Here is a 121,896-nt window from a genome sequence, read left to right as displayed (position 1 = left end):
TATTGCTTTGTTTCATAAGAGATATGACGAACGTAGACACAAGTATCTTGTGTTAGGGCGGAATAAATCCTACCATTCAAAGAATCACTCCGATTCAGACAAATAATTCTCTGAAACTAACATTATCAAGATGCTAGATTTCTTGATTGACAACATATTTGTTAGGTTTGGAGGACGTGTTTTTCATTAGATTGTCGGCATTCCAATGGGAACCAATTGTGCCCCTCTTCTTGCCGACTTATTCCTTTTATTATTATGAGGCTGATTTTATACAAGAACTTTTTAGAAAGAAAAATAAGAAGTTAGCAATATCCTTTAACTTTACTTTCTGTTATATAGAAAATGTTCTCTCACTAAATAACTCAAATGTATGTTGAACGCATCTGTCCCATCGAACTAAAGATAAAGGATACAACAGATACAGTTAAGACTGCCTCATATCTTGAAATTGAAAATGAGGGTCATTTGAAAACAAAACTTTACGACAAAAGAGATGATTTCAGCTACCCGAGTGTGAACTTTCCATCTCTATGTAGCAATATCACAGCAGCGCCTGCATACGGAGTATACATCTCCCAATTGATACGACGATCCCGGGCATGTATTTCCTATCATGATTTCTTTGATAGAGGGTTGATGTTCACAAGGAAGCTATTAAACCAAGAGTTCCAAAAGGTGAAGTTGAGATCATCCCTTGGTAAATTTTATGGACCATCACGAATTGGTTGACCGTTATGGAATAACCGTTTCATAGATGATATCGGGTATGTTCTTTATAATGACGGAACTACATTCCCCTTCCATTTTCAAGAATGTGACCTACCGAATAAGACCTGGATTGTGATAACATGCCCAACACGACAGGTGCCACATGTGGAGCAAGATCTGCTTACCCTTCCGGAGCACCTGTGAACACCCCAATATTTAGGTGGGCTTCATGTTGCTTAGTCTTTAGTTTTCTATGTTGTGGCTTGTGTACTATTAATTGTCTGTCCATCTTTTTTTCCAGGCATGGCGTTGGCAGTTTATTTACGATCAATGACTTAAATGTCCCTCTAGTATATTTCGCCCCTCTTTTACATCTATTGTAATAATATATAAGTTCGAAGTTCAATCTTCGTAACACCAGTCGCCAGTCGCCACTGGTATATACAATGAGAAAAAAACCAGTGAATCTTAATAGATACAGAAAGCGTTAAATGATGCGAAATCAATCAGCTAAGAAAACATTCACCCAAGAGTAAAAATCTCAGAGGTAATGCTTCACTACTTTCAACAATCTATCGACAAAGAAACCGTATCAGTATAGTGGAAAAGAGCCAAAATCTGACAACTTTTAAAGAAAAATTATATATTACTAGTAATAACATTAATTTAAGACCAGACTCACTGTTTTATACAAATAATTGGATCATATGATATCAATTACTTAAATCTGAGAAAGCATTCCGAAAACCTAAACATTCCAAACAACAGACAACACGCATTTGGGAAAAGTCATAACTGTGAAACTCAGCTTGTTAAAGTCTTTCATGATTGGGCAAGTGCCATCGACAAACGGAAACAAGAAGACAGCTTCATTTTAGATTTCCAAAGGCATAGGCACGATGGAATATGAACTACTGAAAATAAAACCCCCGAACGACGGCATATACAAAACATCATGATCTTGATCGACTCCTACATTTCATACAATGCGTATGTGTTGTCCATATTTATTTAACATCGAAGATAAGGATATTTACAGACCTTGCCATGTCCTGTCTGTTTTTTTATTTGATGAATTTCATTGTATCTATCTGATGAGTTAAGCCTTTTCAACTGATTTTTATAGTTCTTATGTTATGAATGTCGGCTACTGTCAAGGTTAGGGGATGGTTGGGTGCTCTCAAATATGTTTAACCATGCCACATTTTTCTATCCCACGTCAGGAGCATGTAGTTCAATGGTTGTCGTTGGTTCATATCTACCATATTTGTGTTTTATAATAAATCAGGCCGCTATTTTTTTTCATAATTTTCATGTCGGGGCCTTTTATATGGTATAGGTTTCTTCATTATTATAATTGCTGAAGGCTGTACAGTTGCCTATAATTGCTTGCAACCACTTCATTTGATCTTTGATGGATAGTTTTCTCATTTGGAATCAACCAACATCGCCTAATTTTTATCAGATTTGTCTAATGCAAATCAGTTAGCCTTTAATTGGTGGGAATTGACAACATTGAATAAAGACTTGATATTATTTGTTAAGACCACTTTGCCTGAATACAACGACGTTTGGTATACGCGACCTTGCCTCAGATACATGTAGTGGTATTTGTCACAGAAGACCAAATGACAAAGATATTAACAAATTTAGGTCACTGTGCAGTCTTTTACAACGAACAAAGCCAATGGAATATGGTATAAACTGGGAGAGATATACATATACTACAGTTTTAAGTCGCCAACCTTCCACTAACATTTGACAGTGGTTTAACAGTTTAGCATGAGAGCAAACTATAAAAATCAGTTAAGAAAGGTTTAACTCATCAGCTTTATACACATTGAAATGCATCCCACGAAACCGCAGTGGACCTGAATGTTTTCTTATAGATTCAAGCGTCACTGATGAGTCTTTTGTAGACGAAACGCGCGTCTGGCGTATATACTAAATTTAGTCCTGGTATCTATGATAAGTTTAAGTACATCAACACAACAGAAAGACACTAAGTACTGATCGGAGAGTCCTCGCAGTAACTGGCAGCTAGTTCAAAGCCAGCAACAGCTAATGAAAAATTCATGTATCTAAGACTAAAATGTTCACATATACTTCATATTGTTGATTTTTTTTAGCTATTTCGAGGTGAACGGCTTGTGTTTCTGAGACACCTTTCATAAGACTTGCTCGAAGCAAAAAAGTATTTTTTAAGATTTCGTTAAATGAAATATCATAGAAAACATGTATCATTGAAATGGTGGCAGTTCAAAAGCATAAGCTACTGGTGAAATGGCATACGCCTGGACTGAAATCGGCAAATACTTTACATTTCAGGCGGACCAACTAATGACATTAAGTCTAACAATTATGTTGTTTAACACAAGTCCATTAAGGCATACCTATAAACCTAACAACTCTTTTCAATCACATATATAGAAAGAAAAAAAAAACATCAGACAAAATGCTGCATGCTTTATTTGCTAAAAGCTATATACATTAGAAACCCATATAAATTATGTTATCCTGAGGATACGTGTCTACATCTTACTGGTTTACGACTTTAGAATCATATAAATATCCATAGTATTATATTAAGACTAGAGGTAACAGTAAATACAACCATGGTACTACAAAATATTTAAAGCAGATCATCGGAATATAAACAATTATTTATAAAAAGTTTGACAATACATATACTAAAACCAAAAATTCGATTCTAAATTAGCAAATTGAAAAATGAACCTATAGAAAAATAAAATAAAAAACAACATAAACAAGGAAAAAGTAGCAAACGAATATATATACACAGCTTGTATAAGCAAAACAAAAATATTACTCAAAAGAGGATTTATAATGTAAACAAATACAAAACACCTCTGAGTTAATGCCCTATTTATATCGCTCAAAATGAATGTCATAAATACTATCAATACAACTCAATCAACAATCAACTCATTTGCAGTTCATAAACATTGTTTACTTTATATAGAACCATATGTAATATTTGGCAACGCAATAATATACTTGAAAATAAGTAACAAGTGTATAAACTGCTAGATAAAACGAAAGCAATGAAGAAGCAAAAAAATAATAAAGAAAAACCGTTACGAAACAAACATACAAATAACAGGGTTTCAAGCTTAGCTAAACAGTAAAAATCGGAGAGTCCATGGGTCGTTTAAAATGTAGATTTCCTGAAAATGTTTCATTTAATTTCTAGAACAGCTGTAAGGTTCCTTAACATCAGTTACAAATTGGTCCTGCTTAGGAACAGAGATCGATGCAATCTCGGACAGAGGACGATGATGGCTATGAGTGAGAAGAATCTGGGCGCTTCTATTTTGTTGATCTAAACACTTCATTGATACACGCTTTCCTCTTGGTTTGATCTCCTTACAACCTGGTTTACATTCCTTTACAGGTTCAACTGAGAAACAAATCTGACTTTTACCATTTTGTTGCCTTGTTTTTACTAGTTGCTTTTGCACAGGTTTACATGCATCTGAAATTAAATGTAAACTATATTAAGACAAAGTAAAACAAAAATGTAAATAAAGGCAACAGTAGTATACCGCTGTTCAAAACTCATAAATCCATGGACAAAAAACAAAATCGGGGTAACAAACTAAAACCGAGGGAAACGCATTAAATATAAGAGGAAAACAACGACACAACACTAAAATGTAACACACAGAGAAACGGACCAAGCATCAGACAAAATCCCACGAGAATAACAAATATAACAAACTACCACTAACACAGATCTCTTGTCGGCATTCTATCCAAGTTCATCAGAGTGACAACTTTTTGCTTATCAATGCTTAAATTCTTTGAATTAGTTATTCTAAATTATGGCATTCCGCATACTGTATGTGGTTCAATACAAAAAGTTATTTTAAAATTCAAACCTAGCTATCATTTCTTATGACATTAATGCTGTACGTCTGACGGTCAAACCCCTGTGACTTTTGCTGGAAATGCAGATGTTAAATCGACGAAGAAAAACGTTTCAATTATATTGCATGTATTGATAAACAAAATTCATCTGAAAAATGCAAATCTTTTTAAATGTTAACATTTTCTTCTAATATAGATTAAGGAATGCTTTACGTATCCTAAAACACATACCAGGAGACTGTGGCTGTTCTTTACTGCATTGGTCTTTGATTGGTTGAACATTGCACCTATCGTCAGGTAAAATATTATCTGCTAACAAACAGCTAGGTGACCTCTGTTGTAGTCTTTGTGGATTTTCTTGGTCATTTTGTGGGATGCCATCGTAATTTCCACAGATTCCACAGAGTTTGGAGTATTGGAATGGAGATGCCTGTAAAACACACAATATTGTAGTTAAATTATGTAATTCAGTGGCTTTATCAAACATATTTGTGATTAACTTGTGTTCTTAGGATGCTTTCTCTTTGTTACACGTTTAATATGTTTATTTATATATTTTGAGTTAAGTTGGATTAAATGATATAATTTAAGGTATGCAATAGTCTGCTGAGTGATTTTCTTTAATACACAGATATGCTTGACCAAGTCACGATGAAACAAATATGTTAGGAGTAAATTGGCTGTCATTTCAACCAATAAATTGTGGGGATTCTTCTTATGATCTTATAGATATAAAGGGTATCATGTAATCCTTTTTTCTTCAGAATCTTTTACCTGTACTTTGATTTGATCACGTAACACCATGACTCGGATCCCTTCTTGAGGTAAAAACATCTTCACTTCTTCTCCTTCTTGGGAAACTTTAATTACGCCTTGTTTACTACTAAAAGAAACATATTACTTCTGACTTGTGTTTAGTCTATCATGAACATGAAAAACATTAAGTATTTATTTCATCCCTAAAGTAGAAAGGTATACGAGATTGATTTTTTCAATAGAAAACATACAGCTAATCGGCTATACATATACATAGCTTATACATAGCTTATATATGCATACTATTTTTAATCTTTCGATGCACCCGATATCATCTCATTTGGAAATTTAGATTCCAAGCATTAATTATGCGGTTTCATTAGACTTGTAGATTATCAGTTAATAGCAAAAAAATGTATAAAACGTTTATATTGACACTTGTCAGTATTTTCACCAAGCAGTATTTTATTACTAACTCTTTTTTCGAAATTTTCTAAACGGTAAAAACTTTGCTTGCTCATATCGTCTCTCGTTTTTCTAAAATAGTATGAGAAGAAATTAAATTTCCGCAGTCTAAGAGATTTACTAAAGTCCCTTTCTATAATGATTAAACTTATCAAATTAGGTTACAATGATACTCACGATTTTCCACTTTGTCCTTTAATGATCACTGATTTATCCTGTGACAATGGCTGCTGCTGACCATTAACTTTGACACTAATGCTAACGCCTTGTTTTACTACTTCCACTCTTGATTCCCCGGCAATCACAGTAACAACCTAAATTAAATATTTATGTCTAGTTACATAATAGATATTAAATACGAATTATTACACTATAGCTGTTAACAATTTGAGGTACTCACGCTTGAAATATCGTGGAGTTCAAAGCCTATCGTGTGTGTATGTAGAAACTGTTCCAACAAAGTTATGAGGAGGAAAGATTAAAAATGAGACTCCGTATATTTTAGGGACACCATCACGAATTGGTTGATCCATACGATATAACTGTGTCTAAACTAACTAAGGACATTTTTACCACGTCTTAGATTGTGGTTTACCATTTACATCGTCTGGTACCGAACATGACATATTCCCAAATACAAGTATGACGGTTTCGCTAAGTGCGAATTCGCATTGCTGTAAGATGTGTAACGAAATTCGTTTGTCCAACATTTATGTATTTAGCTATGATGTTGTATTTGTAATTCTGATCGGATATTGTTGAATGATAATCTTGAATGTCTTATCGTTTGTAGTTGTAATTCTGTTTTATTATTCGTACGTAAAAGTAAAGATAGTTAATTTATATGATTTTAGTTTAAAGCAAATATATGTACAAGATTAATTTGTTTTACAGTTTGGTTTAAAAGAAATACCGACATAGCTAGATAATACAATTAATAGTATATAATTACTAACACAATTATACATTAATATTCTTGTAATTGTTATAAAATGCAGTAAATAACATAATTACAAACCTAATCTTGAATAATATCACTTGTTATTAAAATTTACATGTGACCTCACTTTTGTTGCGTTGATACAGTCGTGTGACGTACTCTTAGTGGTTCTGTTGTGCTGTTTTTGTGTGTTGTAACAGGTTGTTTTACGTGTTTGTTGTTATACTGTGGTTTGCATGTCGAAATGTACTATTGTATTGTTTATTTGTGTATATCTGTGTCCTGGATGTTCTTGCATTTTTTTGCTAAGTACATGTAATGTTATAACTTTAGTGGTGTATTCAACATTGCCAACAGTGCAAGGTTTGGCTCGCCACAAAACCAGGTTCAACCCACTATTTTTTCTTAAAATGTTCTGTACCAAGTCAGAAACTGGCAGTTGTTATCTTATAGCTCGTGTCTGTGTGTGTTGCATTGTCGTTTCTATTTTTGTTGCACTTCAGTGTTTCTGATGTTTCGTTGTTTTCCTGATTGATTATGTGTTTCCCTCGGTTGCAGTTTGTAACCCTGATTTGTTTTCTCTCAATCGATTATGACTTTTGAACGTATATTAGTGTTGCCTTTATTTATGTGTATTGGGGTATTACAAATTTGTTTGATTTTTTTTTATCTATTCACTGTTTACATTATACGGATTATTTTTGTTTGTTTCAAACATAAGTTACATTCAGTCAACACGAGTTTTTTTTTCGATGTTAACATCTCATAAATAGATTAAGATGACAAGTCAATGTAACAAAAATAGAATTAGGAAATCGCTTGAACTCAAAAGTAATCGAGGACGGGTGCGTCGACATGCTAAACGTCGCATGCCATACATGCATCACAAGTCATAAATGAGTGTTATAAATTTAAAAAAAAACTTTCGGAACACATAAGTTGATAAAACAAAGGAGTAGGTCCAGTAAGACCCCTTTTCGGCCCCAAAATATAGCAGTTTTACAAAATTGTTAAAATATAAACTTTTGGTAGTTTTTTGGACAGTAGAATGCTTCTGCTACATAAATATGGGCTCTTTTTGACAAGAAAATGCACATATATCGGGTACTAGCACCATTAAGTCATGCTAAATTACTGAAATCTTCACAATTCTAGCATTTTAGTTAAATTTTAGACGGTTTTCGTGTAAAACGAAAGTGGCCGCATTCGTGTTCATCCTTAATATTGAAATGTAAGTTGTATTTTATGATAATACATAACATATATAAAGGTTGAGGATGAACACGGATGCGGCCACTTTCATTTTTGACAAAAAACATCTGAAAAGTGACATTTTTTTGCATATTTGGTAGATTTTTCATATTTGAGCTTGAATCGAATCGTTTTTAATGGCTAAATCAGTTGAAATCTTTCACATAAACTAATTGATTCAAAAGAAATAGACACTTAAGTGTTTAAAAAGTGGTCAAAATCTTTCGTCAGATGAACCTGAAATTTGAGGCCAAAATCTTTCCTTACCGGACCTACTCCTTTGAAACTGATTTCAGTAGTTTTCATACTACTTAATTTTGAATTGGTGTTCCTAGTATTTCCGAATATTGTTATCTATTGTTCTCGTTATTTTCTTTTTGATGTGACCATTCCAATTATTGTCGGTCATACTTCGATCGTTGATTTTCATTAGCCCCAGCGTACCTTCCTCGTATTTGAGTTTTTATGAAATCGTGTACTATCTAGTTAATGAATTCGAGATCATGCAAACATCTTTTTGTTTAGTATTTTTTTTTGTGGTTAATAAACCATATAACAGCACGCGGGATAAGATAGCTGCAAATAGCCGAAAACCAAATCTTTTTAATAATTTGTGAATACTTTAAATATACTCAGTTTCATAAACGTACATTTGAACTCTACCGTATCCGATGAATTGCCGTACGTACTGACAAAGGCGGATAGTACGTATATATGTGTCTATCATCGGTTTTATCTGTTAGCCTTCACTAAATGCTTTTACATAATTACCCGTTTCTGTGGATTTTCACTTCTAGCTTTTACAACAAATTTAGCAGCTGGGGAGCAGTCCATAGCCAGAATAACGTCACATGACCTTGTGTCAGGTAACTCTATAACATGCTCATCCATTGTTCTAACTGATCTCTGGCGGACTTCACATTCACCTTTAATTGTAAAACAATATATTTCTATAGCATTAATTATTCTAACCCGAGGTATAGTTTGTTATACTAATTGAGTTTGAATATTCCGTTGGTCCTTTTTGTTTTTGTGATGCAGCAGTAAAGTTTGTTTAAAGGGGCATTACATGAAACAACGATTTTGACAATATAAGTTGAATAATATAAGTATTTCTTTTCGTTTATTTCTTTTTGTTAAATAGATTAATAAAAGGGGAAATTGAATAATATCTCAAGTAAAGCAGTAAGCTTGGTATAATTTTGTCAAAATACGCTTATCATTCAAGTTGAACTTAAAAAAGACAAATACTATGATATCCATTAGGAATATCTTCATTTGAATACATGTATAATTTTTCCATTAAAAGTGTTGCTATAGGCAATTATTTATGAACTACCAGTTACGATTTTCGCTTCAGAATATTCGTTTTAGATGTTATCTTACCTGGCAGTTTCTGAGATGCAGAAAATAATGGCGATTGTTGAGGTACACTCTCGGGCAGTTTGATGCTATCAGCTCTGTAAAACATTTCCATATAGGCCATCCACGGGAGATAAACACCATGGAATCTGTCCATTTCATACGGTGTGGACAGAGTCATGTCCATCTGGCAATAAGATGCAAGTGATTAACTAAGCATGTGAGAAATATTACTTTGGATGTTATTTCTTATATGACAATTCGTTTTCATATCAACTGTAGTCATTTGTTTTATAATAAGACTGGCGATACAATTTCCTTATGAACTATAGAGACTTTCGTTGGAAAACGTACTATCGTTGTGTCGTTGTTGAGTTGCTGTCTCATCAACATTTCCAAACATTTTTCTTTTTATATATATAACTTGGAGAATCCATTGTTTCAGTGATATTGTTCAATTATTATCTATGCTTAGAATATGGCAAATGTTGTCATCTTGGTTGGAACTTACAAGTGTCCTTGCTTTATGTGCATTTCAAATAAATTAGTAATTCGTAGGGAATAGAAATCAAGCAATCCAAATTGTGTGTTTTAACTATTAAGATGGACTAACCTGTTTATTATTTCTGTGCAGATCAAACATAAACTCAATTTTATCAGCTGTTTCCTTTGGCATATAAAATTCTCCATATTTATACAAAGCAAATTTCATATATTCTTGGAAGCGCCAATACATCATACGATAAAATGGCTCGAAATCATTCTGGAAATAAACAAAAATTAATTAGCTTTGTTGAATTGAAATGATTTATGTTTGATTAAGGTAAAACAATGGCTCTTCAACTAAAAGGAACAGTTACGATAGGGATTTTATTTTCTAGGTGACATTTTTTTCGAATGTTTTCACAGTCGTTTAATGAACCAATAGTTTTCCACTCTTATAATTTTCAAGTCTCATCATTGAAATGCTATATGGTTTTTTTAATCCAGGTGGACTTTATTTTTTTAAAAAATTATTCAATTAAATTAGTTAGCTAATTCGACCTTTTTCTCTTACATTTCTGTACATTTTCTTACTAATTCATTATTATGGTTAAAGTTTAGTCATTTGAAAATTACAATAACAGCATACTACTACAACTATATAGTAAAAAGTAAAATCGCAAAAATACTGAACTCAGAAGAAACTCAAATCGGTAAGTCCCTTATCATGGCAAAAGTATTTGACAAAACACATCAAAAACAAATGGACAACAAATAACTTTCTTAATTACAACCGACTTACCATGACATATTTTACATTAAAATGATAATGTCGAAACATGTTTAATTCCCGTTTAAGTTCTCTGTATGCCTGCCCTGATTTAGATGTCGGAGTGTCTTTTTCTTCCAGATATCTACGTACTAAATCGTCTTTCTGTGGAGATGCCTGCCTTGCTTCCCACTGCAATTGGGCAATCGACTTTTCAGCTATACCCTATTGAAAAAAGAGGTTTGAAAACTTTACTGTAAATATATTATATTCCTGACAGGTGTATAAGAATGTTAGTGTAAAGTAAAATCACAAAAATACTGAACTCAGAGGAAAATCAATTCGGAAAGTCCATAATCACATGGTAAAATCAAATAACAAAACGCATTAAAAACGAATGGACATGAACTGCCATATTCCTGACTTGGTACAGGCATTTTCAAATGTAGAAAATGGTGGATTGAACTTGGTTTTATAGCTAGCTAAACCTCTCACTTGTATGGCAGTCGCATCAAATTCCATTATATTGTCAAGTCGAGTGTACTCGTTTATGTATCATATTCTGAGTAACATATATGAATTAATCTTATAAAGGCCAACCCCATAAAATAATAAAAATTAATCAAGGACGCTTTGGATTTTTGTTTCATTTAGTGCACATTCGGTATGCTTTATATGGATATAAAAGATGTAGTATGAGTGCCGATGAGAAAATTCTCCATCTTAGTCACAATTTGTATACTTATATAGATACACACGTAGATTGTTACAAAGGAATTACAAAAAAACTTTTATGCAAGGAGATGATAGACTCAATGCTGATACAATAAGCATGTGCTCTTCTTTGATTCAATCTGGAGAATGCCATGTTGTGAAAGATTTTATATAAATATTTGGTGCATTTTCAGCCTTAAATTTTTGTTTTCCTATTTATATATATACCTCTCTTAAATAAAAACTGTTAATGGTCTATAAAGGAAAGGAATGTCCATTTCAAACAGATGACCAAGGTAAAAAAAAAGTGTCCTTTTGATTTCAATGGAAATATAAGTACCTAGACTGAAAAGATAAAAGATCATAAGACCAAAGAGATGGACCTTGTGTCGGATTAAATGGTAAAAGAAAATGCAAGTTTTTTTTTCCTGTCTTACTTGTCAAACTCCCTTATCCAAGAAAAATAAAAATACACTTCATATTTTATAAACATTCTTATTCTAGTTCACTTGTTGATGTTGTTAATATGTTCATAATGCAATCGTTAACATACCTCTACGTGTATATGCTTATGAAGAAGACCTTTGTATCCAAATGTGATGTCCATGTTCCAAAACATCTGGTTGTCTGCCGACTGTTCCGACATCTTTTGCAATTCTCTGTACTGTTCATTACTATCATATTCTTGTTCGGAGCTTTGTACACTTTCTCTTAAAGCATATTGCTGACGCGTCTGCTGTTTGAGTTCATCTTTCAGTACCTTCAATTCGCTTGATTGTCTACGTTGTAAGCTTTTCTCGTCTGATGAATCGACATCTCGACTTATCATTTGCTGGAGCGTACTTTGGATTTCCTTGATTTGCCGGAGTAGATTTTCTGGTATCCTTATCTGCGGATGACCAGACACAACAGCAACGGCTTCCTTTGTTAATCTGATAGATTCTTTAACTAATTGTGACCTTCTTTCTTTTGACATTTGAGATACTTGTAGTTTTATCTGGTCCAAATTTTGCTGTATTTCTTTAATCAAGTGAGCTACTTCAGAGGGAACATCAACTCGTTGTTGTTCTTCTGAACGATGACTTGACCATCTTGGACTATCAGATTGTGTGATTGGCTGCATTTCCTGAGACGCCGATGATGATTGTTGTTTCCTTGATTCTATATACATCCGAACTTGTCTGTCAATTGAAACATTGACTTCACGAAGTTCTCGTTGTTGCCTTTGAAAAATGCTCTTAAGCTGTTGTTTTTCAGGAGACGAAATAAGTTGTGTGTCCCTTTCTACAACTTGTAAGATTTTATCTTGTTTTTGAACCATTTCACTTAGTTGTTTCAAATTTTGGGACCTCCATGATTGTTTAGGTTGTTTAGCAATTGTGTCAACGATTTGTTTTGCTTTCTGAATAATTTCTTTGGAAATATCAGCAATGTGTTGACCTCCCTGTCTTGGGCCCTGCTGTTTTACTAATTCTTCAACGGATTGTTGTTCTAGCTGAATTTCAGCTATCAATTTAGAAACTGCGAATTTTGCTCGTGGAACACTCCTTTGTACTGACTTCTCTATTCTCTCTATCAATCTATTTAATACATCCATATTGACAAGTTTATCGCCTTGAATTCTTTCTCGCAGACTCTTTTCCTGTTTGTTCTGTATTAAATTCTGAACCTTTTCAAGTAGTTGTATTTGCGACTCGCTTATTTTTTTCACTTGGTACACAGCAGAACTGTAATGACTGATTTGTTCTGCTTTCTGGGCCACCTCATTCGATATTTCTTCAAGTTTGTTTACAACGTTTCTCGCTTGTTCTTGATTCAATCTTGCCAATTTCGGGAGAGATAATCCCATTTGAATTTGTCTCAAACGTAACTTGCTTAGTTCTGTAACCATTTGCACATCATCTAGTGAATTGGATTTTTGCATTTGATTGATATTTTTTTCATGTTCACTCATTTCAACAACTATAGAAATAGCGCGAACCTGATCTTGAAGTTTATCTACAAGTTCTTTCCATTGACGCTTACCTCCAATTGATTCTTCACTATCATTCTCGCTACTTTCGATTGATTTGTCACTGGATTGGTCGACAGGATTTTGAGTGGCTTGCTTAATAGCTTCTACTATCTGCTGGCGTTGAATCAAAACACTGAGTAACACAAGAGCCTGTTCTTTGTATTCTTTTGCATTGTGCTGGGTAACAATCTGGTGTAATAAACCATCTGTCATCTGTACAACATGTTGAAGTTTTGGTACCTTCTTTGATGAACCCGATACATCTCCAATTATTTTGGCCTGTTCCTGTTTTACTGCTTGAAGTTCTTTCATTACTAATGACTTCAGATTCTTTGAACTGCTTTTCTCTTTTTGTGACTGTTTTTGGAGTAAGTTTTGAACCTCCTGCAAAGAGCTTTGTACCTTAAGAGCAAGTGCTTGTTTTTGTTGTCTGTCTAAATGACTTTGTAGATTTTTCTTGATCACCCATAGACGCCTCTGGTTTTCCTGTTGCCTTAGGACAATGCTTTTCGAAATTACGTCTTTTTGTAAACTGTCTGGTATTTCTTCCAACTGCTTTGATGCTTCATCGTTAATAGGCGATAGTTTTTCTATTAAGTTGTTCAATTTTCGTAATTTACTGGACGACTCCAAAACATTATGTCTCTGTTTCACTAGGCTTTGAAGCTGTTGTGAAACTTGTTTTTGATTTTCTGCCAGTTTGATCAGCTGTTGTTTTTTGGGGTCAGCAGACCTTTTATTTTCCTGGACTAGTTCTTCGATAAGATCTCTCTGACGATGCTTTGGGTTTGACATCAAGTCAAATAGATTATCTTTACCTCGAACTGTTTCTAATTTCAACAATTGATCAGAAGCTTCCTCTCCCTTGTGTCTTTGCAAAAATCTCTGTATTAGTCTTTGGTTTTCTCTCTGATATGATAAGCTCAACAGAGACGAAGGTTCTATTTCCATTTCTGGATATGTACCTGTTCCCTTTATTTCGACCTGTAATACGAAAACAAATACAAGGTTATCAAAATATTATTCAATTATATAAATTGAATTTGGTCCATATAATTGTTTATTCTATACCTTGTTATATTACTTAAATGATAACTGAATAACATGAAATCGTGGTTGTGAGATTTGCATTGCTGATTATTCTTCTTTTTTTTATGTTTTCGATAATTTCATTGATGATCATTTTCCGTTTACAGTTTACTTTCATATTTCCAAAAGATTGGAAGATACCAGGGCAAGGGGAGAAATAAGATAGACCGGAAGGTTTACATTAAATACCTCGAAGAATATTATAAGTATATAGTCTATAACTTTAGTTTATGGTGGTAACATAAAAACTCGATTTTCGCTGATAATTACTCGTTTTAAATTAAAAAATAGATAAATGCATGTTATTACTGCATTAGAGTGAAATGAGATACATACATTATATGGATGCTGTTCTATCACTGGAAAAGCATTACGTGAATAATGGAAATTAAAACTATATTGTCTGTTTGTTGGATTACGTTGATAATATCCTCGAAGCTGTGTCCATCGTTCTGGTTTACTCCCAACGCCAACAAAGCGAAGCCCAAATCCATACCATGCTGGGGAACTGCTTGAAGATTGACGATGTTGTGGCTGTTGTTGGGAATCACTACTACTTTGTTGTGATTGTTGTTTTTGGGATATGCTGTTTATTTGTTGTGATTTGTGTTGTGTTCTCTGACGAGGTTGAGATAACAATGACTCTTCACTCTCTGTATTTGCACCGAAAAAACGCTTGAAATTTGACCAAATACCATTTTGTGAATTATTTTGATCTTGTTCTTGACTAGTCTGACCTAATGGGCGTTCTTCAGAACTTTTGTCCATTCTGCTGTCCTCCGATGGATCTGATAGTTTGGTTAAATATTTGAATTGAAATTCTCTGAATTCTGGAGGGTTAACTCCAGGCTTAAGAGACATGAACATCTGATTTCTTCCACAAAATGGATAAAAAGGCAGACGTGGTAGAAAATTTCTAGTAACTGTTTGTCCTTTCATTGTGTATGTATAGCCTAATTCGTACTTTCCATATTGGTAATCAAACTGAAAGATAAATTACATGATTTCAATTGAATAATAATTTCGAAGTATAATTTTGCATGAGAGTGCATGCAAGTGCAAAGACCTATCAAACAGCAACAATTTTCTATCGTGAACGGTAGCATTTGATATTTCACAATAAAGAAGAAAAGGACTTACAAAAATTACGAACAGTTCAACAGACCACAATGACATTTGTCTATTCATTTAAAATAAACTTTTTTTTATTCCTCAGAGTTTGTCAATCAATCAATATAAATGTGATATATAAAGGCAACAGTAGTATACCGCTGTTCGAAACTCATAAATCGATAGAAAAAACCAGATCCGGGTTACAAACTAAAACTGAGGGAAATGCACTAAATATAAGGGGAGAACAACGACACAACAATAAAATGTAACACACACAGAAACGATCTAAGCATTAGACAAAATCTGATATGATTGATGATGAGAGGGAAAAATCCGATATGAGTGATGATGAGAGAGCACTCCATCCTAGTCACAATTTATCAAAAGTAAAACATCATGGTTCAATAAACGCTTTTCACCGTGCATTGGCTCTTAAAATTACTAGTTTAAACCCATTTAAACAGAAAAAAAACCGGTATAATCAATATCGAAACGAGAAACACTTATGAACTCCACCAACAAACAACAACCACCGAACAACCGGGTCCTGATCATATTTGACATTTGGTGTGTATGGATAGTTGACTCACTGGCAATCATACCACATCTCCATATTTATATTCTGTTTAACCACAAATTCTGTTTGATACTTGCAACATTAAATTTTTTCTGTGTTACAACCTGAGATGAAACCATTAACCATGGGTATCATACATGTACCTTTTGGACATACAAACTTGTTATATGTTTACATGCAATCATCTACGTCTGCAAATCAAATAATCTATATGATAATACATTTGAATAGCAACCATCTATATCAAACCCTTTTTATAAACTTCAGTAACCCTTATATCATTTCCTTTCAAGTTGAAGTTAAATTCGAAATTTGAAGCACATACATGTACAATACTAATAAGGACTTTTCGAATACTAGTATTACATGTTCATGTAAAACATTTAACCATTTGCTTAAATACTCACTGGAATAACTTCTGCGTCGTACATCTTGTCCACATATTTAAGGTCTGCATATGGAACTTTAGTTGCGCCAATGTAATGACTCTCTACAAAGAACGTAGGGCTAATCTCGCTGTGGAAGAAATTCTCTTTCTGAAATACATGTATTAAATATGTATCATTTTCTTTTCAAGGAGAACTTTTAATATCTATATATCTTTTTCATTTTTTTATCATTACTAGGTATCACGTTTATTAGAGTTCAGATTGTCGCTTAAATATAATTATCAAACCTAAGCATTGATTTCTTTACATTTACAATGCATACACTTTATATAACAGTACTGTAAATTCAGAAATTATTGCGTGCATTTATTATTGCAATTTCGTAATTTATAACTAAAATGCGATTATATTTTTTTGAGAGATTGAGAAAAGTCCTGTTAGATCCTTAAAAACGTGAAACGCGAGTTTGAATTACTGCGGTTATAACTTTGTCCCAGTTTTCGCAATAATAAAAACATCGCTTTAATTTCTAAATATATAATATAATATATTCATTAAATGAGATAAAATGCTTACCAAATTCTTCATATCCAACCTTGCGGAAAATTCTCTTGTGCTTGGATTTACTGATAGGGAATAGGTCGTTGGTGATGCCGACTGAAACTGTGATGTTATTGTAGCACCGCTCTTGAAATAGTAAAAATCTGCTTCTACCACTCCTCTCATTTGGAATGCCATGCTAAAGGAGAATAATATACTTGTATCCCTTGAAAGTTGAAGTCTAATGAATGTTTTTTTTTTACTATTATTATTGTTATTTGTACTGTCATAAGTAGAATCGTTGTTATTGATATTCCGATTATTATTATTTTGATTTTGATAATGATTCAATATAATACGTATTATTGTTAATAAGAAGGCCACAGTTACAAAGTTGTAAATGTATTCAAGAAATGTCATATTCAAGTTATTATTCAGCATAAGGTTAAAACAATTTGTATTCACGTTATAATTGATTATTTTCGTACCAAAATATGAATCTGTAAAAAGTAAACATAAAAGACATATAATTGAGACACGCACATGCGCTATAATGGAACAGGGCTATGTTACCACTGAGAAATGAAAAGTTGACTGAGGGTAAACTGAAATCGTCGTTTATTTTTAGAGATTCCAGTTCGAAGACGTCCATCTTTGTCAATTTGAAATATAAATTGGGAATGAAGCCGACCTACTTGGTAATACTGAATTGTTAAATTCAATGACAGCATTCACAGATATATGGATTATTTAGTGTCAGAATATCATCAACCTTTACGAAATTGAAATTTACTTTTTTCATTTATGCATTTTCTATTGGTTTATGATAAGTTTTTGCATAGATTAATTATCATTAGAATACTAAAGTAGTCGGCCGGTAGTTTCGTTTCCAACAACTACTGAACTAATACCCCGACAGTTAGTTAAAATGTTAATCCACTAAACTCGACAGGTATGTTGTCACCAATATAATATAATATATTTTTTATGATATCATCTTCGGGAATTTTGTTTTTAGAATCAATTTGGTTTGTCAAAAAAATTGCATTTTTAAGAACTAAAAAAAAAGAATAACTATACATCCCTCTCTGTTACAAAGGTATTGGTAAATAAGGAGGTGTAGATCTAAATGGTTATTAAATTTACTATTTTTTAAAGTCCACATTTGTTTGATATTTCTTCTAGAGTTTATCTATTAATGTTGGTGTTTGTTTTTGTTTCACTGTAGTGTTTCTGTTAATTCGTAGTTTTCCTCTTAAAGTTGATGTGTAACCCTCTGTGTAAATTTGTTACCCGGATTTGTTTTGTTTTTTTCTCAGTTGATTTATGACTATTGAACAGCGGTATACTGCTGCTGTCTTTATTTACCTCATCGCAATATGTTGGAAGAATATCTTTTTAAGTAAAAAAAAAGTGGAAGTGAGAAACGTAAACAAGAATCCGTTCATAGTACACAAATGCCTCAAACGCAATATCATGTTCATTGTATTAAACTTTAACCTGAAGCGGGACAGACGGAAGGACGAACACGAACAGACGCACAGACCAGAAAACATTATGTTCTTCTATTATCGTAAGTGGAGCATAAAATAAACATTAAGAAGAATATCTTGCCGAGACCGTTACATTTCGATCTTTCCAGAGTTTTTGTCAATTTTTGGTATCCAAATTAAAGAAAGTAGATTACCGTCGTCCTTTTTATGTCGATAAAAACAAATACGAGACAAAAAGATAAGAACTGTTTTTCGATTCTACTCTTGCTTAAAAGTGAATGATACCATTAGAGATTTGCCCAGATATTTTTTGTTATGCAGTCAAATTAAGATTTGATGTTTATAAAAGGTTATTGCAAGAGGATTTGTCTTCTAGAACATCAAATGTGTTGGATAGAAGATTATAACACCTACAGCTTCGTGAAATACTAGAAATCCATGTGCCCAGAGTACTTTGTAGTTTCTTGATGCCCTTCGGATCGAATGATAGAACATCTTTTGTGTTGGTTTGTTTAGCTAATGCTTAATCCCTTTGTAAACATAGTCTACAAAAGCATCTATCAGTAACCCTTTGTAATATTTTCAATTGATGGGCCATGAAATTCGATATTTAGGGACATAGTTAACAACTAAAGTTGTTCATTGCTAAGATGCCAGCTTCGGTTAAATCATGCCCATCAGGACTTTATTTGTAATTGGCCTATCACGAGTGAAAAACAATTTTAGGACTGAAAAGGTTATTATATGAACAATCTATAAAACACTTAAAAATATGTTAATTCATGTTCAGTCCTTAGTATATTTTCAGAATTACTCGCTAACCAATGTGTTGTATTGAGTTCTATTCAGACAATAACATAATGAATTGTGTGAACAGTAATAAATTGACTGCAAGCCGAGTACCGTATCTAAACAGAACTGAATTTTATTGAACATCGGTATACTACTATTGACTTTATAAATTAAATATTTTTTTTTTTTTAATTTTCATTTTTTATTGAAATCTGTACATTTGTTAGTGATGAAAACATCGAATACCGGTACCTTATCCCGGCCTCGTTAATGTTAGTAATAGATCATGCAAATATATATGTGTTAGTATTTGTTAGTTCATTTTACAAAAAAATATATCAGCTGTAGTTACAATATAATATCGCATTTTTTATTTGCATTAAAAAATAACATAATAAAAGTTCAAAAATAAGGATCACAAATAAATGTATTCATCATATTAGAATAATTGTTTAACAAACATACAGATATTCTAAGTTTTTATAGTTTTTTTTTAAGAATGGAAATTTTGAGGAAAAATAAGTTAAATAGAATTTAAAATAATAACAGAAAAAAAAAAGAAAATAAATATAAATATAATGTTCTGATGAATATTTTTGATGTAAATTTTTTGTTAGTTCACAAATTAACATTCTATCATGTTTTTCACATATGAATTATAATAGGATTTTAATTACAATCGAACAAATGAGTAAATTGAATCCACAATTTATTGAGTATTACTTAAACTCGCAACAAGACTTAACGTTCAATTGGTTTTGACTTTGTATATGATGTGAAGATCAATTTAAGTGTCTAAGACTAAAGTTCACCAACTTGTGTATGACAAATATCAATCAAAATAACGAAATAACGAACTCCATTGATATTTTGCTATTAAACATCTTGGATGTAGGAATACAAAAATACATGTGTAATTTTATCCATTGGAAATACTGATAGAATCTACCCATATTTTGCTATTAATCATCTTGGGTATAGGAAAAAAAATGCATGTGTAATTTTACCTTTTGGTAATACTGATAGAATCTACCCGTATTTTCGAATTCTATTATAAAAACAACACCAAATAATTTATGGAACCAGGTATCACTGGATAGTATAGCATTTAAATAGCAATATTCCTTTTTAATGTTTTTGAACGCAGGTGAACAGAACATCTATAGACATATTGTGAATGCATGTAGCGTTGGCTCCGACCATTGCAGGGTACAGAGATGTGAAATAATATTACAACTCAAAATTTCCACACCAGAATCTTATTTGTTGCTGCAATAATAAAGACCTGTCCATAACTCGCTAATTCAGACAGTTTTTATTTTTAAGGGGTATGGTGTGCATCAAATTGGGTCATTGTTTAAAAAATAATTTGCAGTTTAATACTGATTTTCATATAAGCAATGGAATATTTTGGCTGGTGAAACGTTTTCAGAACTAGAGGCTCTAAAGAGCCTGTGTCGCTCACCTTGGTCAATGTGAATATTAAACAATGGACACAGATGGATTCATGAAAAAATTGTGTTTTGGTGATGGTGATGTGTTTGTAGATCTTACTTTACTAAACATTCTTGCTGCTGACAATTATCTCTATCTATAACAGTACTTTCTGTGGAAAATGTTATTGAAAATCTTCAAATTTTAAGAAAATTGTTAAAAATTGACTATGAAGGGCAATAACTCCTTAGGGGGTCAATTGACTATTTTGGTCATAGTGACTTATTTTTAGTTCTTACTTTGCTGTACAGTATTGCTGTTTACAGTTTATCTCTATCTATAATAATATTCAAGATAACAAAAAAAACAGCAAAATTTCCTCAAAATTACCAATTCAGGGGCAGCAACCTAACAACCGATTATCCAATTCATCTGAAAATTCCAGGGCAGATAGATCGTGACCTGATCAACAATTTTACTTCCTGCCAAATGCTTTGGTTTTTGAGTTATAAGCCAAAAACTGCATTTTACCCCCATGTTCTATTTTTAGCCATGGCGGCCATCTTGGTTTGTTGGCCGAGTTACCGGACACATTTTTTTAACTAGATACCCCAATTATGGCTAAGTTTGGTTAAATTTGGCCCAGTAGTTTCAGAGGAGAAGATTTTTCTAAAAGATTACTAAGATTTGCTCTAAATGCTTTGGTTTTTGAGTTATAAGCCAAAAACTGCATTTTACCCCTATGTTCTATTTTTAGCCATGGCGGCCATCTTGGTTGGTTGGCCGGGTCACCGGACACATTTTTTTAACTAGATAGGCCAATAATGATTATGGCCAAGTTTGGTTAAATTTGGCCCAGTAGTTTCAGAGAAGAAGATTTTTCTAAAAGATTACTAAGATTTAAGAAAAATTGTTAAAAATTGACTATAAAGGGCAATAACTCCTAAAGTGGTCAACTGACCATTTTGGTCATGTTGACTTACTTGTAGATCTTATTTTGCTGAACATTATTGCTGTTTACAGTTTATCTCTATCTATAATAATATTCAAGATAATAACCAAAAACAGCAAAATTTCCTTAAAATTATCAATTCAGGGGCAGCAACCCAACAACGGGTTGTTCGATTCATCTGAAAATTTCAGGGCAGATAGATCTTGACCTGATGAACAATTTTACTCCATGTCAGATTTGCTCTAATTGCTCTGGTGTTTTAGTTATAAGCCAAAAACTGCATTTTACCCCTATGTTCTATTTTTAGCCATGGCGGCCATCTTAGTTGGTTGGATGGGTCACGCCACACATTTTTTAAACTAGATACCCCAATGATGATTGTGGCCAAGTTTGGATTAATTTTTCCCAGTAGTTTCAGAGGAGAAGATTTTTGTAAAAGATAACTAAGATTTACGAAAAATGGTTAAAAATGGACTAAAAAGGGCAATAACTCCTAAAGGGGTCAACTGACCATTTCGGTCCCGTTGACTTATTTGTAAATCTTACTTTGCTGAACATTATTGCTGTTAACAGTTTATCTCTATCTATAATAATATTCAAGATAATAACCAAAAACAGCAAAATTTCCTTAAAATTATCAATTCAGGGGCAGCAACCCAACAACGGGTTGTCCGATTCATCTGAAAATTTCAGGGCAGATAGATCTTGACCTGATAACCAATTTTACCCCATGTCAGATTTGCTCTAAATGCTTTGGTTTTTGAGTTATAACCCAAAAACTGCATTTTACCCCTATGTTCTATTTTTAGCCATGGCGGCCATCTTGGTTGGTTGGCCGGGTCACGCCACACATTTTTTAAACTAGATACCCCAATGATGATTTTGGTCAAGTTTGGTTAAATTTGGCCCAGTAGTTTCAGAGGAGAAGATTTTTGTAAAAGTTAACGACGACGGACGACGGACGACGGACGACGGACGACGACGGACGACGACGACGGACGCCGGACGCAAAGTGATGGGAATAGCTCACTTGGCCCTTCGGGCCAGGTGAGCTAAAAATGTATTGTTAAATAAAAATAGATGAATAGATGAATATTTAGATATCAGCGTGTCCTCCTTTTAATAAAATAGCAATGTATACACATTCAGTTCATCTTTCCTGTAACTTAAGGATCCTTGAAATAGAACAAACACAATATTTACATACGACATATTTAAAGTTAACAGTTAAAATTCACAACTTACCTCGAATCAATGTCGAATTTGGCTTCTGCTTGTAGAGAACTTTCTTTAAGTGTTGGTCCAAAAGACCATTTACCAGTTACTTTTGATGTTGCAGAACTTTTAACTTTGAAATGAATGGGGAATCCAATCTCGGTAAACCAACTGTATTGGCCATCGATGTGCTGAGCTGATTTATAAAAATCAACGTCAAAACCATTCTTGGAATCACTCTTGTCTGAGGACAATCCTAAAAGAATAAAATGTTTTCTGAAAAATTATAGAAACTGTTACAAAATGTAAATATCGAACGAAAAGGAGAAAAAGAACAGTTAAGATTTGAAAGTTTAAAATTTTTAAACTATAAACATACATATGAGGGATGTTCTCTCTGTGTTGAAGGCCCGTTAGAGGCCTTCTGCTGATATCTGCTCTTTGATCGGGTTGTTGTCTCTGATATATCCCCTCTTCTAATCTCCATGTTTATGCATAGCTCTAAATAATTCAAGTGTATAAAATTAATTTGTGAAATATCGAATTTAGAACAAAGCTATGTAGCACAATGGAAATATTACCTTTTTGAATGACACTTAGTAGCATGGATTCGTCTAAATCAAAGTACCTAATTTCATTGTTGAAGAGTTTGAAATAGATATGTCCTTGTAGGTTGGGTGATCGTCTCTGTTCTACTTTTAACTAGAATAGAAAATGAAATGTCAACCAATTAACATAGTTTAATTAGGAGAATTCAGATTATTTAGAGAAGCCATAACTAAAACTGACTGGATATCAATCTTGAAGATGTTATAATACAAGCAATGAGATATACGTTCATACTTGGTTTACCATAACATGTCTTTGTCAATGATAATGTCAGTTAGAAAACTTCCTCATTTATTTATTAAGGATTATTCCGATTATCGCAGTCACACAAATATTACTCAAATAAACGTGGTAAGACCACTGTCATATTAAAAACAGCGAAAATTGTTTGTATTACAAGTAAACACTTATCATAAGTTATTATTGTGGTTATCTAAATATGTACGAAACAAACAAAATGCGTATTGTTATGATAATCTTAGTAACGATGTCTTTGTAATGACCAATAGAGTAAGGGTGTAAGTTTTTATGTAAAAATACTCTCTTTAAATATTTCGCAAAAAAAAAAAGAAATTTTGTTGCTTTACTTTTTTTTCAAAATCACAGTGAGCCTTTGAAAATGAAATCAAACTTAACCATAAGTTTACTGGCAAAAACCTCATTACTAATGTAATGATGTTTCCAATAATATCACTGCAAAAATACAAACATTTAAACAACTACGGAGACATCCTCTTTGAGGCTTGTTGAGAAGGGGGGTATCAATATCCCATATCCCATTAAGTTTTTATCCCAATATCCCGTATCCCTATAATGTTTACCCCTTATATCCCAATAATTATTTTTTACAAATATCCCATATCCATAAAACTATTTTGAAATATCCCAAAAAATCATTATAAATTCATTCCCAAGCCCATTTTTTTCCTCATCATCACAACGTCAACAGTTTTGACTGTGGGAAAACAAACTGTGTTAAAGGAAATTTAGTGCATACTTCTAGTGTTAGATAAGAATATACAATGTATGTGTCCAAAAGAAGAAGTGTTCCATCTTAGAGCCTTGTATAACAATCTCTTTTATGTGATGTTAAACGATAAATTTAGTGTAAGGGGTCTAATTTCAGACTTTCTTTTTAATTGTTCAAACCGTGATGCATATGACTGTAAAATATAATTTTGATAGCATTCTTCTTTCATTGATAAGAAACTTCATCCTACACGTTAACCTATGTTGGAAAGAACAGAAGCACGCAACCCTGTCTCTTGTCCAAGATTGCTCTGACATCAAACGGCTGTTTTGCCAGACAAGCTGAGATTGTGGGACGTCAGAGCACGTCCATATCAAAAAGTGGATATTTAGCATGCAAGTTCAATAACTCAAAATTTAACACAAGAAAGCTTTCTGCTAATGTACCCACATTACTCTTAACTGTTGCAATATTTTTACATGAGGCAAAATTTGCACAGCCCTTGTTTTGCAAAGATAATTTTCTTCCTCACAACACCAGTAATAGAAAGAAAATATATTAATTTACATTGATTATTTAGTAATTAGTCGTTATTAACATAGTTTATACAGCGAAATATCTACTTTTTGATATGGGACGTACTCTGACGTCCCTCGGCCCCAGCTTGTCTGGCAAAACAGCCGTTGCACATCGGAACAATCTGTAAAACGTGGAGACCTCTGAATATCGTCGCCACGCCACGTAAAAAATAAGCGGTAATCACTATGAAATATCCTGTAATCATATAAAGCATCAAAACAAATGAAAACATTGACAACAATAAGGCTTAACTCATCAGATGGATACATCTAACAAAAATCTATGATTATTTCAAGAAAATTATCAATGCATATGAGCATATAATATAAAAAAAGATGTGGTATGATTGCCAATGAGACAATTCTTCACAAGAGACCACGTGACACAGAAATTAACAACTATAGGTCACCGTACGACCTTCAACAATGAGCAAAGCTCATACCTCATAGTTAGCTATAAAAAGACATGAAATGACAAATGTAGAACAATTCAAACGAGAAAACTAACGGCCTAATTTATGTATAAAAAAAAATGAACAAAAACAAATATGTAACACAGCAACAAACGAAAACCACTGAATCAAAGACTCCTGACTTTGGACAGGCACATACATACAGAATGTGGCGAGGCTAAACATGTTAGCGGGATTTCAACCCTCCCCTTAACCTGGGACAGTGGTGCAACATAAGAACGAACTATACAAATCAGTTGAAAAAGGCTTAACTCATCAGATGGATACAAATAGAAATACATCTAACAAAAACAGAGAGTGGACGTGACCGAGTACTTAAACATCCCATCAACAAAAAGACACTAAGTACAGATTTGAGAGTACTTTCAGTTACTGACAGCTAGTTCAAAGCCAATTACAACTAATAAAAAGTAATGCATCTGAGACTAAATTATCAATCATTACACATCCAACATCCAATGGCACGGTAAACAACATCTCCGTAAAAATGAGGATGTGCTATCCCGTTTGAAATAAAAAAATTTACAGGTAGAACCAAACTTCAAAACCAAATCTAGAATTTAGTAAAGATTTTAAGTGATTTGTGGTAACTAAATCCCTGACTTAATATTATTTACCAGTAATACATAGATTTCGTTCATTAAAATCCAAAACGTTACAACAGACACGGGCATAGCGGAGGTGTTGTGATATACAAACACTGTAAGATAGTGCCAAAGGAACTTCACCATCCAAAAAAGGAAAATTAACAATAAGGAACGAAGTATGGAAAGCAAAACAAATACTTTTAAAATTATCAGTACACATGAGCATATAAATATCGAAAGAAGATCAATCCTTTTCGCTTGGGTTTGGATGACTTTTAAATAAAACGACCATTAACTCAATTAAAATCAACAAAGCACTAAAATGACCTTTAATATTAAACTTTTTGGGGCAATTTTATCAAGTGAGATGTAAATATTTCTGTACTTAACTTTTAAATTCAACGTATTTTTTTTCATGTTAAAAATTCAATATCCTTATAAATGCATCAATATCCCATATCCCATTTACTTTTAGGACAAATATCCCGTATCCCTAAAATTAAAATAGCAAATATCCCGTAACCCAATATACCCTATACAAGCCTCCTCTTTGAATATTTAACTCGAATTCAATTGTCGCAGAAAATACGTACTTTTCTATGTATATCTCTAACACTTTCTGGGACTTGGTCAGCTTGTTGCCTACTTTCCTCGGATTGCTGTTTACTTTGATAAGACTGTTTTTCTGATGAAGAAACGGACTGTTTTTGTGACTTGAGTAATTCCAAAACTGATCGACTCCTAGCTAGCTTACTGTAGGGACCAAGTAGTTTACTGACCATGTTCTGGAGACCTTCGGTATTAAATCCAACCTAAAAATACAGATCAAATTATTTAAATTAGAACAGTTTAGAAATTTACAAGAAGTACATTATATTTTTTTTTTTTGTAATTTAATGATTGTATATCAATCAAAAACGTTCTTCATAATGAAAAAGGCTGTTATGTCATTTTTTTATTCTACATCGGCTAAAGGTACAGGGAAAGAATTGAGATCTCACTCACAACACATGCTTCACCTCGCCGCATTTTTGCGCCTGTCCAAGTCAGGAGCCTCTGATCTTTGTTAGTCTTGCATGTTTTTTTTTCCATTTCAGTTTTCACTGAACTAGTACACAATTTTATTTAGGGGCCAGCAGAGGTCCACCTCAGGGTGCCATATTATCTAAAATTGAGAATAGAAATGGGGAATGTGCCTAAGAGACAACAACCCGACCGTAGAAAAAAAACAACAGCAGAAGGTCACCAACAGGTCTTCAATGTAGCGAGAAATTCCCGCACCCGGAGGCGTCTTTTATCTCGCTGTGTTGAAGACCAATTGGCTGTTAATTGTCTGCTGTTCGGTCAAGATGTTGTCTCTTTGACATATTCCCCATTTCAATTCTCAGTTTTATATTATTAAACAAATAGAATTAGTTACCTCCATGACGTTTGTAGAATAACCCAGGATGTGCATGTTCCCATGAATTGCACCACTGCGAGGGATAAATTCTTGGGGAGAGGATACATAACCAAACTCCAAAGCACCACCTAATTTAGCTTCATCTAAAACAATTAATTAGGAATTAGATAAAATAAAGATATTTGAAGTGAACTAAAGTTTATATTAATCATCAGCAAAATGTGTAGTTTTTTATTATTAAACAAGTGGTTAAGAATCCAAATGTATATGAATAAAAAAACTCTCATCAGCGTCAACCTCTTTATCATCTCTCACTTAAAATCATATATTTTATAATAGGTGCAAATGGTTAACACACAAGAGAATATATAAACAGTACAACATGTTTTATTGTCGCTTACCATTATATGATGATAGGTGGAAAAATTGAGAGTAGTGCCAACTGGGGCTAAATTTCTTGGCAAATCGCAAAGCAAATGTAGCATTCTTTGCCCTGAAAATAAAATTAACTTAATGTTTCAATTATGTACGTTCAGCATATATTTTCCTTGTCCCCTTCGTGAAATCATTATTTTAACTAAAACTTTTTTTCTTCTTTTCTATATAAAAGCAAAAAGAATGAGACACATGTAAACCATTCTAAAAAGTAAAATCACAAAAATACTGAACTCAGAGGAAAATCTAATCGGAAAGTCCATAATCACATGGCGAAATCAAATGACAAAACACATAAAAAACGAATGGACAAGGAGTCTTCTCTATAAATAAAGGCAACAGTAGTATACCGCTGTTCAAAACTCATAAATCCGGCAAAAAACAAAATCGGGGTAACAAACTAAAACCGAGGGAAACGCATTAAATATAAGAGGAGAACAACGACACAACACTAAAATGTAACACACACAGAAACGGACCAAGCATCAGACAAAATCCCACGAGAATAACAAATATAGCATCAAAACCAAATACATGAATTTGGGATAGACAAGTACCGTGACACGTCTTATCGCAATGTGAAATTACACTCACTCTATAAAACATATATTTGACAATACCATAACCATCCAAATAAAACTACCAATCTAATGGATGGAATACGAACTAAAGATTCAAAAAGAAAGGGAAAAGAAAACAAAGATTCAGAATTTTTTTATTCTGTTATGATGATGAAGGTTTTGATAATTTTGTCAATGATGGTAATGATGATTATGTCCGAGCCAGTATCAATAACAATTTATAAAGGTACCAGCAATTTACTTGAGCTTTTAGTCAAATCTTTTTCATTTTTTGAAAGTTCTGAGATTTCTTCGCCTCAAATTATTGTTTAGTATAACCCAAAACCGGATAAGAAATCAGAGCTTTGTATATGAGTGGGGTACATTCATATATTTCAAATCAGATCCTCAGTTTAATAACAGAAATTAACGGTTATGAATAACAATTTAATAAAAGCGTTTTAAATAAATAAAACATACCAAGACATAAGACAAGGATGTGTTGAGTTGGACAATTGTTCCAAGTGTGTGTACACGAATGTACCAACATGAGGATTGGGTTCTCTGTACAATGATTGAGCAATCAATTCAAGTGTTGGCCTTGTTGGACTGGTACCAGCTATTAACAAATAAGATGCAATTCTCACTTCTTCAACCTCTTCGAAGTCGAAGTAATACGGCAATAACAAAATCCTAACCTGAAAAGGAATATCAGTAAATCTATTGCCAATTCATTCATTCATAATCAATTGTGAAAGTAATTAAAAGAGGGACGAAAGATACCAAAGGGACAGTCAAACTCATAAATCTAAAACAACTGACAACGCCATGGCTAAAAATGAAAAAGACAAACAGAAAAACAATAGTACACATGACACAACATAGAAAACTAAAGAAATAAACAACACGAACCCCACCAAAAACTAGGGGTGATCTCAGGTGCTCCGGAAGGGTAACCGTGTTTCTGATTAAGTCAGGATATTGTCAGATTACATAAAATTGAAAAAGTTCCGTTTTTCGTAAAGTCGATACATCCCTTTTTAGAATTTTACTGATATTTTAAATAATAAAAGTGTACTGAATTGTAATTAACTTACAGCTTCCGGTATGTAAGCAGTTATTTTCCTTAAGCTGTATATAGCTTGTGCACGTATGATTTGTGATTTTGATTTGTCTTCTATAATAGGTTTAATGTCAGAAATGAAGTCAGGATATCCTGCATTTCCAATAGTTTTCAAAGCCAGAATAAGGTCCTCAGGTTTCTGTGATTTCATCAATAATCTGACTTCCTGCAAATAAATACAAATAGTAAGATGAATGATATCATGACATTTTCTCTGATTTAGTTTTTCCCTATTTCCCCTCTGGTAATTCCCGTTTAAATGCAAAAGCTTTTCATGATTGCCTTTTAAAATAATCCATAGCATGTGTCCGTATCTACCAGTTAATAAAATGTGACTTACTTTGAAATGCGAAAGCAATTTTGAGATTTTTCTATAGGACAGCAATATGTTTTGATAATATAAAATGCATATCATGAGGTCCACAAACGGTCCTTTACAAGGGACAAATATCTTGTAGCATACAATTAGTCAAGCATTATATCGCCAGAGTCTCAACTGTCTTTACTGAGATATATTCCTAGTATCAATGCTAAAACCACTTTACCATAGTTATACAGAATAATGAATCGTTCTATCAGACCCATTTTTCTATGATTCGATATGGATTAAAAATTATATTGGTGTTACTATTTAGTACATAAGGATACATCTACATAATAAACCCAGAATGGAAACTTTGTTTTCAGCATAAAAAAATGAAGATGAAAAACCTGTCATAATAGGTGCAATTTGGGTACCCACACGTTACAACTGTTTATCGGTAAAATCAATACCAAAACTGTTATACCAAATCGGTATAAGCAGTATTCCAAAACGATCTATCGGGATAGGCTGAGTTGGACATACGGGCATTTACTACGATGTTTATTGGTATAGTTACCTTTAAAATTTCCATTTTTAGTTTAGAGAATACTGCTGAAGTTTGTTCCAGTTGATCTTGGACATGTGTGAGCTTAGATTGAAGCTGAGATTGTACGTATTTCCTGTTCTCTACATCATGAAGTGCCTTTATCTGTTTTTCCTTCTGTATCAATTTTTTGTTCAGCTTGTCCTTTTCAACTCTAATCCTATCGGCAAAAGCGCCCAAGCACATGTATGTGGATTGCCGCAGGGGTTCTGTGTTATAGACATATTTGTCACGCACCATTTCCTATGAAAAGAAAATTGTTTTCAATTTATAAATAAGGATTGAAATAAGTTTGCTTTCCCCGAAGTATAACGACAATATGTCACTGTGTAGGAAGTAGCACTCATAATTATAAAAAGAACCAAAGAAAGATAAAAGTTTTTTTTTGCATTTATATGTTTTTATTATTTGTTGTTTGTCTTTTTTATCTTTTTTTGTAGTGTATGAAGACTCTTACAAAAATCATTCTAGGGAACAAATTAGGTGATATGTGTTAGTCATTTTCATTCTTAACTTGCATCAGTCACTATGCATCCAAATGATAAAAGTAACTGTTCCTTCCGTTCAAAATAGCAAAATTCTAACTTGAAAACAATATAAAATGACTCTATAATTAAATATGTCAGCAAATGACATGAAAAGTTTGTTTATATTGACACTTACCAATAGATATTTGGCAATATTGATATCTGGATAAGCTGTGACAGTAAATGCATTGATGGCAACGGACATTCTCTCTGGACTGGTTTTAGCCTTTCTGATGTAGTCAGACAAAATCTCAAAAGCTGCTGGTGTTCCACTCATTGGAAAAATATCTAATAAAATTTCTCTGTAAAAGAATGACCATATATTGTTGTTGTCTAGAGTGAATCTTATAATTTTATACAAAGGTACCAAAAGGTAATCATTTATAAAAACTATTAAAGTTTTGTAAATTATACAAGAAATGAAAAAAAAATGAGAACATGTTCTTTCTTTTTTCATTGCAATTAATCTTATAATTTAAATAACAGGATTTTGAACAAAGATCATTTATAACAGCTGTAACAGTTCTGTAAAAACAACTCAGAGTAACACAGCCTGGTTATTATAGTTCAAATGAATAATACCGTTACAATGTTCCTTTCTACTTACCTCTTATAGTATTTGTCGCCGTTAGCTGACTTATCAGTACTTCCTGCATACTCCTCCCAAACAGACCGTAAAATGTTGGCGTCAGCTCGTCTTATTTCATCGGCTAAAGTAAAAGTTACCGACGTCGCCTCTGCTTCGACTTCATCTTTTGAGTAACCAACAATCATGTCCAGATACTTTGAAATCTGAATATAAAGTCATGTTATAGAGCTTGCAACTACCACAAATTTGGAAATTATAGATTGCATCAATTTTAATATTTGAGACTGATGATGTACCAATTTTCCAACTTAACAGTGAAAAACAATTAACTGAAAATCTTGACCTTAGCAACAAAACTGCTTAACGTAACTTTCAAAATAAGGGAAAATAGAAATATACATGAATTCATTTAGCATGACTTACCAATTGTTTGGCTTCTTCTGGTGTTCGTTTTGGCATTTGATCTAAAGATGGTTGCATTGTCAGAGGTTTCTCTAGCTGGTCCGGCTTGTCATGTACATCAGCTTGAAGTCCATTAGTATAGACCTGTGGATTTCGTGGGCCGGCGATTGGACTTCTGATTTCTTCTTGGTTTATCAACACCAGTGTCTGGCTATAATATTAGTAATGAAAAACAATTATATTTGTAATGTTCGCTATGGGAATAATTTGAATGTGTAACCCTGACTACAATATCAGTAATAAAAAACACTTAAATTTGTAATGTTCGGTGTGGAAATAATTTAAATGTTTAACCGATTTGAACTTGTAACCTTGTTAAATATTATGTAAAGTATCTTATAAAAACAAATTCTACAATCATTTATTTTGTATGCAACAATTTATTTTTCATAGATTTGTTATGCAATTTCTGATGAATTACATAATATTTTATAGCTTATATAAACATAACAAAATGATTGACATTTTCGTCTGGGTATGACCAAAACTGTTCCATCTCAGCGTTTATAAAAGCAAGACGAAATTGTTGCAAACGCCAGTTATATTACAGGTAAATAAAATGCTGAGATAGAACACATAAGTGGTTACATTGCACAGATATCTTACTTTATATAAGTAGCAACATTTCCTCCGTCAGCTGAATACGGTGTAAATACATGCTGACTTTCTGCTATAGCACTTTGGATGAGGAACATCCGTTTATCTCCGTTGAGTATGTATCGGATCTGGGATGCTGATTTGAATGGCTCAGTCTGTTGGAAAAAAACATTGTTTATATGAGCATCATGTTTACTGGCATCAAAATCAAAACAGGCTCATATGCATACATTGAAAGAAGTATAATAATCAAAGAACATTTATTCGAAAGCTATAGGCTATATATCATAAAAAACATCCGGAAATATGTTGCACTGTAATTGAAAGCATTTTATACCATTCGAACAGCATCGTAGTGAAAGCCAAACATTGATCAAATTCGATACACTTCAAAGCAAAATGCACGATTCGTCTAAACGTAGATCTGTAATAAACTGAACGACCCATTACATATACATATCCCATCTCTTGCAAATCGTTACAATTTTGGACTTAACACTAATACTATTCTATATATGCATACTTTGAATAATTCCCAGCTTCAATTATATATCTATACATACCCTTTCATTTTCACACTGTGCACATTTCATTGCATTGAAGTAAGATCTGGTATATGCAGGACGATCCAGACAACGTTTATAGTTTTTGATTTTAGTCAGGTACATGTATTTCTGGTCTTCATTGGGAATATCTGTTTCAATGTTGTATGTTGTTTCGCAATCACCAACAACACTTGGCTGAAAAATGAGATAGATACATTGAAGCAAATAACACTAAACAAAGTCTTACATTTCAATTTACACAGACAAGAAATTTCAATTGGCTGAGTTTTCTTGTGTTGAATTTCATTTTCATCACTATCTTTTTTTGGTACAGAAAGATGAAGTGCTCGGAGAGAATCACTGATCTTCGGCAGGAAAACTAGCTCTCCTAGAAAATCAAAAATGGAGTCGAACGCTGCTGCCTGCGAGGTTCGAAGTCAAGTTTTCTTTTAAAGAATATAAAAATTCAGTGCAATTCTAAACCTTTATATTGAATGACATAGAGTCTCGAATCTCGAATTTACATCCAATGGTCCTTAAAAAATCATTACACTGTAGTGACACAAATGACAGTATTTTTTTATTTCTGATTTTTTAAACGCACGATAAAACCCCACTCTAATGCCCCCTTCAGAAAAAAAAATCAAGATTAAAAAAATGTGCAAAAAATCGGTGCTTGAATTGATGTTTATTGCAAATGAACAAAAGGATAAAATAGTACCTCCATGACAGTATAGAAGTCTGTTGGAGAAAACCTATTACGATTAAGTTCCACCAAACGGTCTTTACTGCTGACAGACATCCTCTCCTCCAGATTCATCTCCAGTAAACTCAGTATACCTTTCTTTACATTGGTGGACCATGGATTATCATCACTCTCACCCCTAATCTCCAGTACATGTCCTCTAATGTACCTGTGTTTCAATGATAATTAAATTTGATGTATTAAGGCATATCAACATGCAGTTTTATTCATAATGTTGACAATAGAATATTTTTTCATATTGTCTTTTAACCTGCAAATTTCTTGTATTTAAATGATTACAGTAAAAGCTGTAAAAAAAAGCTACCTGTTCAGATCAGGTTGAATATCTATACATTTAGTAGGGGTTAGCATAAGAAATTAATGTGCTACATCTTTAAACGGAATAAGCACTATAAGGGAAAAACGCTGATCTCATTAAGTTCCAGGGATAATTTTGGCGATTATCTGAAGTTTTAGTATTATATCTAACTAACTCACTTGAACGTAATAGGTTTCATCAGATAGTCGAGCATCCATTTGGCCTCCGTACCACAGAGTTCTTCATAAACAGAGAGTTGTTCCCTAGTAGGGTTCTCGTTTTCAACCAAGCCGTTTAGTTTATAAAGATAAACTTTATCCATCTAAAAAAAATACACAACATGTATAACGGGGTATAAGATGTTTTAAAGAATTTCAAGCCTTTTTTTATTAGCAAGCACAGTTGTAAGAATCTTCGAACTTTTTAACGCTGACCATTAAATTAGATGCTTATATTATTTAGGTACCCAATAAATATTCTTTTTGTAGAATGATAAACTTTGATAATGAATAGCTGTTACGTCTCAAGATTGTCAATTTTAAAACCAATGAATACGTCTCTGTCTATCAAAGTCTTTCTGCAACTGCCAGTCTTCAACGCGGTTCGCATTGGGTACTTATGATTTTTCGAAGCAACTTTTAAAGAGTTTTATAATTTTCTTAACTAATGAAATAATTTAAATACTCGTCTGCGGCTAAAGTTGGCACTGACAACAAATTTCTGCCCTTTGATGTTTTTTGATATTTCAATTTGCTTTACTGTTGGAATTTTATAAATTTATAAAGGGCATATCAGAATTAATTAATTAAGTTTTATTTATCAAAAACCATTAACCTACCTTCATTGTGACTCTGGATACTGTTTGAAACTGGAAACGGACATCAGATTTAACTTTCAGCCCAGAATACAACTTGCTACCTTCTGGCATTCCAGTTGCCAACTGAGCTTCATATTCGTAGACATATTCCGTGTTTGGTGAATATGCTGAAAATTTTACATTTTAAAAGAGGGAATAAAAAGTGTAAAATGAAAATAACACTGATAGTTTCGTGCGTCCGAAGTTAACCTCCACCAGAATAGCTCAAACCTTAACTTTTGAAAGCCAATGATGTACAAGACGTGAACAGCTCTACGACAAAAGGTTACATAAGAGAAAGTCCAAATTTATTAGAGTCAAGTTCGTCTGAGGGAGTTGGTACCTTAGTTTCCTAATTTTTCTTGATCTATCAACGGAGTATTTCGAAAAGTATGTTTAAAATCATGCCCATACCATGGCTGGCTACAGAGTTGATGATATAATTCGGTAGTGATAGTCCAACAGCAGTGAACGCTACCCAGCGGTAATAAATTAACATAGCACTTGATCAATTTCGCCCGTTCAAAGTGCTCTTTATTGTTTAATTTCATCAGGAACCCTCAAACCCAGTAATCGTTTGTTTTTCCTTCTGTATATACTTGACATACGTCATTGCATCATGTTTATTAACTCTCGGATTTTGAATTGAATTTAAAAAATAAAAAAAACTAGCATACCTCGATCTACGCTCCTTTGTGAATCTGAAAAAAAAAGAAACATTATTTTCAACTTTTATAGCAATTTGAAAATCACAGTTAAATTATCTTTGCATTTTTTCACAACTTATGTAAACTAAATGTAATACGTAAGCGTATTCATAGAATTCACTGTATTCAACCAAGAAAGTGTATAGAATAACTATTAAAATCCATGATTCTACTAAAAGTTTACGGAAAAATCTTTTGCAATATTTGTACAGTGATTATTTTTTTCCCGTATACAAGTAATAATAATAAAAAAAAGTATGATATTAGAATAAACTTACTTATTAGTCCAAAGGCTAAAACGAAGAAATATTTCCAATCCATTTCGTCCGTTAAATGGTTCGTTTGATCTCATCTCTTATATTTATACGCCTCACCATCGTGTGAAATATTCATTTCACATGCTTTGTTTTCAGTTCTTGTCACAACATTTCATGAGTGTTGCTAAAAACTTTTCACGTTAAATATCATATAGTTTTGAACAAGGACATATTGCGTCATCAGAATTCAAGGGCATATTTTACTCCCAATTTCGACAATTCAATACATTGATTTGTTTAATTCTGTTTGACCATTTTTACTGATGCAAGATTGCATTTTTCATGACCACTTTCAGAGTTAAATTCCTTATTGTTTAGTGATAAATAAACAGGAATTTTAAGAATGGGTTTGGGTATAGTAAGAAAAATATCTTCAAAATTGGTAAAGGAAACTTTTGATTGGTACTCGTGGTATATTTCATCTTTTGTAAAGTCAATAGTAACACTAGAATTATATAGCGTGGGGAATATAATCTTACTATAACCCTTAAAAGAGGGACGATAGATACCACAGGGACAGTCAAACTCATAAATCGAAAATAAACTGACAACGCCATGGCTAAAAATGAAAAAGACAAACAGACAAACAATAGTACACACGACACAATATAGAAAACTAAAGAATAAACAACACGAACCCCACCAAAACCTATGGGTGATCTCAGGTGCTCCGGAAGGGTAAGCAGATCCTGCTCCAACCCGACGAATCGTATCACCATGGTTTGATTTCGATAAGCACATACTAGTACATATATCTCCATTTTTTTGTTTGGATACACGCATACGTGTATGACTGGTTTGATTTGGATAACACATACTTGTATCACTAAGGTTTTATTTTCATAAACACACATTTGTATCCCAATCTGTTGGTTTCGAAAAGGGACATACATCACCCTGATTTGATTCAGATGCGTACATAAATGTATCATCAATGTCTGATTTAGATACTTCCATACTTGTATCATCATGATTTGATTTAAATACGTACATAATTGTATCACCATTGTTTGATTTATATTGTTCACATTTTTAAGAGTTTTGGTGGATAAAAGTCTCGTAATGGTCATCAATAATTTTCAACTTTATACTTGTTCGGCTTTTGAACTATTAGATCTGAGCGTCACTAATGAGTCTGATATAGAAGAAACGCGCGTCTGGCGTATAAAATTATAAGCCTGGTACATTTGATAACTATTGACAACATTGGGTCGATGCCAGTGCTGGTGGAAGTTTCGCCCCCGAGGGTAACACCACCCCAGTAGTCAGCATTTCGGTGTTGTGCTTTTGAAGTAAGTCTTATGTAGACGAGACACACGTCCGGCGTATTAAATTATAAGCCTGGTACCTTTTGACAGCTATTATTAGTGTGTTTCTTAGTCCTGTCATGCAAAGTTGTCATTTTAATGTTTATTTTAAACATTGCCATTAAAACAGGAGGTTTGACTAGTCACCAAACAAGGTTCAACCCACAATTATTTTCTTAAAATGTCCTGTATCAAGTCAGATCCATGGCCATTGTTATATTATAGTTCGTTTCTGTGTGTGTTTCATTTACGTCTTTCTGTTGTGTCGTTGTTTTCCTCTTATATTTGATATGTTTCTCTCAGTTTAAGTTTGTAACCCGGATTTGTTTCTTTTTTCAATCAATTGATGAATTTCGAACAGCGGTATACTACTCTTGCCTTTATGATATGAATATCAATTATTTGGTTATTTTATAAATTAACTGTTCACAAAAGTATGAACTATTCGAATGACTCAGGATTTTCTTATCCCATTCATGGATTACCTTAGCCGTATTTGGCACAACTTTTTGGAATTGTGTTTCCTCAATACTCTTTAGCTTTATACTTGTTTGACTTTTACACTTTTTGATCTGAGCGTGACTGATGAGTCTTATGTAAACGAAACGCTCGTCTGGCGTATCAAATTATAAGCCTGATATACCTTCGATAACTATATATGCAGTCATGCCACATTCCTTATTTTTATACTGGTGACTATCATAAAAACGAATACTAGTAAATGGAAATTGGTATTTGAAATACACATGAAAAATAAATGAACAATTTCTAGTCTATTGTATTACTATATGATTTGTCAGTGTATGACTGTTGCTGTGACGCTTTACTGCAAATGAATTATAGAAAATATATTTAGAGGACAAGCAAAGACAATAAGTCAAAAAAAGACACACAGCTCCTGGTCATGAGAAATATAAACAAGGAACCACAATATGCTCGCTATACAGAAAAAGGATTCGCCATCACGAAACCAAATAGAACATAACGGTGAACTACGGTGTTCTGGAAGGTCAGCAAGAACTGCTCCATTACTGAAACCTGTCCACAGATTATGTGCAATAATAAAGTATAAAACGTAGTTAGAATTATAAATCATAGTGAGAGAGAGTGTCAATAAAGGAGTCTGTCTACTAGAGATTAAGCAGAACTTAACTTTCTCCAATATTCGTCTATGCTGTCCCAGGGGATAAAACTTGATTCTTTACTCTCTATATAAAGAATCAAATGATTTCTTGTAAAGTGATCAGGCTGCAGACGATAATAAAATAATATCACTTTCCAATTACAATAATTGGAAGTTCTAGCTTTCGCAAAGACGACAAAGGTTTAACAAATATACATGGAATTCCTTAACTGAACTAAAAAAAGGACACAGAGACAGAAAGACAGACTTCTTTTATCTTAATTTGTAGATGAAAACATCATAAAATGCAGACGCACATTCAATTCGAACCAGACATGGCAATTTATTTAAATTATGTTAGTGTGCATCCGATGAATTTTTTTTTAATGAAAACTGAAACATTTTTTATACGGTTGATCCCGCTGCAACCGAGACGTTGGTATATACGTACCATCTTACAAGAGGACGTTCACTACTTCTGTATAGAAATTTGATAGAAATTCATAGTTAATATAATAACGAATGTAAATATCATTATTGTCATAATCATTAAATTTTCTATCGATATTTCTTTAAATACTTTATCTATCATTTCAGTGTTCTTGTTTTATTTGGCGACAATACTACCATATATTCTTGTTTTGAAGACTTCACACAATTTTGAAATCGAACTGGCAGGTTACAAACGGAGATGTTTATGGTAGATTTAGTGACTCTTAAAGTCAAAACATAAACATATTTGGGTAGGTGTGTTAAGAAGACCTGTTCTTGTTTTGTTTATTTAAAATAAATGTTAAGGTGCAAATCAGAAATACAAACTAGTAATTTTATGCAAGTGGAGATAGTGTTCAGTGTGAAATGAAATAACAAGAAAAACTTGTATTGCTTAGTAAATTAATACGAAACGAATAAATAAAGAGTATTTTCTTTTCTATAATTTAAACATTATTACAGGCTTTACTATCAATGTTGTGTATTTCAAAGATTAATCATTGAACTCGAAGCAAAGTCCCTGAAGTGCTCGCTTGAACTCTTGTATCTTCTTTTCCAGTTTCGATATTCTGTCAAGAACAGCATACAACTCTTGGATTTTATCCTGGATAGTTTTTCCCTGCTTCTCGTAGATTTTAAATATGTGTTGTTCAATAAGAGTACATGACCTGCTTGTCTGAAAAGAAATAAAACAAATGAACATCAACTTTAAAAATACTGAAAATAAAAATAAATGCTACACTAAAACTTATTGTCATACCTTGATAGTCCAATCAGTAATGTTATGTGTACATAGGTCTTGAACTGACTGAATGTTTGACATACCAGACACATTTTGTTCGAACAGACATTTGCATTTCCAAAAGTCGAATTTAGAAATATATTAAAGAAAAAATAAAGTTCAGATTGAGTTTTAACACAGGTTACGATTCTTAAACGCTTCTTACCAACCTCATTGTCCTACAGTCAAAACAATATATTTTATGTCACTCTGAATGAGTATAATGTTATGAAACATGACTCAGTCACATTTAGGAAAAAGTTTAAATAAACTCATCATAGATACCAGGATTAAATTTAGTATATACGCCAGACGCGCGTTTCGTCTACAAAAGACTCATCAGTGACGCTCGAATCCAAAAAAGTTAAAAAGGCCAAATAAAGTACGAAGTTGAAGTGCATTGAGGACCAAAATTCCTAAAAGTTTTGCCAAAACATCACATGCAATAACCTTACGTCCTTATAGAAGAAACGGTCTAAGTATAAAAAAACCTATAGAAAATAGTATGTACATAATTCAAATCACATCAAATGCTGTATTGTCATATCATAGAAGATATTTAAGCGAACCGATACGAATTACAAAAAAATACAAGGCGTTGAGATGACCTACAAAGTTTTGACCATTTTATTACATCTTTGTTTTTCATTTTTGTAGTTATTGCTTCCTTCGACTTTTATTGTCCATTTTGTATGTCTCTTATTTGTATCCCTGTAAAAGCTGTTTCGCATTAATATTGTGGGATTATGGAAATCAATGTCAAAGTATTCAACATCTTTCAAGTTAAAAAAAATACAAAGATACTCCAATAGAGGCTCAATCCAGTGGCTAAATCAAATCAATATATATAATTTCCTAAAGGGAGATCGGTGTCAAAAATGTGGAAATGTGCACTAATGAACAGTTAGATCACGATTATACATTTGTTGATAAGTATAGAACTATCATTCTATTTTAATAATAATGTATATTTAAATTACATGCAAAGTACATCGATCAGTTCAGTATAGTTTTTCCTGTTTCAATTCTGTCCTTTATCAGTGGCCTTGCAATCCATTTTAGTTTTATTTTATGCGACATTTTGAGGGTGTCTTTGCCAGTGTTCCGAGTTACTGTGGTTCAGTTCACATATCTTACTGATTGTAAACAATCAAGATATAACGTGAGAGTACCAGAATCACACCTATTTTGACAGTTGTTTTCTACTACGTTTGTTACTGATCCAGACACAAGTTACCATTCTGTGTTTATTTTGTAGATGTATCCTCATTTATTACATAGTTCCACCAATATTATTTTGAATCTAAATTGAATTATTGAAATATTGGTTTGAACCGACCTCTAAACGATCTATGATTCTGTAATGGGATTGAGGAGTAACCACACTGCATTCATGCTTAAATTCGTATCCTTGAAATTAAATTAAAAAAAACAGATTCTTTGTTTTATTTCTTCAAATATTCAGAACAAATTGACATAGTCAAATTATTTTTTTTAAGAAATGGATGCTCGTAACACATATTTATTAGCTCATCTTTAAAAGATAACTTTTTGTGTACGTCGCATGGTGACGTTTCCGTAAATTTTGCTTTTTCCGGTGAATACTTCGTCTGCTGATATTTACTGTAAACGTTTTATGAATATGTGAATATATTTAATCTTAATTGGAAGACGTCCATGATATCAAATGATAAAAAAGTACAAAGTATTTAGTTCCAAAGTAAACTTGTAAGATTGTGAATGTATTTTTTGCTCAAAAGGTATTTTGAATTGATGGGTTGAAATGTAATATATCGATATATAATGTATGTGTGTCTATATAACTATTTGTTTGATAATACATTAGGAGAATAAGAGGCAACATCAGATTACCGATGTTCAATCTCATTAGTCCATATATATGATACAACTCAAGGTAAAACACTGAGGGAACTCCCGGGCTTTTGGTCATAAATCTCATCGTCCACAGGGTAAGCGTCTTCTGTCATTCATGTCAATTTCGAAAGAATAAAAAGTTTATTGGTGTCCCCATTACTTTTGCTGCTTAGGTCCACATTTTGGACGCTGATCGATAGTTTTCTTTGGCAATCAAACCCGTGACATCTTGTTATTCTATTATTTAATTGTTTCGGACGCATCAAGTTATTAAGTGTTTTTTTTTCATTTCTGTCGTTAATAATGCGGGTGGACTGTTAGTCCCGAGATGGTCAATTACATAAGCCAAGAAGTCGGTATTTCGCCAATGACATAATATCTTAAACAACCATAACGTACATTTTCCGTTGATCACTTTAGAAATTATTAAGAAACCAATGGCCCACTTTCGTCATTCTTTTGTGGTCCACTTTGGTCACTCTTTTATAGTCCACTATGGAAATTCTATTATGGTCCACTTCGTTTATTCTTTTAGAGTCTACATTGGTCATTCTTTTATTGTCTACTTTAGTAATTCTTTTATGGCCCACTTGGGTCACTATTTCATGGTCCACTTTAATCATTCTTTTATGGTCCGATTTTGTCATTACTTTATGGTCCACATTAGTCATTCTTTTATAGTTCATTTTGGTTATTCCTTTAAGATCAACTTTGGTCATTCTATAATGGTCCACTTTAGCCATTCTTATATGGTCTACTTTGGTCATTCTTTTATAGCACACTTTGGTCATTATTTTATGATCCACTTTGGTCATTCTTTTATGATCCACTTCGGTCATTCTTTTATGGTCTATTGTGGTAATTCTTTTATTACCCACTTTGGTCATTCTTTTGTTGTCCACTTTGATTATTCTTTTGTGGTTTACTTTGGTCATTATTTTATGGTCCACCTTGCTCATTATTTTATGGTCCACCTTGGTAATTATCTATGTCCCACTTTCGTCATTCTTTTATGATCCATTGTGTTAATTCTTTTATTGCCCACTTTGGTCATTCTTTTGTTGTCCACTTTGATTATTCATTTGTGGTTTACTTCGGTCATTATTTTATGGTCCACCTTGCTCATTATTTTATGGTCCACCTTGGTAATTATCTATGTCCCACTTTGGTCATTCTTTTATGGTCCATTGTGTTAATTCTTTTATTGCCCACTTTGGTCATTCTTTTGTTGTCCACTTTGATTATTCTTTTGTGGTTTACCTCGGTCATTATTTTATGGTCCACCTTGGTCATTATCTATGGCCCACTTTGGTCATTCTTTTGTGGTCCATTGTGGTCATTCTTTTATTGCCCACTTTGGTCATTCTTTTGTTGTCCACTTTGGTTATTCTTTTGTGGTTTACTTCGGTCATTATTTTATGGTCCACCTTGGTCATTATTTATGGCCCACTTTGGTCATTCTTTTACGGTCCATTGTGGTCATATAGCTCCTTACGTATATTTACAGCCTTATGTTTCAACTTTCTGAACCGTTAATGGCGAGAGTAAATCAAGAAAGAAGCTCCAGATTCATGTAATTTAAAGGGTGTTATTTTCATTGTCGTAATCTCATAGCCCTAAGGTGATGTCAATATCATTATACATTGATATAAAACATATCATATAATTATGGAATATCGTTGCTCATCTCAATAAGATTAATTTTCTCGCTTTAGTCTGTTAGCCGGTAATTAATCTCGTTGAGACGAGTAACGATAATCTATATTTATTGAACAGTCGAGCTGTGTGTAACTTGTTAAACTTGGTTGGCGTGAATATTGATTCCAAATTTACAAAACCGCTTGGAATTCATAATGGTCACCAAACCGCTGAAAACATATTTATTAGCAGAAATGGGAGAGTACATTAAACAACAACAATTACCTGTAACTCGCACGTCTTTTTGAAGTCCTCGATAATTTCTGAGTCTCTTTTTCTTTTAGCATTTAATGAGTTAATCAATTCATCTGCAGAATGTGTGATGTCCTCTCGCGAGAATTCACAAGGAACTAGATCCTTTAGTGACTTCATTGCTTTATGTGCTGCAGCCAGTGATGTTAGATTCGAGGAATTTGAACAAATATTTTCTAACTCTCTACAACAGGAAAATATCATTTTTTTTTATTATGTTGTAACAATATATATAATTTTTAGTTATAACTGAATCATAAATCAATGTGGGATGCCACTGAACTTGAGTGTTGTCAAACTAAAAGTTTAACTTAAATGTTTAACATATGAATTACCTATATTTCATGCTTAATAAATAAATAAAATGGTATAGTGTTATAATTCGAAAAGATTAGCATTTATCTCCTCCTTCAAGCACCAACTTAACCCCCTGTTGATAATTTGTTCATTCTGAGAAGATTATTCCAATATTCATATTCTCGTGGGATCATATTAGTTTGATTGATATTGATTCAGTTTATTTAGTTTTGGGTTCTTTTAATGTTACCATTATGCACATTGGGAGACGTGGAATTATTGCCAATGAGATCAATTTCCACGAGATACCACCTGACACAGATGTAAACGACTATAGGAGCAGTAAACAGCCTCCGACAATGAGCAAAAACTTACCGTATAGTAAGTTATAAGAGGCCTGGCATCAAAATATGTTGAACAATTTTAGTATTTTTTCCACAGTATAAATAATTAACTTTTTTTTTGAATTATTTAAAACAAAACTACATTAGGGGAACGGTATTTGTAAGCAATTGTGTGTCAAATGAAATGAAAGACAGAACTTTATCAAGTTTAATCATAAACTGTGTTTCATAAAAATACAAAGAACAGGTAGGGCCGCAGTTTCTGTAAAAAAACATCTAGCAAATATACTTTTCTTCATTACATTACTGAGTTGCAGCAAATAATTTTGCACCCAATTTATTATTTTTGTTGAAGGACAAATTGTTTAAATATACAAACTTCTGTTTGTCATAAAATTCATAACTGTGTGTTAACTGTGTAACATTCAACTGTGTAGCTTTATATCCAAAGTTCGTTTTGTCCAAGGTAAATTTTGGGCCTCTTGTTTAATGAAGAATCAGAAGTATGCCTTATTACAGTTCATCGAGTTACTGAAACCTGAAATCAAAGCTACTGTCTACTTCGTGACCAATTAAACACATGCATGTATAGTTGAATATTATAGTCGATTTTAGACGTTGTTTATATATAAAGAAAGCTATACATACTCCGTTTGGTTTTGTGAATCATCAGTTTGGTCGTTATTTACATCAATAACTTCAATCTGGACATCATTGTGTTCTCCACAGGAATATTCTTTGGTGTTATCTGCTTCCATAGTCTGAAATAAAATATGTCTTTAATATGAAGTGTGAGAGTACAGTAGTTGGAATCATGATTTTCAAAACTTTAGCTCGGATAAGAAACTGTTTATAGACATATCCTCAGCGCTTTATAAAATAACAAGACTTTGTGTATTACTTTTGTTAACTTGTCCTGCTTATTTAACACATGCTAGGCCTCCATCTATACAAACCTAATAGATGTATAATCTCATGGTAAGGTGCTCACTGAGAGTGTGGGAGGTCGTGGATCCCACGGTGGATCCCCAGATTGGGTCAAACCAAAGACTTTAAATCTGACAGTTACCGCTTTTCGTCAAGTACTACGGATGGGATCGGAGAATAAAAGGTGTTATGTCCTCCCATACACTACTCACTACCTCATGTGCTAACTCCGTACACGTTTAACATCCGACTGTGCATATCGGTCTTATAAACAGCAGGGCATACATGGTCATTACCGCTGCTTGTGGAGTGTGAGTCCCGAAGGTATGTTCAGCTCAGTAGGCAATACTTCAGTGTACTAACATGCTTTATAGCGAACTTTATATAAAATTGACTGATTATAAATAAAGTCTTATGTTTCAACTTCCTCAGGCAAAGTTGACCTAAATGCTTAATGGATTTGGCTTTTATTTTTGATGTCCTCTTTTGTCATATATTAGTTCACTTCATTGGCAATCATACAATATCTTCGTTTTTATCTATATCTAAGATATTTTAATACAGAAAAAGGGATATACAAACCAGATGGCTTGCAGTACTTTGGATTGGAATTTAAAAGCAAGAGAGACTTAAAGGGGCACTAGCTGTCAAATTCATGGTCACCGATTTGACTCAAATGCTCATATTTGATTTATAACAATTGTAAAACATTTATCCAAACTATCAAAAGTCTAAAATAAACAGTTTACAGAGCATGGGGTAGATAATATATAGGTCCGTTTCGTGTGTATTTTAGTCCAGACGCCATCTAATTACCTATCGATTTGACCTCAGGTGACCATATAAGCGATGTAAACATAAATAAAGATATGAATAGATTAAACCAACACGTGCAATTGGATTTTTATAGGTCTGTTTGATTTTATTTTATAGATTAAAAATAGATGTTTCTCATTGTTTTTAACTGTATGATATAAAAAAGAAGATGTAGTATGAGTTTTTAGACAGTAGAAAGGCCTTTGATACAGTATGGCGCAAAGCACTTATGTTTAAATTATTCAATTTGGGTGTCAAAGGGAAAGCATGGTCCCTGATTAATGATATGTATAGTAAAACACAAGGTTCAGTTGTTGTAAATAAATGTAAATCAAATAGCTTTGTAGTCAAAGAAGGTGTTAGACAAGGAGGGGTATTGTCTGGTTTTTTATACTTAGTGTTTATTAATGAACTAATTGATGAATTAGAAAGATGTAATAGAGTCACTGGTGTTAATAGTATAAAATGTTGCGCACCATCACTTGCTGACGATATTACATGTATTGCTACAACACCACAGCGTGTACAACACATGCTGGATATATGTACAAACTATTCAAATAAATGGAGGTTTCAGTTCAACGGAAAGAAATCATGTGTTATTCAATTTTCAAAATCCTCTATAAAAACAGACTATGACTGGAAAATTAACCAAGAATCTGTACCTGTTGAAGACAGTCATATTCATCTAGGCATTGAACTAAACGGAAAATTAAACGCACTTGCACGAACGACAAAAGCTTGTAGGAAGGGTAGAAACACTTATTTTGCAATTGCCAACTTAAGAGATGATAATACGAATCCTTTAGTTCTCGTCAAACTGTACAAGTCAGCAGTAATTCCTACTCTTTTTATATGGCTGTGAAGTTTGGTGTGACCTGAAGAATCAAGATATCAAATTACTGAATAGACTTCAGCATTTTGTTGTAAAACACGTACAAAAGTTTAAGACGTCAACAAGATCAGATATGTGTGAAAGCATGGTTGGACTACGTAATATAACCTGTGACATTGAAAAACGTAAACTATATTTCTTTGGAAAACTTTGTAAAACGAAAAACTCTTGTCTTGCAAAACAAATCTTTCTACAAAGACTTTTTTCGTGCCTGTTAGATGGACGAAACCATATTGGATTTATTCCGGACATATTAAACATTCTATGTAAATACAATCTATATGAATTGCTTATAACCTATATTAGTGATGGCAACTTTCCTGATAAGCTGCAATGGAAACGTATTGTTGTAAATGCAGTTGAATCAAAACATGATAATGACTGGCTGATTCGCATTAATTCGGACAATGACTTTAATAGGTTCAAATATATTCATAAATCCGTATCTGCAGCTCATGTGTGGAAATTCCCCTCGAACAGCTCTGAAATTCGCACTGCATTGTTTATCGGAAAACTTATATCTACCGCTCCAAACCATGTTTTCAAATTTTGTGAAATTTGCGACCGTCCGTTCACTGACGTTTTCGTGCATGCATGCTTTGGCTGTACGTGTACATCAAATATGCACAGCACTTGGATGGACTCAATCATAGAAAACTTTTGTCTCGACCTCTATGTTGAACTAAGTGAGTGTGATGATGAATCTTTATATACAATCTGTCTAGGAAAAAACCCTTCAACTATGCTCAGTGATTCCGACTTAGAGTCATTCAAGCGACTTTGCTACATCCATGTTACAAAATCTGCATCCGAATACAATCGTCAATTGAGCAATATAGTATAATGCTAGCACATGTAATATCGGCAGCACGCGATATACACTCTTTTGCTTTTGAACTGATCATTTTCATTTATATGTAAATATTGCGTATTGCTCACAACTTTATTATTTATATGTTCTGTATTAATGTTTTAATGTATTGTTCATGATTATATAATTCATGTAATCTCTGTAAAGAGGAAATAAAGATATGAATGAATGAATGGACTTCAAATATAGCAAAATAGCATCACAATATTTTACTTTTATCTATGTAAGAAGCTAGAGCTGATTAGAAGCCCTTCCTAACAAAAATTTTAAAAAAATCCGAAGTTTTAATGTTTTGTCAAAATTGTAGCCGCATGAAATGCCCTTGTATTTGAACATACTATGCAAAAACATAACACTAATACAGTATAGACCCCCCCCCCCCTCTTTTTTTTATGCCTTGTGGATGGACAAACCCACAAAACAAAGTTTAGCCCATAGAGGTAACTGCATGATATAAAATGATCCTAAATAGAAAAAGAGGCTATACATTAGAAAAGTTTTTTGGCTTAAGAATGATTGTCGCATTGGTCAACAGACAACTTCAACGTATCCAGATACTAACTTGCAGAAACTTAACACCGCGTCACCAGGTTCCGTTTCGAATCATGATCAATCATGGTCGGTTGCTTATTACATTTCATTTTTTAATGACTTTGTCGCAATATTAAACGATCCGATATAAAACCAAGTTTACACCATCATTAATTTTTCTTAACAAGGAAATGCCTTTCATTTCATTTGATAAAGGACTTTGCGTTTTGAATTTTCCTTGGCCGAGTTCAGTATTTTTGTTATGCTAAAATTTACTTTCAAAGTCAAGAAAGTGGCTGTCTGTGGAGTTTATTATCAGTCGGAAAGCAAGCCCCTAGAAACGTCCGTTGTTACTACTTTCTTAAGACAACAATGGGACTCAAGAATCAGGAATATGAATAGTAAAAAAAAAACCAACAAAACTATCTACTAAAAGAATGATTATGAATATAAGATGAATAAAATATGTATGTCCAATAAACTAAAAAAATGTAAAATGTAAGAAATGAAGGAAAACACAATTACCTTAGTAAATATAAGGAACTGGGAGTCTTCTGCTTATATTTCAGTCACTGGAAAATTCGTATTCTCCGCCATATGCAACTTTACGGGATTGCTTATTGTTAGGGACAGGTAAGATTATTTCACAACTTGTTATTTCCTATATTTTTGTCCCGAAACTTTATATATCTATTTCATTAAGAACTTGATTATTATCTTATGATGTAAAAACAAATACTCAAAATAAATCATCAAAATACAAAAAGGAAAATTGGACAAAGAAAATTGTCCTACAAATTTATGTACACCCCTAAAAATGGAAGCGTCTGACATAAACAGACCAGATGGCGCTGTAGTCTTTTCTTCAGACAGAAGAGTTGTCGAAAGTAATAAAGCACGTTTTATGAGTTATTTAGACTGATTGTCCATCGAAGACATGGCTGGGGTTGTTTTGGAAAACTTGAGTTGGAAGAAACTCATCATTCTCAGCTTAATATTGCTTATGTTACTTATAACGTTTTTCTTAATTGGTGGTTTGCAAGGTAAGTCTGACTAACTTTTCACTCGGATTTTCGGGTACAAACTTTTTGTAAAAAAAATAATTATGGACAATACACTTATTCGGTCTTTTCAGTGACACATTCAGTTTTTTGTTAATGTACATGTTCAAAATGATTCAATTGTAGTTTAAGAATAATAATTATTTGTAAAAAAAACTGTTATGTTTGCTACATTTTGTAGTTTGCACCAAGTTACCCTGTAAGGCTGTATGAACTTAAGTTTATTTGAATTAGTCATCATTTCTTCTGTCTCTTTTTTATTTTGTATTTTTTTTTTAAGTGGGAGTGCAAAGAAAAGTTTTGTTACACCTAGCATTAATGTATAATACTTATGTTCAAAGACAATGTACATGTATATTATGTGGATCTCCTGTTGGTATTCGCAATATTTTGTACCAGTATTGCAACTTTTTAAAAAAATCAAAAAGATAAATTTTAATGCAACACAAATAAACAAAAGATTATTGTAATCAAATCATAATATTATTATTCAAACAAGTGTTAATTATATAAAATAGTTGCTAGCTATTCATTTTATCATATTTGTAATTCTATGTTTTATTTCATTCCTTTTCTATTCTACAAATCTAATAAAATTAAATATTTCTTATTCCAATTAACATGATTAAGGTCCCACAATGGGTATACAAGTAACAATTGTTATTGTTCTATTAAATCTATATGTGTAAGGGGCATTTACCCTGAATGTTGTTTATTTAGTAATATGATCATGATTGTATAGTAATTATATTTAACAATGCACTTAAAACAGTACTTTGAAATGATTTCTAAATATCAAACTTTGGCTTCCAAAAATGTGCAAATTTAAATTGTATTTTGCCTTGTGTATCAACTAAAGAATGGATAAAATTAAAATGTCCATGCCAGTACATGTATTGCCCACTTCTGGAAGTATTTCCGAGCCTAGCAAAACGAGGGATTTCCCTTCCAGTTAAACTTGGCCAGCCATGTATACATGTAATTTTGTGTGTTACAGACAAATTTCAGTACTTAATCAAGCCACACATCCAGGATTTGAGGTAATAGTGGCCACTGTAAAAACAGCTCACCAACAAACAAATTAACAAACAACGCATGGTCCTGTCCAATTAACCTGACTTGGTTCAGTCACAAAATGTAGTGTGGTTAGACTTAACCAGTCTTACAAGAAGTTACAAAGTACATGTACATTGTACATGTATGTTAACACAAACAAACCCAGTTTTCCCATCTAGACCATTTGTTGTAAAACTAAAAGACATGATAAAACACACAGTGTAGCTACCAACAGGATACTACATATATACAATGTATGTGCATTAGCTTGTACAAATGCCTACAAATACAACTTGTTTACCTTTAAACATTTGGTCTGTGGTGGATAGTTGTTCATTAACAATCGTACCACATCTTTATTTTTACATAATTTGGAAAGCAAGGTCAAATTGTGTTGCTATTACAAAATGCTAGCTAGGATGTAAGTTAGGAACAGAAGTGGATACTGTAGCCCAAGAAAACAAAACCATGAAGAAACAACAAAGTTACCAATGTTCAATATGCACACAAAACCAGGGAATGACACAGACTTGGTGTTATACCACCATTGATTTTCCCTTATACATATTAGTCTTTGTTAAATATCTTTGTTTCAAATAAAGAAATTCTTGCATTGGCATGAGTAACATTTTACCCTGTCCAGTACTATAGACAAAATTTTACATGATATTTCATTGCATGAAAATAAATAACCAATAAAATTTTCACCTCTGTTCTACACGTGTACAACCTTCAGTTATCATGTTACCTCAAGTTTCCAAGTTTTTCTATAGAAACACCAAATAAAAAAATAACATTGCTTTGAAACACACAACAAAAATATTTATAACATAGAAATTTTTCACTGTAATGAAATGTTGGATTAATTTCCTACAAATGTCAATTTCAAAAGATTATTTTTTTCAACCCTTTTTTGCATGCAAAACACGATGTGAAGTACTATGATTTGGTGGTGAGCCTCTTGTTACAACTTATTAAAATAATATGGAAAGCTTTGCATGCATGTAAATAACTCAATTTTATACTTGTAGCTCCTCAACCTAACAATGTGAACATTATCATTGGTACAAAATGCTATGCCAGAGGCAGGTATGTCAACAGAGAGAAATGGCATATACCTAGAGGAAATAAAAGCATTAGCTGTGAGAAGTTGGATAGTTTAAGGCCTGACGATCCTAAAATCATTAGTCAAGAGATAACAGACAAACAGGTTGTTTTTGCTTTCTGGATTCCTGGCCCTAGAGATGGACAAGAGCTGAAGATGCATCCACGGTTTCAGTACATGATGTCTGTATTACAGCTTGACATTATATATCAACCACACAATCCTGTAGGTAAGTGGATTACATTGGTTATGGTAAAGGATTCACTTCAAGATTACCATTACTGTAAACCAAATTAATCATGTTAAAAAAATGTAATATTGCTTATACTTTATTTTGCGTTTACCACTTTCTAGTCCACTTCACGGCTATTTAATTTGGTGATTTTCTAATTAAGTTGATGTTGTTTAATAAGAAAAGATCCCAGTTTGACATATTTAGGACGATTTATACATGTATTTGTGATATGTGTCGCAAAATAAGTTGGTTTACAGTATTCGTGTACGTGTATCTTGATGTTTTGGGGCTTTGACTTAACATGCTGAATGGCATACATTGAAGTTACTACAATTTATGTATCAAAAATTAGTATTGCCATTCAAGGGAGAACATGTAAACTATTTTCATAATCATAGGGCACAAAACATGTAGTTTTAATCTGTAACCTTTATTTCTATTTATTTTGGAGCCCTTAATGGCCCTACCTTTTATTATTTAGGTTTCTACCCTTATTAAACAATATCTAGGGTGTAATCAACAGTTTTTTTCTATGACGTCACATTTTGAGGGACCATGCATAAGTGACACTTAGTGGTGGACTGATTAATAAAGATACTTCTATAAAACTAGATATCACTGGAATCAGAATGTTCTCTAGTTTATAATGATATAAAAATAATGTGTACTTTTAATATATTAAAAATATTCCATCCAATGAACATGGGGAGAAAAAGGTCTAATTTGAACATTAAAAACTTGAAACCAGGTCATGTACACACCCATGAAGATATGATCCATGCACATTTTACATAATCAAAACTGTATGAAATTTGTAGGTTTTTACCTGGCCTTTCAAAAAAATCTTGTTTCATGGTACGGTTTCCTGCTCCGAAAAGAGCTACAGTGGCTGTAAATAAGTTTTCAATTTTCACTGCCAAAAAAACAGGATGTTTACAGTGTTGTCTCCCCTCAAAACATGTAAAGTTAATATAATTTTTAAAATTATTTTAATCATTCAACCTGTTTTAATTGAAAGCTAATTAACTTATTTTTACAATCAAATACAAAAAACATGATACTTTTTCCTTAATTGAGTAAATAAACAGGGGTTTCCCTCCATGGTTATTTTTAGTCAGGGAATAACCCCTAGTTTTTTATACGAAACTGTTTATAGCACCCCTATATAAAGGTAACTGATTGGAGATTTTCTTTATGTTTGAGAGCAAATGTGGACAATTAAATGAATTAACTTGTGTTTTCATGTATATCCCAATGCAACGGCGCCTCAAATTAAGCAGTGATAATGGACATGTTTCCTCTTTAATTGACTTTAGCTTAATTAAAAGACCAAAGAACAAAAGTGTACAAACAGTTAACTTATAGGTCATTTAATGTTTGCAAAGAACTGAATTTAGAACTCTTAAAAAAAATACCTCAAATTGCAGATTTGAACTCACTTCATATGCCAGGAAATCTATATTATCAGTCACCACTGGATTTTTTGTCTGAAATCTATTATGTATATTTATTTATTTATCATTATAAGGACTAAACCCAGTGATGCTGTTAGATTTTAGACTGGGTTATAGGAATGAAGGAGATAGAGAGGGTGATTGGAAATTACTGGCAGAATCTGCAGAGGATAGAAAACTTGTCTGTACCATCAGTACTGATGAGAAGAATGAGGTAGGAATTACTGAAAACTTGTTTGTTCCGACACTTCTAATGAGAAGAATGAGGTAGGAATTACTGAAAACTTGTCTGTTCCGACACTTCTAATGAGAAGAATGAGGTAGGAATTACTGAAAACTTGTCTGTTCCGACACTTTTAATGAGAAGAATGAGGTAGGAATTACTGAAAACTTGTCTGTTCCAACACTTCTAATGAGAAGAATGAGGTAGGAATTACTGAAAACTTGTTTGTTCCGACACTTCTAATGAGAAGAATGAGGTAGGAATTACTGAAAACTTGTCTGTTCCGACACTTCTAATGAGAAGAATGAGGTAGGAATTACTGAAAACTTGTCTGTTCCGACACTTTTAATGAGAAGAATGAGGTAGGAATTACTGAAAACTTGTCTGTTCCAACACTTCTAATGAGAAGAATGAGGTAGGAATTACTGAAAACTTGTTTGTTCCGACACTTCTAATGAGAAGAATGAGGTAGGAATTACTGAAAACTTGTCTGTTCCGACACTTCTAATGAGAAGAATGAGGTAGGAATTACTGAAAACTTGTCTGTTCCGACACTTTTAATGAGAAGAATGAGGTAGGAATTACTGAAAACTTGTCTGTTCCAACACTTCTAATGAGAAGAATGAGGTAGGAATTACTGAAAACTTGTCTGTTCCAACACTTCTAATGAGAAGAATGAGGTAGGAATTACTGAAAATGAGAAGAATGAGGTAGGAATTACTCAATTATTTTTATTGGTGGAAGAAGACTTTAAGTCTTCTGAAGGCTAATGGTACCGACTTTAAAATCATTGAACCTCTGTTTGCCGCATTCGTTTCTGTGTATTACAATTTCATAACAACTTCCGATTCCTGACACTGATTTGTACACATGATTAAGCATCTGAATCATTTAATTTGTAAATTAGGATTGAATAACAATCACTATCGTAATTATGTAAATTATTAGATTTCATCTCATCTACATGAACGTTATTTGTTTACTTGTAACGGGATGTTTTTACTGTAGATATTTGTGGTACGCATGGGTGAATTTGGTATCGGGACAACTCACCCTGTTTACATGTTTGCCCTTGTTCTGTTCGTCCTGAGTTCTTTCGCCTGTATAGTACAGTCGTGTTCATTCTCTTTACTCTTAAGAAGGACATTTTATAATACGTCCTTGCATTTATTAAAAAATATTAATATTAAGGGTATTGTTAAAAAACTCTAAAACACGATTTAGTGAAAATCATCTATTCCTTATTTTGTTCCCAAGGTAAGACAATCATGTTCAGCCAATCGAATTCTGTGTTTCTCATGATCAATTAATAAGCCAATCAAAAACGTTTTCTCTGAAGATTATTCTAACATGCTAGAATTTTGAACTTGTGTTGTTTTCATCTAGTTGTAAAATCATGAACATGGCATGTGAATTTTCATCTGCAAGCAGGTTCTTACACAGCTTAAGGATAAAAGCATGGCTGATTGACAAAATTCAATGATGCAGTACTACCATAAAGATAATAAATAGTATTTTTTTCACTAATTTTTTGGGGAAAGATTGTTGAGAAGGAAACACACAAATGAATAGATTGACTTTAAACACTTTTCTATACATTTCCCTTCTGTTTCTAGCGAAATTATCGTATTTTGAGCTCTCTTTTACACTATTTACGTTTCTTTTACAATCCGGAAAAATCAGTATGACGAGGTATTCTAAATATATCCAACCTACATTATATTTTATAATGACGTCATTGTTGGAATGCCACACTATGCAGAAGCAGGGATATCTTTCACTGGTTATTTAAATCATTCTCAGAGTTCGTGCACTAAATAGAAATTGTTCTTTGTTAAATTTAAATATAATTATATTTGCTGTAGATGATTCAAACATCAACATGCAATACTTTAATTTGTAGGTCAAATTCGTTAGTGGGGATACATGAGATTGGGGAGAGAAACGATTTTTATACGACCGCAAAAATTGAAAATTTTTTGATCATATATTGGTATCACGTTGGCGTCGTCGTCGTCGTCATCCGAATACTTTTAGTTTTCGCACTCTAACTTTAGTAAAAGTGTATAGAAATCTATGAAATTTTAACACAAGGTTTATGACCACAAAAGGAAGGCTGGGATTGATTTTGGGAGTTTTGGTTCCAACAGTTTAGGAATTAGGGGCCAAAAAGTGCCCAAATAAGCATTTTCTTTGTTTTCGCACTATAACTTTAGTTTAAGTAAATAAAAATCAATGAAATTTAAACACAAGGTTTATGACCACAAAAGGAAGGTTGGTATTGATTTTCGGAGTTGAGGTCCCAACAGTTAAGGAATTAAGGGCCAAAAAGGGGCCCAAATAAGCATTATTCTTGTTTTTTGCACCATAACTTTAGTATACATGGTGTAAGTAAATAGAAATCTATGAAATTTAAACACAAGGTTTATGACCATAAAAGGCAGGGGTTTCATTATCTTTCATGTTGACTGGTACTTTCCATGTTTCTAGGTGGTACTTTTCAATTTATTCCATGAATATCTTATATAAAAATTCCTACATTTAGGCGGTACTTGTCAGTAGCATAGGAGGGTAAAAGTACCGGGTACCGCCTCCTAATGAATGGCCTGTAAAAGGAAGGTTGGGTTTGATTTTGGGAGTTTTGATCCCAACAGTTTAGGAATAAGGGGCCCAAAGGGTAAAAAATTGAACTTTGTTTGATTTCATCAAAAATTGAATGATTGGGGTTCTTTGATATGCCAAATCTAACTGTGTATGTAGATTCTTAATTTTTGGTCCCGTTTTCAAATTGATCTACATTAAGGTCCAAAACATTTTTTTGAGAGCATTAATATTCAACAGCATAGTGAATTGCTCAAAGGCAAAAAAAAATATTTTAAGTTCATTAGTCCACATTCATTCTGTGTCAGAAACCTGTGCAGTGTCAACTATTTAATCACAATCTAAATTAAGAGCTGAATCCAGCTTGAATGTTGTGTCCATACTTGCCCCAACCGTTCAGGGTTCAACCTCTGCGGTCGTATAAAGCTGAGCCCTGCAGAGCATCTGGTTTTCATTTTTTCTGTAATATTCTGTTTTGTGAGTCTTCCTCCAACTCAGGAGCACCTCAGTTGATGAGTAATTATCCACTAAAATAAAACTTTGAAAAGGTGACATTTAGTATATGATTACTAGTCTTCCATTAAAACTAAATTGTGTGTACCAACAAATAAATCATTGTAATGGTAAAAAAAAAAAAAAATAAAAAAAAGTTGCATTTTATAGTTTAAACCTATTTATTCATGAAATTTACAAATATTTCAAAATGTAGGATCTGGAAACAAGCTTCACACAGTTTACATCAATCATATTATTTTTTATTAGTACCTGTATCACTGTGATGAGAGTGGGTAACTGGGAACTTTATCAATTGAAATTTAAAACTAAATGGATTTTTCTTAAGAAAAAAATAAAAATCTTAGAGTACTGTCACAAAATTTTAACACAAGGTTTATGACCACAAAAGGAAGGCTGGGATTAATTTTGGGAGTTTTGGTCCCAACAGTTTAGGAATTAGGGACCAAAAAGTGCCCAAATAAGCATTTTCTTTGTTTTCGCACTATAACTTTAGTTTAAGTAAATAGAAATCTATGAAATTTTGACACAAGGTTTATGACCACAAAAGGAAGGTTGGGATTGATTTTGGGAGTTTTGGTTCCAACAGTTTCGGAATTAGGGGCCAAAAAAGGGCCCAAATAAGCATTATTCTTGGTTTTTGCACAATAACTTATGTATAAGTAAATAAAAATCAATGAAATTTAAACACAAGGTTTATGACCACAAAAGGAAGGTTGGTATTGATTTTTGGAGTTGAGGTCCCAACTGTTTTGGACGTATCGATAATAAAGGCGAGTAAACACAAAAGCGTCTTCAATGTTTCGTATGCTTTACTAGAGTCTAAGATATACAAAGAGACGTCGGCAAGTGACGACGTTGCGGGCCTATTGTTACGTCAAAATGGCGGTAAAACGTTAAGCAAATAAAAGAGTATAAAATACTAAACTGAAACTATAACTAATTCACAACATTCTGGGGGCCGCAAAATGCAATTACTGTTCATGTATTGTTCATAAAAAGGGTATTGAAATAACACTTTTAACAATTACAGTTCATATTTCCAATGGTACCAGTTTCACAATTGGTCTTGTTGTAATCAGTCCATTTGATGTACGAAGTTTGACTGCTCTCACTACTCCATCTTTCCCGGTGATCAATTCTTCTATAACTGCTAGTTTCCACATCATTCTCGGTGAATTGTCCATGATTTGTACGACGGAACCGATTTTCACATGTGCGCTTTGGTCTCCGGCGACGCGATGAAATTCTCTTAATCCGGTAAGGTATTCCATTCTCCATCATTTTGCAAAGTGTTCAATCAAAGTAACTTTATGATTAAAACGTTTGTTTGCTTCTGTGAAATCTAAATTTAAATTATTGTCCTCGGAATCAGAATTGTTCTCTTGTGAAAATCTTCTTCCCTGTAGCAGATGTGACGGTGTAAGCGGCTCTGGATCTCGGATGTCGGACGACACATATGTAATCGGACGATCGTTGATTACACGTTCGATTTCTATCAGAGCTGTTCGTAATATGTCAGAATTTACTTGTGATGTTCGGAGCACTTTTTTCAATGTCGTTTTCGTAATTCCAACTAGTCTCTCCCACCATCCACCGTACCATGGTGCTGCTTTCGGAATAAATTTCCAATTAATCTGAATGTTTATTTCCTTCGGAATATCATGTGAAGCGGAAACAAAGGTTAGTGCATTGTCGTAATAAACAGTACTGGGAATTCCTCTCCTAACGTATCGTCTAAACGCTAATTTGAATGATTCGATTGTCATATCTGTAACAAGTTCTAGGTGTACGGCACGAATACAAGCACATTTGATCAGGCAAATATACGATTTTGTAACAAGTCCATTATCTTTAACGAATAGTGGTCCAGCGAAATCAACACCAGTTGTCGTAAATGGAATCATATCGGTGACTCTATACTTTGGTAGCGGAGACGAAATTTGCTGTGGAAATGCTTTTCTGGTCACATTTCTGAACAATGTGGTTAATGCATTGTCTAATGGAAGGTATCCAATATGATTGACGGATTTGCGTAATTGTCTGTCCAGCACCAGAATGCAACATCTGCAGGTGCGCTTTCAATATAATTAAGTCCGTAAATTGATTTTTCTTCGGAAGTAACACTGGAAATTTCGCGGAGTCGTCTAACTGTGAATTGTGTATGCGCCCAGCGCATCAAATAACACCTTCTGTATCTATGAACAAGCGCAATTGTCTTACTAACGGTAGATTCATGTGACGGGTTTGCGAGTTGCATCTTTTCACTACTGAATTTTTCGTTTTGAATATCTGTAATCCATGTATGAGTTGCGCGGTCGATTTCATCTTTCGTAATATCTTTTCCGTGTCTAGCATATTTCCTCAAGTTATACGGTCGCTTACTTTTACATATATTCACAAATGTAAACACGTACCATGTAACTCGTAGTAACTTCTTCAATGACGAGAATCTTGATAGATCGATTATTTTCGAAATTCCATTTAATACAGACGGTTTCATCTTTTCGCTGTCATCTGTTGTCGTTAACAAAAGAGTCTCTTGTTTAACTTGTGGGTTCCATGTAGGCCAACTGTTCTCATCCGATATCCATGACGGTCCTTGCATCCACAAAGTCGACTCATTGAATTGCGTTGATGATATTCCTCGAGTTTGAAGGTCGGCTGGATTTGAGTCTGTTTGTATGTATTTCCAGTCGTAGTGCTGTGTCGTTTCTTTAATTTCTATCACACGATTCTGAACAAATCTTCCAAATGATTTTAAAGACGAAATCCAGTGCAGAATGATCTGACTGTCACTCCATAGTACTGTGCGTTGTGGTTTTAGGGTTTTCGTGAGGTTTTTAGCCATTCGAGCTCCTATTACTGCAGCCATCAATTCTAGCTTTGGTAATGTCATTTTGGCGAGCGGAGCAATCCGTTTTTTTGCAACTACGAGAGATGAAGTGTTTCCTTTACATAAGTAGGCACTGGCTCCATAAGCGCATTGGCTGGCATCAACAAAGACATGCAATGTTATTTTATCATTGCTTTCGTTCTCATTTTGATCATTAAAATAATGTCGCGCGATTTTCGTATTAATAGTTACATCTCGGATGTCATCTAAAATTTCATACCATGATTTGACTATGTTGCTAGGTAACACCGGGTCCCAATCGTATCCCTCTTTCCATAATGTTTGTATCAGTAGCTTAGCTCTTACAGTCACTGGTCCAAGAATTCCGAGTGGGTCGTAAATTGACGATGATTTACGCAATACTTCTCTCTTTGTCGCTTGTGAATTATCAATATCTATACTATCTTCATTTAGTTTCGCAAATGTCAATATGTCTGACTTCGCATCCCAACGCATTCCAAGAATTTTCGTCTCACTATCCTTATCAAGTACGTTTGCCTTTGTAGCTTCGTTGCTAAGTTGATTGCTATTTGACTTCCATGTTCTCAAATTGAATCCTGCATTTGTCATGAGTTCTCTAGATTCTTCAAAGAAATTTAAGGCGGCTTCTTCAGTATTAACACTTGTAAGTACGTTGTCTACATACAAATCACGCTTGAGTATTTCAGCAGTAGCACTTTTCACCGTTGATAAATGCTTCAATAATGTAGCATTAAGAATAAATGGCGAACATGTAGCTCCAAATAAAATTACCTTGAATCTGTCTCGAGTCCGCTCTTGGGGTTGCTTGGATCTCTGAGCCAGAAAAATCGGGTGGAATCGTGGTCTTCTTCGTCTAGTCCAATCTGGAGGAATGCTTTCTCAATATAAGTTGTTAAGGCGTATTTCCTGTAGCGGAATCTTGTAAGTATGTATATCTGTTAACTTATTAAGCTGCGGCGGTGCAGAAGAAAGGCAATCATTTAAGCTGGGTGATTCTGAATCTTGACGACAACTGCAATCATATACTATACGTATCGTTGTAGTCGATGAATCTTTTTTCACTGGGTGGTGCGGAATATAATGTACTGGATTAGTAGTCTCATCCGGGGTTTCAACCTTCTCTATGAAACCTCGATTTTCTTGGTCGTTGATAATGTTACCGTATATCTTAAGCATCTCTGGTTCTTTAGCAAGTCGGTTAATCACGTTGTATGATCTCTTTCTGGCGATCATCTCGTTGCTAGGCAACTCCGGATGTTCCTGTTTCCATGGGAACTTGGCGATGTACCTATTGGCTTTCAAATGAATATTATTCTCTTGGTAAGTGGTCATTTCTTGTAAGTCCGTTTTCGCTTTCACTTCACTGTCCTTTTCTGTTCCTATAGATTCGATTTCCCAAAATTTATGTATTTCACATTCTTCCAGTCTGTGCAGGGTCAAAATATTCATAATCGATGACGTTGATTGATTATTACTGTTAGAGTTCATTTGTATAGGTCCTGATAGCAAGTATCCTACTTTGGACTGTACAGCGGTTGGTCCGGAACCTCTAACTACTCGGTCTCCAACTATATCCCAATAATAATCGGCGCCAACTAAGACTGATAACTCAAAATCCTCGTCCTGTAAAGCTAGGTGGGCTAACTTCAATCCATTTAAATGAGTAAAACTCGGATAAGCAATCTGTGGTACTATAAGAACTTCAATAGGATAAGCGTATTCGTTAGGCCTTTTATATGGATAATAGCAATTTGTAAATTTCTAACCTTGTTGTTGGATTCACCGAAACCTGATATTGTTATCGCTTCTTTCCTATGTGGTCTCAGGTTCAATAAATCGGCCATCTCTTGAGTGATAAAGCTTCACTGGGCTCCTTCGTCGAATAGTATATTGGCGGTGTTAAAATGTGTCTTGTCATATGTGATAGGTGCTATCGCGGTTTTCAACAATACTTGCGATCTAACCGATGATGTGGATGGTTTTGGTGTACTGCTATCTTTAGACTTGGTATACACGTGTGTTTCATTCTTTGAACAAATACTAGTATGGTGTCGTTTATTACAGTTTTTACATGTTTTATCGGATTTGCAATCGGCAACTCTGTGATTTCCTAAGCAATTGAAACATGCCTGTTTTTCCTTAACAATTCGTTTTCGGTCTTCAATTTCCATGACATTTTTACAAGCTAATGGGGCGTGAACTCCTTGACAAAAGATGCACGGCTTCTTGGTTATGTCTCTTTTTCCTTTTTGATTAGCGTAGTTGCGATTTGTACCCGTGAAGAATGCTGATGTGGGTGTGTAATTTGGCTCTATATCATCACCGTTTACCGACTGACCCGCTTCCTTAATCGTTATCTCATGTTGAATAGCTTGCCGTAACGACGGCAAGTTCCAGTGGTCGCCTCCGTAGGCACGTACCATGTTTTCTCGTATATTCCCAGGTAGTTTATTTAATATTATGGGCACTAAAAGGCTTCCGAACGACTCGTGAGACTCCCCTATACTTTCAAGGCCACGGATGTAGTCTGTCGTAGAATTTTTATGCCCCACCTACGATAGTAGAGGGGCATTATGTTTTCTGGTCTGTGCCTCCGTTCGTTTGTTCGTCCGTCCGTCGGTGCGTCCGTCTGTGCGTCCGTTCGCTTCAGGTTAAAGTTTTTGGTCAAGGTAGTTTTTGAAGAAGTTGAAGTCCAATCAACTTGAAACTTAGTACACATGTTCCCCATGATATGATCTTTCTAATTTTAATGCCAAATTATAGTTTTGACCCCAATTTCATGGTCCACTGAACAAAGAAAATGATAGTGCAAAGTTCAGGTTAAAGTTTTTGGTCAAGGTAGTTTTTGATAAAGTTAAAGTTACATCAACTTGAAACTTAGTACACATGTTCCCTATGATATGATCTTTGTAATTATAATTCCAAATTATAAGTTTGACCCCAATTTCACGGTTCACTGAACATAGAAAATGATAGTGCGAGTGGGGCATCCGTGTACTCTGGACACATTCTTGTTTCAAATGTGTAATATTTGACGTTGGACTAGGAAGGCTGATTAAACTCTGCATGTATGTTTGTACTATCTTGTGTGGTTGACCGAATCTTTGTTTCAGTACATGTAATGCTTGTCCGTAATTTGTGTTAGTTATTTGTAGACCTGCTATGCATTGGGTGGCTTCTCCGAACAGTTGAGATTTCAAGTAATTGAATTTCTGTACATCGTTTAAAGACAGGTTATTGTGTACGGCAGCACTAAACGAATCCCAAAAGGGTTGCCATTCTAACATATTCCCGCCGAACGTTGGTAAATTTAATTTGGGAAGTTTGTGGTACATGCTGGAGTTTGAAAAAACGGACGCTGATGTATTTGCGTGCATGAAATGGGCGGTGGCTGACTTTCTTGATGATTCATGAAATTAATAAACTCGTGTGCGTTTGGGTTTAGCAATGACTTACTTGACTGTTTTGTCTGTGATTTCAGATTCCTTAATGATTTTTGAAAGTTTGGTTACTGCCATTTCTATGTCATACGTGTATCTGTCGGCTTCCTCTATTTCTTCGCTCACTTCCTCTTCTGATAATTCCTCAACAATCTCCTCGTTCAGTTGGTCAATCGTTTCCTGCTTCTTAGCAATAAGTCCTCGAATGGTAGAAAGTTCGCTAACGTCATATTCCTGCAAAAGTTCCTCGGAACTCGGTTCCACTTTCTTTAGCAGCTTTGAAAGAACTCCCCGATGTCCAACTCGTCTGGTCTTCATCTTCGTTGTCGCGGTACTCATCTTTCGTATTCTTCTGTTTTTGTCATGGCACCAATGTTTTGGATGTATCGATAATAAAGGCGAGTAAACACAAAAGCGTCTTCAATGTTTCGTATGCTTTACTAGAGTCTAAGATATACAAAGAGACGTCGGCAAGTGACGACGTTGCGGGCCTATTGTTACGTCAAAATGGCAGTAAAACGTTAAGCAAATAAAAGAATATAAAATACTAAACTGAAACTATAACTAATTCACAACACCAACAGTTTAGGAATTAGGGGCCAAAAAGGGGCCCAAATAAGCATTATTCTTGGTTTTTACACCATAACTTTAGTATACATGGTATAAGTAAATAGAAATCTATGAAATTTAAACACAAGGTTTATGATCATAAAAGGCAGGGGTTTCATTATCTTTCATGTTGACTGGTACTTTCCATGTTTCTAGGTGGTACTTTTCAATTTATTCCATGAATATCTTATATAAAAATTCCTACATTTAGGCGGTACTTGTCAATAGCATAGGAGGGTAAAAGTACCGGGTACCGCCTCCTAATGAATGGCCTGTAAAAGGAAGGTTGGGTTTGATTTTGGGAGTTTTGGTCCCAACAGTTTAGGAATAAGGGGCCCAAAGGGTAAAAAATTGAACTTTGTTTGATTTCATCAAAAATTGAATGATTGGGGTTCTTTGATATGCCAAATCTAACTGTGTATGTAGATTCTTAATTTTTGGTCCCGTTTTCAAATTGATCTACATTAAGGTCCAAAGGGTCCAAAATTAAACTTAGTTTGATTTTAACAAAAAAATAATCCTTGGGGTTCTTTGATTATGTTGATATGCTGAATCTAAAAATGTACTTAGATTTTTATACGACTGCAAAAATTTTAATTTTTCGTCGTATATTGCTATCACGTTGGCGTTGTCGTCTGCGTCGTCGTCGTCGTCCGAATACTTTTAGTTTTCGCACTCTAACTTTAGTAAAAATGAATAGAAATTGATGAAATTTTGACACAAGGTTTATGACCACAAAAGGAAGGTTGGGATTGATTTTGGGAGTTTTGGTCCCAACATTTTAGGAATTAGGGGCCAAAAAGGGCCCAAATAAGCATTTTCTTGGTTTTCACACTATAACTTTAGTTTAAGTGAATAGAAATCTATGAAATTTTGACATAAGGTTTATGACCACAAAAGGAAGGTTGGGATTGTTTTTGGGAGTTTTGGTTCCAACAGTTTAGGAATAAGGGGCCAAAAAAGGGCCCAAATAAGCATTATTCTTGGTTTTCGCACAATAACTTTAGTATAAGTAAATAGATATCAGTGAAATTTAAACACAAGGTTTATGACCACAAAAGGAAGGTTGGGATTGATTTTGGGAGTTGAGGTCCCAACAGTTTAGGAATTAGGGGCCCAAATAAGCATTATTCTTGGTTTTCGCACCATAACTTAAGTACAAGTAAATAGAAATCTATGAAATTTAAACACAAGGTTTATGACCATAAAAGGAAGGTTGGGTTTGATTTTGGGAGTTTTGGTCCCAACAGTTTCGGAATAAGGGGCCCAAAGGGTCCAAAATTGAACTTTGTTTGATTTCATCAAAAATTGAATAATTGGGGTTCTTTGATATGCTAAATCTAACTGTGTATGTAGATTCTTAATTTTTGGTCCCGTTTTCAAATTGGTCTACATTAAGGTCCAAAGGGTCCAAAATTAAACTTAGTTTGATTTTAACAAAAATTGAATCCTTGGGGTTCTTTAATATGTTAAATCTAAAAATGAACTTAGATTTTGATTATTGGCCCAGTTTTCAAGTTGGTCCAAATCGGGGTCCAAAATTAAACTTTGTTTGATTTCATCAAAAATTGAATAATTGGGGTTCTTTGATATGCCAAATCTAACTGTGTATGCAGATTCTTAATTTTTGGTCCCGTTTTCAAATTGGTCTACATTAAAGTCCAAAGGGTCCAAAATTCAACTAAATTTGATTTTAACAAAAATTGAATTCTTGGGCTTTTGATATGCTGAATCTAAACATGTACTTAGATTTTTGTTTATGGGCCCAGTTTTCAAGTTGGTTCAAATCAGGATCCAAAATTATTATATTAAGTATTGCGCAATAGCAAGAAATTTTCAATTGCACTGTATTCAGCAATAGCAAGAAATCTTCAATTGCACAGTATTGTGCAACAGCAAGAAATTTTCAATTGCTCAGTATTGCGCAATAGCAAAAAATCTTTAATTGCACAGTATTGTGCAATAGCAAATTTTTTCAATTGCACAGTATTGCGCAATAGCCAGAAATATCTAATTGCACAACATTGTGCAATAGCAAGAAATTTTCAATTGATTGGAGTTATCTTTCTTTGTCCAGAATAGTAGTTGAGTCAACTTAAATCATTGTTTTATACAATATACAATGTATATTCACTTTTACTACCAACTAAATAAATTAAAACAATCTTTACCATTCAGTGATAACAAGCACCTTTTGTTACATTTTAATATTTTATGATGTATTTAAATGAGTAGTTATTGTTGCAAACTCCATTAGAAATTTGAATTGAGATCAGTTTTGGTAAAAGGGAAAGGGGGATGTGAAAAAAAAATGGGGGGGGGGGGTTAAATTTTTCTCATTTCAGATTTCATAAATAAAAAGAAAATTTCTTCAAACATTTTTTTGAGAGGATTAATATTCAACAGCATAGTGAATTGCTCAAAGGCAAAAAAAAATTTTAAGTTCATTAGACCACATTCATTCTGTGTCAGAAACCTATGCTGTGTCAACTATTTAATCACAATCCAAATTTAGAGCTGTATCCAGCTTGAATGTTGTGTCCATACTAATGCCCCAACCGTTCAGGGTTCAACCTCTGCAGTCGTATAAAGCTGCACCCTGCGGAGCATCTGGTTGATTATTGGCCCAGTTTTCAAGTTGGTCCAAAATTAAACTTTGTTTGATTTCATCAAAAATTGAATAATTGGGTTTCTTTGATATGCCAAATCTAAACTGTGTATGAAGATTATTAATTTTTGGTCCCGTTTTCAAATTGGTCTACATTAGAGGGGCACTAGCTGTCAAATTCATGGTCACCGATTTGACTTAAATTCTCATATTTGATTTATAACAATGTAAAACATTTATCCAAACTATCAAAAGTCTAAAATAAACAGTTTACAGAGCATGGGGTAGATAATATGTAGGTTCGTTTCGTGTGTATTTTAGTCCAGACGCCATCTAATTACCTATCGATTGACCTCAGATGACCATATATGCGGTGTAAATATAAATAAAGATATGAATAGATTAAACCAACACGTGCAATTGGATTTTTATAGGTCTGTTTGATTTTATTTTATAGATTAAAAATAGATGTTTCTCATTGTTTTTAACCATATAAGAATGATTTTATGTGCATCGAATTAGTAATCATATGATTTACTGTAGTTTCACTTTCATTGTTGACATTCTTTTTCTTTAAATAACCAGTACACATACAATGCATGCATTGTCAATCTCTAGCTAGGGGTTAAATTGAAGTTCACATGAATACGGATTAAAAGAGGTCGACTCATTCACTTGCAAGTGAATTACTAATTATCAATGTTTCTTAGCGTAATTTGACAAAATTGAATCTTTTTGGCTTCAAAAAGCGAATTGTTATTTCACTATTTCACTTTCATTATTGATTGAACAGAAAAAAATCGAACTTTAGATTTTTTATATATCTCGTAGCTAAGTCCAAAGGGTCCAAAATTAAACTAAGTTTGATTTTAACAAAAATTGAATTCTTGGGCTTCTTTGATATGCTGAATCTAAACATATACTTAGATTTTTGATTATGGGCCCAGTTTTCAAGTTGGTTCAAATCGGGATCCAAAATTATTATATTAAGTATTGTGCAATAGCAAGAAATTTTCAATTGCACTGTATTCAGCAATAGCAAGAAATCTTCAATTGCACAGTATTGTGCAATAGCAAGAAATCTTCAATTGCACAGTATTGTGCAATAGCAAATATTTTCAATTGCACAGTATTGCGCAATAGCAAGAAATATCTAATTGTACAATATTTTGCAATAGCAAGATAGTTTTCAATTGGAGTTATCTTTCTTTGTCCAGAATAGTAGTTGAATCAACTTAAATCATTGTATTATACAATATACAATGTATATTATGTTAAATTTTTCTCATTTCAGATTTCATAAATAAAAAGAAAATTTCTTCAAACATTTTTTTGAGAGCATTAATATTCAACAGCATAGTGAATTGCTCAAAGGCAAAAAAAAATATTTTAAGTTCATTAGTCCACATTCATTCTGTGTCAGAAACCTGTGCAGTGTCAACTATTTAATCACAATCTAAATTAAGAGCTGAATCCAGCTTGAATGTTGTGTCCATACTTGCCCCAACTGTTCAGGGTTCAACCTCTGTGGTCGTATAAAGCTGCACCCTGCGGAGCATCTGGTTTTCATTTTTTCTGTAATATTCTGTTTTGTGAGTCTTCCTCCAACTCTGGAGCACCTCCGTTGATGAGTAATTATCCACTAAAATAAAACTTTGAAAAGGTGACATTTAGTATAAGATTACTAGTCTTCCATTAAAACTAAATTGTGTGTACCAACAAGTAAATCATTGTAATGGTAAAAAAAATAAATAAAAAAATGTTGCATTTTATAGTTTAAACCTATTTATTCATGAAATTTACAAATATTTCAAAATGTAGGATCTGGAAACAAGCTTCACACAGTTTACATCAATCATATTATTTTTTATTAGTACCTGTATCACTGTGATGATAGTGGGTAACTGGGGACTTTATCAATTGAAATTTAAAACTAAATGGATTTTTCTTAAGAAAAAAATAAAAATCTTAGAGTACCGTCACAAAAAATGGAAAATGGCCTAGCCTGCAGTTCAGTGGTACACAATTAAGATTTCAGAAAACATTGTAGTTGTTGTTAAAATGGCAGAAATCAGTTTAATTTTACATAATAAACTATCAACTTTAATCCAATGTTTAGATTAAGAAGATGCAGATCTCTTTCTCCAAATTGAATCCTAAATTAAGGAAACAAAATTAGATTAAACAACAACAATTGACTTCAATATTGTCAACCTTTCTAGATGTTCCAGCTGTTATTTTTTTCATTCTTTATATGAAGACTATCAAAAGATACAACCCCCCCCAAAAAAAAAAAAGAGACAAGGGCCGTCTTTCCCCTCAGAGCTATTCAGCTCTTAGATTGACATAATACTTGTTGTAACATAATTTATTTTTGTATTCAATTAAATCATTTAAAGGACAATGTACTATTCTTTTTTCACAAAGACCAACAAAGAAGTTGGGACCCCCCTTCCCCCCCCTTATTATGAGTGGTGTCCCTAAAACAAGGGGTCATTTTACTGTTGAGAAAAAAAGAAAGAACATTTTTAAGATTTTTAACTCAAAAGTTGGAAAAATCATTATAGATGAAACAACTTTTCTAAATGAGGGGTCAAATTAATAAAGAAGATATAAGTTTAGAAACATCACAAAATTCTTTTCACATGTTTTGACCATTTAATACTTGATAGATGCATAGTTCTTGGAGAAAAATTTCATCAAATAATATGAATGTAAAGTTGCTCATTTTTTACAGTGGGTTGTAATGTACTTCCAATGAGGGTTACCCCGACCTGTTAAAGGTCAATCTTTGTGCATAATTCAAAATTGGAAATTTCAACAAGCATCTAATATTCTTACACAAGAAAATAAACCCTGGTCTGCTAGCTACATGTTCATCTTTTCTACCGATTTAATAACTAGAATCATGCAAACAGACCAGAAAAATGCATGTAAGTTCATCATAAAAATATGACACTTTTTTCTACACAATCCAGATCGTGCAAAATACTTCGCTAAAAATTGTAACATTTACAATTGTTGTCGCACACTAAAGAACCCCATGGGAACTTACAAAAGTTGGCGGGTATGTAACAAGTCTTATTATTTTTATGCCCCATTTATGGGCATTATGTTTTCTGGTCTGTCCGTCCGTCCTGCTTCAGGTTAAAGTTTATGGCCGAGGTAGTTTTTGATGAAGTTGAAATCCAATCAACTTGAAACTTAGTACACATGTGTTTCTTATGATATGATCTTTCTGATTTTACTGCCAAATTAAAGATTTTACCTAATTTTCACAGTCCACTGAACATAGAAAATGATTGTATGGATGGGAAATCCATGTACTTATGACACATTCTTGTTTGAAGAAAAAAAATATGTCATAACGATAAAGGAACAAAGCAGGCTGGGTTAGTGGGGCTGCTTTTATGGTAATTCAAGTTACCTTTTATTCACATTCTTCCACCTCAGAGCTATCAGCTCTTTGCTTATTATGATAAATAAAGTCTTATATTGCTATTCATCAATTGTTCTTATCAACCATTATTATCATCGTTAAATTTATATTTTCAGACAGAACCAGGGTCTCAGTATGATTGTGAGCTGCTTCATGCCTTTGAGATTTCCAGTTTACACCATGATTACTATCTACTGAACCTACGACTCCCTCCAAGTCCTGAGAAGAATATAAATATTGGTCAGATTGATGATATCTCTCTTGTGGTTAGTAGAATTTGTAATCGCCTGTTGTTGATTATACTTCTCTAAACCTCAATATCTTCTCTTAATCTACTTTAAATATCTTATTTACTGCTGATTTAATTACTTTCATGAGTTCCAGGCTTAAGTGGATAGTCGTCTCACTAATGCCACAGATGTTTTGAGATACATATACTCTATTCTGATTTGAAATTACATACATGTATTGTATATATAGATTCTTCCACTGCATTGAGTGTAATACAGTATTCTCTACTTGACAGTGAATTTCATATTTAGAATGCGAGGCTTGCTGAGCTTTCAATAGTAGAGAAATCTTTTATTCCATTGAGTTGCAGTTATGGAATCTATACACCTTATCGCTATTTGTCCGCCATTACTTGATATCACACAGGTTCCCTTAAAAATTCAACATCATAAAACAAAATATCTGATGCCACAATGAAAAAGTGATTGTTGTATGCGTCAAAAGTTCAAGCGGCCGGGTCAGCCGGGATCAACGATAAGGTGTATTCTCAAATGATTTCAGGCTTTATGTAAATAAATTTGAATATTGCTCTTTCTCTTTATTATCTGCTAGTACTAGTCTTCTTTATGTGTGATGTCACAATATGAATTCCAGAAATGTGAAAAAATATTTATGGTTATAATGCAGCCTGCACTATTCACTAATATACACAAAGTGATTAAGGAATGATGCCCAATGAACACATATTCTATTTTATAGATAATTCTGTTTTTTTGTTGTTGTAGACAATTCATCAGAATGGAGGATTTACTATAATATGGTTCTCCATTAAGACTTTCATGTTTCCATGTGTTCTGATTGTGTTAGTCTGGTTCTGGAAAAGGATTCAACAGATGTGTAGACCCCCAAACTTACTAGAAAGGTTAGATCTTAATAGTCACAGATGTGTAGACCCCAAAACATACTAGAAAGGTTAGATCTCAATGTCACAGATGTGTAGACCCCAAACTTACTGGAAAGGTTAGATCTCAATAGTCACAGATGTGTAGACCCCCAAACTTACTGGAAAGGTTAGATCTCAATGTCACAGATGTGTAGACCCCCAAACTTACTAGAAAGGTTAGATCTCAATAGTCACAGATGTGTAGACCCCCAAACTTACTGGAAAGGTTAGATCTCAATGTCACAGATGTGTAGACCCCCAAACTTACTGGAAAGGTTAGATCTCAATAGTCACAGATGTGTAGACCCCCAAACTTACTGGAAAGGTTAGATCTCAATAGTCACAGATGTTTAGACCCCAAAACTTACTAGAAAATGTTAGATCTCAATGTCACAGATGTTTAGACCCCCAAACTTACTAGGAAATGTTAGATCTCAATGTCACAGATGTGTAGACCACCAAACTTACTAGAAAGGTTAGATCTCAATAGTCACAGGTGTTAAGACCCCCAAACTTACTAGGAAATGTTAGATCTCAATGTCACAGATATATAGACCCCCAAACTTACTAGAAAGGTTAGATCTCAATAGTCATAGATGTTTAGACTGCCGAACTTACTAGGAAATGTTAGATCTCAATAGTCATAGATGTTTAGACCCCAAAACTTGCTAGGAAATGTTAGATCTCAATGCCACAGATGTTTAGACCCTCAAACTTACCGTACTAGGAAATGTTAGAACTCAATGTCACAGATGTTTAGACCTCAAAACTTACTAGGAAATGTTAGATCTCAATGTCATAGATGTTTAGACCCCCAAACTTACTAGGAAATGTTAGATCTCAATGTCATACATGTGTAGACCCCCAAACTTACTAGAAAGGTTAGATCTCAATAGTCACAGATGTTTAGACCCCCGAACTTACTAGAAAGGTTAGATCTCAATGTCACAGATGTTTAGACCCTCAAACATACTAGGAAATGTTAGATCTCAATAGTCACAGATGTTTAGACCCCCAAACTTTCTAGGAAATGTTAGATCTCAATGTCACAGATGTGTAGACCCCAAACTTACTAGAAATGTTAGATCTCAATAGTCACAGATGTTTAGACTCCCAATCTTACTAGGAAATGTTAGATCTCAATGTCATAGATGTGTAGACCCCCAAACTTACTAGAAAGGTTAGATCTCAATAGTCACAGATGTTTAGACACCAAACTTACAAGGAAATGTTAGATCTCAATGTCACAGATGTGTAGACCCCCAAACTTACTAGAAAGGTAAGATCTCAATAGTCACAGATCTGTAGTACCCAAAACTTACTAGAACGGTTAGAACTTAATAGTCACACATGTATAAACCACCAAACTTCCTAGAAAGGTAAGATCTTAATGTCACAGATGTTTAGACCCCCAAACTTACTAGAAAGGTTAGATCTTCATAGTCACAGATGTTTAGACCCCCAAACTTACTAGGAAATGTTAGATCTCAATGTCACAGATGTGTAGACACCCAAACTTACTAGAAAGGTTAGATCTCAATTTCACAGATGTGTAGACCCCCAAACTTACTAGAAAGGTTACGGCCTAGCCAAGATCAGATGTGCATTTCATATTTGGGCTATGTTATAGGCTTGTAAAGACAAAAAGATAAACTTTACATAAGTAATACATCTTTGAACTGAAGAAGAGAAAGTAGGGCTTCACAATGAATATCAAATATCATGTATAGGTGTTACCGTTTTGAAAAAAACCCACTAAAATACACGCTGAAAATGGGCAAAATTTAACGTTATGTTGTTTCATTTAAAATTTCGCTGTTTTTATCAATTGATAGTTAGTTAGTGAACTTAATTTGAACTACATTATTGGTTCATTGCTATAAACAATTAATTCATCTTTCTTTTACTGTTTGTTGCAACAAAAAATCTTCAGTGGTTACAAAGTTATGATAAAATGTTGAATACTATGCACTTGTTATGAAATTTTGTACTTTTGTTTTTAGCTTGCTCAGTGTAGTGATAAAAGAGAAAAATAAATCAAATTTATGCTATTATGTGTTTTGTTTTCTCTTCTAGTATATACATTATCAAAAACTACCTCATTTATCAAAATTGAAGTACCCTAGCTTGAGATATATGCCATCAAAGTTGGATATACAAATAAAGTGAAAAAATGTCTTGTCCGTAGACATGCATTCTCTAGTAAACTGGAAACATAATTACATTAATGTTGCATTGCTAAGTTCCTGTTCTTTTGTAGATATGAAAACACTACAAACATTTTTTTCTACCATCTATTAATAGAGGAAAAAATTCAAAAATATGTCAGAATGTCTTGTCCGTAGACACATGTCTTGTCCGTAGACATGTCTTTTTATCAATATTGCTTGGCTTTATGGGTCCTAATTAGTCCTATGTGTTGTTTAAACTTAGAAATATCTTATTTTTAATAAATAAATGGTTGTAAAATTACTTTACAGGAGTGGATTTTAAAAAGTGTCAGATTATCAGTCATAAAAAGCATACCTTATTTTACTTCAATATTGTTTATTCCAGTTACTGCATACCTTAAAAGATTAACTTAATCAAATGAAGAAAAAGTATTTCTCTCTCTCTAACTTTATCTTTTGCATTTCAGTATTAACAGCAGATGAGGAAGTGTCTACGGACAAGACACTTGTACATAACAAGTATTAAATTCAATTATTTGTCTGCTATGGAACTTAAATCTTATTTATAGGTGATGAAAGTTATCTATTCAAATTAAAACTCAATATTTTCAACATAAATATAGTCACAATTAATTCTAACAGATTTTTTTTTTAACTGAAATTGTCTTGTCCGTAGACATTACTACAATATATTTGTATCCAATTTCCTTGAGTTCAGCCTAATTTGATGGGTAAAATGTATGTTATTTTTTCAAGAGAACACATTCAACTATGTCAAAATTGAGTTTTAATAATAGTTTGATTGTTTTAAACAGTCAGATATATGGATTTCAGTTAAAAAAATGTGTCTTCATTTTGGCTTAATCAATAAATTATTGAGATATGTAAAGAATTATGGGTACAATTTTATATTTTCCAAAATTAAAAAACACCGCTTAAAACTTAATTAGGAACTTTTAATCTTAACTTTAACAATCATCTTTGAAAGCATTTAATTGAATATCAATAAAATGTCTTGTCCGTAGACATTATCAAAATGTATTTGTTTCCATTTTCCTCAAAGTTAAGCATCATTTGATAGATAAACCTGATAAAATGTATTGTTTTTTTTCAAGATAACACTTTCAGCTATATCAAAATTAGGTTTTAATAATGCATTTCATTAAGTAAGCTGTAAGAGATTAACACTGTGCTTAAGGAAGCTGGCTTGTCATGTTTAGGAATTTTGGTAAAATTTTCGGAATCCTCTGGTTTTATCCATTTGAATGCATTAGCAAATTTTGCCCGGTGACCCCCATTTTTATTTTTATAATTCTTTTACATTTGTAATGATAAGCTGTCTGTTAAAGTCTTTTAAAATGTTAATTACTTTTTAATAGTTTTTGAGGACTTTAACTTGTCAATGATAAAGCTATGAAAAGTCAAGAGAGAAATTTTTCCCGCCAAAATTTCAATGGCTAATATATCGAAAACGAGCAACGGTGACTTATATATTTTTTTTGCTCTTTGAAGTCCTTTATTAATCCCCTATCAATATAAACTAGTGTTTTAAAAAGTTAATTACTTTGAAACTGAGAAGCGAACTCCCTTAATATTGATATTCATTGTGTTCCATCACATGTACATTTGACTTATATATTTTTTTTGCTCTTTGAAGTCCTTTATTAATCCCCTATCAATATAAACTAGTGTTTTAAAAAGTTAATTACTTTGAAACTGAGAAGCGAACTCCCTTAATATTGATATTCATTGTGTTCCATCACATGTACATTTGTAGACTTATAAAAGACATTTAAATTATATATTTATTTACTGTATAATAACAGACATTTATGTTTTTTTTAATTTTCAGAACACTCTTTGCTTTGGGAATAACAATGTCAATCTTAAACTGTAAGTTATACTCATTTTTAGCTCATCTGGTCCAACGACTCCTTATTTGAGTTCTTGTCCTTTAATTACAATTTTTACCATTTTTTTTGCGTTATGCCTTATAGTAAGACAAGATCAACAAAACATAGATTTTTGTTATAAATTTCATGAATTCTATTGTGTCTTTTGTTGAATGTGCACATATACCAAAGTTAGCAACACAGGCTCTTTAGAGCCTTTTGTTAAGGTAAAGATTCATTTACTAAGAAAAAGTAAAGTTGAAATAGCAAAATATGTATGTAACTCAAACATATGAATTGTAAGTTACTCAAACATCCTTACACTGTCAAAAAGAAGCTTGTCAGTCATCTTTGAAATGCATTTCTAATGTTGTTAAGAAATGACTTATATAAGCATTTCAACACATACATCACAAGAGAGCATCTAAGTATTTCTGATTGTTGACTTTATAAAGCCTTACATCACATGAAAGTCAAGACCATATATATGTTTCTGTGTATGTGTAACATAGTATGTAGTTAACATGTACTTATGCTTATTTTTCAGTACCCATTGAATGGTTGACATTTTGGTTGAATATTCCCTTCATGCTGCTGCTGAATGATATCAGACAGGGAGCGTTCTATGCCATGTTGTTGTCGTTCTGGATTATATTTACTGGAGAACATATAATGGTAAGTTCATCATAGAATAATGAAGGATGCTATTATTATGAGATCTGAAGACATTTAGTAAGCATTTATGCTGATATTATACACAATAGTAGGACCAAGTCATTAGAAAATGACACAAACAACAGTCATTAACCTGTACATACATCCCATACACACAAACCTGTACATTTATCCCATGCACACACATTTTTATACTTTACATTCCCCCAATGCACATAAACCTGTACAATGAAATACAACTTGTACACAAACTATTGCATACATCCCACATGCATAAACACTTACATATTAAAAAGACGCACAAATGTGTTTATACATCCAATATCCATACAATTATACATACATCCAATATACAAACTATTTAATCATCCAATATGCATAAACCTGTACATATAAAAATATTCTCAAATGTGTTAATACCTTCAATACAAATAAACTATAAAACTGTACATACAATGACCTATATATAGCTACTTCCAGTACATATCATGCATATAAACATGTACATGCTTTCAATGTCTTGATTGTAAACTATTTTCTCTTATCATATTTTAATTTTTCGTAAAAGATAATTTTAGTCTAGCATGAAATAAATTGATGATCTGTTGATTTTAAGTATGAATTAAAGTAGAATTAGTGAAAATTTACATTATATAGATGATGTCAGTCGTTATATTAACATTCTATTTTAGGATCAGACAGAGATATCTCAATCAGTATATTAACATTTTATTATAGGACCAGACAGAGAGAAACAGACTGAAATTGTACTGGAAACATTTAACTGCTGTAATAGTGGGTTGTGTCTGCTTGTTTGTGTTTGAGATGTGTGAAAGGTACATATTTGATTTTAAATACTTCTACCACCTCATTGTCAAAAACATTGTAATCACTTTTTTGTAAGTTCCCATTCTTGGACAGTAGGCTTTGGAATGCAAAGTAATTTCTCAGTCATATACTGTCATTGCCTGATTGGCTTTTGTTTTGAACAATTTTCCAAAAAAAACCTGTTCAATTCAAGATACCTTTATTATATAAGGATTTGTCTGTCTGTCAATAGGTTGGTCCATTTGTCTGTCTGTCAGTAGGTTGGCCCATTTGTCTGTCTGTCAATAGGTTGGCCCCTGTTTCAAAACACAACAATACTCAAAAGACCATCAAGTAAAAAGCTTATATACCTGGTCGGAATATGTGTCATCTCTAGACCATACTTTACTTTTAGTTTGATATTTTTACTGGAGTTACTGAACTTTCACCATAGTTTTGTACTATCCTACCACAATGACATCTTCTGATAGCAACACCTAACACTGTTTGACAGAAAGTGGTCATACTTGATAACATGATTCAACCAATTTTTCAGGAGTTCTGACAAATTTTTTGTCACTTTGAATTATGGCATCACAATTAAATTATATCTCTTTATCTTCTTTCTTTTCTAAATTTGTTCACATTGTATATTGTATAGGGTGATTGTAGAAAGTATTTTTAAAGTTTTTCATTGTTCTGAGTAATAGGCAAAAAGTTGTACAATGGCTTACTATTTTTTTATGAAATGCTTGATACAAGATGGCATATAAAAATCAAGATGTGGTATGATTGCCAATGAGACAGATCTCCACAAGACACCAAATGACACAAAAATTAACAGCTATAGGTCAATGTACAGCCTTCAACAATTAGCAAAGCCCTTACCGCTTTGAACAGTTGGTTGATTTTAACTTTTGTAGAGTTAATTAGAAAGTATTGTCTGCTCAAATTACTCTGTCAACTACTTTATCAAAGAATGACATGATTTATTTGAATAGTAAAACATAATACTTCATTTGTGTTTATTTTACAGAGGAATGCAGTTGAAGAATCCATTCTACAGTATATGGTCGAGTGAAATTGGATCAAAACTGGCTGTATCCTTTTGATGTTTAATGTCAAATAGCATTGAGAATTTTGATGGACATTTACTGTAATTTGAAAACAATTTGATAGAGCATTTTTATGCCAATATATACAGGAAGATGTGGTATGAGTGCCAATGAGACAACTCTCCATCCAAGTCACAATCCACAAAAGTAAACCATTATAGGTCAAGGTACAGTCTTCAACATGGAGCAATGTCAGTTAACACATTGAAATCTTTTAAGATGAATTATTAGTCCCATAATTCTTTCTTGCTCAGTTCTTATATTTATGCCCCACCTACGATAGTAGAGGGGCATTATGTTTTCTGGTCTGCATCCTTTCGTCCATCTGTCTGTCTGTCTGTCTGTCTGTCTGTTCGTCCGTCTGTCCCGCTTCAGGTTAAAGTTTTTGGTCAAGGTAGTTTTTGATGAAGTTGAAGTCCAATCAACTTGAAACTTAGTACACATGTTCCTTATGATATGATCTTTCTAATTTTAAAGCCAAATTAAACTTTTGACCCCAATTTCATGGTCCACTGAACATAGAAAATGACAGTGCATGTTTCAGGTTAAAGTTTTTGGTCAAGGTAGTTTTTGATGAAGTTGAAGTCCAATCAACTTGAAACTTAGTACACATGTTCTCTATGATATTATCTTTCTAATTTTAATGCCTAATTATATTTTTTATCCAATTTCATGGTCCATTGAACATGGAAAATAATAGTGCGAGTGGGGCATCCGTGTACTTTGGACACATTCTTGTTTATAGATATCTTCAAAATGGATGAATTATAAATAACAAAGCTATTTTCCTTAACGTATAAAGTTGGCTTTTATTATATTAGCTGCTGTTGCTGCCACAGCCTACTTCCTGTTCTTGTGTGTCATGATTTACCGTGTCTTCCGAAACATCAGTGCCAAAAAGTCATCCCTACCAAGCATGAGCCATATGAGGAAAAAGTATTATATGGTATGGCAGAATAAATCAGAAGTTTTCATAAAACTTTAGCATATTATATATGTTACTTTTAACTCTTTTATCATTTGGCATAAAGTTGTGTTCTACTTTGAAAAATCATAAACAAATGTCAATTAACCTTCTTGATACTAAACAGCTGATATTTTCTCGATAAATCAGTTTCTCATGATACCTTTAAAAAATGTTTGCATAAAAATTTACGTTGAAATTGAGAGAATCAGTCCCTATGAATAAATTGCATTTACAGTACTTGAAATTTTTTTTTTTTTTATGAAATGTGCTTGAATGAATGAAATAAAAAAAAAATGCAGATGGTTTGACAGTTCTTCAAAGCTATAATTTGTTTCATATTTTGAACCTATTATATACCCAATATATATGGGTTTGAAATGAGAGGTAGTTTCTCAGCAAAAATCTTGTCAATCACATAGGCTTACAGTATGATGTCATGTTCTCACTCTACTAGCCTGAGAAAAACCATTATCACATAGAAAGATAAAAGTATAATGTAAGGAAACAGTAATATTGACACCTACTGTTGTTTTTACAGGGCCTGATCTTCCGATCTAAGTTTCTGATATTGCTGACTTTATTCTGTGCTGCATTGACTGTTGATTTTACAGGGCCTGATCTTCCGATTTAAGTTTCTGATGTTGCTGACTTTATTCTGTGCTGCATTGACTGTTGTATTTACAGGGCCTGATCTTCTGATTTAAGTTTCTGATGCTACTGACTTTATTCTGTACTGCATTGACTTTTGTTTTTACTGGGCCTGATCTTCTGATTTAAGTTTCTGATGCTGCTGACTTTATTCTGTGCTGCATTGACTGTTGTTTTTACAGGGCCTGATCTTCCGATCTAAGTTTCTGATGCTGCTGACTTTATTCTGTGCTGCATTGACTGTTGTTTTTACTGGGCCTGATCTTCCGATTTAAGTTTCTGATGCTGCTGACTTTATTCTGTGCTGCATTGACTGTTGTTATTACAGGGCCTGGTCTTCCGATTTAAGTTTCTGATGTTGCTGACTTTATTCTGTGCTGCATTGACTGTTGTTTTTACTGGGCCTGATCTTCGGATTTAAGTTTCTGATGCTGCTGACTTTATTCTGTGCTGCATTGACTGTTGTTTTTACAGGGCCTGATCTTCCGATTTAAGTTTCTGATGCTGCTGACTTTATTCTGTGCTGCATTGACTGTTGTTATTACAGGGCCTAGTCTTCCGATTTAAGTTTCTGATGTTGCTGACTTTATTCTGTGCTGCATTGACTGTTGTTTTTACTGGGCCTGATCTTCTGATTTAAGTTTCTGATGCTACTGACTTTATTCTGTACTGCATTGACTGTTGTTTTTACTGGGCCTGATCTTCGGATTTAAGTTTCTGATGCTGCTGACTTTATTCTGTGCTGCATTGACTGTTGTTTTTACAGGGCCTGATCTTCCGATTTAAGTTTCTGATGCTGCTGACTTTATTCTGTGCTGCATTGACTGTTGTATTTACAGGGCCTGATCTTCTGATTTAAGTTTCTGATGCTACTGACTTTATTCTGTACTGCATTGACTGTTGTTTTTACTGGGCCTGATCTTCTGATTTAAGTTTCTGATGCTGCTGACTTTATTCTGTGCTGCATTGACTGTTGTTTTTACAGGGCCTGATCTTCCGATCTAAGTTTCTGATGCTGCTGACTTTATTCTGTGCTGCATTGACTGTTGTTTTTACTGGGCCTGATCTTCTGATTTAAGTTTCTGATGCTACTGACTTTATTTTGTGCTGCATTGACTGTTGTTTTTACAGGGCCTGATCTTCCGATTTAAGTTTCTGATGCTGCTGACTTTATTCTGTGCTGCATTGACTGTTGTTTTTACAGGGCCTGATCTTCTGATTTAAGTTTCTGATGCTACTGACTTTATTCTGTACTGCATTGACTGTTGTTTTTACTGGGCCTGATCTTCGGATTTAAGTTTCTGATGCTGCTGACTTTATTCTGTGCTGCATTCACTGTTGTTATTACAGGGCCTGATCTTCCGATTTAAGTTTCTGATGCTGCTGACTTTATTCTGTGCTGCATTGACTGTTGTTATTACAGGGCCTGGTCTTCTGATTTAAGTTTCTGATGTTGCTGACTTTATTCTGTGCTGCATTGACTGTTGTTTTTACTGGGCCTGATCTTCTGATTTAAGTTTCTGATGCTACTGACTTTATTCTGTACTGCATTGACTTTTGTTTTTACTGGGCCTGATCTTCTGATTTAAGTTTCTGATGCTGCTGACTTTATTCTGTGCTGCATTGACTGTTGTTTTTACAGGGCCTGATCTTCCGATTTAAGTTTCTGATGCTGCTGACTTTATTCTGTGCTGCATTGACTGTTGTTTTTACAGGGCCTGATCTTCCGATTTAAGTTTCTGATGTTGCTGACTTTATTCTGTGCTGCATTGACTGTTGTTTTCTTCATCATCAGTCAGTTGAGTGAAGGACAGTGGAAATGGGGAGATGAAAATCTTAATCTGGAATACTCAAGCGCATTCTTTACAGGTTAGTAAAATTAAACAAACTCTTATATATATAATTATATAATGTTATGTTCATCTTTATGTTAGAAAAAAGTAAAATCACAAAAATACTGAACTTAGGGGAAAATCAATTCGGAAATTCCATAATCATAATAATTAGAAAGTAAGTCATGTTAGTTCGCAATAGTTTATTAAGGCAAAATCAATATATAATCATGTAAGTGGAGGAGAGAATATAAATAAAATCCAGGGTTTTCTGAGATCTAATATGCCTTTAGAGTAGAAGGTATATCAATGAAATTGAAAAGACTCATATGCATCAGAAATTGATGCATAAAAATCATGTTGAGCTTAATCTTAATTCTCAGTACATAATATGAATTGCAAAAAAAAGAAATGTGCTATTAATATTTATTAAGGTGATACTTAACCCTACAGGGAGATAACTCAGATGTTTTAAGCAAATTTTTCAGAGAAAATGATTAGTTCAATTTTTAAATATTTTTATTTTTTTGTCAAAAGATCAAAGTAAATATGTCAAAATTTTATGTAAATTAAATGAACCCAATTAAATTTTAGTCGAGGTGTTGGCGTACCACCTTAAATGTGAAATATATATCAGATTTAAAAAAAATGCATATAAACATAAGAATAAAATTTGTGTATATTTACTTAAGAATTAATTTTGTTGATAGACTAATTTATTTATTTATTAGGTGTGTATGGTCTTTGGAATGTTTACATCTTTGGACTGCTGTCTCTGTATGCTCCCTCTCACAAGACTGCTTCTAGTGCTCGTAAGTACAATTGTGAAAACGCATCGGTATTTTATATAAAAATTCCATAAAATACTTGTGTAGATCTTAATGAAAACTAAAAGAGAAAGTCCAGGTATTCTATTAAATATAACAAAATCAAAGGCACCATAAAAATCTACAATTCTATTCCTGGCATCATTCCCATACCATCCTATTTTGGCTTGCCCTGCCAATGAGTGTATTAGTAAGTGATACAAGTAAATAATATCAAAATATGTGCAATGTTTTCTCCTGTGTTTATTCACAAATGAACATATTAGTACTGGGATATGAGAAATCCCCCCCCCCCCCCAAATAAAGAATTCAATTTAACATAATTTTCTGCCATCTTTAACAGATCTGTAGCTAAGACTTAAAATAATAAGCAAATTCTCTGAATTATTGCATTGAAATGTTGTATTCATAGATATAAAAAGATGTGGTAAGAGTGCCAATGAGACAACTCTCCATCCAAGTCACATTTTATAAAAGTCAACCATTATAGGCCAAGGTACAGTCTTCAACACAAAGCCTTGGCTCACACCAAACAAGCAAGCTATAAAGGGCCCCCAAAAATTACTAGTGTAAAATCATTCAAACAGGGAAACCAACGGTCTAATCTAATGTAAATTCAGAAATTATTGCATGCATTTATTATTGCGATTTTTGTAAAATGAACAAATATGCAAATTAATTATTGTGATGTCAGGAAAATCTGCATACAACTATATGGATCAGATATAAGAATGCGAGTTCTTATTATTGTGATACTCACTCACTCGCATTATTCGCATTAATAAAACCTCGCAATAATTTCTGAATTTACAGTATAAAAAAAACGAGAAACACTTATGAACCACATAAACAAACGACAATCAGTTTGATATGAAATTCATGTACTTAAACTGTAAAATCTCACCTAAATTGATGCCATTTGATTGTTTATTTTAGATGCTGACACTGATAGCCAGGAAGAAGAGGTACAGTTAACAAACATGCCATCAGAATTGTCAACTCTACAGTCATTTGCCACAAAGGCTGACCAAGATTAGACAAGGGCAGATTATGTATATAATGGAAAATAGATCTGATTCTCAGACAATACTTATTGATGCAATAGTTATACATTTTGAATAAGTTAGATATTATTTCTAAGTGAGATCCCGAAGTTAATGTTCTCACATAGTTGTCATAATATTTTATATAACATTTTAACTTAAAAAGTTATCATTAGTGTTGTAATTTTTAGTTTTATAATGTTTACATTTTTGTGAAGCTACATATATATTTACTATAGAATATTCATTTCTTCATATATGGAGTATTTAAATGTACATTTACATAGGTTGAAATAAGACATATCTGAATATTTTGATTTGTTATTTTTTTGTACATGATAGAAACCTTCAATTAGAGTAAATGCTTTAACTTGTAGATAGGATGTTGTCTCTTGTAGTTTACCAATTTCATATGATTTTTTAATCTTTCTTGTACTATAAAAAAGAGGTGCTACTTTTATATATTTTCAATGTAGAATTTATAAATCTATACAATATCATGACTTTATTTTTGTGTCATATTGTGTTGTATTTTTGGCCCAAAGTTGTATTGTGTTTGGCTATTTATGTTTTTCCTTTGCGTTTCAATAAAGACCACAACATAAGTATCAGTTCAAAATGTGGAGGAAGACTTTTATGAAATGTTAGAAACTACTATTAACAGGTTAAGTTTGACAGATTTCACATTTGTATGATAGTGACATCCCACAATGATGTGGAAAGTAATCAATTGAAGATTTAACACTACACGGAGATAACTCTGTAAAAATCATCTCAATTTTTCATCACATTGTATTGTTAAGAAAATATTAAGCTTCTCAATTATCCAAATTAGTGTTTGTCAAACTGCTATATATACAATGAAATTTTTTTATATTTGTGTGAAAGGGCCAAAGTAAATATTTTGCTGAAATTTTATGAAAATTAAACAAGCTAAATTTATTTTAAACAAGGTGTTTGGTACCTCCTTAATGTACATTTAGGCTAAATGATAAAAAACAGTATTTTTGTTGGCTTGTTTAAATGTTGCAAGTGGTACTCCTTCCAATGTAAATGATAATATCAGATCTATTTAATTTTACAAATGTTTATGAAATATTAAAATCATTTTGAAAAAAAACCCTTTACTACGCAAGATTAGTTATATAAATTGCAACAAGTTAATAAGGTTAGAAAGAAGGAAGTTCATGATTTTTGTAAAGAACTAATGATATATTTATGAATTTGTTAAAACTTTACTATGAACTGGAGAGTGTTTCATATTGTTTTATGATACTATTTTGATAGGCACAGGATTTTTTTCTAAGTGAACATGATTTTATTAAGTTTATTTTGCTAGATTTGTGTATATACGACTGCTGAACAGTCCTCCCATCGTCAAAAAACCACTTGTTAATTAAATATATTGCAAAAAAATCAAACGGTTTCATGGTGTCCATAGGTAATGTATAATTGTGTATTTTTTATGAAATGAAAACTTTATGGTTATGAATTTTAATATATATGTATATGTAACTATGATTTTTATTTTTATTAATCATGAACTCATGTGGCAATCTACTTCAATGAATTTATTTATATAAAAAAAATATTAGTTTGTAAAGAAATTGATTTATTGCTTAAGAAATCCATTTTGTTAGGTAGTTTTTACCAACTTATTTGCAATAAATGTTTACTGTATTCAGTTATTATTTCATTGCATTTTGCCGATCATTGAGATTCTATTCGTTACAGCCTTAGAATGTTTCCATTTTATGATATTACAATAATACATGAAAAAAGAATATATTCATGAAAAAATAATGTCAATGTATACAAGAAACAAAGACTTGGAAAGACCTGAAAAATATTGTAAGTTTAATGTACTCAAATCTTTCAGTGATGTAATTATCCTGTAAATTAATTAGAAAGAGCCAAACCAATATAGCAAATAAACTCATCATAGATACCAGGATAAAAATTTGCATGGGAGACATGCATTTTGTCTACAAAAGACTCCAAAGATTCATCAGTGACACTTGAATCAAAACAGTAAAAAGGCCAAAATTAGGTTCAGGAGTAATGATGACTCAAATTTTCCAAATAGATAATCTCCTCCTGGTGGACTAAGGGAATCATATGAACTCAAAAACAGATATATATTTATACAAATTAAATGGGGAAAAAATAAGTGCTATAAGTGGCTATAAACATTCGTTTTGTTTATGTTAGAAGCTTAGCAAAGTCACTTTAAGTTTTTTTAGTGATCTTTACAAGATTCCCACTTACACCATAAGACTATTTTCAATCTTTAGCAAACAAATATTTTGGTGAAGTTTGTGCTCCATATTCCTGAAAGTTTTTTTTTCTTTTTTGTAAATTTTCCCTTACAATAACATTATTTTCATGTCCGTATCAAATCATGAACTTGAAACTATTTTCTTATAGGCTGGATTTTAACTGCATTTAGACTTAAGTCCACAACCACAGATATGAGCATTTCATTATAACAGACAGGTCATCGTAGAGATCATTATAGCCTTTTAAAGTTTCAAGCTATCTTAAAAACTATGAAAGAAAAAAAAAAACTTTAAATAGCTATAATTATCAGCATGACGAGATGTGAAAGAAGTCAACACAGCCAAAATTGGCAGTTGACTCAATACATAGTTGTTCACTTGTATGGTTTTCCCCATTGTTGTGTTTTGTGAGCTTTAGTAGATAGAGAGATAGTAAACATGCAGAAAAATACGATCAGCAATACAAGATTAACAAAAGAAAGATTTTAGTCATAACTTTATTTAAACTACTATGTTAGAGATTTTCCATCCCTGAAGATGCACATATAATGTATTCAGAAATCCTTAGCGCCCATAAAAGGGGAAAGTGAACCTAGGAAGAACCATCATAAATGGAGGACTACTGTTACTTATTAAGCGTTTCGGATTTCTTACTTGGATGACACTTATACAACGAATGTGTAAACGCCAACAGATATATGTGAGAGTTGTGTGTTAGAAATTATTCTGGTTCAAACCGATATGTTTTAAATTTTAATGCAGCTATTTAACCGAATTGGCCAATGAATCGGTGATTATCGACTTCGACAATACACCGACAAATTCGATCACATAATCAGTGTACATGCTGGTAAATGTTTGTGGCAATTTAGTAATCCCGAAGGTTCAGATGATAGACAATTTTAGCTTTATGTTGACCAGGAACGTTCTGTGTTGACAAACATCGTATCAATCTTGTCTTGTACACGGTTTATTCATCATCTACAAACTGCGAACAAAATACCGGAATCCCATAGCAAAGAATTGATATCATTTATTGTAAGTTTTAGTGGTCGGACAATATAATGTCAATGAGAAACATATCTCTGATTCGTTTTTTATGAATATTTAGAAACTGTCTATCATTGCAGCAATGAGTAAGTTAACAATGAACCAACATTTCAGTATAGTTTCTTCAAATTCATGAAATGTTTGCCTTCTTTTAATATTTCACGTCTGTAAATGGATGATTTGTATATTTCTACGACCATCAGTTGATTTTGGTGTGATGTAAGCAAATCAATGGATAGTTTCAGATGATTTGTATTTTGCCTTGATTTCTTTTACCATAACTAGCTGATATTTATAAGGAACGAAATAAAAATAAAATAAAATAATAACATTGACGGTGTAAATGTCACTGCACCTGATGTGCATTTCGAAAATTATATCTTTTAGGTGATGTTTGATACAGTTCAGTTCATACGCATTTAATGAACCAAGAGACACTCAAACGTGTTCAACCAATTAGTGATGCTGACCGTATTTTTTTGATGTGTCGATTTCAGTCTTTTTCTTCAACTTCCTACTTTATTTGGCCATTTTTTTCTTTTTTGATTCGAACGTCACTGATGAGTCTTTTGTAGACGAAACTCGCGTCTGCCGCACCATTCTATGATGACTTTATTTGCACCTCATGACTCGGTTTTAGTATGTCTTTTAGTAAGGATAATACCCCATGTTAATCTAATCCGTAAAATGTAACCATACACGAGCGTAGCGTATTACTTGAGATATATAAACACCATTTGATTGGACATAGGGTATGTACTGCTGTAAAATGAGTAGTCGACAATTATAAAGTTGAAATAGTGATCGAGTGACAAAACATCATCATTATGTCTTAACGTGAAATTAAAGAACTCTTCAAGATTTATTTTCTTTTTGTCTTTGAGAATGTTCTGTACGAATTAGGCTTCATACAAGTGCAAAAGCAAATTCCCAACTATTATTGAAATTCCACCAAACTCAACATATTATGTAAACGGTCAAACTAGTCCAACATTGTGATGATATAATTTTCGATGTCTTTGTTGGAATAGGTGTGAATTTTTTACAAAGATTTTTTATGATCAAAACTAAATGTTTGTTTCATAAGTTTTAAAGTCAAATAAAAAAAAAAAACCCATTCATAATAGACATATGAGCATTACATACAAAAAGAACAAAAACAGGACAGCAAACATAAAATTGATATTTACAAATAATTTATATTCTAATCTTTGTTTACTTTCTACTCTACAACGTTAAACTAAATATAATTGAATACTCATATCATAAATTAATTCTTTAGCTTTTGAAATGTTACATTGACTCAAAAAGAAGCTCGTCACTGCTATCGTCATCCATCTGTTCGACAGGTGAAATAAGGCTTGATATTTCATCACTCTGTATCAACACTTTGTCGGATTTCCTGTTCTTTCCAGAATGAAGTCTTTGCCTACAAAAGTCTTCAACTAATCCTTTTATTATTGCGTTGTCTTTCATAAGTTTGAGCTTGTTTTCAGTGTAACAAAGTTTCTTACATAGCTTGGGAACTAAGCAGATGAATAAGACAGTAACAACTTGAGTGACACTTTCCATTTTGTCGAACGAATCAAAACTCACGATCATTGAGACTGCTACATATAGAACGCACATGATCAAAAGCACTTTTGCGAGAGAAAAACAAACTTCAATTCGGATTGGTCGAAGTCTGTTGATGACGTAATAAAACACCTCTCGTGATATCACAGAAGAATCTCCGTATTTCGAAAACAGATGTACTTTTGGAAATTGACATTTATCAGATATGTCTTTGCATATAGAAAATATTCGAACAAAATAGTCCATGTAGACACTACGGACAGAATGAATAGTTTCTGCTATGTACATGGTAATTGTTAAAGTAAGAACCAGGTAAACGTAGCTTTTGTTCGGAAAGGCAATAAATCCAGTCATAGTAAAGATAAAAATTCGAGACATATAGATGAAGCTTTCCAAAAATATTACAGAGAATATGTATATATTATAAAACATAATAAATGCGAGGATCGGAAATATAATTGCTCTTCCTATTCCAGAGCTCCAGTAATTAGTAAGTGTCTTCCAGAAACCGGATATTATTACAAAGAAAAACGAAAACACTGGTAAAACAAAGTAGACAATTATAATACACCATTCCATAGTGCAAAGTACTAAATAAAACGGGATTAGAGTTAATGATGTAATATACACTAGAAGTGACTTTCTTCGTGAAATATTCAGTAGTCCTTTGAATCTCTGAGATTGAAGCTTGTAACCTAGAACCCATGTGGCTGGGTTTATTAACAAGAATAAATGCGACTTCAATAGACTGTAAAATCGTTTATATTCCCTTTGCTTGTGTAAATCATATATCCCTCCAAGTGTGCCCTTAGTTTTTAGATCTAGTTTTAGAAGTGTCACAGCCAGATCGGCATTGTCCGGAATTCCATTGTCGATTATATCTGAGAATCTTTTAGGAATACAAAGCAGTAACGACAGCGAGAAGACATACACGATTAAAGCTATATATGGCCCACCAAAATAATACAAGAACTTTTCTCTACTTTCCTTATATCCCGCTAAAACTGAGGCAAAATTCATTGGAATACCTTGTCTCACACTCTGTACAACAAATTCATATTCAGAATTGTAACTCTGAAAAATTTCTACAGCAAGGACACTCAGACTTAGAAACACTAAGGTTAGCTTGATTATTTTGGAACTAATACGACTATGTCCACATCCGAGGTTAATCATCACTCTCTTGATAAGATTCCACACAGAGATCGGATTTGATAACAGCCATTCTTTAGGAATGCTCCCTTCTTGGTTTTCGTTTTGTATACTGCCATATTTAGACTCTTTTTCGTCTTTGCCCGATGAAAACGTGCTAACTGTCTTTAACAAAATGATTGGAAAAAAAGCAAACATGACGATTCCGATGATAAATGGATATTGCCACCAAATGTCCCCAAAAGACATGATCTTCGGGCTACACATGACACGTTTTTTCTGCGTTTCATATTGATACACAGTACGACAGCATTTCATGCCCAGCGCATTCAGAGGACAAATGACATGTAAACAGAGGTGATACAACCATTTCTTTTCAACCCATAGCTGTTCTGTATAACAAAAGTAGCTGTATTCAATCTCAGAGCGTTTTTCGATGAGATCTGAATTGTTCGTCATTTTTATCAAAGCCAATCCTATTCGCTGAATAGTTTCTGGTTGTCCTAATGTAACAGAACAGTTGCCATTAATAGTAAGTCTGACATACCCTTTAGATTTAGGATCAACATTTAGTATTCCTAGTGACCACATCTTGTAGCTTGCTGGCCATGACAAACGCTCAAGTGCTCCATATTCCCCTGGAAACGTCCATACCCATTGCAATGGCCGGAAGGCACAAGTCGTCTGTTTCAAAGGGACATTTTTATCAAATATTAAGTTTAAGGTCCAAATATTTAACCTGAAATCGCTAATATATATGTTGTGAACAAAATTTTTCATATCACTTGAATTAATTGTGAAGTTGCAATCTTTTGTGACGCCATTTTCCTCTGGAAAAACGAACTTCTTAAGTGTATCACATGAGTAATTCTTTCCCGTCGCACTCATTTTACTACTGGAACTAGATAATAGATACAGAATAATTACTATAAACCACATTGTAATTATCACATATGTATTCCTATGTAGAGTATCATAAATTCTAAAAAAGAAAAAACATAAAGGAAGTTCACATTTGATACAATACAAATGAACCATAACACTTCCTTATACAGCCATAATTTTATTACTAAAACTTATAGTTTTATTTCCTTTAATAGATAAAACGTAACAATTTTCTTATGAAAAAAACACTTTTTACGTTTTTCTTTTTACATAAGGAAAGACATGTTTGCATAATATTTTTACTTAAATGTTTAGGCTGTTTAGTCAAAGTTGTTGACTTAGATCATGTTAAGTAAAAAAATAATTTAACATAAAACTTTGATGAAATAAAGCATTTACTATATCAGCAAACAGTTTAATGGATTCTACGAAAACTGACTGATCAGAATTAATGTATGAAAGAAGCGAATAGATTAAAAAAACGTTTCTTATATGAAAAAGCGATATTGTTTAATATAAACTAGTTGCATTGTTGGAAATTTCAGACGAATGTTAACAATTGTATGAAGAAAGGAAGATTTTTCGGTATAAAATAATGACTATTTTTCTTAAAGCGGTAATATTTAACACGGCAAACGTCTACCTGTATTACTTTCATGAATTGTGTAATATAATAACAAGGAAGTTGTATTAAAACTAATATAATCGATATATTGATTAATGAAACATAAATGTACCGTTTATCATTTGTAGATGTACCATTAAATTAATATCAAGTAACAAAATTAGAAGAGAGCAATTTCGATGAATTCAATTGTTTTCTAAACCAAAATCACATATTATTCAATGCTACTGCAATATTTTATAATATGGATGCGATATTTTTGTTATATAATAGCGATGTGCTTTTATTATGAAAAAGTTATGAATGCAATATTTTCTAATATAACTGCAAAAGTTTTCTCGTTATGATATAAAATGAAAACGATAACAAGTCAAAATTAATGTAAAAAAATGAAACACAATTCACAATTATAGTTTATGACAATATTCATGGTTAAGTAAAATATCAAAACAATTTCGTTCCTGTAACAAAATTAACGCTAACATGTACGAATCATGTCGAACAATGTTGTTTTACCCTATCGATAATTGACAGTTTTACCAACCTACTAATTCTATCATTTTGATCATATGGTTATACTGAGCAATTCTCTTTTCAGTGATGATGCAAGTGCGAAATTTAAATGTGTCTACCATGAAAATTCTATCGCAATATTTGATTCGGTCATAGGTCATAAGACTGGTACCTTTGATAACTATAATCATGCTGTAAATATCCACAAAAAGAAAGAAATATCATTTCTTAAAAGAAGAAAAACCATCAAAACAAACAAATGAATCCAATAAAACAAGTAATGAAAATCCGATTGATCAGCCCCAGGCTATAAAGAAAACAACATCAGATACCACGAATGAAAATTGTTGTCAAACAGAAGATGGATTTATTATTAACATCGAAAAACATGTTGACAAGGAAAAATAGTTCGTGATGGTAATCAAAGACTTTTCACTTTTGGCAATTCGATATAACCAGCTCGCTGCTTGGACACTCTTTTCATATGCCTTGCCAACAAACTTCTCCCTTTAAACAACCTATCGTATCAGTTATTTCTTGATGTTGTTACCTGGTTCTCTATTGAAAATGCATGTCAAATGCGATACAATGAAGTACTCAGACGGTTTTAGAGGACTGGAAAGCAGTTATTTAAGGAACTTTTTACGATTCAGGTCATCGAATCATATTGATCGAGGAAAGTATGATACATCTTTGACACAAGCTAATTTCATTGTCCCCAGTAAACAAAGTATTCTATGCGTGTAGGGAGAATATCGTTTATGTATTGTTTCGATGCGTTCATGAACATGTAACATATGTGAACCACGTCCAGTTTAAGGAAACTTCGAAATTAAAACCCCATGAAATCTTACAGAGAGACAAAACCACGAAATTTTAACCCCACGAAAATTAATGTTTCTACAGTATTAATGTACATAAGAAAACCACAGTACTTCAAATTTTACACTGACATAAACTCTTGCTTTTTACTAACTATTGAATATATATTTAGGCTTTATTGTTGTTTGTATCTAAACAATACGTTTTAAAATTGGTATTTTATTCATTTGTCATTGCCGAAAACAATTTTTTCCGCATGAAGTGTCTGCTTATTTACAATTTCATCTTAGACAATATCGCTTTTTTATACAAGAAACGTTTTATCGATTAGTTTATTCCAAAGACTGAGATTGAGTTTTGAAAATTAAGGTAAACAAAAACATATGACAAATATGTAAAAGTAAAGCAAACCTTTCATATTGAACAACATCAAAAGCAACCTTTCATAAATATTACTGATGCACTGATAAATGCGAATACGGATTTAAACTTTTCAACTAATAATGTTCATCAGCGTCGCTGTCGAAATCATTGTTGGTAAAAATCCAGATGGAAATTGACACAAATACATAAAACAAGTCGATATATTTTCTTTGGTTTAGTATTTCGCGCAAACTATAGAATAAAACTTAATTGTTAAAATGATAAATCTGACAATTTGCCTTAGAACTATAATTTTAGATTATTATAACATGTTTCAATGAGTTCAGTGAGAGAAACATTTTCTTAATTAACCAAATTATGGCGGTGGCCGTAATTATTCGTCCAGTAGTGATACTTGTGCAGTGTCGATTACAATCGTTCTTCCACAACAATATATAATCTTAGCTGTATTTGGGGTCCTTAATGCTCTTCAACTTAATACTATATTTCGGTATTTTTTATTCGAGCATCACCGATGAGTTTTTGGAAGACAAACACGTTCTTATGGTGTACAAACTTAAGCCTGGTACCTATACTGAGGTTATTTATATATAACCCTACTAGAGGAGGTTTGGTGTAAGGAGCTAACCACTGCTTATGATGTCTTTGTATTCAATTTCGATAACAATTTGAAATTATTAAGTCTGGAATTTCGTTATCACAAATTAACTGAAACCTTTACTAAATTCGTTCAAAGATACTGTATTGGTTTTGAAGTTTGAGTCTACCCATGAATAGCAAAATAACAAAAATATCGAACTTCAAGGATTATTCAAAGCGGAAAGCCCAGTAAGAAACGGCAACATATTTGTTGAATTTGGAGATCGACTTTTTCCAACAATTTGTCGGCTTTCCTATGGAAACAAACTGAGCCTTTCTTACCGACTCTTCTAATTTTCATAACCGGAGTCGGAGTTCCTTCAGACACTAGTCAAAAACAGATCAAAGATGCCAGATTTTAAAATTTTACATTCAGATATTTTGAGGATGTTCTTTTCATTAAAAATTCAAGCTTTTCTGATTGGATTCCATTAATAAATCCTTCAGAACTAGTAGTTTAGGAAAAACAGATAGGGCTTCATCTGGCCCATTTTTAGACCTATATCTCGATTTGACACAAGCGGTCATTTTATTACCAGAATCTATGACAAACGAGATGATTTCCAATTTCAAAATTATCAATTTCCCCCACCTTAGTAGCAATATACCAACTTCAACTGCATATGGGATATACATATCCCAACTCATTTGGTATTCAAGAGGTTGAAGCTGCTACTCAGACTTTATAAAACGTCACCAGTGTCAAGCAGAAAGTTGGCGAACCAGAGTTATGTCAACGAACGTCTCGTCCTTTTACTAACAAATTTCATCGGAAGATACCCTTGTTGATAAATATTACGTATCAACTTCACAAATAATACATGATGGTTAAGATTCTTTGTATTGACGTTGTTTGTCATCACGTGTTATTGTGTCATTTTAATATGGTTTTGTAAATTATTAACTTTTACTGTTCTGTCAATTTTTTGGTAATATAATTTTGACGTGGCTCAGTACTGATGCATTCTGCCATTGTGATGTTGTCCTTTGGTAATCTTATTTTATTCTTCTCTTTTTTTCTTGGCTTGTGTGGTTTGTATATCTGTTATTTTTTTTTATGTTGACATTTTTTTTTCATAGTGATTATAACACAATGTGACAGTACCCTTATTTTTGATATTTTTACCTATTAGGTCTGTTTGTTTTGTTCACACATTGTTGTTAATATAATGTAATGTTTAGCGACTGTCATACAAGTGAGAGGTTTAGCTAGCATTAAAACCAGGTTTAGTCCACCATTTTCTACATGAGGAAATATAAAAAAGATGTGGTATGATTGCCAATGGGACAACTGTCCACAAGAGACCAAAATGACACAGACATTAACAGCTATAGGTCACCGTACGGCCTTCAACAATGAGCAAAGTCCTTACCGCATAGTCAGCTATAAAAGGCCCCGATACGAAATTGTAAAACAATTCAAACGAGAAAACTAACGGCCTTATTTAAATAAAAAAATGAACGAAAAACAAATATGTAACACATAAACAAACGACAACTACTGAATTACAGGCTCCTGACTTGGGAAATGCCTGTATGACAGTTGTTTTACATTCGTTTTATGTGTTTGAGCTTTTGATTTTGTCGTTTTATGCAGGAATTCCCGTTTTGAATTGTCCTCGGAATTCTGTATTTTTTTAATTTAACTTTTCCATGGAGATAAACAAATAATCTGATTGTTTCGAGTAATACAATTTAATATAAACAATTCTCTTTATAGAACATAGATATCTCAATTGCATTCCATGTGAACACAAATGTGCTTACTTACTACTGAGCTGGTAATTCCACGAAACGTCCACAAGTGGTTATAAAAACTCATCAAAGATACTAGATACTTATAATTTATCACTTCAGTCGTGCATTTCGTCTACTTAAGGTGGTGCTAGAATCAAAAGAGTTGGCATGCCAAAGTTGACCAGTTATCTCTACCTTGAGAATTATTATAAATCTTTATTTTCGAATAATTCATTATTTTATAAAAAGTAATCTTAAAGATAATGAACTCATTTGTGAATATTGAGAGTTGTATTTAATAGCCTCATTCTTTGTTCGCAAAAACGCAAATCATCATAGGCGGATCCAGGGGGGGGGGCTGGGGGCCCGGCCCCCCCTTTCGTGGGAAAAATTTGGTTGCTTATATAGGGAATCACTGAAGCATGACTGGTGTGGCCCCCCTTAGGTCAGTCAGCGGGCCCCCCCCCCCCCTTATGTAAAGTTCTGGATCCGTCACTGATCATGACAAATGAATGAACAATTTAAATGAAGTTTCACTACCCTTTTGCATACACATTGCTAAAATCTCGGTGTATTAATTGATGATGTTTCATGAACATATAACATCTACCTCTGAAGTTCAAACTTACAATGCAAAGAGAACAAGGACATGCAGACACACATTCTCCCTTAACAAACTTACTTCAAAAGTACAAACAAGAATAGAAAATTAAAGACACACAGCACTGTTAAGATGTAAATGTGGCAGTACTATAGTACAAACCCATAATTATTTTAAATAAAACAACTACAAAAACTCGCATAAAACATAATATAAATTTCTTTGGTTGCAAGCATTCTGTCTATGCCTAATAAACAAATGTAAGCAAAGAATAATACTATATAATGCTTTTATAATAATGTCTGATTGTCATTTATTGACTATTCAAATTAGTTCTCTACAACAGGAACTCAAAATGGATATCACAATCAATAATTTCTGACTCATTTTAAAATTTACAGTTCAAACCCATATTGGTTCAGTTGGATTGTGTTTACCTGAAGAATCAGAACTTTGCATCATGCCTTGCAAAAACATACTGATTTTTCGCTTGTCAATGCACGATATTCCAGGGAAAATTTCTCCAAGATTTTGATTATCTTTTAAGTTTGATCCTCGAAGACTGCGTTGCTGAACAATATCTATTACACTTTTCCTTATTCCAAGTTTTTTAAATCCTGCAACGATTTCACTGGTAGAAATATTGCACAAGTCATCCTCGTCATCAATCTTATCTTCAATGTGTTCGTTGCAGACATCTTCGTGAATATTTGAAATAAGGCTTTCGTTGTCGGATTTCGGCGAATTATGCGAGGACATTGAACTTTGGACATTTTCCAATATCAAACTGACTGTTTCTCGCTCTGCGTCGTTTGTTTCCTGACAAGCACCGTGATTTGATTGTCTGATAGATGAATGAGTATTGTCTCTCATTATTTCTACGACACTGTTTTGTCCCTCTGATATAAACGTTTTCAGATGTGTTTGCTCACTTTCACTTTGTTGTGGCTGTTGTATGCTATTGTCTGAAATTTTTGTTTCTTGAACAACCGTTTCTGAATGAATTATTGACTGCATTTGACACGTTTCTTCTTTAGTTTTATCTAGACACTCAACTCCAATTTTTTCAATCATTTTAGCACTTTGCACTTCTAATTCTGAACATTTCAATGTGCTTATTTCACCTTGAACTTTATCATTTTCAAAATGAGACATAGGTTTGTCAGTATTACTACTTTCAGACAATTGTTTCTCATCTAAAGCATTTATGTTGCCAGATACAGGCGCAGATTTTTGTTCATGGTTTTCAAAACACGAGTTTGATGCTTTAACCGCATATGAGTCAAATTTAATATCAGTTGTAGACCGGTCAATTTCACTATTCGATTCATTCATGACAGAATTTGTTATTGAGAAGGACGTCACTGATTTATCAGGGTTAGGAATTTGTTTATGTCCTGCGTTCTGATGACTAGAAGTTGGGAAATTATTATCACTCATAGTTCCTGATAGAGGTTTAACGAGACAAGCGGGTGGTGGTGGAGTGACAGATGCTTGTACATCATCATACATATGAGATACATTGATGGTTAATTTTTCAATACTTGTTTCATGCGAATTGTCCTTAGTTTTAAAAGGTTGTGAGACGATGTTGAAAGGCGTATTGCTCTTTGATATTTTGTCATATTCTGAAGTGGTAATGTGATCCTTTATGTAACTATCACTAGCATGTCCTTGGAGAGCACTTGCAATGTTTTCACTTTGAAGTTCTATATCGTTTCCGTTGTTTTTAGTGGAGGGACAAACATGACTAAGACTCTTAATTAGTTGCTCAGACATGTTATTATCATCGTTAGTAATCGAACTATCTAATTCACATACAATATCTTTTGATATCGTACTACTCGTCTTGTTTTTCACAGAGTAGACTTCCATATCCTGGGTAAAAGTAGTTATAATAGTGTGATTTGAACAAGCGTTAAATTCTTCTATTTCATGTTCGCACCATTTAGTATTGCAGTACTTTGTGTCAAGATTGATTTTGATATCATCAGATGGTGCATCACTTGAAATGAGTTCAGTTACTGCAGATGTTGATTCTGATAATACGACGTCAGCAATCCTGGTTGATTGTTCAGTGTTCATACTTACACTTTCCGATGTCTGTTCATCATGTTTAGTGTCATTACTTGTTCGTATTTCATCGCACTGTTCTAAAATCTGGTTTCTTGTTTCACTTTTACAAAGGGATTCATTTTCATCCAATTTTTCATTTTTATCTGTTCCGAGCTGTTTTTCTCGTGCAACAGCTATGTTTGGAGAAGAAATATCTGTTCCCTCATGTAATGGTGACACCTTATCATTGTCCTGACCGTGTGTTACATCAATTTTCTCTTTTAATGGTAACACCTGATCATCACCCTGACATTCTGGCACATCTTTTTCCGCATTTAATGTTGAAGTATTTTCATCGTCTTGACATTGTGGTACATCTATTTCTTCATTTAATGTTGAAGTATTTTCATCGTCTTGACATTGTGGTACATCTATTTTCTCATTTAATGCTGAAGTAATTTCATCGTCTTGAAAATGTGGTACATCTATTTTCTCATTTAATGCTGAAGTAATTTCATCGTCTTGAAAATGTGGTACATCTATTTTCTCATTTAATGTTGAAGTATTTTCATTGTCCGGACAGTGTGGCGCATTTATTTCCTCATTTAAAGTCTTTTCATCGTCCTCACAGTTCGGCACTTTTGACTTATCATTCGTTGAGACAAAGGATAGTGTTTCATTTTCAATTTTGTCCGTAGTCTTTACGTCACAATTGTTATTGCTAAAATCTTGTATTACAGATGGTATTTCTGTTTCGACTACAACAGTAGTTATTGTTTTTGCATCTTTGGTCTGTGAGTCATTTAAATGTTCTTCTGGTTCTAGTACATGGTGTATGGATGTGTTACTAGGAACATCACTATAAATAGGTTCCAATGGTTTTCGAGTCTGTCCTGGCCTTAACGTACCACATGGTTTTGGTACAACTTCTCGCAATATTGAAAAATTCTCATAGTTTATAGCCTCACCCAAATTAGCCTCAGGCACTATATCTAATGATGTTGGTCTTGTAATACTCATTGTGTACATGTCGGTCGGATTTGGTGCACTGAGACGTCTTGGAATGCGAGGTATATCGTAAATCTTATCAGAATGTACCTTGTCAATTCGAACACTTGCACGGTCATGTGACGTATTTGTAGGTATTCCATCAGATATACCACTATCTAGGTCAATATACGAGTGATCAGGCGATCCAGCACATGGTGTTGGTAATGGCGGCGGAGAACACACAGGTGGTGGAGAACGGTATGACTGATGCTTCGTCAAAGTATTTGTTTTACTATTATCCCTTGAGTTACTTCTTCGAAGAGAATTGTGTAAACTGTTTCTACCGCTCGGAAGCACATAATCCATTTCATCGAAATCTATTGAAATCGAACTGCTACATGAGAGACTTTCCTTCATGTCAATATACGATGCTTCTTCTGATAATTCCAAACTATCTCTCATTTCGATATAACCAGATTCTCTATTGTCGTCTGTAGAGGGATCTTGTTTTTTCGTCCTCAAAATATGAGGGCTGGGTGGCAAATCTGTTGCTACTTCATCCTCTGATAGAACTGTTTCGTTTATACTATGATTCACTTTGATTCCACTCATATACAAATACGCTTTCTCATTACACAAAGCAAAAGCACGTTTATATAAATCTGACTGAACTACATCATCGTTCATTTCAAATATTCGGAATTTTAAAGAGCAAGTAATCGGTAATTCGACAAAGGTATTCTTCTCTGAAGTTGTACATGCAATTACTGACCGTTCAAAATGTGAATGTTCAAGGCGCAATATTCCAGTAAATCCACATTCCGCAATTGGCATTCTTCCAAAAAGCAGTTTGGTGGTGGCTGGTAGGTACTTTTTATCAAGTATATCTTTCATGTGTAAGACAGGACAAGGCATTCGAACGCTCTGGGTCGTTAATGTATAAAATACACCTTTTTGGTTGAACGGAAGTAATATTTCTCGTTCACATTCATCGGTGCATAACAAGTAATATTCCTGTTTTAATTTTGATCTTCGAAATATACCAGATTTACGCTTACTTTCTCCAACATATATTTTACCTTTACGTAAAACCTCGCCAGGGAACAGACCTCGTTGTTGGTGCTGAGATTTTCCGTCACTGCTGATCGATACCTGAAGCGCGTGTACTTGCTCTGATCCACCAATAAGAAACGTCTCTGTATCAGAATTTGAAAGGTCAGAAACTAGTTTATACTCCATAACATTGTGTCCTAATGTAGCTGGATTTATACGCTTTTTCTGTAGAACTGCAAACCATCCTATTTTAAAAAGTAAAATGAGTGGTTAGTTGTATAAGATAATTAAAATTGTACAAATAAAAATACTAATGAACAAGCTGATGGATATAACCACCAAGCAACCTAAGGTAAGTATCATACTGAACAATAAAAGGACAAAACACAACTGACTTCCACGAAGAAGTCGGATTTTTTATAACTCTCTCTTGCATTCGATGAGATTTATATCTTTATTTAATAAAAACTGTATATTTTATTTAGTCTCGTCTAAAATAAATCACATTGTGCATTGTCAATCAGCATCGATGTATAGTGTCACCTTTCCTCACTCTAAATCTGACTAAATCCAACAATTAATGTAAAAGCGACAGTTGTCTTATTCATACCATGACACTAAAGCTTATCAAGGTCATCTTCACATCAAAATTAATGACAAACTTTGAGGCTGACTTTTCCTCGCATTAGTGCTGATATTACGTTTGCTACTTGTTCCGGTATTATTCTCGGTTGGTTCGATTTGCGTTATCTCGATATTGGTAGACGGGTCTAAATGTACTAAATGTACGTAACATTTTCAGGGCATTCATTAGGAGGCGGTACCCGGTACTTTTACCCTTCTCTGCTATTGACAAGTACCACCTAAATGTAGGATTTTTTATATAAGGTAATCATGGAATAGAGAAGTACCACCTACAAATGGGGAAAGTACCAGTCAACATAAAAGATAATGAAACCCCTGCATTTTTCTCCAAAAAAAAAAAATAACAACTTTTTATAGTAACTTGTTTTATGTTGTGTCGTTGGATTGCCTTATCATTAACGTATAACTCTGTTTATTCATCGATTATAACTTTTATATTAAATACGATGCAAGGCTCGTTTCTTTTTTTCATTGTCTTTTTCACGATTCGATAATTTTATTCGTGTTTTTAAAATTACATGTAATTAAGTTTAATTTTTTTCATTATTGAAAGTAATAAATTAATACTTTTTTTTCTGTTTACAAAACTAAATATTGACCGTGGTTTTGTGGTTTACCCAACTATATTCTTACGTCTGTAATAACAGTCGTTGTCAGTGCCATTTAAAAATTAAACTTTGATATGGTGGGATTGACTTAATTTCGTGGACTAGGTTTAAAGGATAGTGCGTGTAGATCATATCCATTCACACAAATATATGCAATCTTTTCTTTAAATTGAAATCAATAATATAAATTATGAAAACTGATTTGAAAACGTTTATTGATTTGTACTTTTAATCTTTACATACCTTCAAGGTAACAGGACGAAATTGACTCTGTATTACGTGGTTTACTTTTTAAATCTTATTAACGAGAAAAAGTACAATAACAAATAAAATGAATAAAATGTCTTTTTCACTTAAAGAGGTATGAATTTCTCGCCTGTCACCATTGTAACATGATTTTATATATGTGCCTGTTAAGCACCAACCTTTACATTGAAACAAACACGTTTTATTATGACGATCGGTGTGGTTATCTAGGAGAGTCATGATCAAATTAATGATGCATATAGAAATTATTCAACTTTTTATTCAAAGTACTTAGATATGTATTCATTAACCAGTAAACATGATGACCTATAGTTATTAATTTCTGTGTCATTTGGTCTCTTGTGGACAGTTGTCTCATTGGCATCATACCACATCGTCTTTTTTTATAATAAATATTTTTTATTTTTGTGTTTACCATACAAAAATTTAATGTTACTTCCAGCAAAATACAAAACAATTTACTTCAATTTGATGTAGTAGCATAAGATATTGAAAGAAGACAACAACTTTATATTAACTGACAAAAACACACTAAATGAAAAGGAGAATGTAATTTCACAGATGATATCGGATATGTTCCTAATGTGGTAACTATAATGCCGTTCCCTTTTCACAAATGTGACCTATCGAATAAGCCTATTTACCGGGTTTGTTATAACATGAGACACGACGGGTGCGACATGTGGAGCCGGATTTGATTATCCTTTTGAGCACCTGAGATCACCCCAAATTTTTGGTGGGGTTCGTGTTGCTGCGTCGTTAGTCTTTAGTTTTCTATGTTGTGTCTTGTGTACTATTATTTGTCTGTTTGTCTGTTTGTTTTTTTTAAGCTACGGGTTTGTCAGTTTATTTTCGATCTATGAGTTTGAAGGTCCCTCTGGTATCTTTCGTCTCTCTTTTTTAATTCGGGTGTTGATGCTCCAAACGTGTGACTAGTGACAGTGTTATCATTTGTCTTACTCTTCCCGGTTATAGATAAGTATACAGAAAGTAGGATTCAACAAATTATAGAAAATTGTGTTAAAGTCAATAATTTCTTCCTTATTTGGATAATTTATAAATAGGGTCAAGTTGTTACCTCTAAGGACAAATGCCAATCTGTAATTGTTGTGACCGAGAAGTTTTTTGAAAATGATAAAAATTACAGAGGGAATTTTACCTGGACTATGCTCAAGGAAATTATTATATTCAAATGATGTTAAGATCACGAAAGATTAAAATGTTTTGTAGAAATACGTTAGTTTTAATACATCAAAAGACAAAAGGACAACACAAATCAATAGAAAAATGAATAATAAAATATTAACACGCCATGGACAATGTATCATGCAAACTAACTATTTTTTTCAAAATAAGAGGCATTCAATTATGTATTATTTTCCTATTCAGCGTAATACTTTAACAACTTAGGCTTTGAAAATACAACGAATACAATATTTCTTATTGACATAATTAATTTGGATTTGTCAATTTACTGTTTAGAATGATGTTTTACTACATTACAATGGAGGAGGATCATTAATCTACTAAATCGATATCAAATATTTTGATATAATTATTATTTTGACAGCAATTAAATGGTCGTTTATATACTACATAATTCAAAATTATATATACCATTGATATTACAGATTTTTTAAGGATATGTTTTTACTTGCATATATATTATCAAGATACAATCTATTATTTTCATATGATTTATTAATTTTTTTTGAAGATCATCACCACTGATTTTATGAAGATGTGTTTTGATACCAATGAGACAACTCCGCCGGAGACCAAATTACTTAGCAGTTAGCAACTATAGGTCACCGCCAAGCCTTCAACAGTGTGCAAAACCCGTAACTAATAACAAGCTATAAAGGGCTCCGAAATCAATGAAAACCAAATAGGACATATAAAACAAACGATAACCACTGAATTACAAGCTCCTGACTTGGGACAGGCACATACAGTATGTGGAGGGGTTAAACATGTTTGCAGGTCCCCTCCCCAACCTGGAATAGTGGTTTAAGATTACAACATTTTAAAGAACAAACTATAAACACACTTGAAAAGGGTTCTACTCATCCGATCGATACAAAGCACAAAAACGAATAACAAAAACACTAAAGACGCAAAGTATTATTTTGAGACAACTTGCAGTTACTTGAAGCTATTTTCAAAGCCAATAACAACTACTAAAACATCGTTTCTTAAACTAAAATATCAATCAGTACATACATACACAAATCCAAAGGATTTCTTAAGTCCAAAAAATAATAATAGTTAAAGATGCCGCTTCGTTAGGATTTTATTCAACTTGAATTTACCATTCCTGTTGCCACTATATGACTCTTTTTTAATTGATAAACATATCAAACTTTTAAAAATCTTAACATAAGGGACAAGTTTTCAGCATGTTCTAAACCTGTTATACATTCTGTTTGTTCTATTTTTCACATGCGTTTTAATAAGAAAACATTATATCTTGGCATTACAACAATAATTGCCGTATGGCTTGTCAATGATATGAAGATATATATAGGCATATAGAAAAAATTTCGTATAACTTGTCTAAAAATAAGAAGATATTCTGCCATAGCAACAACTACCGTATTACTTGTCTGAAAATAAAAATAAAATATCCTGGCATAGCAACAATTTCCGTATAACTTATCTGAAAACAAAACGATGCACTGTCTCTATGTTATCACTTGAGATACAAACATACTTCTGAAACATGACTTTTTGAATTGACACGAGATCTGTACTATTGTTGTACTCCTAATTTTTAAACTGATATCTTACCTTTATAATCCTCTGGAATAACAAGAGGTGGTCCAGTCTCTCTAAATAAATCCCTCTGCACATTTTGAGCGTTAATCTTGTTTATATTCCTCTGTCTGTATATAAGTAGAGGCTGTGATAAGTCAAAAGAGGAACTACCGGGTGTAACTTCTGAACTTGCAATATCACAATGGACAACGACTGGAGGAGGGTGTTTATAGCAAATCTCTTGGAGGTTATACACTCCTTCCTCATATCCCCACGTCGGATTCATCCTCTTCGTATCAAGTCACTTAAAAATCTATAAATTAATATTTTGTCACTATTTTTTTGTCACAAGTTCCAAGAAACGAATTATTATTATACTTGTATCTTCTGTCACTAATTACATCCTTATTTGTAATACCTTTTAAATCTCGGTTATACGTTTAAATCAATATAAGAACGCATAACATTGTCAAAATAGTATTAAAATAGCAACCATAGGTAAGCTAAACAGTTGATAGTACGTTCCATAACTGTGAGAAAAAAATAAGTTCATTACAGTGTTAGATTATCACCGTATACTTCTGTTTTTACAAATAAATCCATTTCTCACCTTCGTAATAACAAATTAATTCAAATAGTAATGTTCATGGAAGAATGATTCTATGTCACGCGTAAAAATGATGAGTAGAAACTTATACGTAGCTGTGTCTTCCTTATTAATATCTCATCAGACTTTAAACGGTATAGTCCATACACACGCTCGAAAGCCGGAAACACTCCTGCTTATAAACGTTTACAGGATTTAATAACTTGATTTTATATATATGCACCTATATCCTTAGATCCAGACAGATTTCTGAATAAATGCTATTAAATTACTTCCTCAAGGAAAGAAGCCATTGACCAAAATTTGCCAATAATTAAGTACCTTTTTAAATAAGGTTTTCAAATCTGCATAATATACTGTAAAAACTCTTGACAGGTGATATTTAATGACCCCGAACGGAAAACACAATATGCTTATAATATGTGTCTATATATATGTAGGTATTTACTAAAATATTTAAAAGTCCTATAGTATATACAGTTATATCAATTTTCAGATTGAAGTGTATAAATGCATGCAGGTACACATTTCTATTTTTCACACTTCTTTCACCGTTTTTCCACATCTATCCGGGTTTTTTTTTTAGATAACCGGACAGCAGCAAATGCATGAGAATGAAAATAGTCTGTTATGTTGGCTGGCAAACATGTAATATGATTTCAAAGTACAAACACGCATGCAAATTTGAGCAAGGCGTTAATTCCAAGATTTCTTTTACTGATACATATTTCAAATAGGTAAGGTCAATGTCCATCAATGTCCCTGTATCACAATTCCAAATGTATTTGTCTAGGTTCTGACATCCTTTTATAACCTGTCCCTTCTGGTCATACGGACTTTTCCGTGATTTGGCCGTTAGTTTTCTCGTTTGAATTGGTTTACATTTGTCATTTCTGGGCCTATTATAGCGGACTATGTGGTATGGGTTTTGGTCTGTCATTGTTAAAGGCAGTACGGTGACCTATAGTTGTTTATTTCTGTGTTATTTGGTCTCTTGTGAAGAGTTGTCTCATTGGCAAACATACCACACCTTCTTTTTTTATATTGATAGTAGTGCTACAATTGCTAAATTATTGTTACCAATACGCCAGAAATAGATCAGAAATTCATGCAATGCAGAATTACGACATCATCTATTTATTAAAGCATACGTAAATGAAACAGAAATACTTTATTGTACAATTGAACACAAAAAGGAAAAATATCAAATGTACATTTTAACTACAGAGAAGAGCTAGAAGAAAAGTCTCACAGTAACTCCATGACGCGTTCTGATATACACGTCTCTATACTGGTATTCATTCCATATAGGGAGTGGGTTATTTTGGCTTTCCTGTTTATCAACTTATATTAATTGATGCTAGACTAGTGTTAAGCGGTTGACAAGCACATATTACCAAATTGATCGTAATCGTTATATATTTATTTTTTATTCTTCCAAGCGATCAAACAAAAAATAGTAAAATACAGTTAATAGGCACGTTTTAAAAGTTTATTTTCGTTAATTGAGGGAAGAAATCAAATTAGTGTTACTAACAAGTAGCAAAATTCGTGCATATTTGACGCCTATTCATATACTACTTGACGCCCTTCAAATTTTATTAAAACTGCAACATTTACCCGATTAAAATTTTTAATGATATTCGTATAAAGTATTTTTTTAAATTTATTTATACGGTAAAAAAAATATATGTAAATTACAATGTGAGCCCTTTGTTGTCGTTCTTTTTCTATATATATTCTTATGTTCTAATCCTATAAAAGCAATGCCAAATAAACATGAAGCAACAACATAATTAAAATATAGATCTCTCATTTTGTTATGCTTGTATGAAGACAGCACAGCAAGATGGGAAAAAATGATGTAGGTCGTCAATGAAATGCTGGGTTTTGTCAGTATTTTATTATTTAGTGCAAGTATAACCCACTGGTATTTCATTAAAAGGATTTCCCAGACATACTTAAGGTATTGTGGATTATTCCTAACTTTAAGTAAATGAACAAGAAAGGGACTCAAATTTGGAGTGCAAATTCCTCCATCTGTTAATCGATCAATTGAAAAAAGGAAAGTACGTACCGACTGTCCTGGCTATAGTTCTATATTTGTAACAAATAGAGCAATGGTGTACTTTCTCATTGTTTTAATTCGAGATGTAACAAGTACAGAAATGGGACATTTGTCATAGTTTTAGTTCGAGTTGTAAGAGCAGTGTGATATTTTTAATTACTGTATCATATCTTATGGTTGAAATGGAATGTCGAAAGTCAGAGAAAAGTGTGATGTAGATGTCACAACGTTACATAAAACTATCCAATATTAAGTAAAATGTACTCTTTATGGACATTAAATTATAACAAAGAATTAATTATATGACACGGTTACCACCAGACTCAACATGGCGCATCAAATCTATCTATCAAACACAATATTACAGTTGTTAACTTTTTTTTCATAACATTAATTTTTGTGATTAATTCATCCTTAATTTCGTGAAAGCATACACCTGTGTGGTTTTGTACTTTTTACTTGCTTCTGGCAGACAGCAGTTGTCAAGTGAACATGTTACGAACGCTCCATTCGGTTAAATACAGTAAGATACAGCTGGCAACCCGCGGGCATGTTACAAAAATCCTGAATGATATCATCATAAGGTTATCAAGATATATTAGGTCAGGCTATTGCAGTAAAAAGATATATTAGGTCAGACTATTCCAGTAAAACATCCTTTTCCATTAAAAGTCAAATTCTTTGTTATACCTATTTAATTGAGAGTATCGTATTTTACAGAACAATGAACTTCTGTGTTCTGGTTAAAGTACATAAACATCACTGTAGGCGATAACCTTGACTGGAATCTTTGACTGCTTGACTATTGCCGAATTGGACGTCTGAACTTTAATAATACATAAATGTTGGCGTCTCAATTCAAAAGTACAAGTCAGTAGTATGTTGTTTTCAGTAACATTTGAATTTGAGGTTGCAGATTTGTTAAGCCACGGATCAAACAGATAGGTTCTTTTCTTCACGTAACAGGAACGAAGTGACCATAAAAAGACACAAAAACGAAGAAAAGGATGAAAACAAAATGGTGAATCGAAACAAGAATATCATCTTTCTCTTTTGAATTATGCATATCTTATTATGCAGATCCAATGACAATTTAAAGCTTACTACACGACAAAAGTTTTGATGTACGGAACAATGTATCTTCATTGTCTAAAGTGTTTGTCATGTTCAAAATACAGCTTCTAAACTGATCTGACACCAGAATACAGAAATAGCACCACATTACATCTATTTTCATTTCACTGCGTGATGAAATCAAGTTATGTCTTTGTATGTTTTGTGTGGCAAACAGTTACACTATTGCTCGATTCAATCCTTAGATATGTTGCAGCTATATAGCTTCATACGTGTCCTCTCATGTCAAAATTATATTTTCGCATGAGGAGGATTATGAAAAAAAGAATTATTTAGATAATTGCATTTCATGTTTGCATAAAACAATGTTTTCAACTCCTAGATATTTTCACTTTGCTCATCTTTTTCCCTTTTCGATATTTTTTTTTTTTTTTCGTCAAAAGAAATTGAAAAATTGTTGTATTGCTTCAAGAATTTTAATCATTAGATACATCCATTTCTTAGTGAGTTTCATACATTTTTTTTGAGAGGGTACTATTGAATTCCTCTGTTTTCCCGTATCAGGAATTGTTTGTCCCTCATTGTTAGCTAACTAATTTACTAATACTCACGAATCTTCATTGTTTAATCTACACTAGAGCAAACGACTTAAAATGGCATGATTTTACTTATATCACAACGCTTACACTCAAAAACAAGTATACTACACTATTTACTGTAGAAAAGCCGCCAACACTATCCAGTTTTTCCTAGATTCTGCTTTTAACGGTGATAATAAACAAGACTTTACAGTGATAATCTTTGTTTTTATTTCAAAATAACAGTGATGAGCACATTTGGTATGAAATTATCGCTGGTTGAAAAGTATATTACTCGTGTTGTCGAACTGTAAACATCAAACTACACCATGGGTTTATCTTCCCTCATGGTGTTATAGCCCATGTTATAATATCTGAGAAACTTTAAAAAATTTAATTTGTCAAGTTTATTTGATTAGAAAACTATACTTGAAAAGACTGTCATATGATTATTTGATTTCACAATTTCTTTATCTTATACATAATCCAATAACTTGAATAGTACTGTAAATATATTCGTTTAACATTTTTGTTTATTTTGAAAATCTTTACTATCAGTTCAAATGTAATAAGGTAACAGGTTAGAACTGTGTACCTTTTAACGAGATCGATATAAATTAGTGTCGAAAATTACAAAATGACAACCCGTTATTTCTGTCAAACTAATGCACACTAATGGACGAAAACGTCAAACTACTCGGGGCAAATTATATGAGACAATACAAAGTGGAAAAGGTCATCTACCCTCATGAACGTGAAACATAAAATCATGACTACTGTGGTTTTAGTTTATTATTTATTGTGAAAATGTGTTATCTTTGGATATTCTAAGTATTGTTGGACTTATTGTGTGAACTATTTATACCAGTTAACATATAAAATCCCTTGTTTCCCTAAATTTTCTTTCTTATCATTTATTAACGTTTCGTAATTCGATGGATTTATTGTCAAACGAAATCATCGAACTCATCACGTGATCTGTGAAAAATACGAACTTAATAATAGGACTACTGTACATGTTGATGGCTTTTAATATATCACCTTTTACTACTATAAAGCTGAATACAAGATATTGTATACCTTCTTAGTATGCCTGGGTGACTATGAATGAACGAAAATGAATTAGAATTGATGAAATCATATATTGGTTTATAAACATATTTACTATATATTGAATGTGTTTGTGTAATTAAATGAATTATTTAAATAAATCATGCAACACGTCTTAGGAGGAACCATATACAAACAGACCAGGAAAATAATGGAGTCAAACAACGAAAAAGAACAATCGCCACCAGAGGTTTCCAAGGAAATTCAGTTTACATGGACAGAAACACCACAGCCATTGAAGGAAATAATTGATTCTTCGGGAGATTTACCTTCTGTAGTGAAAATGTGGCAGGAAAAACCCTCAGCTGACAGCTCACCATTATTGGATATACATAAACCTTTACTTCTGTATAAAGAGCTGAATGGGGTTAAAGTTTACTGTAAAAATGTGACTTCTGTTGATTTACTGACCGGGGCACAATGTAAAGATGACCCAATAGTTGTTATTCCACTTGGGTATGCAGGTACGTAACCATAGTATACATGTAGACTGCTATAACTAGTCTAAACTGGCACAATTATGACAATGGTGTCATAACAAAAAAGGGGAGCTATTGAAAGATCAACAATATAAATAAAAAATCATAAATTTAAGATGAACTTTCAGTAATGTTATTCATTTCATAAATTGAGCATTACAGCGTGCAAATTCCTGTAAGAGTTCGCTAAGATTGAACATCATTTTAGAATTTTACACAATTGGTCATGAAAAACAACAATTAAAATATAAAGTGATTCAATTGAAAGAGATGCAACTCGTGATAGCGATGTGGTATGACTTAAGTTATAGTGATACGTAGCGAGCATGTTCTATATAAGCGTACGGTATTCAAAGATGAAAAACTCTAGGAAAATTATAAATGAAGAAAAAAAACACCAAACACTTTGTAACGGGTCGGCATTTTAAAACGAAAAGCAACCAAATTAGGAAAACAACAATTAAAGGAATTACATTGAAACTGTTTATTTATTTTGCAGGATGGTTTCGTCTAATAGATGACCGTGATAAACCACTGACAACTATCTCCAATGTCGCGAGGATAATGCCAAAGAAAATCTTATCATACAAACAAGTGACTGGATATATCCGTGACCAGTATACTACAAATAGTAACTTAGCTGAACCATTACACCTCAAAGTAGATATCCAACCAGGGTTACTTAAAGTACTCAATGTAAAGGAAGATTTTGTTAGGTATACTGACCATAAAAAGATCGTCAAACGAAAACTACTCCGCTGTCTTGTTTGCAAGACGGAAGACGATACCAACGTCTTTCTTCCGTTTGAAGTGGCGGGAATGTTTTACTTAATTGAAGTTCGGAAGTCAACGTCAAAACATATCAATATTGAGAACATAGGATATGCATACAACATAAAAGATATGTACACGGCAGGGTTATCTAAAGGTGTCATTTTGAAATTACTACATGGTCGACCACCGTCAAAACCATGTGGGTTTTCTCAAATATTGAAAGTGTGTGACTTAATCAAAGATCACACAGTAATAGCATGTACTATTAGTGAAAACAAAAGATTATTAGAACTTCCCGTAGCACCGGTGCCATTATTTGTAAAAGCTTTAAACTACCCGCATTTCGACCGACATCAAACTTTCTTAGATACTTTGAAATTCATGGATAAAAACGCAGATGGATATGCCAACGAACTTAAAGTGCGCCATAATTATAAAGTGGATAAAACTGCAAGAAAAGAGGAAAAAGAATCAAAGAAGGACGAGAAGCTGTAGTAGCAATAACATGGCTTTATATTATGTCTATCATGTCAAAATATGGTGCTATTCAAAATTCTAACGTATAAAACTTTGATGTAGTTTGAAACAAAAGATTTTTCATATCTCTCTAAAGATTAACCACCCTTGTGTGGTTAATTGCAAACAATGATGCAGTGATTAGTCCTGCAATATATTTGAATTTGACATGACAAGGACCTTGTCACACACTACAGTACACATTTGTATCGCGTATTCTCCTAGTGACCAAATAAGAATTTATAAAACTTTTTAAGGATCTTCATCATCTTTTGTTTAGACTTGTTTAGATTTGTTGATATATTGAGGGTATATCTTAGCATACCTTTGACTTCGACATTTATTCATCGGGGGTATAAATTTTGTATCTAAAATCTCTTCTTATATAATGAAAAAAATACATGAAACTTTCTCAGAATTCTCCATATGATGGTTGTGTACCCTTCTATTTTGTGTTGGAGTCGAATTATTTTCCTCGATTCCGTTAACAAACCATTGACTTTGTCATTGCTTTATCTGGGTGAAATCCATTTTATATTCGCGTCCTCCTAAACCTCTTATTAAAATTTATTTTAAAAACCTTTTCCGAATCTTTTTCATATAATGCCATTGTGCACCTCTTATTTTGGAATTTGATCCGATTTATTTTTCAGTTGTCCCTTTGTAGGCAAAGGCCGAGATATTCCTATGGAAACTCTGCTCGCCAATTACTGTAGTTTTTTAGTGTTTTTGTCCAATAGTGTACTGCATATGTTAGATGAAGGATAAAAATCTACCCCATCGAATAACTATAACAATAAGCATAATAGTTTATTTATTTAGAACTACTTCTATCAAATATCCACCAAAATGTAAGTGTTCCTCAATCCACGAAAATTGATACCCACGAAAATAAATGAATCCACAGTATGATTGTTTGTCTTGCTCACACATTGTTGTCAATATAATGGACTTTAATTCAACTGTCATCATGACAAGTTAAATCCACCATTTTTGAACAATGAACAAGGAAACGCCTGTTCCAATTCAGGAATACAGATATTTTCCATTTGTTAGATGTGTTTGAACATTAGATTTTGCCATTTTATAAAGGACTTTCCGTTTTGAATTCCCCTCGGAGCTCGACTATTTTGTTATTTTCAATTTGTGTTTTAAATTGAACAGTATTTTTTTCTTTAATCTTTCAACCATGCATAAACAGTAAGCAAATTCAGCAGTATCGATTCATTTAGAGATCTCGTCATGCAAAAAGCGTAAAACTCTAAAAGAAGTCGACTGTCCATTTTCTTGAAATATTTCCATTTCATTCCCGTTTTTTAGCCATGATGGCTATGTTTGTTGGTCGGCGGGTTCACCGAAAGTTTACGTTTAACTAAATACTCTAAGGATGATTGCGGCCAAGTTTAGTTGTATATCATAATTTTGTATTGGTTAACGGACGACGGACATCTAGTGATGGTAAACCTCAACACTGCCAATTAGGTTCAAGTAATTTAACTAACAAAAATTATAGACAAACATCGGAATTAAAACTTCTTCCTGTATGCAATTTAAAAATTTTGATCAAATTTTAGTAACACCAGTCAAAAACATCTATAATACTAAAATTATGAGGTCCAATTTGTCAGTCGTCATCGGGTAAAAACGACAAATCAAAGAATTCAACTCCATATATTACTAATATAGGACAATGGTGTAGATTAAAAATTACACCACTCCAGACCCTTTTGTTTTCCACATAATTAATATTACCAATAATTAACAAGTTCCGGGTCGAATCCGATACCGATACCAATAGTATATTCACCTGTTAGCTATTACCTTATCTGTACGTTCCGCATTTGACAGGCGCACCACCAAACGGTGTATTTAGGATTTTGTTATATACACGGGTCATAATCAAAGGGCTGACACTACTAAATTCAATCATTATCAAATTGTTCCCTATTGTAGTTTTATTCAGCAATCAGCAAGACTTTCTAAGATAACTAATAAAGGACAATGCTGTTGATTAAAAAATACTCCATTCCTGGATAGCCAAGACCTTTTGTTTTCCAAATAATTAACATTACCAATAATTGATAAGTTCCAGGTCGACGGGTTCAAACAGAAAGATTTGAAAGCAGAGAAAACTGTGTATCTTATAATCGACATGACTTTATCAGATGACAATACCAATTACTGAAATAAGGCTGAGGCATAGTTATATACTTTAATTCAGTCACGGACCCACGATATCACGGGTGTGTACTTGTATATTTAAAAATTATTGAACGAAATGTTGTAAGATAGTTAAAGTCCGACAACTCGAAAGCATACGAAATAATTGAATTCTTAAACGAAAGTGTTCGGGACTTTATTGAATAGCCGGAACTTGTTCGAATAGCCGGGACTTATTTGAATAGCCGGGACTTATTTGAATAGCCGGGACTTATTTGAATTGCCGAAAGACAATCTCAGATCTAATGAAATCAATGTATAATCTCACTGCAATTATTTGGAACGGCAATTCAATAAAAAAAATCCTTTGGTTAAGATGTCGCTGACATTTTACAACTTTTGATATTTCATGAAATCATTGATTATGTGATTTTTGATACATACAGCTATAGGTCACCGTACAGCCTTCAATAATGAGCAAAGCCCATGCTGCATAGTCAGCTATAAAAGAGACTAAGATGTAGCAAACTATATTATGTCACGGTAAGATATACAACAAGCCGCAACATTATATAACATGGCAAATTTATATGTGCAATATGCAGTATCCCATAAATTCATATATGGCAAACATACTAGATAACAAAAACATAATAACACGTATATAAGATTCTCTTTACATTATTTAAAAAAATGACTAGACATTACAATTTTCTAACACTAAATAAATAATTCTAAACTTCCTAATTTTCACCGGAAATAACACACTATAGTTAAGAAGGCAAGTCTCAGTCAACTCAATAAAATTCAACACATCATAGATGTTCTATTTGACAATTCTTTAAGTTCGACCAGAGTTCCCAACGTAAGAGACTGTTCTGATACTGTGTCGTCACTTGAACTTTCCATGAACTGTGCTCTGGGTTCATCGTCAGTAAGGCTTATATTTGTTATAAGATCAAGAGTTTTTAAGCTTTCGTGTATTTGTTTCGTTTTTTCTGTTGGTATATGTTGGACCATTTGATGATCCGTGTCTAATTTAGGAGACAGTTTAATTAAAGAACTGTAAGAATCTGAATATTTCGTGCAAAGCTGTATTGCATCTTTATATGACTTCATATCTATAAACTGTTCTTCCGATTTAGTCGTGCAGATTTTCACATCATCTGATACAGGGAGTTCAAACAGCGCATGCCTCTTAAAAGTTATAGTGCTACCAACAATCACATCTTCAGTTATACATCTCTTTATAACCATCATACCAGTAAAAATACAAGGTACTACGGGCGGTTTACCATAAATAATCCTAACCTTCACGGGCAAAGTTAAATCTTTCAAAATATCTTTCATTCTGAAAACACATTTGCTGTCGGAACTCCCTTTTTGATATACTGGATGGAATTTTCCTTTTGCCGTTAATGGTATCAATATTTCTTGTTCTTTATTATCGATGCATTTGAGATATTGTATTTCACGTGTTGTCCACTCTTTTTGTTTCTTTTTCATGACCCCTATCTCTGCACATGTCCGCCATTTTGCTTTAAAAGTGCTATCTACTTTTAAGACGGTTCCAGCCGGAATCTTACGTTGAACATATGTCTGCTCGTTATCATCAGATTTATTTACACATATTCCTGATAAGTTAGTCCGAGTGAAAAATTTCATTGGCATTGTCTTTGAGACTTCTTCAATAGATTCAAAATATTTCACACGTCCAAAATCTGGTGGCACAAGCTCAAACCAACCTGTGAATAATAAGATTTGACTTAAATTACTATAGAGACATGTTTAGTTGTATGCATTCGCATTGACAAACAGTGTTATAGCATTTAATATAAAAACAAGAAGACGTGGTATAACCGGCTAGATTGCCAATGAAACAACTCTATACCAGAAACCACATGGCGTGTGTTTTTCTCTTGTTCGTGACGTATATAGACATGTTTATTGTTTACAGTATACGTAGTGTTGTGTTCTTTAAGTTAATCGCGCGACGTTGTAACTTGAGCAACTAGCAATTAATCAATCATTGTAATTGTATGTTCAGCTTCAATTCAAACGTTGGTCTTGAAGTTTATTTCATGATTACAGATTTGGCGCATATTTTCTTTCTTTATTTATTTATGTCTTATGATTTTTTTTTTAAACTCAATGTTAACTTATTTAATGTAATCATTTTGTTTATGTGATTTTCATTTTACAGAACAGCACCAGTATATATACATTAAAATATAGAAAATATCAAAAAAGTAATTATAGGTAATAAGTTTATATTGTTTCATAGAGCAGTCGTTACAAAACATGAACTATTTTAAATATTAATAATAAATGAAAATTATTTCCAGCAAAACATATTGTTTGTATTCGTTGTGGAAATTACGTACCTTCAAAATCATCTGGTATCTCTAGCGTTTGACCGACTTCATAGTAAGGTCCAGTAGAATCTCGGTATATTGTCCGGACTTCGCCCTTTCTCTTATGGTACCACCTGTGCAGCAGCACTGGTTGCTGTGAGTATAGTTTCAACCCTGGAGGAACATTACCTTCATATTTACATATCTTTGGTAATTCGTCTTTTATATTGGTCAGTAATGTGTCTATCCATTCTACATTTAGTTTATTGTCCAGTGGTAGAGATGGGTCGGCGGATACGTCCGCCATATCTTATGTAGAAACGTGTTCAAGTTTTTGTTTATATTATAGAATAAATGAATCGCATTGCAGAAAACTATTTTTATAAAACCGGTTTGGTTATGCATCATAAACTATTCATTATGTAGCGGTAAAATTTAAATTTGTATTGATCAATAAGTCAAAGATAATAAACATTTAACCAGAACGTGTAGACATGAGTATTTCGGTCCAAATACATTAATGGTCTAACTCGTATATTAGATCGAATGAGTATACGCATACGGTCTGACTGAGTGACCGTACGCGTATGGTCCAAATACTGATATGGTCTGGAACAACTAATAAAAGAAGATTAGTGTTTACAAATGAGTATGTCTTCTTCTTTTTATATTTAAAGCGCTGTCTAACAGTAGAATTCCCTTTAAGAACCCTAAACGTATACTTATGAGTACACCAATATATAATTTTAAGCCTGTTTGCAAACGACCCTTCCAATAACCGTACATATACTACTCATTATTACTTAATATGTTTGGCTTTAACTTGAAGTTTTTGACAGGTCGTCTTTTAAGAAAGAAGACCTGCCTGTAGCAAATTTCAAATTGTTGGGCATTTTACAACTTGAAATAAATTCGCAAGGTTTGAAAAGGATACTCTGACATTAGATTTAAACCATAACTCTCTGGATATTTAAGATGAATTTAGTGCTTTTCTATTCGATTAAAATTTCTTGCTTTTATACTGTCTATTTTACACTTCCGCACAATAAGTTTATTATCTTATCCAACAAGTTTTTGAATGACACATTGAAAAATCTAATTTCGAATTTATTTGCTTTGAAATTCATACGAAGATCCCTATACCGTAAAACGGTTTATTTTTTTCTTTGAAAATACTACTCTTCTGAATAAACAATATTTTCCAGACTGATTATTTGCCGTTTGATCCTTTGCACTTAATTTTTTTTTATTGATTATGAATATCAACAGCTTTTTTCTGTTCAACCTTGATATTTATACATATTTTAAATTAACACTATTCTTCATTAGAGAGCAAAGTAGTTCCTGTAAAGTAAATACTACTCTGGCCATATGGATAATAATAGTCTTTTTAGAGTTTTCACTACTGCCTATGACACTAAACAGCACATACATACACAATTAACTGAATAACTTTCAATATACTACTAGTATTCAGAAATAAATTTGAACTTGTATAAGACATTTGTTTACATTTTTTGTCGTCTTTTTTAACCTTAGTTCACTTGTGCTTTTCGTTGTTTTTTTTAGCATTTCACGGTCCACTGAACATAGAAAATGATAGTGTGAGTGGGGCATCCGTGTACTTGGGACACATTCTTGTAAGTTTGTATTCACTGTTTATCGCTATATTACCTATGACGACGTTGTCAATTTCATGTCAATTTCGTTAGCAACGCCACGTGCCTGCTTAGTTTCTAGCGATAATTTTCCATCTCAAGCGAGTAGCATGATATGAAAATTATCACAAAAAAAGATCAAAAGAAAAATGCCCAAAATAGCGATAAGTAAAATTATTTCATTTTTCTTCTACACCTGATTCATTCCTCAGCTTGGGAAATATGTTCAGTAGATGCGTACATCAATGAGAAGTCAAATTGACATTAATGGAATGAATCGTACATCCAACACGGATATTTACACGTCCCTGTATTGTCAATAACTAACAGCTCACAAAAATTTTCCCGCTGTCCGTGCAAAAAGTGTTAGGATTTTCTTTATCTAAAGAAGCGGGTGTAACTATAGTTAAATAGTCCTCGAAGAGGATGGACGAGGGAGAAATGTTGGGTGATAAGAACCACATAGATTGATTTGCATGGTAAGAATATGTTTTTCCAGAGCTCATACTCGGTATGCTTTTACAGACACAGGTGCGAGATGAGATGGAAATTATGTATATACTCAAATATAATTTTAGGATATACATGTTTTAAAATACCCCATCTCGCATCTGTGCTTTCAGACATATTTTAAGTTTAATATTTGTCCGGAATATGAAAATTAAATATTTTTCGCTGGGCGTTTATGCAGAAACCCTTAATGGCTATGGCTATATGAAAATTATTGCTTAATTCTTTGAGATATAATAACGTAACCCTGCTTGTCCTGTATGCTTTACACCCGAGCAGGTCTTAATGTTACGAATCGGTCTCATTACTCGCAATGGAGCAGCCACGGTGTTGTATACTTATTGCGAACTCAATATTTTATTTGTAGATATTTTTTGTCTTTGCTAAAAGTTATCAAGAACTGATTCGATCAATTGTTGGTGTTAATCGCACCTTTTTGTATAAAAATCAGGAGATGTGGTATGATTGCCAAAATAAAAAAATGTGCACCAAAGTTTAAATGAAGTTGATGTAAGCAATTACAGACAACCGTACGGCCGTCAACAATGAAAAAAAAACCATATCTAATGGTCGGCTTTAAAAGGCTCCCACATGTAAAATATGAAACAATTCAACAGAGAAAGATAACGGCCTAATTTATAACAAAACAACTTACGAAAAACAAATATGACGGACATGAATTAACAATCAACGACCACAACTGAACTACAGGCTTCTGACTTGGGACAGGCACTTGAATGTGGTGGGTTTAAACTTGAATGTGGTGGGTTTAAACATGTTTGTGAGCGCCTTACCCTCCCCTTAACCCGACACAGTGGTGAAACAGTACAATTTAAGAACAAGCTATTGAATCAGTTATATCTAAGACAAAAAAAATCAATCAAGACACATCCACCATCCAATATATTTAGTGAAAAGACGTCATTTACAGACGTAGAAAAACATGACCTTGTGTAATGCCAAATTATAGGTATTTTTACAACCGAAATAAACGAATACGATGAACTAAATATATTTTCCAAAGAAACATTAGAACCGAAGAAAGTGTATAAGATTTTTTTTGTAAATAAACAATTGATGTGTATGCTGTTCAAGATTAACCTGTTATTAGAGGAGTGTATAGTTAGAATTATGATTTCACAAACAAACAAAATAACTTGATTGTGATAAATATTCCTATAATATTTTTTTTTTATGAAAACGAATAAATATCTTCTATACTTGTATGACAATTTCAATTTGGTTCATTGCAAATGATGGTACCAAATCGTAACGCAGTCGGGATAGTAGCGGACACTGGGTCACGATATCATATCTAACACTCTTAAAAAAAAATCCACCATAATCTATTTTCTAGATGTGAAAATGTCTCGATGAACTGTTCAAACTGTGCTTTTCAAATTTCAAAATTGGACGAAATAGATTACTGAGACCAATATATATTTAAGATGTGACCGGTATAAGTGACAATGAGTCACGCTTTGACCGGTATAAGTGTTAATGAGTCAAGTTTGACTTCGAAGATTTATCCAGGTTTGCCTCTTGATTGATATAAAATGCAATTAAGACGTCTCAATTTTCAGAGTTAAAGTAAATAAAGAGACCACTAAAATTAAGTTTAGGTAATTGTTTAAATAACATGTCAAGATAGAAAATACCATCAGAATTTCAATGAATTATCTATTAATAAAATTGAGAATGGAAATGGGGAATGTGTCAAAGAGACAACAACCCGAACATAGAAAAAACAGCAGCAGAAGGTTGTATTATTGTATACACGTATTAAATTATTTTCTGTCGTATAATGTATGTTTCACTATCCCTTAACCAAGGTTAATTAAAAAAAAAGAGGGGCGAAAGATACCAGAGGAACATTCAACCCCTAAAAAACAAACTGACAACGTCAAAGCTAAAAAAAGAAAAAAAAAACAAACAGACAAATACAAGTACACAAGACATAACATAGAAAACTCAAAACTAAGGAAAACGAACCCCACCAAAAAACTTGGGGTGATCTCAGGTGCTCCGGAAGGGTAAACGTATTTCTTTTAATCAATAAAATATAACAGATATATCTGTATCATGATCACGCTACATTATGACATTAGGAAGCAAACAATAATTAATAGTTTCAAAGAATGCAAGAAATTGCTTAACACAAGCCTTTGACCTGCTGATATGTTCTCAAGAATGTCATTAAATGTTTTAAGCAGTTACTGTTACAGCACAGAAAAAAAACCTTTATATTCTGAATGTTTACATTCATACTATAAATTGATATGAAATGATCCTACAAATTTAAGAATATAACCTTTATTTAAATTTTGAAACGTTTCTGCTCTATTTTTACACCAATATAAGTATATTGTATTTTTTTTTTTCATTTTTCCTTTTTGAACATCATTTTGATATTTTAATATACTGATAGTTATTTCCCTTTGGTTGAAAGAATTGTTTATGATATAAATAATACATACTAATATTTCTTACATATTCAATTGTAGCTAGAAAAAGCATTCAGATTAGGAATAACCAAATAGTATCATTGTTATTCATTGCCTACATCTCGTTTGACTGCATGTTTATCTGTATGATATGCCTTCTTTTACAAATATTATTCGATGTCACAATTTGTACACATTATTATGAAATATCGAAGAAATATGCCACGGAACCACACGCGCTTTATTACATGATTCGGATAAAAAAAATCGTTTGCACTGAATATTCAATTTTACGCTGTTTTACCACATAATGAACTTAGTATCACTATCACCTACTTAAAAAAAACCAAACGCTTTTATGGATTTTGAAATAAGGGATTTTATCAGAGTTGAAAGATTAACTGAAAATAAGCAATATGTGATACACAATTATAAAAGTGAATATTCAGTGCCAACAACAGAAACATATATATACAAATTCTATACACATGTAATCGTCTATGAGCGAGACAACTTTGAATGAGTGAAAAAAAAAAAAAACGAGATACAAACTATTGTGTATAAAGTCTATACAAGACGTTAAATAGTAACAAATGAGGGGATAAAGCTTTCATATTTTCATGAATACAAAACCATCCTTAAATCTGTCATGGCATGTTTCAAAAAATGAAGCTTACATGTTAGTTATGTCTTCATTCAAAATCGCATTCTTTATTAATATTATTGAATTATCTAGTAATGTTAATGTGACATACATAAATGAAAGATGTTAAAGGAGTAGGTCCGGTAAGGGCCGATTTTGGCCTCAAATTTCAGGTTCGTCTAACGAAAGTTTTTGGCCACTTTTTAAACACTTAAGTGTCTATTTCAATTGATTCGATTAGTTTATGTGAAAGATTTTAACTGATTTAGTCATTAAAAACGCTCTGATTCAAGCTTGTGTCTTCTTTTGAGGCGGGATGTAAAGAGACACAGACACGTTGATTTTTGTCTCTGTAGAAGTCGCTCCTCGCTATCCTACTGCCTGTCGATACATTTATTTTTGGCATTGCACAAGTCATGTCATCTCTGACTGTTCATGACGTTAAAATGCTAAATCCCTGGGATGTGTTTTAGTTGATTTTAGTCTCTGATGCATGCTTTTTTTATTATTAAATTGTTTTTGGCTTTTAACTAGCTGTCAGTAACTGCGAGTACTCTCAAATCGTATTTTCTTGTTAATTCGACCTGTTGATACTGTTTATAATGCCTTTTTGTTATTTTATATTAATACTTGTTTATATACCAGCTTTGATTATTTGGAATATCTTCTAATTTTCACTTACTACATTTGTATAAACTTCAAGATTTAACTGTATTATTAAAACCGTTTTTTTTTTTCAAATGTGATAATTTTTATAGGGTTAAATATTTCGCAGTGGTGTCTTGCCATGGTTTTGTTTGGACTTATTTGTTTGCTTTTTGGCCTTGAATGTTTATCCCTAATATTTTATTAACTGTGTATTTACATTCAGATATCGCAGATCAAATTTATTCGTTCATAGTGTATTAATTTACGTTTTTTGATTGAGTTAAGCCTGCCAATTGATATTTTATCGTATGTTTTTCTATGTTGTGATGTTATGTTATTGTTTCAGAAAAAGGGAGAAGGTTTGGTACCATTAAAACGTTAAATCCCGCTGCAAATGTTTGCACCTGTCCTAAGTCAGGAATCTGATGTACAGTAGTTGTCGTTTGTTTATGTAATTTATACGTGTTTCTCGTTTCTCGTATTTTTATATAGATTAGACCGTTGGTTTTCCCGTTTGAATGGTTTTACACTAGTAATTTTGGGGTCCTTTATAGCTTGTTGTTCGGTGTAAGCCAAGGCTCCGTGTTGAAGGCCGTACATTGACCTATAATGGTTTACTTTTTATAAATTGTTATTTGGATGGAGAGTTCTCATTGGCACTCACACCACATCTTCCTATATCTATAAAATACGAAAAATCTATCAAATATGTCAAAAAATTAACCAAAATTCTAAAAATTAACCAAAATGCTAAAAATTTGAAGATTTCAGTAATTTAGCATGACTTAATGATGCTAG

General features: G+C 32.9%; 6 protein-coding genes across 10 annotated transcripts; 2 read left to right on the top strand and 4 right to left on the bottom strand.

Annotated features, from left to right (window-relative positions):
• Nucleotides 1-3,161: 3,161 nt before the first annotated feature.
• Nucleotides 3,162-36,288, bottom strand: LOC143057191 (uncharacterized). Of its 2 annotated transcripts, none has more exons than XM_076230459.1 (30): nt 36,218-36,288; nt 35,910-35,933; nt 35,215-35,360; nt 34,556-34,698; nt 34,034-34,226; nt 33,331-33,507; nt 32,777-32,922; nt 32,132-32,321; nt 31,727-31,911; nt 31,256-31,421; nt 30,566-30,835; nt 29,659-29,850; nt 29,042-29,259; nt 27,968-28,059; nt 27,585-27,709; nt 26,758-26,976; nt 23,529-23,649; nt 22,978-23,203; nt 17,098-17,260; nt 16,540-16,668; nt 14,779-15,426; nt 11,893-14,337; nt 10,659-10,850; nt 9,987-10,136; nt 9,398-9,560; nt 8,783-8,937; nt 5,998-6,134; nt 5,374-5,479; nt 4,831-5,029; nt 3,162-4,204 (listed from the first exon to the last, which is right to left on the bottom strand). In XM_076230459.1, the coding sequence occupies exons 1-30, from the start codon at nt 36,258-36,260 to the stop codon at nt 3,912-3,914; spliced, it is 7,656 nt and encodes a 2,551-aa protein (XP_076086574.1). In that variant the 5' UTR covers nt 36,261-36,288; the 3' UTR covers nt 3,162-3,911. The 2 variants fall into 2 exon arrangements, with proteins under 2 accessions (XP_076086574.1, XP_076086566.1); XM_076230451.1 differs by having other exon boundaries at nt 5,374-5,482; nt 36,218-36,287.
• Nucleotides 36,289-39,595: 3,307 nt separating this feature from the next.
• On the bottom strand, nt 39,596-49,189 carry LOC143057226 (synaptonemal complex central element protein 2-like). Of its 2 annotated transcripts, none has more exons than XM_076230493.1 (4): nt 48,991-49,189; nt 45,074-45,186; nt 43,758-43,968; nt 39,596-39,854 (listed from the first exon to the last, which is right to left on the bottom strand). In XM_076230493.1, the coding sequence occupies exons 2-4, from the start codon at nt 45,181-45,183 to the stop codon at nt 39,672-39,674; spliced, it is 504 nt and encodes a 167-aa protein (XP_076086608.1). In that variant the 5' UTR covers nt 45,184-45,186; nt 48,991-49,189; the 3' UTR covers nt 39,596-39,671. The 2 variants fall into 2 exon arrangements, with proteins under 2 accessions (XP_076086608.1, XP_076086618.1); XM_076230503.1 differs by lacking the exon at nt 48,991-49,189 and adding an exon at nt 45,382-45,437.
• A 127-nt stretch (nt 49,190-49,316) lies between these two features.
• Nucleotides 49,317-84,518, top strand: LOC143057209 (protein wntless homolog). Of its 3 annotated transcripts, XM_076230469.1 has the most exons (13): nt 49,318-49,508; nt 51,614-51,916; nt 53,451-53,590; nt 69,804-69,953; nt 70,704-70,840; nt 74,885-74,925; nt 75,472-75,599; nt 76,338-76,435; nt 77,443-77,506; nt 78,324-78,467; nt 80,852-81,005; nt 81,700-81,780; nt 82,732-84,518. In XM_076230469.1, exons 1-13 carry the CDS (start codon nt 49,403-49,405, stop codon nt 82,830-82,832), a joined length of 1,647 nt encoding a protein of 548 aa, XP_076086584.1. In that variant the 5' UTR covers nt 49,318-49,402; the 3' UTR covers nt 82,833-84,518. The 3 variants fall into 3 exon arrangements, with proteins under 3 accessions (XP_076086598.1, XP_076086591.1, XP_076086584.1); XM_076230483.1 differs by lacking the exons at nt 80,852-81,005; nt 81,700-81,780; nt 82,732-84,518 and adding an exon at nt 79,611-79,938 and having other exon boundaries at nt 49,317-49,508; XM_076230476.1 differs by lacking the exons at nt 80,852-81,005; nt 81,700-81,780; nt 82,732-84,518 and adding an exon at nt 79,100-79,207 and having other exon boundaries at nt 49,317-49,508.
• A 10,783-nt stretch (nt 84,519-95,301) lies between these two features.
• LOC143057181 (uncharacterized) lies at nt 95,302-103,906 on the bottom strand. Its single transcript, XM_076230443.1, has 2 exons — nt 103,509-103,906; nt 95,302-99,443 (listed from the first exon to the last, which is right to left on the bottom strand). The coding sequence occupies exons 1-2, from the start codon at nt 103,759-103,761 to the stop codon at nt 95,503-95,505; spliced, it is 4,194 nt and encodes a 1,397-aa protein (XP_076086558.1). The 5' UTR covers nt 103,762-103,906; the 3' UTR covers nt 95,302-95,502.
• A 4,467-nt stretch (nt 103,907-108,373) lies between these two features.
• Nucleotides 108,374-110,933, top strand: LOC143057175 (uncharacterized). The gene is made up of 2 exons (XM_076230432.1): nt 108,374-109,376; nt 109,891-110,933. The coding sequence occupies exons 1-2, from the start codon at nt 109,016-109,018 to the stop codon at nt 110,658-110,660; spliced, it is 1,131 nt and encodes a 376-aa protein (XP_076086547.1). The 5' UTR covers nt 108,374-109,015; the 3' UTR covers nt 110,661-110,933.
• A 2,573-nt stretch (nt 110,934-113,506) lies between these two features.
• On the bottom strand, nt 113,507-115,559 carry LOC143057168 (uncharacterized). Its single transcript, XM_076230418.1, has 2 exons — nt 115,226-115,559; nt 113,507-114,586 (listed from the first exon to the last, which is right to left on the bottom strand). The coding sequence occupies exons 1-2, from the start codon at nt 115,500-115,502 to the stop codon at nt 113,649-113,651; spliced, it is 1,215 nt and encodes a 404-aa protein (XP_076086533.1). The 5' UTR covers nt 115,503-115,559; the 3' UTR covers nt 113,507-113,648.
• Nucleotides 115,560-121,896: the final 6,337 nt, after the last annotated feature.

Source organism: Mytilus galloprovincialis, chromosome 1 (genome assembly GCF_965363235.1).
Source record: "Mytilus galloprovincialis chromosome 1, xbMytGall1.hap1.1, whole genome shotgun sequence".
In the NCBI taxonomy this organism is placed as follows: Eukaryota; Metazoa; Mollusca; class Bivalvia; order Mytilida; family Mytilidae; genus Mytilus; species Mytilus galloprovincialis.
The sequence above is the reverse complement of the archived record's forward strand: the minus strand, read 5'-3'. Positions and strand labels throughout refer to the sequence as shown.

Excerpts from the sequence above, each read along its gene's own strand:
- LOC143057191 (XM_076230451.1), bottom strand. The coding sequence starts at position 36,260 with ATGGATTGGAAATATTTCTTCGTTTTAGCCTTTGGACTAATAA. Across the intron at positions 35,934-36,217 it reads TTTAGCCTTTGGACTAATAA|ATTCACAAAGGAGCGTAGAT; the intron begins GTAAGTTTATTC and ends TTTTTTTTTCAG. Across the intron at positions 32,322-32,776 it reads AATGTTGCTACTTATATAAA|CCAGACACTGGTGTTGATAA; the intron begins GTAAGATATCTG and ends CTAATATTATAG.
- LOC143057226 (XM_076230493.1), bottom strand. The coding sequence starts at position 45,183 with ATGGAAGCAGATAACACCAAAGAATATTCCTGTGGAGAACACAATGAT. Across the intron at positions 43,969-45,073 it reads GATTCACAAAACCAAACGGA|AGAGTTAGAAAATATTTGTT; the intron begins GTATGTATAGCT and ends TTCCTGTTGTAG. Across the intron at positions 39,855-43,757 it reads AAAAGACGTGCGAGTTACAG|ACAAGCAGGTCATGTACTCT; the intron begins GTAATTGTTGTT and ends ATTTCTTTTCAG.
- LOC143057209 (XM_076230469.1), top strand. The coding sequence starts at position 49,403 with ATGGCTGGGGTTGTTTTGGAAAACTTGAGTTGGAAGAAACTCATCATT. Across the intron at positions 49,509-51,613 it reads CTTAATTGGTGGTTTGCAAG|CTCCTCAACCTAACAATGTG; the intron begins GTAAGTCTGACT and ends TTATACTTGTAG. Across the intron at positions 81,781-82,731 it reads CAAGACTGCTTCTAGTGCTC|ATGCTGACACTGATAGCCAG; the intron begins GTAAGTACAATT and ends TGTTTATTTTAG.
- LOC143057181 (XM_076230443.1), bottom strand. The coding sequence starts at position 103,761 with ATGAATCCGACGTGGGGATATGAGGAAGGAGTGTATAACCTCCAAGAG. Across the intron at positions 99,444-103,508 it reads TATTCCAGAGGATTATAAAG|GATGGTTTGCAGTTCTACAG; the intron begins GTAAGATATCAG and ends TTTTTAAAATAG.
- LOC143057175 (XM_076230432.1), top strand. The coding sequence starts at position 109,016 with ATGCAACACGTCTTAGGAGGAACCATATACAAACAGACCAGGAAAATA. Across the intron at positions 109,377-109,890 it reads TATTCCACTTGGGTATGCAG|GATGGTTTCGTCTAATAGAT; the intron begins GTACGTAACCAT and ends TTTATTTTGCAG.
- LOC143057168 (XM_076230418.1), bottom strand. The coding sequence starts at position 115,502 with ATGGCGGACGTATCCGCCGACCCATCTCTACCACTGGACAATAAACTA. Across the intron at positions 114,587-115,225 it reads GATACCAGATGATTTTGAAG|GTTGGTTTGAGCTTGTGCCA; the intron begins GTACGTAATTTC and ends TATTATTCACAG.